The sequence below is a fragment of the Bufo bufo genome, chromosome 3 (assembly GCF_905171765.1).
Source record: "Bufo bufo chromosome 3, aBufBuf1.1, whole genome shotgun sequence".
In the NCBI taxonomy this organism is placed as follows: domain Eukaryota; kingdom Metazoa; phylum Chordata; class Amphibia; order Anura; family Bufonidae; genus Bufo; species Bufo bufo.
In genome coordinates this window covers 400600321-400744499 of record NC_053391.1, presented here as the reverse complement: position 1 = coordinate 400744499, position 144179 = coordinate 400600321, and the positions used below count along the sequence as shown (strand labels likewise).

Sequence of the window (144179 nt, the reverse complement as noted above, 5' to 3'; positions counted from 1 at the left end):
TTGGCAGTGATGGCCTCTTCATGTGCAAATGGATGAGGTGAGTGTTATTTATTTTTTTACTGCAATTTCAGGGAAAATTTATTAATTACAACAAAGAACAAGCAAATTCGGCTTCGCAGCAAATCTAATTTTCCCTAAAATTTGGATCAAAGTCAATTTGTTTGACTTCGATTCGCTCGACACTACTTATGACTTTATGATGTGCTATTCCTGCTAAAAGTTATGAATGAATTTTTAGCAGTTTACAATGAAGGTCCAGCTGGGTGTTACCAGTTGGGCCAGTGTCAGACTGTGCAGGGACACCCCCCAACTGATAACACCCAGCTGGACATTAATTGCAAACAGCGCCAGGATGAATAATAAAGGAATGGCACAACATAGATTAATAGAAATAAATGCTTCAGATTTGATACTACATGGAGAAATAGTAACTAAAACAGATGTCAGGAAAGGGGCGTGGCCTGAGCTCCCAACTGAGAGGACACCTGTTGTAGATGCTCCACTATGCTCCTCATTACCTACCTGATCCTAATGGCAGAAATTGGTGCCAGGTCTGATGCTGGCTTAGTGACACGTGGAGCAGGTTTTCCATCTTGGCCACCATGCAGGAGACAGTAGCGGAAAAAAACTGAGAACAGTAAGTGCCTGACACTGCAAAACAATATCTGGATATATATAGAATCTCAAAAGTGGCTCACAAATTAAGTAGTTTATCAAGAAAATTAGTCAGAGGTAATCACCCAATTTTTATTTCCTAACCTCTCATCGCTGGATTTAACCCTTGATTGAGTTCATAGACTTCCTAAAGGCCACTCAGCACAAGAATCTGCACCAAGAGATATGCTCGAAAGAGTGCATTTTTACCATATTAAAGAAAAAAATCCTGTAAGCTACTTTCACATTAGCGTTAGCAGGGTCCGGCACGCTGTTCCAGCAGGGGAACAGCCTGCCTAATCGGTACTGCAGTTTTTGTCCGGCCTCCTCTCTGCATGTTTGCCGTGCTGCGGCCGCATCTCCCGCCCGTCCCCATTATAGATAATGGGGCTGGAGTGGACTTCCGGCGGCACACATGGGCTAGCGTTAGTACGGATCCAGTAGGCTGTTCCCCCGCTGGAACAGCCTGCCGCACCCCGCTAACGCTAATGTGAAAGAAGCCTTGTCAGCTATAAAGTTACAGCTCATTTGTAATTTCCCATTAATTTAGTCTTGCAAGAAACCCAAGTGAAATACAAGGGGGGCTTTCAAGTTAAACTCATTTGGTGCTTACCCTTGTGATAGATTTATTCTCTTGATATGTGAAATAAATTAGTGTATACTTTAGCCAATTATTCGGCATCTTCCAAAAATTGTCCATGGCTTGTTGATTATAGAGATGTTTTTAATGATATACTCAACTCTACCCTCAACTCTGCTAATCAAACAAGGTATAGGTCTTCCTTAATATCCATCATTCATACTGAAGAGCTGTATGATGTTTGGTGTTGTCTTCACGGAATGAAAATGATTACACATTTTTTTCTCTTCAATGTAATTGCGCAGTTCCGTTTTTCTCAGCATGTAATCAATGAAAATATTTGTACTACCACCTAATATAGTGATCAATTGGAATCTCATTATATGTAAAATTTCAAAGTGAATTCCCCATCGGTCTCTAACACGTTTTCTCTATGGAATGTACAAAAGTTTTATACAAGAGGCAATTGTATTCAATTATAATCTCAAGTGAAGAAAACTAGGGAGAAATGTTTAAATGATCTTTTGAATAAAATACATTGTTTGGAATCTGTTCATAAAACATTCTTGACCCCCTTCATTTCTACTCAGCTAAAAAAATCTCAGATTTCAAGTTCAAACCCATCTTATATCTAAATATGACCAGTAGTAGTAGATTTGTAAGTAGCGGGTGCAATGATGGGGAACAGCCCACCCAGAACCCCCCCTCCCCAATCATTGAACACCTCATCTGTTTGAGTGCAAAGATCACAGAGTGTCCTGCTGATAGGATCCCAGCAGTCAACTTTTTTCTGCAGGAGAAAAGGACAGCAAGTATTTAATTCCCCTGCACTGCCCCTACAGGTAAAAATAAATATTGCATGGTGCAATACAGGCTGACCATGTAATGCACAAACATGCAAATATGTAGCAATGGACTACATTGTAGACTAATTTGAGTCACCTCATGATCCAAATAGCCCGTTGCAAATGCTGAAGATGACAGGGGTAACTCAGAAAAATAGACTACTTTATTAGAGAGCAATAAAATAATTGTAGGTACCACAATTTAAAGGGATTTAAAATCAATTCTATTAAATAAGAGCTTTAAGGAACACGAAAATGTTGTAAGCAGTTTTTGTATATCATCAATAAAATTTCAAGCTGATTAATAAATATGTTATTAACGAATGTTAGAATATCAATCACAGTGGGTTATGACAACAAGCATTGTCACATAATACACATGGAAACGTCACATTAAAAATATAATGTGATATAGTGATCAATGAAAAACATGAATTGTTAGAATGGATAAAATGAACAAAAAAGTTGTGAATACCTAGATATATATATAGATAGATAGATAGATAGTTTCCACATAGATGAAAAGCACAATTGATCTTATCTCATGATGGTCACTATGAGCTGCTCCAGTAGTGAATACCTAGATAGATAGATAGATAGTTTCCACATAGATGAAAAGCACAATTGATCTTATCTCATGATGGTCACTATGAGCTGCCCCAAGCCATAACTCCAGTTGTCAGTGTAAAATGGTCTATGAGAACTGTTCACAACCGGTATACTGTCTCTCTCTCTAAAGTCATTTAATAGAAAATAAAAGTCCCAGCTCTCCAGTAGACATTTAAATCTTGTCACCAGACTATGACCCCTGAACACTTGTCATTGGAAAAATGAAAACACAGTTGGTGGGCTTGTCCCCCAGCATGCCACGCTGAATACTCTATGGAATATACCCTCTGGTTCAGACATATTTTTAATATGTCTCTTACAGCTGGCTCATTTGATCCAGAAAGCCTGAACAGAGAATTCAGAGGGGAGAAATAAAAGCAGGCATAGCCTGAGAGGATGGTTTGTCTCCTGAGTTTACCTTGAAAGATGAGGCACTGAAAATGAGAACTGAAGAAACATAGGGAAATCTGCCTTTATTATTGTATTTTTTTCTGCTCATTATCTGTACAGAAACTGTTTAAAGGAACACGGGGTAATTAACCAATAAAATGCCATAGAAATCATATTATTTTGGTATATTTCCTTGTAATGTCACTATGCTTGCAGCTGCAAATATTGCAGTAGTGATTGTATATAGAAAGGAGTATATGGGGTAGCCACAAATGCCAAATGGGCAGTTGACAACATGTTGTGCCTGATACAATACAAAAAAGAAAAGAGAGATAACACAAATATTTGACTACATGGCTGAAGACATCAACAAACGTGAATATTATTATTTTTGTTTATATGGTTATTATGAAAAATGCTAAATCATAGTAATAAAAACATTAATTACTTATAAGGGTAAGCAAGAGTAGTTTCTTTAGTGACCTCAGTACTCTTCCCAACTTAATCAAGCTTCTGTCTAGATTAGAGGCCCCCATCCCAACCCCAAAGTAATAATTAATGTGCCCCCAAATTCCCCATCCAAAGACTATGGGAGCCTTCTTACAGATTACTTTTGCAGCTTGACGACATAATCAGTTCCAAGGTTCTGTGGGCTCAACAGGGTGCTACAAGATCTTTCACAAGATGTAGGTTCTTAAACAGTAATACAAAAGTACTACAGAATCTCAAAGCTTCATCAGAAAGACAATCCCAGTCACTTGCCAGTAGAGTCTATTTCCTATGAATTCATTTCACATTTATATTAATTTGGTCATACATAATGATTTCAGAGGTCTAGGTGATCCATTGCTTAGTTTACTACTGCTGTAAGGAAATATGTTATCTGCTAGAAAATAGTAGATTAGTAAACTTTGGATAATAGCATGACAGCTTTATTGTTCTCCAGATAGGCATAGATATGCACACAAGACCATTGTATTTATCAGTGTAATATGTGATGCTGTAACTGAGTCTCCATTCCCTGTTTGGTTGCAGTGAATGGTCTGACTGAGAAAGTCAAACAAGGCTGTTTGTAGTGCTAAAAGTTCAAAACACACTCATCCACGATACCTAGCTTAATGTCCCAGTTTGCAGGGTGACGCAGGACACCACTCTTTTAGTCAGACCAGTGCAACCAGGTCGTCGGTTGGATTGCAGCAGATAATGCTTCCAGTCGGTTAAGCACCATCCTGTCTTCCATAAAGTCCAGTCTTAGTAGCCAAGAGTCTTCTCAACCAAATCCTCACCCTGATCCTCATTCCTCCCACCATAGAGAGTCTTGCCAAACATGTGATCCCACACTCGGATATTCTGAGTAGCTCTTTTCATCACCATTCCTTGATTTGGGTCTCTTGCCAAGCCCGCTTGAAGAGGGACACGAGGAGATCGTGTGCACTGATGCCCAAACTCTTGAGCATCCATAGTTGCAAGAAGATGACGGTTGGGTGTTTCACGAGGTGGATGATTATGATGAGGCACAGTTGCCAATAAATCAACGGCAATTAGTGTCTCAAGAGGTTGATGACGAGGACGAGACACAGTTGTCAATATGTGAGGTTGTTGTTAGGTCAACAAGTCAGGAGGATGACCAGAGTGAGGAAGTGGAAGAGGAGGTGGTGGGCGATGAAATCACTGACCAAACATGGGAAGGTGGCAAGCCGAGCGAGGACAGTAGTACAGAGGAAGAGGGATCCGCAGCACCGAAACAAGCTGGAGGAGGCAGTGGGGTGGCAAAAGGGAGAAGGCGGGACACACCAAACAGGTCCGCAACTGTTCTCCGCAGCACCCCCTTGCAGCATTCTCCCTTGCCAAGTGGTAGGTGTTCCGCAGTCTGGAGCTTTTTTGAGGAAAGTGCCGATGATAAAAGAATTTTCATTTGCAAACTGTGCCGTACCAAAATAAGCAGGGGCGGGAACACTAGCAACCTCACCACCACCAGCATGATCCGCCACATTGCATCAAAGCACCCTAATATGTTGGCCGAACGCCTGGGTTCGCAATCAGTGTCTGCGGGTCACACCACTGCCTCCTCTTCCCCTGTGTTACATGCTGGCCAATCCCCTGTTCAAGACGCATGCCTGGATGCTTCCCGCCCTGCACCTGGACCTTCGCAAGCACCATCAGCTAGCACATCCTCTTCTGTGTCCCAGTGCAGCGTACAGATGTCCATACCCCAAGCCTTTGAACGAAAGCGCAAATACCCAGCCACCCACCCACAGGCCATAGCACTAAATGCGTACCTTTCCAAATTGCTGGCCCTGGAAATTTTGCCATTTAGGGTTGTGGACACTGAGGCTTTTCACAGCCTGACGGCAGCAGCCATCCCTCGTTACTCAGTCACCAGCCGCCACTATTTTTCCAGGTGTGCCGTCCCCGCCTTACACCAGCATGTGTCCCGTAACATCACCCGTGCCCTGACCAACGCAGTTATTGGGAAGGTCCAATTAACAACTGACACATGGACAAGTGTTTGTGGCCAGGGACGATACATTTCCCTGATGGCCCATTGGGTGAACGTTGTGGTGGCTGGGAGCGAGTTGTACCCTGGGATGAAACAGGTGCTACAGATGCCAAGGATCGCGGTCCCTACTTCCATCAAGGATTCCGCCACCACCTACATTAGTGGCTGCAACCTCCACTTCTCCTTCTCCACCTCCTCCTCCACTTCCACCTCTGAATTCTCATCTTGCAGCACCAGTCAGCCATCAGTCAGTAGCTGGAAGCAGTGTAGCACTGCACTGGGGAAGCGGCAACAGGCCGTGCTTAAACTAATTTGGTGACAAACAGTACACCGTCGCAGAGCTGTGGCAGGGTATAAGGGACCAGACTGAGCAATGGCTCTCGCCACTCAACCTACAACCAGGCATGGTTGTGTCTGATAATAGCCTTTATTTGGTGGAGGCTTTGGAGCTCGATAAGCTCACACATGTCCCATGCCTAGACCACGTCTTAAACTTAGTAGTTTAGCGGTTTCTCAAAACCTACCCCAATTTGCCTGAGCTACTGGTTAAGGTGCGCCACGTGTGTGCCCATTTACAAAAGTCATCTATAGCTGCCGCCGGTCTGGCAACGCTGCAGCAGCGCTTGCAATTGCCAGCTCACCGACTGTTGTGCGACGTGAGCATGCGCTGGAACTCCATGTTCCACATGTTGGCCAGGATTTGTGAGCAGCAGAGGGCTGTAGTGGAATAGCAGCTGCAACATGGTCGTCACCTTTCCAGTCAGCTTCCGCTCTTCATAAGCGAGGAGTGGGCATGGATGTCTAAAGTCTGTGAGGTTTTACGCAACTTTGAGGAATCAACACAGATGGTGAGCGGGGATGTCGCTATTATCAGCATAACCATCCCACTTCTATGTCTGCTGAAACGCTCGCTGCTCACAATAAAGGCGGACGATTTGCATGTTGAAGATCTGGAAATGGAGGAAGACAGTACACAGGGTGATAGCCAGACCACCCTCTGTTCGTCTTCTCAGCGCAAATTGGATGATGATGATGAGGAGGAGGAGCAGAAGACGGTTGCCTCCGCTACAGATGGTAGTACCCACAGCAGGTTTATTCCATCTGTTCAGCATGGATGTACCGAAGAGGAGGAAGAGGATGAGGAGATTGAGAGTCATCCTCCTGATGTGGACAGCAAAGTCTTGTCTGTTGGGACTCTGGCACATATGGCTGACTTTATGTTATGCTGCCTTTCCCGTGACCATAGCGTTATACGCATTTTGGCCAACACCTAATACTGGTTGTTCACCTTTCTCGACCCCCACTACAAAGAGAATTTCTCATCTCTCATTCCTGTGGTGGAGAGGACTAGCAAAATGGTGCAATACCAGAAGGTTCTTATGGAAAAATTGCTTCAAAAATTTCCATCTGACAACACTGGCGGCAGAGTACGTAGTTCCTTGGGCAACCGAGGAGGGGAGGCAAGGGGAACACACAGCAGTTCCAACAGAGTTAAGGCAACACTGTCCAAGGCCTGGGACAGTTTTATGACACCTCGCCAGCAACCTCACCCTGATATGCGGCCTAGTGTCACAAGGAGAGAAAAGTTTTGGAAGATGGTGAAGGAGTACGTAGCAGACCGTTTCAGTGTCCTCAATGATATGTGCCCATTTACAAAATTCATCTATAGCTGCCGCCGGTCTGGCAACGCTGCAGCAGCGCTTGCAATTGCCAGCTTACCGACTGTTGTGCAATGTGAGCATGCGCTGGAACTCCATGTTCCACATGTTGGCCAGGCTTTGTGAGCAGCCGTAGTGGAATAGCAAGGGCTGTAGTGGAATAGCAAGAGTCCCACCACCTGAACAATTGCACCACAATGTGAATGAGGCCCTCCTTTATGTGATATATAGGTTGTATCAGAGTGCCTCTTCCTTGTAATTTTTGCCAGCACTTGCACTTTATATCCGAGTAAATATATAGGAAAGAATGTTTTCTAACAATTTTTCTTCTAAAATCGATTTTATCTTTGGTTTTGTGCATATTACTGTCAGTCTGTAAGAGTGGTGTAGTACTCGGACAACATTGTTCCCAGCAGCGACCAGGGAGTCCAAGATGCATCCAGACATCCTCACCATGTTGTTCCCGAACCATTTCAGTGGTGTTCCCTTCAATTTCTGACCTTTTCATGTGAACCAGACACCCTCCTCTCTTCAAAGCAGGGGGTGCCTGGTTTAGCCCTTTAAGGACAGCCCTATTTCACCTTAAGGACCAGGCCATTTTTTGCAAATATGACCAGTGTCACTTCAAGTGCTGATAACTTTAAAACGCTTTTACTTATCCAGGCCATTCTAAGATTGTTTTTTTCGTCACATATTGTACTTCATGACACTGGTAAAATGAAGTTAAAAAAAAAAAATCATTTTTATTTAAAATAAAAATACCAAATTTACCCAAATTTTTTAAAAATTTGAAAATTTCCAAGTTTCAATTTCTCTACTTCTATAATACATAGTAATACCTCCAAAAATAGTTATTACTTTGCATTCCCCATATGTCTACTTCATGTTTGGATCATTTTGGGAATGATATTTTATTTTTTGGGGATGTTACAAGGCTTAGAAGTTTATAAGCAAATCTTGAAATTTTTCAGAAATTTTCAAAAACCCAATTATTAGGGACCAGTTCAGGTCTGAAGTCACTTTGCGAGGCTTACATAATAGAAACCACCCACTACACCCCTCAAGGTATTCAAAACTGATTTTACAAACTTTGTTAACCCTTTAGGTGTTCCACAAGAATTATTGGAAAATAGAAATACAAATTAAAAATCTCACTTTTTTGGCAGATTTTCCATTTTAATCAATTTTTCCCAGTAACAAAGCAAGGGTTAACAGCCAAACAAAACTCAATATTTATGGCCCTGATTCTGTAGTTTACAGAAACACCCCATATGTGGTCGTAAACATCTGTACGGGCACACGGCAGGGCGCAGAAGGAAAGGAATGCCTAACGGTTTTTGGAAGGCAGATTTTGCTGGACTGTTTTTTTTTACACCATGTCCCATTTGAAGCCCCCCTGATGCACCCCTAGAGTAGAAACTCCAAAAAAGTGGCCCCATTTTAGAAACTACGGGATAGGGTGGCCGTATTGTTGGTACTAGTTTAGGGTACATATAATTTTTGGTTGCTCTATATTACACTTTTTGTGATGCAAGATAACAAGAAATAGCTGTTTTGGCACCGTTTTTATTTTTTGTTATTTACAACATTCATCTGACAGGTTAGTTCATGTGATATTTTTATAGACCAGATTGTCACGGATACGGCAATACCTAATATGTTTTAGTGTTTCTATAGTCTGAAAGCCATAATTTTTTTCAGTTTTTGGGCGATTACCTTGGGTAGGGTATGATTTTTGAGGGATGAGATGACAGTTTTATTGGCACTATTTTGGGGTGCGTGTGATTTTTTGATCGCTTGCTATTACACTTTTTGTGATGTAAGGTGACAAAAAATGGTTTATTTAGCACAGTTTTTATTTAATAAATTTTACGGTGTTCATCTGAGGGGTTAGGTCATGTGATATTTTTATAGAGCCGGTCGATACGGACGCGGTGATACCTAATATGTATACTTTTTTTTATTTATGTAAGTTTTACACAATGATTTCATTTTTGAAGCAAAAAAAATCATGTTTTAGTGTTTCCATAGTCTGAGAGCCATAATTTTTAAATTTTTTGGGCGATTACCTTGGGTAGGGTCTCATTTTTTGCAGGATGAGATGACGGTTTGAGTGGAACTATTTTGGGGTGCATAAGACTTTTTGATCGCTTGCTATTACACTTTTTGTGATGTAAGGTGACAAAAAATGGTTTATTTAGCACAGTTTTTATTTTTATGTTTTTTACGGTATTCATCTGAGGAGTTAGTTCATGTGATATTTTTATAGAGCGGGTTGATACGGACGCGGCAATACCTAATATGTATACTTTTTTTTTTCCCCTATTTTTTTACCAATTTTTTTTAACTTTATTTGGGGAAAATGATGTTTTTGTTTATTTTTACTTGAAACTTTTAATTTTTTGGGGGGAAAACTTTTTTTTTCACTTTATTTTTTGTCCCATTTTGGGACTTGAACTTTGGGGGATATATTCCTTTACAATGCATTCCAATACTTCTGTATTGGAATGCATTGACTGTATGAGTGTATGTGTATTACCCATACAGCTTCCAGGGCCTGTGAGATCCAGGGGGCTGGATCTCACAGGCTCTTCACCGGAAGGCAGCGCAATGCCTTCCTTAGACATTGCGCTGCCTTCCATGCCATCGGGTCCCCCCCACAGCCGCATGGGGACCCGATGGCACCGCCGCACAGCCGCCGCAAACGCAGGTAAAGCCGCAAACCACAGGTCTGAATTGACCTGCGGTTTGCGGCGATCGCCGATACGGGGGGGGTCACATGACCCCCCCCCGGCGTTGTGACAGGATGCCCGCTGAATGATTTCAGCGGGCATCCTGTTCCGATTAACCCCCGCCGCGCCGCAATCGCGGTTTAAGCCCATGAGGTACCGGCACGTCATGGGTCCTTAAGGACTTGGGAGACATGCCGTACCGGTACATCATGTGTCCCTAAGGAGTTAATGCTTGAGTTCTCCCATTGACTTTCATTGTGCTCAGGTGCTCGGTAGAGCACCCAAGCATCCCGAGGTGTTCTTCTCGAGCACCCGAACACTTTGGTGCTCGATCAACACTATTTGCTATGGATAACTAAGCCAGTTTTCCATTACACCGGTTTTGATAAATACCACCCATAATCCCCATGGCATGCATCACCACTTCAGGCCCTGTACAAGGCATAACACTTGTGTAGAGTTATGTGTACCTTTTTGGTGTTGCTACTGTATTTTTATGTTTGTTACCCTTAGGGCTCGTTGACACTAAGGGCAGGGGCAGGCGCATGTGGATCACAGACCCATTCACTTGACTGGGTCCACGATCCCTCCGTTCCACAAAAACATAGAGCATATTCTATCTTTTTGCGGTACGGAGGCATGGAAGGAACCCCAGAAAACACTCCGCAGTGCTACTGTAGTGTTCCATTCCGTGCTTCCGTTCCACATCTCCGGATTTGCGGACCCATTAAAATGAATGTGTCCGCATCCGTGATGCTGAATGACAATGGAACGGTGCCCGTGTATTGCGGATCCACAAATGCGGTCCGCAATACGGGAACGGGACACCAACGGTCGTGTGAACTAGCCCTTAGGGTCCATTCACAAGTCCGCAAAATGGGTCCGCTTCCATTCCGCAATTCTGCGGAACCGGTGCGGACCCATTTATTTTCAATGGGGCCTGAATATGCTGTCCGCATCCGCATTGGCGGATCCGCGCTTCCGTTCCGCAAAAAATAAAACATGTCCTATTCTTGTCCGCAATTATGGACAAGAAAAGGCATTTTCTATGAGAGTGCCGGTGATGTGCAGTCCACACAATGCGGAACACACATTGCCGATGTCCGTGTTTTGCGGATCCGCAAAACACATACAGACGTGTGAATGGACCCTTAGACTCAGTCTTACCTTTGAATGTAAGGGTCCTATTAACCTTATCCATTACAGAGCAGTGATTTATGATTTAGTGAGTTGTCAAAAGACATTCAATTACTCAAAACAATAGTTGTTACATATTTTTTTACTGTTTTCACATTATTGTGATTGCCCAGACAGGTTTCTGATTAGATGTGGGGATTTGGTGGCAACTGAAGATAAGCTTTCAGTCAGGCAGTTTTGTCCAATCCACGGAAAATGAACAATTTATGGTTCCTCATTTGAGCTGTATGCTATTTCATCTAACGATAATTTCTGCACTTGGAATAATTATATTATACGAGAAATCAAGAGATAATTTTTCCGTCAATTAGGCGCCATAGTCTGATATAACTTGCAGAATACTTGCGTTGTTTGCAAAAATTTAAGTAATAGACTTATCAGTCACAGAACGTAAATGAAATATGGCATCAGTAACGTGACACAGTTCACATCATATAATCCCTGACATTTAGTAAGCAGCAATGTTATGTGATATATAGAGATGGCCTTGTGGTTCGCCTGGTGGACGGTTCGCGGCAAACTTTGCGCGTTCGCGATTCGCCGAACATGTGAACATATGGCGATATTCGTGCCCGCCATATTCTTTTACATTGTGAAGAACTTTGACCCATGACACATCCATCAGGTGGTACAGGACAGCCAATTGAGACATTTCAGCACATGGACATACCCCCTACCGTATAAATAGACTCGATCTGGCCGCCATTTTACATTCAGTCTTTTGTCAGTGTAGGGAGAGGTTGCTGTGTGGGGCAGGGACAGACTGTTAGGGACAAAAAGGCTATCAAATAGGTCCACAAAAGACCTTTTAAGGACTGGCATAGGTGTTCTATTGATAGGTGTGCAGTACAGAGGGGTGTAATACACTTATAATATACTTTCTAACATAGAAAGCATATTATAGTGGATTTGTATTGTGCAGCAGTGGTGAGCGGTTTTGCAGCGATACTGCAGCTACACGGAGTGACAAACGCAATTAGAAAAAATAATTATAACTGGTGTGATATACAAGTCGCTCCCCCAAAAAACTGATTGAAGCGGGATGTTGTATACCAATAATATACTTTCTATATAGTGCATTTGGGTACAGCAGCATTTGTTTGCGGTTTTGCTGTGTTCCCTCAGCTACAGATAGTGACAAATGGTATTGGAAAAAAAAATTATAACTGGTGTGATATACCAGTCACCCCCCAAAACAGCTGATTGAAGCAGGGGTGTTATATACCAATATACTTTCTTTATAGTGTATTTGGGTACTGTATAGTGCATTTGCGCATGCGCGTACGCGAAAATTATATTGCCGATATTTTGCATTGAAAAAAATTATGAATCGAGATCGCAAATTCGAATAATACATCTGGTATGTCACTGTCCATGTTGTGGGACTATTTGTGCACTTCTAGTAATTATTTCTTGGCTGCAAATTTGAGCAGAAGGTTTTTCAGGTTCGCCTGCCATTAAAATAAATGTGACCCGCCGCGAAATTGCGGTTCACAAACATTTGATCGTGTTTGCGCAATTGCGTTCGCGAACCGTTCCGGCAGATGTTCGTCCATCACTAGTGATATACATATGCCTGGTCAGCACACATTCATTTAATAAGTAAGGCTAGTTTCACACCAGCAATAAACTGTTCCGGCAGGCTGTTCCAATAAAGGAAAAGCCTGAAAGAGTTCATAGTATCCTACATACCCGGATATTACCTTTCCCTACAATGGGACCCGGCGAGGATCCAGCCTGGTTCTGGTATTAGTGCATTCAGCAGTATTTTGTCTGGCCAAATCTCGGCACTAATGCCAGAAACAGGCTGGATCCTCGCCAGCTCCCGTTATAGTCAATGGGGCCTGGAGGTGCTGCAGCACTTTCCAGCTGTGCCAGATGTGATGAACTCCTGCCGGAACAGTTTAGCACTGGTGTGAAACTAGCCTAAATAGGACTAGTGGTGGAATCATGATTTTTATTACTAGTCGAATTTCACTAAGCAAATCGAAGTTCACTAAGTGGACTTTGATTCAAATTTCACAGAAAATTCCATCCACTGAATAGCCTAATATCTTCGTGCTTTGTGGTAACGAATCGATTTTCCCTGAAATGGCAGTAAAAATAAAAAAAAACATAGCTCATCCATTTGAGCATGAAGAGGCAGCTGTCATCTTGCTTGAAGATCCCACGCAAAATCTCGTGCGCGATGACGTATCACATCACCACGCTAGCTGGATGTTCAAGTAATATGGCCTCTGCGGCCTCTTCGCGCCCAAATGGAAAGTATAATTATTTTTTTTAATGAACAACCCCTAAAATGCTTTAACCTGGCTGACATTAGTGATGTGCTAATGTCAGCTGAACATAACTATATTAGTTCCATTTCTCTATGTGCCGCCGATTTTTAGAAAAAAATAACTTTTATAATATGCAAATGAGCCAATAGATGCAGGGGGTGCATTGCTCCTGCTCCTAGAGGCTCCATTCTCCCACCTCTGGCCACGCCCTGCTACACTTGATTGACGGGGCCAGGCAGCATTCACGTCCTCCTTGCCTGGTCCTGAGTTCGGGTGAAATCTTCAGCCGTATAGTATGCTGCGCAGGTGTAGTGAAGAAGGGATACTTGCCGGCTGTGGACTTCTTTACGGCGCATGCGCCACATGCATCACAGTACACCCTCTCTTTCATTGATGCCAGCATCACTCTTCTTCCGGGTGTACTGCGATGTATGCGGCACAGGCACAGTAAGGAAGTCCACAGCCCGCGAGCATCCCTTCTTCACTACGCCTGCGCCACATACTAAACGGCTGAAGATTTCACCCAAACTCAGAGCCAGGCAAGGAAGATGTAAATGCTGCCTGGCCCTGAAATCCAGTGTAGCAGGGCGTGGCCAGAGGTGGGAGAACGGGGCCTCTAGGAGCAGGAGGAACAACCCCCTTTTCCCCTAGAGGCTCATTTGCATATTATAACAGTTTTTTTCTCTTAGTTATGGGACTAATATAGTCGAGTGCTTGGCGAGAGGGCCAAATCTGGGAATGTCCGAGTGTGTTATCAACGGTTTGTCAGACTCCTGACTCTACATGGTGGGAGGAAGGAGGATGAGGGTGAGGATTCTGTGGACCAGACTCTTTGCTAATGAGACTGGTCTTGGTGGAAGAGGGGGTGGAAGAATAATCTTCTGTCATCCAACTGACCACCTGGTCGCACTGGTGCAACTTGGACAGTGTTGTCCTGCGACGCCAAGGTAACTGTGAAATGAAACTGGGTACAGTGTTTTTTTTCTTTTTTTCAGTTTCACCGGCAGCTGGCACAGTTTCATTGTGCCCAGGGTCACAGCCTCTGCCTCAAGCGTCAGCAACACGCCCACTTCCCCGTCCCTTAGTGCTTGCTTTCTTCATATTAAAAGTTTTATTGTATAGATGTTGGACAACTTTGTTAAATTTGCCACCAGCAAAATTTCTTCTCTGCTGGATTACTGTATATATGGTTGCAGCCTAAATGCAGACACAGATGTGACCTAAACCAGTGAAATTTGTCACAAATATAAATAATTTTCTGATGAATTACTGTATATAACGGTTGCGCCCTAAATTCACACACAGATGTGACCAAAACCAGTGAAACTTGTCAGAAATATAAATAATTCTCTGTTGACTAACTGTATATATGGTTGTGGCCTAAATTCACGCACAGATGTGACCAAAACTAGTGAAATTTGTCGCAAATATAAATAATTCTCTGTTGACTAACTGTATATATAGTTGCAGACTAAATTCATTCACAGAAGTCACCCAAACTAGTGAAATTTGTCCCAAATAGAAATAATTCTAGGCTGGAATACTGTATATAACGTTTCTGGATTGAGCGCGCACACAGATGCGCGCTCAATCCTCGACTGAAAATCTCGACTGAAACAGATTTTTCTGATTCTGATAGTGTGCCAAAAGGAATTAAGTTGTCTCCTCGGGGCGTGGGCGACAGAGAGGAGGTTCACAGGGGAGGGACATGCGTTTTTTAGGGGGAACTGGCCAATACCAGAGACAAACCAATCCTCCGTAGACGTACCCACTACGCAATTGTACCTAACCCCCTCCAAACCATTAGGACCCCAAGTTGTCAATCTTTCCTCCCGCCCCTTAGTACAGTTGAGACCCAGGTTCTTCAACTTGGTCTCTCTTTTGTACCGATTCCTAATTTTTATAAATTCAACATCTTCAAGGACCTTAATCTCTTTGCAAGCTCCGTTGGCACAAATTTCATAAATCACAGGAAAAAAAACTGTGTCGCAAACTTGGCATTCTTTTAGATATCCTTTCAGACGTACGTTTGCTTTACGGTCTTGATAGGGAATCTGAGCAGCGGGAGAGACTGGGTCCGTTCACCAGTTTAAAGCTTAAAAGCAACAAAATGCCACCCGGCTCTGGTGAATTGTCATGTGTGGATGTTTTTTTAAACACGGTCTCACAACAGATTGAGGACTTACACCCCTCTCATTGTTCCAACCTTGACTAGGCCCATGCCACTGTTATTTCTAACCTTGAAAGCGATCGATCTATAGTTAGCAAACCCTCAGATAAAGGGGGAATACAGTGGTTATGGAAAACGGATATGAAGTGTTAGCACCCGATCCCTCTGATGACTTTAGAGTGGAAAAACTTCCAACAATTCTGGACAAGGCCAGATCGTCACGAATCATCACGGACGACGAATATAGATTCTTGCTACCTGCTCATTCCTGTATGGCAACGTTTTATTGTCTCCCCAAGCTACACAAGGGGACGCATCCACTTAAAGAGCAACCCATTGTGTCGGAGGTGGGGAACCTCTGTCAAAACGTGGGGATTTATGTTGACCAAGTGCTGGCCCCTTTTGTTACTGCACTTCCCTCCTATACCCGTGACACCACTGATCTGTTAGAACAGCTCGAAGGGATCCATATTGAGGAGGGAAGTCTGCTACCAAGTATTGACATCGAGGCGCTGTATTCTAGCATTCCCCACTCCTTAGGTATCAGAGCAGTTGAACACTTTCTGAGTACCCGCGGATGTCAGTACCGCACCCACAGCCTATTTGTCCTCTCTTTACTTGAATTTGCATTGACACGTAATTGTGTTTTCTTTTAATGGCAGGGTCTACCACCAGCTGGGGGGCACAGCGATGGAGAGTTCTTGTGCCCCATCGTACGCTAATTTGTTCCTGGGCTGGTGGGAGGAGACTCTGGTTTTCACAGAGGAACGGTCTGCATCTATGGACCAGGTGGGACTGTGGGCGCGGTACATTGATGACATCTTCATCATATGGAACGGTAATGAGGATTCGTTCCATTCCCTGGTGGAGATATTCAATGACAACAACATTGGGTTATGTTTTACTTGTGAGGTAGACAGTAAACGATTACCTTTTCTTGATGTCCTTATTTCTAAGACAGATGGCGGTGAGCTTGACACGTCTGTATACAGAAAACCTACATCCACTAACACCTTGCTTAAGTGGGAAAGTAGCCATCCTCTCCCACTTAAGAGAGGAATTCCTAAGGGGCAATACCTCTGCCTTAGGAGGAATTGCTCCACTAAACACGAGTTCATTAGGCAGGCTGATGACCAACGAATTAGGTTTCGCCAGCGACGATACCCAGATAGGGTCTTGAGGGGAGCCTTCAGGTCAGCACTTCATGAAAATAGAACTAGTCTTCTAACTCCAAAATCACACCAGGTACAGACCCCGAGGCCAATCCTCATAATCACCACATATGATAGGGCGGCATGTGAAATTCTAGAGGTTTTCCAGAAAAACTGGGGTATTCTTTTGTTGGACCCTGATCTGAGAGAGGTTGTGGGCGAGTATCCACACCTTACCTACCGTCGTGGCCGCAGCCTCCATGATAGATTGGTTTCTAGTGAATTTATACCTCCTTCCCAGTCTGGCTCTTCTTGGCTAAGATCAAATGTCAAGGGGTGTTATAGGTGCAGCGATCGTATCGCTTGCACTCATCTGAAGACTGGGAAGGTGTTCCGTAGTAATATCACGGGTAAATAATACTCCATCCATCACTACATCAACTGCTGAACTCGCGGGGTGATATATCTCCTGACATGTGAATGTGGCAGGGAATATGTGGGTAAGACCATCTGCGAGTTCCGCAGAAGAATTGGTGAACACTTAAATGACGTTTCTAAGGCCAAAGATACACCAGTGGCCAATCACATACACAGTCATCACAGTGGTAAAGCCCGTATATCAGTTATGGGTATAGACTGAGTCTTCCCCCCACGGCGTGGGGGAAACTGGGACCGTGCTATTCTCCAATGTTAGACTCATTGGATTTATTATCTTAAAACCATGGCCCCATTGGGTTTGAATTAGCAACTTAACTTTAGCTGCTATATTTAAAAGGATCTATTTCTCTCCTGGTCCTCATATTTAACATCCAGACAGTCTTTGCATAGTAAAGGCCGGTGGCTTATTTACTAGCCAATCTAGCTCTGTATTAATAGTTTTGTTGTAGTTACCAGTGGCTCTGTTGTACTATAAGCCTGTATTGCAGCCTGATGCCCAGCTCAATAGCTTGAGGCGTCTGGTTGCCATGCATACAGCTTGCCTCCTGACTGTATATGTAACTGCCCCCACTGGGGAGCGCCTGTGTTGTGGTGCATCGTTCTGCGGCACTGCGTTCCATGGCCGGCCGGGTCCCATCACGTGACCCCTGTAATGTGATCTGCAGCATTTCCATGCGCCGCCTCTCTTGCTTGTGGGGAGCGTCACCGCGGTGCGCTGATCCACCTCCTTGAGTTCTAACGGTCATGTGACTTCCTCCATCTGGGGTCACGTGACCAGAAGCAGGGCGGACTGGGAATACTGGCGCACTATTCTTTGCATTTAAAAAGCGCTGACAGGTAGGCATTCCTTGCTTGCCATTTAGTTGGATACCATTTATCCTGGGTTGCACCTGGACTCAAGCAGGCTTCACCCACTGGTGCGCCTGTGCATAGGCTAATTGTGTTTTTTTTTTTTGGGTGGCCTTGGTCCCACTGGCTGGGCACCCCCTCTTGGAGTTTTTCCTTTCCTTTTTCTATATAAGCTCCAACCACTGCCAAATTTTGCTTATTCTTTTTTCCAATGCAAGCTTTTTCCCCTGCTTGCCACGATTCATGTACATCTCTTCTGATATTTCATGCTAAATGAAACGTGACACGTCGGGAGTTTACCTCCAGTAGGGTGTACTAGGGATACCGCCTGGGATTAGGGAGTGGTATCCGGCCGGGGATGCCCCTTGCGGGGCAAGTACCTCGTATAGATAGGTATGGTGTTTTAGTCCCCGCCCCTTTTTAGGGTGATTTAGGGATTCTCTGCTCTCGACTCCTATTTACGCCGAGGTCAACATGTTGGCATCTTTTTTGGAATAGTATTACAGTCCATCTACTATCAACTATCTACTTTTACTGCCTCAGATGGGTGAGAACGTTCCTTTATATGCCATTTGTTACTGTTACCATTCAGTGTTTGTCTGTCCAGGCGCACCCGGGCTGTCTTTTCGTTTGTTTGTCCTTCAGGGTTCCACCCTGGTTAGCGCTCCTATATTTTACATTAATAATTATTAAATGTTAAGTTTTACCCCTTTGTCCCCTAGGGTAACAGTACATATTGCTATTTCATTTTGGAAGTAATTGCTCAAGCCCAGTATGCTTGGCCCTATAGTTTTTTTGTTTGTGTACACAGATGTGGCACAAATTAGGTTAATTTCTCCAGAAAAATAAATTTCTATGATGGAGCGGTGTGTATCTCACTAGCAGACACACTCTAGTGAATAAGCCCCTTTTTAGAATTTCTGCTAAACACACTGCTTTCTGATGGTGTACTGTAGATCTCACTGATATGTAATATTTATTTATTTTGAAAGCTTTTTGGTACTGAACACAGCAATTTTCCATCCCTGCACTATCTGTCCCTTCCTGCAGACGCCAGTCCCTAATACGGCTGAATTTAACCCTTGTAAAAAAAAATTATAATAATGCTGCACTGCTGTCAAACACACACTTTAGTTCTGAAGAGGACTGTTTTGTCTTTCAAGAGCTTTTTGGGAGTTCAATCATAATTTCAACAAACCGCTGTATGTCCCTGCCTACTGTTGGCTCTCCCTGACGCTAAATGATCCGAGCACGGGACGTCGGCTCCTATATAAACTAGTACCACGTGTTCCGGCCAGCCAACCAGTGTAAGGCTTATAGCTAACATGGCTATGGCATTATACTGGAGGGAATTACTTACCTGAATGCTGATTGGATGCTTCTGGAGGCACCAAACGTGCGGGGCGGAGACTCGAGCAATACGATGAGCACACGTGGTATTCGGCCGAGTACCGCCACGTGCCAAGCATAGCGATGCTCGAGCCGAACCAGTACTCGCCCGAGCATGCTCGCTCATCACTACTGCTTATCCAATCACTGGACATAGCGGAGACCTGCCTTAGTTAATGACTGGCTTAGCAAATCGTTCCTATGTGTCGAGCAGGGACCAGGACGTGGAGAGCAGTAAGGACCAGAGCAGTTCAAGGACGGCAGCAGCCGGGATTAGTGAGGGTGAGTATGGTTATTTGTAACCCACTGTGTGCCACGTATATGATAAAAATGTATTCTGCTTGACAAACTATTCAAGCTTTCCCTAACAACATTTGAGCTCCTGTGAGTGGTAGCCAAAGGCGGGCAGAGTTATATCATTTAAATGTGTGAAGGAAAGCAGGGGATTCGGACTTGTTCATGCTAAAATATTATATTGTTTTCTGCCAGAGCAATCCTAAAACTCAACCGTGGGGTATTAGTATTAAAACTGTGCTAGCTGCCATCAAATAATGGAATCGGAATATTTATTTCTCATAATGGGATATTTATAACAGCCATCCTGCCATAAATGAACCATGCACAGTACATCCATGTCACCACAGGACCCCAGGAACTACAAATGAGCATATATTTTTTTATTTCCTGGGAGCTATAAAATAAAAATAATGGTCAACCATGGACAGCCTGAAAGATTCTATACAATGAGCTGTTTTCATTTTAAACAATAGCAACCCGAGACACATTACAATAAAAAACCAATAAATTTCCTTATACTTCCTTTCAATCATCCGCATGTTGTACAAAAGCTCATAATCCCACAACAATAATGAGCTCCCACCCACTGGTTACTCTTTAGCTCTGAATCCTTAGTCATTTTTCCTCTCATCTTTTTTTTTTTTTATGCCCAGACATTCTAATGGCCCCCCTTTCTCTCATCTCCCCTCCCCCATACTTGCTATGGGCGATGATTGACAGATTAATATATGTCTAGCTACGTGTCTTAGAAATCAAAAGCAAGGTGCTGTCAGAATCGCTTGTCAGGAAATGAGATTAGGTGCACTTGTCATTTGCTGAGGATTGCAGTCTTTCTGAGATAAGGTTGCATTTAATGAGTGTAAAAAGCCTCCTTGTGAAAAAGGTGGGAGGGAGATTTCATGGAGGGAGAGAATTATCATTTATTTCTCCTGGTGTCAGCCGAGAGCTTTATCATAGAAGTTGATACCATGGCACCCTGGTAGCCACTGATAATGGCCCTGGGACTATTGCACCACTTCTGTATCTTTGCAGCTTCAAATGTGATGACTTGTTACCTACGTTTAACGCTTGCGGGAGTTAAAAAACTGGAATCCCAATGGAATCAGATACAACATAAAGATAATAGAACAGATCTCTAGGAGCTAGATGTTATGGATACTTTGTAAAATGTTCATTTTACTAGCCGATTAGTGAGTAGCACTTACTTCAGAGATAGGGCTAATGATACTCGGATCAATAATATTGCGAACAAGAAAATGATCTCTGCTTTTAAAGTGAACAAGATGCTCTCTCACTGTATAGCGTATCTTGAAATGAAGTGGAGGTCTAGTGGTTAAAGAACCGTCATTTCTTCAGACATGTTCATTTTCCATGTGACTTTAATGGTTGGCTAAGCATCCTGTGAAGTCTACCATAGCTCAGGAGCAAACAGAACCTAGAAGATGGCCCTCGCACATTTAATGCTTTGACTTAGAGACTACATCTAGAAGAGCACATTCATGTGTTCTCATCAGATGAAAAATTTTAAAACTTTAGTTTTGGGTAGAGGGATAGTTTGCAGTTCTTCAAACTTGGTTAAAAACATATATCTGGGTTCATAAAATGGTGAGAATTTTGGATTCGACCACATGCAATTACATCTGGTTTCTTAAAACCTCTATTAAGTAGATCCAGCATGAGCCAAACACTGGAGTCCGATCAATGCAGAGCACAAACCTGGGATTCCTTATATTCAGGATCCCCGACTCTTCCCACCCCTACAGATATTAGCTGTCCTTCTACACAGTGTATAAGAAAATGCTGCCAGTTAACGGTTGGGGGACAAGGAGAGATAGGAGCTCATGAATACAAGGGCTCCCAAGCTTGTCCGCTGTACTAAGTGAGGTCTAGTCAGTGCTCAGCAGGCACTGGAGCTATTAAATAGTGATTTTAAAGAGGTTATCCAGGAAAAGATACTTATGACATCCTCAGGATAGGTCATCAGTATCAGATCTGCTGGTGTGTGACACCTGGCACCTCCACCGATCAGCTGTTAGAAGAGGCCTTGAGTGCCACAGCCTCTTCCTTGGACAGTGACATGACTGTACATTGCTCACATGGCCCCATTGACTTGAATGAGGCTGAACTGCAATTCTAAGTACTGCCACTATGCAATGCACGGCACTGTCCCTGGAAAGCTGCTCAAAGCTTGCATCACTTACCAGAGCTTCAGTGAGCACAGCGGCTTCTTGATATAGCTGATCTGCTGTGGTGCCGGGACTTGGACCACCGCTGATGTGATAATGATGGCCTAGCCTGAGGATAAGTCATCATTAACTTTTCCAGGATAACCCCTTTAGGAAAACTATTGGACCAGTTCAAGTAAGTGACCCACAGCTTTCACCAGGCTCTTTTTCATCATAGGGCAGCATAAAACTGGCGACAAATTTCCTTTACCTTTTTATTGATCGGACACTTTTTCATGATTTACCGCATGTGATGGTTTAATGGTATTAACTTTTTTATTTGTTGGTCTGTCAAAGTAATGTTAGCATTTTTTTTTTGTGACACCTAGGGCTTCTTAATAATGTTTTTAAACTGAGACCAAAATAAATTATTAAAATTGGTTCCCTATTTTGTGTTTGTTTTGATATACAATATGTATAGTTTTGAATGAATAGGGCTACTATGGCAATGGTTTTGGTTGGTGTTGGCATTTTTATTGATAATCTACTATATTTTTTTGCTTTTGTTTTAATATATTTTTGGCACATAATATGTCCCCCAAGAGACATCATCAAAAGACACAATTTTTTTTTTAACTTTACTACTGTTACTGGGGCATCCAAAGAAGACCCAGTTATAGTGGAAAACAGCCCCCTGTAGGGTCATAGTACACAAGCAGGGCTGATCAGGGTCTGCTAAGACATTGCAGCTCTGCTATACACAAGATACACGGCAATCACCTGATTGCTAGGTCCAATAGAAGAAGCTGCATATCCACTTTCATTATTCACTTCATAACAAACTGCTTCTATCACTCACAGCCAGGGACCCAACCTGCTCCTGCTAGACTGCAGGAGCGACAGGCCCTACAGGAAAATTTTGGGGTGCCAAAATTAATTAACCTCTTCAGCCACAAGTATTTTACAAGTAAATTAAATGGTGCCATTAAAATATACAACTTATCTTGCAAAAAATAAGCCCTCATATGGCTGTATGAATGGAAAATTAAAAATGTTACGGCTATTGGAACGTGGGGAGAAAAAAAATTAAGATGCAAAAAACGAAAATGGTTCTGGGACTTAAGGGGTTAATGCTACAAGCATCAGAAACTTATGCACCTTTCTGGCGGTTATAGGTCCCCTTCTGTATTCAACTACATTGCCATTCTCAGAACAGTGATACAGTAGAATACTGCGGCGGGGGCAGCAGTATTTTATGCTGTACCGTGCCATTTCATTCTGTTGGGGTGGTATTTTGTGCTGCATTCAGGTATTGATGGCCTCTCCTACTTATGTTTCCATGCCTTCTGTCAATTTGGACCCTACAATATGGGTCCATTTAGAGTTTTTTTCTCCAGGGCGACTTTTAGTTCCTCGTTTGTTCCTGGCTGGAGCAGGAGCTTAAATTCTGAACTGAATTTCAGTTATATTGTAATTTATATTGTAGGGGTTATCTCATAAAGGTGACCCCTGCCTATATGCCCTATCTGCTCAAGACCTTCTCCATGAGCCAGAGTAGAAGACAAATGAAAAGGAGTATAGAAGGTCAAAATTAAACTACACAGGACTTCTGAATAAGAGCTGTAGACACATGTGTAATGAAGACTTTTTTGCAAATTGCAATGTTTCTTTATTTTTCAATCTGGTGGCACCAGAATAATAAAAAGATGTTGCTGCAAAGGTGGACATACTGGTGCATTGACAAATTAACCTGCCCTGAAAATTGCAGTTTCTAAGCTTTTTCTATTTTTTTTTTACTGTTTAGCCATGCTATCATGGATGCAGTATGTGGTTTAGCATTGTCTTTTTGGAAATATGCAAGGCCTTTCCAGAAAGAGACATTGTCTGGATGAAGGCACATGTTTTTCTAAAATCTAAGCATTGATAGTACTTTGCCAGATTAGTAAGCTGACCATACCATAGGCACTAATGTAACCCCATACTATCAGAAATGCAGGCTTTTGAACTGTGTGCTGATAACAAGCTAGATGGTCCCTCTCCTCTTGAGTCGGCCTCTATGGTTTCCAAGAAGAATTTCAAATTTTGATTCATCCTGTCACAAAACAGTTTTCCATTTTGCTATTTGACAATGGTTTCTGGAAATGCTCCTGAGCCCAATCAGTGATTTTGAGTACAGAATCATTGTCCTTTTTTGATATGCATTGCTGCCATTAAGTTCAATGACTTAATTTTTTCCATGAAATCTTAAAATGTCTTTCACCATCTGATATGTGTTCTATGTTCTATTGTGAATAAGATATGGGTCTATGAGATTTGCATGTCATTGCATTCTGTTTTTCTTTATATTTATTACCTTTTTACACAACATCCCAACTTTTTGGATTTGGGGTTGTATTATAGATTTTGCTCAAGGATACAAACTGTGGTACCCACAGCTACCAATCACAGTTCAGCTCTCATTTTCTAAACCAAACAGAAAATTGTTATTGGTTGCTGAGGATAACACTTTGTTATTTTTATACCCCTAGTTTCTCTCTCATCTCTCTCTATCCCTCCACTCTTCCATGGAAGCTAGATTCACCCAAAGTTTTTCAGAAGAAATTCTCATTCTCACGAATCCAAATTTTCAAAAAATAAAAATTTGGTTGAACTTTGATTTTATAGAATCAATTTGCTCATCTCCAATATGAATATATATGATTTACCAAACTTGGTTTGGCAAATTATGGCTATGCTGTCACTTGCTGATTGATAGGTGGGAATAGCTAGGAAAAGAGGTGCATCGTCCATGTGGCGCATCGTCCATGTTTCAGAATTTTTCCTATACAGCACCACTTTCATCCATGTACTGCAACCCATTTCCATTAACTTGAACAGGGTTGAGTTGCAGTTATCTGTAAAGCATCAACCTTATACCCACATCTTAGTCCCTTTGACCACAGGGACCCCTACCAATTAACTAGCAATGATATACTGCTGTGATATGTCATCACTTGCTGAGACGGTAAAACCCGCTTTAATGAATCTTCCCGATACCGTTATAACACTGCAGTAGTGCACAGCATACAAAGAGTCTCCCTCCTTTCAATGCTGTCTGAATGAATATATTAGTAAAGCAGCTTCCATTTTAAGCTAATGTGGCAGGCAGTTCATTCTCCTAACAATTTCTTTCATGCCCAGTGCTCAGCTCACATCAATAATCGGCCTTGCTACTATTCAAATATTTTCAAATACAGTAGCTAAAATCCCATACAACCATGCAACATATATGTGGAGGATCACATACCTATTCATTATAATAGGTTACTTTATTTAAATAATGGGGAGACAGGGATGACGGAGTAAACAGTCCTCTTCTCCATGGATTCTCCAGCATAGGACTTGTACTGATCCTCTGCAAAACTTGAATGTGGTGAAAAGAGATCCAATGCTGGAAAGGATATAGTTAAAAAGCCGTAATGGGGCCTTCAGTCTTCAGGCTGGTGCATTTAACACCATAATTGCCAAACAGAAGAGATCTGGTAAAGTGAGATTCTCTTCCCCACTGATTTAGCCCCATTCCCAGGGAATTGTTAAGCTAGCGTCTCAATTCCGCCATCTTATACTCAAATATTTTGTCTCTACGAGATTAAAGCATGACTAGGTGAATATTCTGCTGGTGAAATGTTCCCTGTATACTGTGTGCTCTGGCCATGAAAGGGTTAAAGGAGCAATCTCATGCACAGGGCTCCTTGAACAACTGCTTTCCTAGTCACCAGGGTTTTGGATTTTTAACCCTAACCTTACCAGAGTGTGCAGCGTAGAGGGAACATCGCTGTTCATTTTTCAGCCTTCAGCCTGGTCAGTGCAGTTACCTGGCTTACATACAAAAGAGCGCATATTTATAAGGTGCCCATTGACTCGTGCTGATGCAAATACACCAGAATCCATTCTACTACCTCTTTATAACAAGATGATTGAGGGATACCCCGCACAGGTAAAACAAGGGCACAATTCCTAATCCTACAATAACCCTATGAAAAGTTGAAATGTGAGATCGCTGCAGCAGCAGCAGCAGAAAGGCATCATGCTGTAGGGTGAGGAGATGTGAAAGCAGCATAGAGAAGGTGGCTCAGTGATTGTCAGGTTGATGGAGGAAGTCAGAGGAGGGGCAGGCCCAGCCTGTGGGATGTCCCCAGCTCTGGAATGCAGTCTATGAATAAGCACTTGTATTCAGCCTGGAAATACAGAGAGACACACACATAGAAAGAGCCTAGTGTGACTGCTGGAGCTGAGCAAGGATCTATCTATGTGCCAGTGAGCAGACAGGACTACCACCAGAAGAAGAGGAGGACTCCTGGCTACCCACTGAATGACTGGAGGATTGCACCTAATAAAGGGAATATATCTAGTTCTTTATAATAACAGCAGCAACCTGAAGGGATTTTTGCCCTGGAAGGATCTATTCCAATGGAATTCACTTGATGCCCTCACTTAGAGCACTGCGCTGGGCGCTGGAGGAGCTGCTCTCCCTCACAGGGGGTGTCCCAGGATTGTGAGGAGCTGCAGGGTGAGGGATCAGCAGTGTGAGTCGGAGGAGGAGCAGCAGGCAGGGGAAGGAGGGAGGGAGGGGAAGCTGCTGCTGCTGCTGCTGCTGTCTGTCTGCTGAAGGGGGATCAGGAGCTGGCGGGCACATGGCTGCTTCCTTTGTCCTGCTGCTGCTGCAGCTGCTGTGATTCTCCTCTGTGTGTATCATTAACCCTTAGACGTGCGGTGCGGGCAGCACCCAGGATCTGGAGCTCATCATCACTGTTACTTTATCTACATAAATAGATACTATATATATATGTATATATATATACACACACACACATCCTCACCCTGCCCTGGATTTCTGGATGTATCTTTAATGGCTACAAAGGATCCTTCTCACGTGGATTATTACTGCCAAGGTAAAATAGTGTATTGTTTACGTGGAGAGCGAATCTAAAGTCCCATCTGGATCCCAGTCAGTGGATGAATCACTCTCCAGGTACCGTATCAGTCATTCTATGCCAGTGTCCTCTCCATCACACTTACTGCTCCCATAGCTTGTGATTGTCATGTTGGCTTGTTGCTATTGTTTACTTCCAAGATGAGAGCTGGTTGCCCCTACATGAGAGCTGGTGGCACCTTACTGGATTTAGAGGGTGTCCCGAAAATGAATGAAATGTGATAAGAAATGTCATTCATTCAGAGACCATTCCTTATCTCTTAACGTAGGAGCTAGGTAGAGAAGAAAGAAGATGTAGTTACCCTATGTGTGTGAATATTTCTAGATGTACAAGCCATAGTGTAGGAAAAGAAACCACACAATGTATGGCGGCAAGTACCAGTTGTATATGTTTCCACTTTGACATATGCCATTGACTGGCTAGAATGTGTATTGTCTTGTTTACTATTTATATTCTTTTTATTCTTTTATTTATCATTTGTTTCATTTTTGTGTTTCCCTGCCACGTCCTTTTGTGTTTTCCATTGAAGCTTACTTCCCGGAAAACAATATGTTGGAAAGATTGCTTTGATCTAAGTCCCAACTGGGCAGGGAAGGCAGAATGTAGCTAAGCAGCTGCCCCCTGTATCCCTGACTGCCCTCCTTAACATCTCCCACTCCTCTGCCCTCAGCCAGCTATTTATATCAGCACAAGCTCTCCTCTTCTCGGCTCTCCTATGACAATTCTATGGAAGACAAGGCTTTTCTTATACTGTGGATTTATATATTATATCTATATGTATTTATTATATCTATATATACCTATTCACCCAAAAAAAAGACTGCCTCTGTGGATACTGTTGCTATCTTTTGTCCTAAAAGTGGCAACATATTGTACACCATTGCCTAACAAAGAACTTAATACATAGGTAATACAGTGATTGACATTGTACTGGACCCTCATATGCATGCAAATATATGATGTAGACATGATGTACATGTACCTGTGCGGTGTGCTTTTTAGGTCATAGAAGGTCAGTGCTTGCTATTAATTATGTATCTGCCAACAATGAGGACATGGAATAACACTCTAACATATGAATATACAAGCAGTCCCTGTCTGTGCTGATGTGTTTCAATAAGAACGGCAATTTATAAAGGATAACAAGTCGCCTTCCATTTATTATATGTCACCGTAAAACAATCGTCTTTTTTCCGCTTATTATGATCATGATGAAAAGTTCTATAAGAACAATAGTGAATAAAATGAGGTTACTCTATTCCCTGATTGTGTTAAGGAGTCTCATTTTGGCTATATGAATTTGAGATTGTCAATGTAGTCATTAATATCAACTGACAGTGGAAGAATAGTCACAATCAGTTCAACAACTGCAATTTGCATGGGCTGCAGACTGAGAGCTCAACATTGAAAAAACTGTAATATCCAGAAAATGTTTGTTTTTTAAGTCTTAGTTGTTATATAGAAAATGTTTAAAAAACATTACAATTGTGGATATATAATGTACAAATGTATATAACATAATATAATGTATACTATGATATAATGTGCGATGTGAGACGGTTTTCCTAAGTACTTAAAATTAATAGATATAACATTAATATAATATTCCTAGATATAATATTCCACCAACGCTCAGGGAAAAGATGCATATTTATTTAGTTAACAGTAATAAAGGTTGAAGAAAGTTATAGAGTTATAAATTCCAAAGGCTTGAATGTTGGCTCTATAGGTGCCAATCCCTGAATGTTGATCCTGTGACATTTATTGACTAAAAAATAGGAATATGATAATACTACATAGAAAAGATTACACTCCCGTTGCACAATTCATCAAATAAAATATGATTATTATGTCACGTTTTGTCATTTTTCTTTCCATGACCTATTTGAGTGGTAGAGTTTGTTTGAAGTTTACTTTAAAATGAAATCTAGATAAAAAAATAAACATAAAAATTACCCGTTTTCTAGGTCGGTTATAGTTTCTTCCTCCATTATATTCATTTATCCTGGGCCTAAATTACAGAATTACTTTAAGAAAGAATTTGCTTGAAATGTATTTCCGTTGTTTAACAGAACCCCTCCACCTGTCTATCTATCTCTCACATCTATCTCTCCTATCTATCTATCTATCTATCTATCTATCTATCTATCTATCTACCATCTCCAATATTATTTAAATAAGTCAAATGATTACAAGAATGTCAGCTATATCCAGTGTAGAATGTATTCAGAATATTGTATGTATGTATATATATATATACATATATATATATAATGTGGTGACTTACTATAAAGTAACTGCATTGTGTAATTATGAATAGTCACTTTGTATTTAATGTGAATGTGTGACTATATTTTTTTTATTAGCAAACTTAATATTGTGCTAATCTTGGCAAGAAATCTATATACACAATTTTACCAACCCAAATATTTGCTTAGCCTCTTTATTACACATTCAGTATGCATATTTACCAATAGATATCATGCTACTATATAAAGCACAGGTATAGATTCTAGATATGAATTAATGTTATTCCTAATATCCCATTTACATTACTTCTGATAAATTTTAAGGCTGTATACATTATAATATTAACAAAATGTTAGGTAAAATTAAACATTTTGTAGGATCCATATACAAAAAACTGTTTCAGTCTTGTTCTTCTCCTTCACTCAAGTTCGTCCTGGCATGCAGCACCATACATAGCATTTTCAGCACCTTGTTGGCAGCCTTATCCTGCACTGTTTGTGGTCAGGTCATTGACCTTTGACCTTCAGGAGATCAGAGCAAGTCAATACTGCTGATGATGTCGGCCATCATTCGCAGTTGTGAAAGGATGTCGCCTCAGTATATTGTGACGTTTTAAGACCACAAATTTTTTAGCTTATTTGCTTTTTTATTGAAACACATAAAATAGGAATTACATGCAGTTATGAAACATGCAAATGCATAGAATATTTATAAGAGCATTATTCCCAATGGATAACAAGTAAAAAAAAACATCATACAGTACCTACGGTGCAATATGCATGTATGATATAAATGAAAGACACCCCTCAAAAAAGTAAAAAGGCATCCAAGCTTATGTGACTTTTAATACGTATTCTCACTATATATATATATATATATATATATATATTCTAAAAAATGCTACTATATTATAGTATATGTGTGCCATGTAATCTTTGTCTTGTAGTGGATTTAGCCACACTCATACACAATAATATTTGGCATAACCAATGTAGGTTTATAAACACCCCACTCTATCAGCAATGTGCTGAGCCAAGAGACACAGAGCGATTAAAAATAATGTGTCTATGAGACCACAATGCCACTGCACTACTTGAGCTGTATCACATTTGGTAACACAGCCCATCAAGAAAGTGCATGAGGATGGAAACAGCATCATTTGGCCTATGTGGAATAAAATTGCTTTATGAAATATATAGCTAAATAGCACCATCTAGTGGAAATGCATTTGCTATTGCAACTTCAGTTTCTTTATTCCCGCATTGTTCCACCAAATATCTATACTTATATAGAAATTGATTGTGTTGCCTTCCCGAGGGGTGATGTTCATCTCCGGAGTGTGCACAATATTGAAGTAAAATCATTACTATGCTTTGCAAATGTTGCAATTTGTCCAAGAAAGCAAATGACTAAATCTGATTTATATTTTAGGTTTCGGATGCCAGCTCTGAGAAATTCTTTAGTGCCGTCACAAATAATGGTAAGTTTGTCATATATTTTCTATCATTACGTATCTTCTTTGGCCTCAGTTTGTCTGGATTGGATGAAGTGTTAATTGTGAAGGTAATAAAATGTCAGAGGGTCATAAGAAAACATTAGCCTGCAGTCCGGCTTGTACAAGGAATTGCAGCCACCTTTATTATGACTTGCCAGATCAGGGCCATAGGGGAACGATAGATCTTAAGAGACATTACTAATGCATTCATCCTAAACTGATATTTCTGCCATGTGATCAAATTAGGGCCCAGACCTTACATTGGGAATAATCCAAAGAATCTAAGATATTATCCCTACAGAATTTTCTGCATAATATGGAGCGGTAAATTGTGGCGCAGTGAAGTATTCTGTGAAGAATATTACAGTAAAAGATCTGTGCTTGTGTCTGCTCTTGAAAACGGACTTGTATAATGCAACTTAGAAGCTCTTGCTTTGTACATCAAACATAAATTCTTATTTTTATACCTTTTAATGTGTTTTCCACTTTAGATGTATTTGTAATCATATATGTTATTTGGGGCTATTTAGCATCTACTAGACTACATACTGCTAAGAACTGGTCTTCTGTGTAAAGAGTACCAGGGCAATATAACAGTATAATGTGGAATAACAGAAGAATGTAATATAATTTCACACAATATAGTTATTAGAATGACTATTACATGTATAATTACAGCATGGTTCTTTAGTAAATGTGAACTTGTGAGGACAAGGCCAGAAGAAGAGGCTGTGGCCGAGTCCATCAACATTCCTACCTGATAGTTTGTTTCTGGGGTGAAGAGCCCACTTCACCAAGAATGAGGCATGGTTGATCAAGAGGATTCCTTGTCCCTTTCCTCTCTCTTCCCTTTTATTCTCTCGACCACATTTCCCATTTTTCTGTTTGTGTTTACTTACAGGGTTTGATTTGTGGCTATTTGGTTTTGAATAAGCATCCTTGACAGCAAGAATTTCTTGTGAGGGTCTCTTCTGTTGTGATTTAGTTCCCTTGAAAGGATTAAAGCCTCTTTGTGTATTCTAAAATCAACATCAGCTCTTCTGGGCTTTGCTTGGGAATCCATACACAAATAGGCTTTTTAGTGGATGGTAGATTATTCTTTTGGCCTCTATTTCCATCAAAATGGACCCATTCTTCTCCCTTCACGAGTCTCCCCCTTCTTGCCATATGCTAATTCATGCTGGTACTATGAATTAAGCCAAGGCTCAATACATAACCCAGATGCTCAGAAAACTAGGCCGACTGGTATTTATTTTCAAGGATGGAGTAAAAAAAGCCTAAGTTGAGGCCTTTTGTTGTTTTTCGGGGGGAATTAGTTTTCTAAACATCAAGTATAACTCAACCTGAAAGAGGATTCTTAGTTCTTGGATAATGTCAATAGGAGCTAAAAACAGGTGCAAGACCTCTGGTGTGTGAGAGTCTAGTGAGGTTTTGGCTGTGATATGTTTAGTGATTGGGTGGATAGGTGGCTGACAAGGCTGTCAAGAAGCTGTCAGTTTGATGAACATCATGTTTCAATTCTTAAACAAAGCAGGTCCTCCTGTGTTTAAAAGTCAGGGCTCCTTTACACATTATGTAGTGTTACTTGCCAAGAGCAAAGAAAACGCTGAAAGAAAGGTCAATTTTCTCCTCTCTGAACCATATCTGCATTCTTAAAAGCCCCAATTCACACAGCAGTCTGATTGTACAAGGTTTGTAAATGGGATTTAGACATCGATATCCAATTAGAACAATACATTATGTATGATTAATGAGATTTCCTAGATTAGCAGTTTAACACTCTTTAATCCCAGAGAATCTGTAGACTAGATAATTGCTGTATCAGCATTTCTCAACATCTTGTAGACAACAATCCATATGGTGTAAACATCTACAATAGAGGTTCTTCTATACTTGTTTAGGTATGGTTACTAAAAGAATCATTGTGTTAATTGTTATTAATTGGTTATGTTTGATAGTTTGTTATAGGACAATATTTACAAAATCCTCGACCCAATTTGATGAATATGAATTAAAATTTGGTGATTGGATTTATTTCATTGTATCACTTATCTCTGGGAGTTGTATTTATTGTTTGTTAGAGATAAATATTATGTCCATGCTTAAAAAATGTGTAGTGGTTAAAGGGGTGCATCTAAGAGGAAGAGCTGGTGGAACTTTTGGCCTAGTTACTGATTGGGCTGTAAAGCACAGATAAAGCTAGGGCAGCAAACTGAATTTTTAACCTATGTGTACCCAAGCCTAGCTTTGACACTGAGTAGACATCATTTTTTTGTATAGGAACATATAGCCTGTATTTCAAAATGTCTTACAATTCATAAGGATTTCAACATAAAACTTACAATAAAATTAGTTTTTAGATATTTTTTAAAAAGTGTAATTCTTGCATCTAAATTATGATACTGTTATATGGATGGGAAAAGACTGAAGGTGTATTAAAAATGTGATTAAAATTGGGCGAGTTGGAGAAAAAGAATTATGTGAAGGTATGTGAGAAATTTATCTAGAGTTCATATGATAATGTCTAAATCGACAGCAGACACAAGACCTTTATATCTGAGTTTCTTGAAAAATGTGATTGCAAAGTAAAGAATAAGGCTTCTGATCCGCAGGGTCTTTGTTGTAATATGAATGGTTTTGCTGTCACAAAACAACATCTGAGCTTGGCAATACACCTGTACGTGTATGTCGAAAATCAAGCTGTTTAGTAGTCAAATGATCTTTTAAACAGCAAGTCTAAAATAAGGGACAGCTAAGCATTGCTTGTTATCAACACAGAAAAGGGTAGACAATCTGGTCAGATAAGGCTTCTCTCCCACTGGAAGTAGTAGTTGAGTGAGGTTTTGGGTTGAAATGGGTTTGGTCTTTTTTTATGTCCAGTGATAGCATTGATATTATCATGTGATTGGCATTCAATCTATGACTTTCCTTTGCTGTTCTTCTGGTCTGGAGTGATTTTCTATGCTCCAAAGGCAAGGATGAATTGGCAGCTACCTTACCATAAGGGTTTGGTTTATGGTGCCCATACCCAAAATGGCAAAGCTTGCCGCACCCAGCTAACCTTCTTATGTGTATGGTGGAGTGCTGACTCTCCATGACAGATGAGGTTGGATGGATTAAGCATTTTGAACTTCAATCCCTGATCCTTTTGTTCTCAAGGGAGATAAGCCAAAACCAGAGCCAAATGTGCATGTTTATTGGGGGTCAGGATGAATAGCTATCTGCCAAATGAGCCTTTGGCTAACAGCTATAGATGGTGTATGGGCACCTTTAATGTACCTCTGGATCAACAAAACTGCTTGGATCTAGCATAGGATGAACTTATTGGTATGCATCTTTCTTTTAACCTTACTATGCATGTGCTAACATGCATCCGTGGAGTTCACTCTTCAATATGGTGGCTGATGGCAGTTTATCAGACCTATAGTAAAATTATTTTGTGGAAGATGTATGTTTATTTGAATAGGTTTTCTTTTTGTTGCTTCACAATCTGGATTCCATTCAGCCAGTTACCATTCCAATTAACTAACAATTATTTAACATTAACAGTAATTACAGACGCCAGTTAAGCGCCTACAGATGTCAACTGTTAGCTTTGTACCTAATCACTCAATGAAATGGAGAAAGTTCAACAAACATCAATTAGCCAGGCAATTAGTATGACTTAGGAAAGAACATGCTATCATGTGTGAGCTGATTCAATTTATTTTATTTTGGCAGTAAAGCACACAGTTACAGACAAGCAGCAATACGTTCTTCAGATAAGATAAAGCTGTATTGTTCGCCTGTTTACACAAGACTTCTGTCCTCTTTCCATTTTTCTCCATTATCCTAGACAAATAGATTTTGCTGCTTAGGTCGTCAACTTAATGAAGGGTAATTGTATTTGCTGTTTGATAAATACAACATTGTCCTTTCAAGAGCAGGGTCCAAGCATAATAGGACAGGGTTAGGTCAGATAGGGATGGTGACATGACAAGGTGTTAGATTCAAATGCCAGACTATTCTGACCTCTTTTATAGAAATTATCCTCTTGCCCTGCAGGTCAGTTGGCGAGAATGTTAACAACCTATGCACTTGCTGAATTCTCTGCAAAATTGATACATTACCAGAGTATCATTTATGTGGAATTAAATATTGGACCATACAATATAACATGTATATTTAATACATCTGTAAGTCCAAAATGCGTAGGAACACTAAATAGGAGCAGAATTTATATTGAGTCATTGGTAGTGTTGGGTGAGCATGCTTTGCTGAACACCAGTTCAGCTCGAGCATCACTATGCTCGGCCGAATATCGATGTGCTTGAGTCAGTGTATTTAAATCAAATTTAGCCGCTATTTCTGAAAAGTTTCTGGTGGGATTTGAACTCACAACCTTCTACATTACAGCCAAGCATGTTAACCACTACACTACAGAGCTGCATGGCAAATTGGTTTAAAAAAAATAAATAAAAATTAAATAAAATTGACTTCTTATATAGCAGAAGTTTCATTTTTATTTTTTTGTAACTGGCAATGCAGTGATTAACATTCTGGGCTGAAATGTAGAAGGTTGTGAGTTTGAATACCGTCAGAAACTTTTCAGAAATAGAGGCTAAATAAAATTTATATATTTAATATTAATTGTAAGAAAATAAAATAAAAATATATATATATATTAAGTAAAATAATCATGATACTGCGCTCTATCTGTCAGTTTTAGCTGCAATGTCAATAAGCCCCCTCACACCCTCCGTACGGACTAAGCTGTGGGATGTCATAAATCTGAGTTACCTTTACTCTAGATGTTTTTTCCCAAATCTTAGGTCCTTTTGGGATGTGTCTGGAGTTTTTTTGCAGGTACAGGTCAGGTCAGAGTGTCTTGAACGTGGAGGCGGGCCCCGGCTGGCAGCGTGGCTCTTTTAGTTCAATCTCGTGGTTCACATTCGTACAGAACAGGAGTGAAGTCACTACTGTGACTACAGATACCACTACACGCTGACGAAGGATAGCGACTCTATCGGAAACGCATGGCGCGGCTCCAGGTTCAAGACACTCTGAATGACCTGTGCCTGCATAAAAACTCCAGACACATCCCAAAAGGACCTAAGACATCCCACAGCTTAGTCAATACGGAGGGTGTGAGGGGGGCTTATTCACATTGCAGCTAAAACTGACAGAGCCCGGTATCAAGATTCTTTTACTTATTGTTTATTTTTATGTGGCAGGCATCTTGCAGTCCTGCAAAATGCTGCAGCTTCACAGAGAGGAAGCCCATAATGTTAACCACTACACTATAGAGCTGCATGGCCAGTTGCTTAAAAAAAAAAAAGAGAGACTTCTGCTGTATAGGAATACTTACTAGTAGTAAGCATTCCTATATAGCAGAAGTCTCATATTTTTTTTTTTTTTAAGTAACTGGTCATGCATCTCTATAGTGTAGTGGTTAAGATTCTTGGCTGTAATGTAGAAGGTAGTGAGTTTGAATCCTGCCAGAAACTTTTTAGAAATAGAGGCTAAATTATATTTAAATACACTGGGTGTCCCCAAGCACTGACTCCATATATGGTCATAGCTATATATATATATATATATATATATATAGAGAGAGAGAGAGAGAGAGAGAGACAGACAGAGAGTCAGAACAGGGACTCCTAAGCCAAATTAGAGTCAAGACACCCTCCCCTCTTCAGAGCAGGGGGTGCCTGGTTTAATGCTCGGGTTCTCCTATTGACTTTCATTGTGCTTGGGAAGTGTTCTACTCGAGCACACGAGCACTTTGGTGCTCGACCAACACTAGTTATTGGTTGTAAGTAAAAATAAGTATGAGTATTTTTTTTATCATTTTTAAAATTCATTTTATATGCTTGGGTCAGATTCCCTATGGCTTTTTATTTATTTTTTAATAAATCAGCATAACCCTGAAGTTTTTTTCTTACTGTTGCTGTTCCTGGGAATACATGCACTTTGACACGCACACGGTATTAACTGATGAGTGAGCTCTATACAATATCTGTTTGTATAAGGTGTGTTGAATAAAGTCCTGAATGAGCTGTTTAAATGCTTAGTGCAAACTTTTGCTTAAAAGATAGCAAGCTGGAGAGCAAACAAATTGTTCTCAAGTGCCCTTTTGGAAGGGGAATAGTTTTAAGTGCATATATTAATTGACTGATTGCAGGAAGTGCACATAAGAGTCTATTGAAAATTCTATTCTCACTTATCTGCCACATTTCATCTGCAGTATCACAGACTGACCTTAGGTCACTGAAGTAAAGTGACAGAGTCCAAAATTTGACCATACATGTCACATGTAACTACATATCCAACCAGGCACAAAATCTGCACGTAGTTTGTACGTTATTCCCATATTTGTGTGGTTTTGCTCCTGGTACTCCAGATTCTCCAACAAAATAAGCACATTACAAGTGTTTGCCATTGTCATACCTGATGCCCATGGTGCGTCCGTTCCTATAAACTGGTTGCTGTTATTTTTTAAAATGATGGCTGCCATCTCAGACTTTTCCATACAGTGTACTGTAGCATAGTAAGAGTTACATCCCCCTATCCTCAGATGGACACAGTGCTAATAGTGGGGGTGATATGTCCATCCTATGGAAGTGCCAAGGTTGGCCGTGTCTTAGACTTAACAAAAGCACTCTGAATGATGAAGTCTGAGATGGTTGAATCCAACATAGAACTATTATGGAGAAACGAAGGGCACTTCGAGAATATCGGCACCTCGAGAATTTGCAAAGGTGTAGAATATAGTGCTATATATTCGTAAACGTGGATATTCTAGATTTTCATCAGTACCCTCCCTTCTTGCTTGTGGGCCAACGAGAAGGCTGCAGTGTCTTTGTCAGAGCTTAGCAACATCCCTAGCAACCAATAGGAAAGTTGCCTACCCCTTACTATATAAGAAACTCCCCAGCGGACATTTTCTGCTGTTTTTTTTTTGTGCAGTTCTGAGAGAGAGCAGTGACATTGCTGTGCTCTGTGCTTTCATCTGGATCCTATTCCTTATTCAATTACATTAGATACTTAGTTAGCTCATATATATATATAATACAAATAGTTAGTGGGAGATAGTCAGTGTGGGTTAGATCGTGATGTAGTGTAGCTGATAGGTTCCAGTGCAGGGTGTTAGATAGTTTGATAGGAATTTTCAGTTTGGACTGGAGGTTATCGTTAAATATATTTTTCCTTTATGATATCTTATTAGGCATACTGGCCAAAAATAAGTAACTAGATCAGGTTTGTTTTGGTTTATTTCTCTATCGCCCAATAGCTTCACTGCCTTTATATTGAAGGTCCAGTTGGTGCTGCTTGCATTCGTTGAGTGCGAGGAAGTATATTTGTTTCATGAATTAGTGACATATTGGCACAGAAATCTAAGATTAAAACAAACACAGTCAGTTCTTTCAACTGGAGACAAGCGGGCAGCTCCAGACATAATTTCCATAAGCTTTGTAAATCCATTAATTGTCACTCTTGTTTTATGTTGAAGTGGGTGCCAGCTATGGAGGACTTGTTTGGCACCACTATTTTCAACTCTAAGTAAGCTATTAATCCCAGGGGATATGGCATTCTCTAACAGTCAACATCTTGTCAAAAGAGAATAGGGGGCTGGTACAGCTCAGGTTACTTATTCTCTGAGGGCACGGTCTCCTTGGAAACAAGCTCCAGAGGAACATTCAAGAGTGACTTGCCTATTGAGCTTAGGCTGGCCGTTAACAGGGGGGAGAACATCTGAATATTCGGCATCTTGGTTACAGCTTGAGACATGGTAACATACAACTACAATAGTATAGGGTATGAATACAGCTTGCAAGGCATTTGTCATGGTTCATAGGTTGAGAATAATTGGATTGGAAGCTATTCAAAGCATTAGTTGCAAGTACAGTATTAGATATACAGTATATGTAGATGATTAACAGCGACAGATTAACAATGCTCTTTTAATTACACTCATTTCAATACATCTGTGAATAACCCCTTCTACCCCAGAGAAGTGCATCACTATGTACTATTGCAGATCAGGTAGAACTATTTAACATCCATTTTCTATGTATGTTCTTTCCTTAATTTTGTATTAACAGTTGTATGCCATAATCATTTATCCTTTAGTCCAGTGTTGCCCAACCATTTTTCGTCTGAGGGCAGCACTAGACTTGGTATAAATTTTGCGGGCCGGAACCAGGTAGCTTTGGCAGAAAGAAATGCAAATGCTGTGAGGGGGCACGTGTGAGCATTACTACTGTGAAGAGAGCACATATCTGGCATAACTACTGTGAGGGGGCACATATCTGGGCATAACTAATTTGAGGGGGCACATATCAGGGTATAACTACTGTGAGGAGGGCACATATCAGGGCATAACTACTGTGAGGGGGCACATATCTGGGCATAACTACTGTGAGGGGGCACATATCTGGGCATAACTACTGTGAGGGGGCATGTGTGACCATTATTACTGTGAGGGGGCATGTGATGTATACATGTGTGTAATGTATGTAGTGCAGTATGTGATGATCACACACTGCACTACATACATTACACACATGTATATATCACATACTGTGCTGTCACCTTCTTCTGCAGGTCTACCTTGATGTCTGGTCTTTAGGCTTCAGTCAGATCCTCCACTGCCATGCTTGCGCCGTGTGCCCGACACCACCAGGATCTGGCCCCTCCTTCTTTCATCTCCTGCCGGCTTCTCCTACAGCAGGGCGCTCTATCACTCCAGTGCCCGCCCAATCTTACCAATCAGGGGCGTAGCTAGAAATGACTGGGCCCCATAGCAAAAAAAATTATGGGCACCCCCTCTCGGATCTCCCACCCCCACATACCTATCAGACCTCCCACCCCTTCCAGAGCTCCCACCCAAACACCCCTCCAGGACCTCCCACCCCAACATCCCCACACCCCTCCCTAGATCCCCCCTCAAGTGTAAGCCACAGATCCCCCCTCAAGTGTCAGCCACAGACCCCCCCTCAAGTGTCAGCCACAGATCCCCCCTCAAGTGTCAGCAACAGACCCCCCCTCAAGTGTCAGCCACATATCCCCCCCTCAAGTGTCAGCCACAGATCCCCCCTCAAGTGTCAGCCACAGATCCCCCCCTCAAGTGTCTGCCACAGATCCCCTCTCAAGTTTCAGCCACAGATCCCCCCTCAAGTGCCAGCCACAGATCCCCCCTCAAGTGTCAGCCACAGATCCCCCCTCAAGTGCCAGCCACAGATCCCACCCTCAAGTGTCAGCCACAGATCCCCCCTCAAGTGTCAGCCACAGATCCCCCCTCAAGTGTCAGCCACAGATCCCCCCTCAAGTGTCAGCCACAGATCCCCCCTCAAGTGCCAGCCACAGATCCCCCCTCAAGTGTTAGCCACAGATCCCCCTCAAGTGTCAGCCACAGATCCCCCCTCAAGTGTCAGCCACAGATCCCCCCTCAAGTGTTAGCCACAGATCCCCCTCAAGTGTCAGCCACAGATCCCCCCTCAAGTGTTAGCCACAGACCCCCCCCTCAAGTGTCATCCACAGATCCCCCCCAAGTGTCATCCACAGATATACCCCTCAAGTGTCATCCACAGATATCCCCCTCAGTGTCATCCACAGATATCCCCCTCAGTGTCATCCACAGATCTCTTCCCCACCCAGAGTCACTTCCTAGCTAATTTATTCACTGCACTTGCCTCTGTATAATTGAAGAGAAGCGCCGTAATCTCGCACAGGCGCACTAGCAGAGGCCAGGAAGACTGTGCATGCGCACTTTGATGCCTCTGCCAGTGCGCCTGTGCGAGATTACGGCGCTTCTCTTCAATTTCACAGAGGCAAGTGCAGTGAATAAATTAGCTAGGAGGCAGCGCTGGGCAGGGAGATTGCAGACACAGGCAGCATCGCTTTGCTGCCTGTGTTGTTCGCAGCGCGCCCTGCGCTGATAAAGTCCTGTTACTGCGCGGGCCGCATGATACAGCTTCGCGGGCCGCATTTGGCCCACGGGCCGTAGGTTGGACATCACTGCTTTAGTCTATATAACCTATTTTTTGATTATCATTTTGACTATTCATTTTGATTTTCATCGAGTCCCTTGGTTCTAAATATACAGATGCATTTTAATGGATTTTCTTAATAAATAATCAATAAATATAAATTAAAATTTTGTGTGCTTCAATTTGTTGGTGGAGTTATATTGCACTCCACAGACCAAAGGCTATTGTAAAATACTATATACTAGTTGTAAGGTACAAGACTCCACCTGTAGGATGTAAAAGGTAATGCGCCAATGTCATGTTTTTGCCCTATGTATAACATGTACTTTTGGGGAAGGGAAAGCAAAGGCATAGTACACTTTGCTTTTTCATCCTGCAGAGCACAGCAAAAAAAAAAATGTTTTTTTTTCTTTTTACAATTGATCCCTATGGTAAAAGATGCCACTGCATGGGCACGGCCACATAGGTTTCTTGATGCAGTTTTGGAAGCCAAAATCAGGAGTGGATCATAAAAATAGAGCATATATACAGTACAGACGTGACTTCTCATGTTTTTTTTTTTAAATCTACTTCTAGTTTTGGCTTCCAAAACTGCATACAGAAACCTGACCATGTAGCCGTACTCATGCAGTGGTATCTCTCACTATGGCATCCGTCTGAGGCATCTGTTATATGTGTATGTTAAATGTAGGACAAAAACGTGATGTAAACACAGCCTTATAGTCATAGGTGGCCTTGCATTCAAGGGACACCATGTTAACCCTAAACTCTGATTAATACAAGAGATTGTTTTAGAGTCTGTTCACATGCCAAGTACAATGACACACAGAACCGCAAAGTCATAGACACTCCATCTGCTACTGTGGGCAGTTCCTCCTTGCCACTTCATATTATTTCCTTGACAGTTCTAGTAAGAAATAACTCCATAATATAGCATCCATTATGAAGACTCGTTTTTTGCATGGATTTCACTTGAGTCTACAAGAAAAAACCTCCACATGCAGTAATACCCTAAAAATCGGAGGCACACAGAGGTACAGCATGAGCCCCTTGCAGTGTATGGGTGACGAATTATGGATCTGTTCCACATAGACTAATATGGCAATATACAAGGGGGTTGCCTAGGACATTTTAAATCCTTTGTACCTGTTAAAAATACAGTCCATCTGAATTATTATGTTGTCGATCTTTGTTGGTACTTTATGTTTATTAGGCCACAGTGAAGTAACATCACCTTATCATGTTGTCCAATGACAGGGGACACTATGCCACCAAGGCTGAAACATCCTTGTAATTGGGTGGCAAGGTCACTTAATGTTATTTGGGACACAATTGACACAGCTGGTGGCCAGAGAAGAATTGTGATGTTTTCTGTTTTTATATTTTTTGCACGTCCAAGAGGTTTTTATAAAAAATTTCCACATTCTGGATGAAGCCCTTTTATCCTAAAATTAAAAGATCTGGTAATAGAATGCATCCATATTTTAAACCATTTGCTGCTTTTGCTGACTTACTACATCATTTCCCCACTTTCGTGAAGCCGCTGTGAATAAGAGACTTCAATCCCTGAAGTAACTAGCATGACATTTCTAAGGCTGTCATTGCTATGTGTCACCACTTTCTGCTGTTCAAAGATTTACAGTGACGTGAACCAGTCACTACCCTGACTGTTATTGTGGAAGACTTGCAGCACACACTGGTTTCTGGCAGCTGCGTTTTGCTTTTGGGTTTGTTTAGCCCAATTATTTGCTTGTCAGTCAGCAGCCTGGGTGTTGAGCAGGTATTGTTGAGGTATTTTTGTCCCGCTGAACTGCCATAGTCTAATGAGGCCCTCAGGTGAATGCCAATCCTGTCAGCTAGGTGCTAAGATGATGTGCCGTTGAAAGATTGGGTGGCAATTAGATTGTTTGAATAAGATAAGATACATGGCAAAGTAAATTGAAGAGTAGGAAGCCTTTTGAAATGTCAAACATTTTCAGTCAGTTGTTCACATAGGTGCGAAGGTGTATAAATTATACATGGTATATACATACATTTATTTCCCCCCTTAAAGGAGCAGTCATAGCAGGGGATTTTAAAATTGTCACTTATTAGTATGATGTTTATTATTAGTTATTGCTTTGTTGGTTCCTGTCTCGCTTTGGCCATTTAAATATATTTTTATACGGGACAATATTTCACTGGCAGTAATCAGCCATGCATTAGAGACATGCATATTGGCTTTATATAAAAACATTATGAAATAGGAGAAATGGATGTGCCTTATTCATGGGAAGTGCTCTCTTTTCCTGGAGTCGGAAATGAGGATTTGAGTTTTTGTAGCATAGAGATTGTACTGTCTGGAAATCGTTCTCAAGATGACAGTAGCCAGAGATCAACTGAAGAACTTGAAAGCCTTGTCAAGAGCCTTGTCGGTTGTGAAATGGACACTAGAAAACGTTGACAAGTGATTCAGGAGGTACCACTCGCTTGTGTCATTTAAAATGAACCTTAGCTTTTATATGACCTATTTTTTTTTTTTATTCAGCTATTTATATATATAAATTTACACATGCCTAAAAAGTACAGGGAAAAATACCCAAGTTGTTGGTTACTGAGCTGTCAGAGTGAACACAATATCATTACAGATGTACAGCCTCCATTAACTTATAATGAGGTCCTTCTGGACCCTGAAGCATAAGAACTTGGCAATAAGAATAGCAAAAAGTAGCAGGAATGTGCCAGAACAAAATCTAATGCCAATGTGAATACAGCCTTATAAGATTGTTCTATACATTGCTTGAAATATTTATTTCGAGAAGCATACTGTATGGCTATGTGGCTATGGTGAAAGAATCCCATAATTTAGATTTTCTTTCATTGCTCACTATACATTTGCTCATCTTCTGATGGATGTCAAGTTATGTGTTTAGTAATTGACGTCCTATAAAATAAAAGCCTAAGCAGACAGTCATGAAATAAGCCTTTGTCAATCACCTTAATCATGCTAAAGCCATTGATGTATGTTTGGAATCTGGCCAGGTAGAACACAAAATGTCATCCTGAGATCAAGATGATACTTAAGATATTCTCTGCCTGATGCATGAGATGAACAAGTGGTAATGGCGAAATGGAGATAAGTAACTTAACATTTGTTGCCTGATTGCCGAACACTAAGCAAAACAAGTGTATGTATAGGGAGCTCCTAATCTGCATAATTTTCTTTACCCTCCTCCACAACCTTATCTGGTTGAATACTTTGGAATGATTTAAAGACCCATACACATTAGTTTAATGTCAACTGAACCCGCCAAGAACTGTGGGTTTGGCCAAAATTCTAATGTGTGGGGAGTTCCTGACTTTTCCCTGGCCGATCATGTCTGAGAAGAGAAGAATCTAAATATTTTTGTCTGATTGTTTTGTTCTCCTGAGAGATAAGCCGCCAACAGAGGTGTCTGGCAAAGGCTTTCTTTCCTCTATTCCTTGAGTACACATACATATTTGGCTGAACTGAACATGTGTGTGTGAGGGGGGGGGGGGGTAGGGGTCAGGAGGGAGCCGGGAGAGATACGGTAGCTGTTTGCCAAACAATTGTTCTGCTGAAAGTTGTTAAATGTGTATGGCAGCATGTATTAGGGTTCAGCAAATCCCAGGATTCTGTTATCCAGTGGGCCTTAATCTTTCTACCAAAGTACTTTTGGGTTGTTTTTACATCTATTGAAGTTTTATTACAAGGCCACTAAAAAGTCAAGAAGCTTTATGGAGTGATTTGACTAGTATGGTCTACAATTTTTACACCCCTATGGGCACAAAAAACATGTTAGTTCAGGTTTCAAAGGAATCCCATGTAGCTTGGGCCTATGTTTTTTTTTTTTTTTATTGTATTTATAGTCTGGAATACATAGCCAAACACTCACTTGGTCAACGGCTATCTATCCTCACCACCTCATACATACATGTGTCCTAAACAGAAAGAGGAGAATGCCACTGCCAGAGGTGTCTTATCTCCATGAGATTAAAGTTTTTTTTTTTTGACTTTTTAACTGATTACCTATCTTCTAGGCCAGTGGTGGGCAACCTTTTTTTTCAACTGAGCCAAATCTCGCCAAAACCACGATTGAAATTTATTTTGAGAGCCACATTTTTAAAACCGAAAATACAGTCAGTGACGCCTCCTTTGGCCTGAGCGCCGCACGGCACACATGTAGGCAGGACAGCCGCAGGCTGCCGCCCCCGAGAGGAGGGAGGGCAGCGGGCGCCCGGCACACAGAACAGTGCTCCAGACTAAAAAAAATTCCTAGTAGCCATTGGCTCCTGAACTGAAAGATTTAGGAGCCAAATCAAATTTTTAGTCGCCAAATCGAAACTGAATCAAAATTTTGGTATCGTGACAACGCTACGCCGATCAGATCGGCGTAGGGTTGTTTTGAAACCAAAATTTTGATTCGCTTTCGTCACCATAAAAAAGTATTGTGATACTCAATACCGTGCAAAAAAAAAAAAACACCAAAAAAAGCCACGTGCATTTCGCATTTTATGAAACATTCGGCCCATAATAGAACAGTCCTATCCTATTTTTTGGGGTGACAAGGTGACTAAAAAGGCTATGTAATATGTTTATTTATTTATTGTTTATATATTTTATATGTAAAATTGGGAAAGGGGGGATTTAAACTTAATATTTTAAAGTACTTTCACACTAGCGTTTTTCATTTCCGGCACTGAGTTCCGTCACAGGGGCTCTATACCGGAAAATAACTGATCAGTTTTATCCCCATGCATTCTGAATGGAGAGTAATCCGTTCAGGATGCATCAGGATGTCTTCAGTTCAGTCATTTTGACTGATCAGGCAAAAGATAAAACCGTAACGGTTTTATCTCCGGCGAAAAAAAATGAAGACTTGCCTGAATGCCGGCTCCGGCATTTTTCCCCATAGGAATGTATTAGTGCTGGATCCGGCATTCAAAATACTGGAATGCACCCGCACTAAATCCGGACCCATTCACTTCTATGGGGCTGTGCACATGAGCGGTGATTTTCACACATCACTTGTGCGTTGCGTGAAAATCGCAGCATGCTCTGTTGTGCGTTTTTCGCGCAATGCAGGCCCCATAGAAGTTAATGGGGCTGTGTGAAAATCGCAAGCAAGTGCGATTTTCACGCATGGTTCCTAGGATGAAAGTCTATTCACTGTATTATTTTCCCTTATAACATGGTTATAAGGAAAAATAATAGCATTCTGAATACAGAATGCATAGTAGAAGGTCAATATAATAAACATTGGTGGCGCAGTGCGCCCCCCCCATCACCCCAATATAATAAACATTGGTGGTGCAGTGCGCCCCCCCTCAATATAATAAACATTGGTGGCGCAGTGCGCCCCCCCATCACCCCAATATAATAAACATTGGTGGCGCAGTGCGCCCCCCCATCACCCCAATATAATAAACATTGGTGGCGCAGTGCGCCCCCCCCATCACCCCAATATAATAAACATTGGTGGCGCAGTGTGCCCCCCCTCAATATAATAAACATTGGTGGCGCAGTGCGCCCCCCCATCACCCCAATATAATAAACATTGGTGGCGCAGTGCGCCCCCCCATCACCCCAGTATAATAAACATTGGTGGCGCAGTGCGCCCCCCCATCACCCCAATATAATAAACATTGGTGGCGCAGTGCGGCCCCCCCTCAATATAATAAACATTGGTGGCGCAGTGGGCAGTGCCAATGAGGGTTAAAAAATAAAAAAATAATTAACTCACCTCCTCCAATTGATCGTCTCCTGTTCTTACTTCTTTCTAGTTTCTTCAGGACGCAGGACCTGTGGTGACATCACTGTGCTCATCACATGATCCATCACCATGGTAATGGGCCATGTGATGAGCTCAGTGACGTCACCACAGGTCCTGAAGAAACTAGAAAGAAGTAAGAACAGGAGACCGGCAGCTACCTGATCAACTGGAGGAGGTGAGTTAATTTTCTTTTATTATTTTTAACCCTCATTGGCACTTCTCACTGTGCCACCAACGTTTATTATACTGGGGGGGGGGGGGGGGGAACCGCACTGTGCCACCAATGTTTATTATACTGGGGGGGGGGGGGCGCACTGTGCCACCAACGTTTATTATACTGGGGGGGGGGGGCGCACTTATTATACTGGGGGGGGGGGCGCACTGTGCCACCAACGTTTATTATACTGGGGGGGGGGGGGGGGCGCACTGTGCCACCAACGTTTCTTATACAAATACAGGAGGCGGGTGCCGGAATCAAATAGCCGGCACCCGACCTTTGTGACAGGGAGCTGCGATCAGCGGCAGTTAACCCCTCAGGTACCGCACCTGAAGGGTTAACTCAACTGCAGCGGATCGCAGCTCCCTGTCATAGAGGTCGGGTGCCGGCTATTTGATTCCGGCACCCGCCTCCTGTATTTGTATTAACAGGTCAGTTTTCTTCATTGGTGGCGCAGTGGCCACAGCCCCTCCCCTCCTCCTCCCGTCTCTTCTTATTGGCAGCGGCGGGGGCAGCAGCAGCACAGGGGGGAGGGAGAGACTCCTCCTGCGCTGCTGAGAACGATCATCTCCTGTGCCCGCCGCTGTATTGAGCAGAGCTGCGGCGGCGGGTCCAGTCGCAAATGGCATCTGGAGCCCTGCAGAAGAGCCGCATTAAAGTGTGTAAAGAGCCGCATGTGGCTCGCGAGCCGCGGCTTGCCGACCACTGTTCTAGGCCATATTACTGATCCATCCAGGTTTCGTCGGACAACAAAAAAGAAAAAGGTCAGAGGAGAGTAAATGCTGCACAGACATCATATGGTCCTACACAGAAAATTGCTTTAGAGAATGATATATTTTTAATAGGTTCTCCATTTGCCTCCAAGTGTACAGTCTCCATGCACGTGGATCTGCTGTGTGGTTCTACCTTTCACAGTTATCTTCATTAATAAATTCAAAGTTTTGTTGATTTGAATTGTTGATTGTTCGCAGTGTGAGAGATTAAAGCAGGCACTTGGCTTATATAACACAGCCTTACAGTTTATTTTTAGAGTTCACTTTTGGCCTCACAACTCATTACTTTCATTGTGAAATGCTGCATACTAACATAAAGTGTTAATGCAAATGTGACCATCTCAAGACATTTCTTCCATTTATTTTTGTCTTTAAAATAAAGGTCTGCACTTTGTTAAGTTTACACTGTAGCATTATCCTTACCTCTTCAGAAGAAAAATTGTAGTTCATTCATCTCCTTTTAACAGCTGTCTATTTTGAGATAATCCAGTGTGGACTGAGAAATCCCCCCAAACAAAAATAGCTTGATGATGAGTTGAAACCTTTGTTGGATACCATTCGTGAGATAGGGAGGTATTAAACTTTAAAATCCCATAGAATTGCAAACATTAGATATCTGCTATCTTCTTGCACCAAAATCCCTTTAATCATACTGTTTAAAGGATCAAGTCAGCAAAGCAAGAAAGAAAGGTCTCAAACACTACCATTTGAGCACCCTAAATTATGCAAACAAAATGATTCCTTTGTTTAGAGTAGCAGGTGCATGACTAAGATGGGGAGATTAGCTCTTGCTAGCTCCATCTATTAAGCATTGAACCTATGAGTATCTGCAGAAAGCTACAGATCCTGGCAGACATGTTTTTGCAGCAAACATTGGTATTTATTTAATTTCATAATGTCCACATTCACTAAAACTATAGCTATCAATAATGACCATATTCCATAAACCGCAGTTTCCAAATCCAGGTTCCTTGGAGCCAGGATAAAGGTTTCTTAGAAGACCGCACCAGCAAGAGATGTCATCTTTAAGCTGACTGTTCAAACTAGATTAATGTTGACAGAAGACACAAATTTTAGTAGAATTGGTTGAACATCTAATACATCTAATGTGTATGATTGGCCTCTTGGCTCTTCCCTGATGACCGATGTCTGGGGAGAGAAGGATTGGGCAGTTGGATTTCAACATAGCTAATTCTTTGCTTCTCAAGGGAAATAAGCCACCTTTAGAGGTGTCTGGCATCGGCCTACTTCCATCTCCATATTGAGAACACATGCATGGATGGTGCATCTTTATAGGGGTATGGGGGAGTATGGAGAGATAGTTGTTGGCCAAGCAAGCATTCGGTCTATCTGAGATGTAGCTCCTGCTTTAGAGTAGGTGTTGGTTAGTAGTAGAGTTTCCCATATGATTAGGTGCCCTAGGCATTGGATTATAAAGAATATAATGACCTATGTCATATTTTGTCAGTATTACATAATATAAGGTACAGTACGTATGTAGAATTCTGATGTTAGTGATAACAATGAAGGGCAGATCATTTATTCTTAGTATGAGGCATAACTGACACAATGATAATAATATTTCTTTGGGTTTTCATTAGATATTCATGTAATTCCTACGCTGCATAAATAGAGTAATGCCAGAGGACATATCCCCCTTCCCCCACCTTTGTCTCAGTACTCACTGGTCACTTATAAAAGATTTGCATTTCCAGGCTTGTGCCTAACAGATACATATTAGTGTATTAGAATTCAAACTGATTCATCAACTTTTACTCACAACAGATTGTTTTCCTTAACAATCCTCTATGATTAAAGACTGTTTTACATTTCCCCAAGGAGCTCTGGCTACTCCCGCAGCTGCCATTTCCCTATAAAAATGAACATGAAAGATGAATTTAGCCTGACCCCAGGGCAGGATTAACAGCCTGTGATGTGTCACATCAGAGTGTAAGGGGAGGCTTTTAGACCTCTGTCATCTGTTATGACAACAAAGAAAAAAAAAATAATTTAATCCCAGTATAAAACATTCCTGCCCGTTTCACTAGAAGATTACATAGCTGAATGAATGGATTAACCCTTGGCTGTATGACTGTTATTTTAACTTGATCCAGGAGTCGTGCTTAGCATTTAAGTTGCTTCCTTCTCAGAATTAACCCCGTCAGGATGCAATACTTTTATAGTAAAAAAACACATTGTGGAAACAAGAAGAGACTTGACTGTGAATTGACTGACAATGGTGTCAACAAATGAATCAAATGAATGTAAGAATATAGACTCAGTACTCTAAGTACTCTGTTATAATACGATGGTCTTTTTCCTACTCAAGATTGTTCGTGATTTTATATTGTATACCATGAATTTTTATCTTGCTGTTCATTCAGATGACAAGATATGAGTAGTGATGATCGAGCATGCGCGGCCGAACACCTGTTCGTCTCAAGCATCTCGATGCTCGGCACATGGCGGTACTCGGCCGAATACCTCATGTGCTCGAGCGCCATGCTCGAGTCCCCTCCGCGCACGTTTCTTGGCTGCTACGCAGCCAATAAACGTGTAGGTAAGTACTGCCCTCACTGTAATGGCAGTAGCCATGTTGGCAACTGGCATTACAGTGATTTGCTGGCCGGAATGCATCATCGGGTGCTATATAGCACCCGATGGCGCATGTTCGGCTCATTTGTAGTCAGGGAGAGCTGAGCATAGGAAGGGACAGAGAGAGTAGGGAGCGTAATTAAATATTTTTTTTGTAAAAAAAGTTTCAGAGACCCAAAAGTCCTTGTAAGGACTATTGTGTGTGACTGCAGCAATATATGTTTGTAGCGCAACCTGCGCTAAATACCGTGTAATAGGCCGCTGCGGACAGTTAAATTATTCGCGCCACATCTCCAGTGTAATTTGTGCGCATCCAAAAAATATCTGTGACATCCAGTGTAATTTTTTAATAGATGGTGTCCACTGCGGACAGTGAGATTAGCTGTTCCACATCTCCTGTGTAAAGTGTACGCATCCATAAAATATCAGTGACATCCAGTGTACTTTTTCCATAGACGGTGTCCGCTGCAGACAGTTAAATTATCCATGCCACATCTCCAGTGTAAAGTGTGAGCATCCAAAAAATATCTGTGACATCCAGTGTAGTATTTCAATAGACGTTGTCCACTGCGGACAGTGAGATTAGCTGTGCCACATCTCCAGTGTACAGTGTGCGCATCCCAAAAATATCTGTGACATCCAGTTTATTTTTTCAATAGATGGTGTCCGCTGTGGACAGTGAGATTAGCTGCGCCACATCTCCAGTGTAAAGTGTGCGCATCCTAAAAATATCTGTGACATCCAGTGTATTTTTTCCGTAGATGTTGTCTGCTTCTGACCTTACCAGGGCCACATCTGCAGTGTAATGTGTGCGCTTCAAAAACATTTCTGTGACATACAGTGTAATTTGTCAGCTATGAAACCATACTCCCTCCGGAACCCAAAGACTTTGGTTTCCTGGAAGCAGCTTGGCTGGTCATGGTAATTACGCCGCCGGATCGCCGGTCGTCATCGTTTATGGTCAGAACTACGACGGTATTTGATCGTCTTCCAACCTCCGACTTTCGTTTTTTATTAATAAAAACTTTCTTGGCACACGCTTTCGCTTTGGTTCGTCTTGTGCCGGTCCAAGAATTTCACCTCTAGCGGCGCAATACGGATAACCCCAGCCGCCCCTCATTTCAGGAAAAATTTATTAGTTACCACGAAGCGGGAGAAAATTCGGCTTTGTAGCAAATCAAATTTATCCTGAAATATGGATCGAAGTCCACTTCGTTAAATTTGATTTACTCAACATTACAGATGATCCATTGCCTTTGAACTAAATAAGATAATATTGTATATGTTATTTTTTGCCCTTGTACTATGCGAAAGATTCCTAAGCTTTTTCTACCGGGCCTTACCAGCAAGAACATGGTGATATCTAGACCTCTCTATCCTACAAATATTAATATTTCATTTTTCTCCTAAACCCATAGTATTAAATTACATTTAATGCTTTTCACCTACCCAGAGGATAGATGATAGGTGTTTGATTGCTGGAGGTCTGGTGTCTCCCTTATGAATGGAATGGTGGCTGCACATGTGCATTGCTGCTTCATTCAGTCTCCATAAGACTGACAGAGATGTTTGCTACTCCCATGGACTTCACATCTGCTGCCAACGCTATATCTGTATAGGGTACACAAAGCCAGTTCTTATCTTTAATGAGTACCTTCAGTGATCAGACATTTATTATCTTGTGGATAGGTGACAATTTTTTATTGCGTGAAAATATCTTTAAGGTCCTGTACATCAGCAGATACCAGCATATATTCACTGACTAATAACTGGGGGACCCTTTACTGGTGAAGCCCATTTCTAGAAAAGTGACCACCTGAACTTCTACAGTAATATGACATTTTCTTCTATGACAACCTTCTCTGGTTTGAATGATGGATTCTGATGGCCACTCCCTTATATCACAGTAGGTGTGACTAGCGAAAAATAGCAATTGCAAATAAAATTGTGTTAATAGAGTACAATTAATATTCGGAAAGTGTTCAGTTACATGTCAGAAAAACTAATAGCAAGGCAATTATCAGGCGGTTGCATATATTGTGATAGCACATTGTTTCTGGTGTGCTGAATATGCTGGGAAATTATTTTATTTGCAGATTATTTTTACAGTCACATGAACATATTTCATAGTGTTTAATAGTGAACCTCTGACTGGTAATACATAGGTAGCCAAAATTTTCTATATATTTTTAATAGCAGTCCCTAGAAGAAATGTGTATGCTTGGCATGGTATATACATTTTGATAATTTTATCCTTGTTGACATACTGTACATTACCAACATTTGTATCGTACCCACAACTCAAATTATGGTAGTTTTAATATATGGAATTTAATTCAAAATATGGATTTTGAGGACCCTTAACCCACAACACAATATAAAACAAATAGTAGAACAACCCTCAGTGAGGGCCTTAGCTCCTAAACTACTAGCCATGTTTCACTAATTGACCCAGAGATAATGGAAACTAAATGGGCAATGGTCTATATGGTCTTACGCTTGATTTGGTAGGAAAATTACAGTAAGCTTTTTTTAGTTCAATCATCCTAGATGGTTTTGTCAGTAGAATTTAATGCCATAAACAAAAGATTGTATTAAAACTTTCTTACTCGATAATTGGATCTGTGCTGGAAAATCTAAATGTAGCCACATATATATATATATATATATATATATATATATAAAATGAATGAATGGAACACTCAGATTTTGGATGTATAATGTTGGAAGAAAGAAGTGCTGGGCATATTGGATTTCAATATGCCCGATTCCTTTGTTCTCAAGATATATAAGCCACAGCCAGAGGTGCCTGTCAGTGGCTTGTTCCCCTCTCCCTATCTTGACAAATGTAAAATGTAGCAATTAGACCTATTTGACTGGAAAATGGAAAGTCACAAAATGACATTCTGAATGAGGCTTAAAGGGATTTCCAGCTTATTTTTTTTTGTAACTGTCAGAAGGTTGTTGTATTTGTTAAAGAAAATAATACGTACCTGCTCTTCACCCCTCTGTCCTGACTCTGCCTCCTTCAGTGGTCTCCCCAGTCCTTATCTTGCAAACTTCCGGATGAAGGGTCACATGCACCATTAAAGCCAATAACTGGTCTAAGCGGTGATGCATCTCCAAGTGACACATCACTGCACTGCAGGGTCACATTGTTGGCTTCAGTGATGCATTGGACAGGGACCAGTCAAGGAAGGCAGAGAGCTAGAACAGAGCAGCAGTGAGCAGGTGAGTATGAGTTGACTGTGAGTAAAAAAAAAGGTTAAAAAAAAAGTAAAGGCTGGACAACCCTTTTAATTTCATAGTTTTTTTTTTTTATTGTCACATCATTGTCTTGAAAAAAATATGTAAAGTTCCTTAGAACAGCCTTTTTCCTCTTTACTAGGACCCATCAATATGGGTAGGCTCTACCTTGTAAGCCTTAAAATTAATCACACATTTAGAAGTTATTCAATTTTATTACTTTTCTATTAGGTTTTATGTAACTTTAGATGCAAAGCTCATATCCAGCGCATGCATTTAAATAGCAAGATTATCATCAGCTGCACGCTCTTGGCAGGGCCTCGTCATAATTGGATGTAAACTGTAGTCAGGGTTGTTGGTTGGCAGCTAAAATACATAAATAATGTCTGTTGAGATACTTTTATAACATTATATACCCAAGAAAGCAAGGTTTTGTCCTGCGGCACATCAAAACCTTGTGACAATGTGAGAAGTGAGCCGCAAGGCATTCTGGTAGATGTGTCAGATCAAGCTGATGCTGCACTGATTGAGCCAAGTCAATTATACAACGCCTCAGGCAACAAAACCGATCAAGCAATCGAGCTGCAAAGCTGTAAGCTGGGGAAGTGAAGGTGGTTGGAGAGGAGAATGCAAAGAGGAGGGGAGATGTATCTTGTTTTGCTACCTGATACTGAAAGGAATTGAAGCAACCTTCAAAGAGGTATTAGATACTAAGAGACCGTGCCATCCATCAGGGTTACGTCAGCATCTGTTTAAAACTGTTCCTTATTTGATACCACATCTGTCATTTCATGGAATATTAGATCCTGATATACTGACATACCAACAGTAAACATCACATACAGGAAGTAAGGATCCATGACAGAGTAAGTATCCATTAGCACTTGTGTCTTATGCCATTTTTATTATTATTAAACGTACATATTGTGGGGGTTGGCTTGTTGAGTGATATTTAGATTGGTGGTGTTTCTTTCTAGGAACCCTAGCGGTTGTATAAATGAAGTGGGGCCTAGTTCTTTAAGAACTGCTTGCTTTTTTTAGGCTTTTCTGTAACTTGCACATCATTTTTTTCTGGAAACTGGGATGCTCAGTGACAGTAAAATTTCATTTGCTATTTTTCTCATTATGGAATATCACATGCTCCTCTGTTGCAAAGTAATAGACTGATACCGATGCAGGAAAAGATACATGAACATAGTCAATAATAATATTTCTTATTTCATTGTTCATGGAGGAGGTGTTATTAGTGACTAACAGCTATGAATGTATACACACTGATAACACCACCCACATGTATAGATATCAGTGACTGTGATTGACAGATGTAAATATGTATACACACTTACTCAGAGAATGCTGTTAATCACTGATAACACCTCCTCTGTGTACAGCTATCAGTGACTGACAGCTATCTATGTATACATACTTACACAGAGAATGCTATCAATCACTGATAACACCTGTGTACAGCTATCAGTGACTGACAGGTATCTCTGTATACACACTTACACAGAGAATGCTATCAATCACTGATAACACCTGTGTACAGCTATCAGTGACTGACAGGTATCTCTGTATACACACTTACACAGAGAATACTATCAATCACTGATAACACCTCCCCAGTGTACAGCTATCAGTGACTATGTATACATACTTAGATTAGGCATACAAGGATTAGGCAAAACTTGTAGTTTATACATTTAAATATCTTCTCCTTCTGACTTCATTGTTCATGTGGTAGGTGATTGATAGCATTCTTTTTGTAAAGGCGCATTTAGACTATTAGATGAGCATCAAATTGTAGGGAAGGAAGCATACGTCTGTATACTTAAATAGCTGTAAGTCACTGATAGTTGTACACAGGGGAGGTGTTATCAGTGATTGATAGCATTCTCTGTGTAAGTGTGTATACATAGATAGCTGTCAGTCACTGATAGTTGTACATGGGGGAGGTGTTATCAATGATTGATAGCATTCTCTGTGTAAGTGTGTATACAGATATAGTTGTCAGTCCCTGATAGTTGTACACAGAGGAGGTGTTATCAGTGATTGGTAGCATTCTCTGTGTAACATAGTATATAAGGCCGAAAAAAGACATTTGTTCATCCACTTTGGCCTGTTATCCTGCAACTATTTATCAATCTGCTCAGCTCCTCCTGCTCTATGCATACTGCCTGAAGATTGCATTGCATTTTGTAGTGACAGATTATCTTTAAGCATGAGCTTTTGACTAGTCTGGATGATATATGAAAACCTAGTACTTGCACTGACTATTAGGGTATGGCTACACGGCGACACTGATTGCTATGGCGGTCAGGATTGCAGAGAAGTGGTGATCCCATATAAATTAATACAAGAAATCTATGACTGCTAGGTTTCTTGCATCTAGAAAGACAATCCCATTCATTTCTATTGGATAAGCGCTACTCTGTGATCCTGGCCACTACAGCTGAGGTGCTATGAATTGCTTTGTAGCCTTCCCCTCATGCAGTGGTTATTGGTATGTTTAATCTAAAACTAATCCAAATTATAGGTTGTTCAAAGCTTTACAGCTTTAGGGCTAATTCAGATGGCAGTAGTGTTTTGTGGTCCGCAAATAGCGGATCCGCAAAACATGGACACCGGCCTGTGTGCTTTCCGCATTTGGCCAGCACTATAAAAGAAAATGCCTATTCTTGTCCGCAATTGCAGACAAGAATAGGACATGCTCTATATTTTATGCGGGGCTGCAGACCAGGACTATGGATGCGGACAGCACACGGTGTACCGTCCTCATCTTTTATGGCCCCATTGAAATGAATGGGTCCACACCCGTTCAGCAAATTGCGGAACGGATGCAGACTCATTCATACGGTCGTCTGAATGAGCCTTTATGCACATAAAGTTATCGTTACTACTAAAAGTAAGAAAAATAGATCCACCAGCATCAGCTTGATGACAGTTTCTAGCGACAATAAAGTGCGAAAAAGGAACTGAAAATGACAAATGATAATCTGTGAGCATCACCTTAATATATTTAGTTTCTGAAGATTCTGTAGATTTGTTTTGTCATCTATTGCAGAGCTCTAATTAGGCGAATTCCTGCTCCGTCGATATGTTCACAGCTCCTCAACATATACAACAGCTGTGTTGCCAAGCGGGGTTAGCAAAGTGGTCATGTTGACCTTGTTTTGCAGTTGTGTCAGCCAACAGCTGCGTTCTTCTCCCTCACATTAATTGTCAGAATCTCTACAGTAGTCTGTAGCCTTCCATTGTTGCCATATACAGTATGCTATTGACATCACTTTAGACGTTGGTTAACACTTGGTAATTGCTAGACATACAGGTATGAGAAATCTATATTAACTTGGCTTGTCATAGGAGATAAAATAAACTGCCGAGTGGATGCTCTGCTGAACACCTGGCTGTAACATAAGAGCACAGGCAATTATATTGCATTAACATTGCATCACCTCACTATCAACAATAATAGTTCAAGTATTACCTTGAGAAGATCTAGTCGCAGTGCAAACAAGGCATATTGCCATCTGGCTGGATTTGTCGTCTGTTTACTTTTAATTATCCTATCACCTTTCCATTTTGTCAGAAGCGTTAACCACTTTAGCACAAAATGGGCCTGCAGAAGGCTGCAGATTTCATCTCCCCTAAATAGGAACATCAGCAGGGAGAAAAAGTGGTTGTAAATTTAGTGTCTGCTAAAGGTCAGGATGATGGGGGAGATACTATAATAATTACGGTGCAATTATACCATTATCCTAGACCACTGAATTTTTCTAATTTGGCACAAGCTTTTATGTACACCTCTAATATCTGCAGATACACTCACCCATACACATGCACACACACATACATCCCCAACCATACACACCTGGAAACATATTGTGACTCAAACAAACACAATAGGGTTTATTTAGTATAGCTCTAAGCCAGTTTTCTGGTGTAATAAAATTACTAAGTTTGTCGCAAGTGTTGTTTTGTGAAATTTTTTACTTTATAGCTGTTTCCGATGCCCCTTGCCAGTTTTAAAAAAAATGGGCAGGGTGTGGGGGTGGTAGGAGGTAGGCTGCTGGTGGGTGCTTCGCAGCCCGACCCATTTAACATGTGCACCAGTACACATGTCTGGAGTAAATTCCAGCTCTGGTGCATGGACAGCAGAATATGCAACAAATTTGCACCTTTCAGTAAATTGCTCATATCTTTCTCAAGGGAGTACTTTACTAAGATTAGTGTGTCAAACGCCATTTTTAGTAAATGACCCCATTTGCCATTTTTATTAATTTAAGAAAAACTGGCACACCGTACAAGCAGAATGCCAGTATTTTACTCTCAATACAGTGTGCACATGTCCTGCTGATGAAATTGCCGTAGACTGGAAACCATATCAGGTTGGAAAAGTGATGGAAAATGTTACTACTCTAAAATCAGAGGATATTGTAAAAGAATAGAATAAGCACTCTTGTTGAGTTCCCAGCCACACCATTTTGATCCTCTTTGCCAGTTTTTGGTTATAGGCTGCAGCACTAACATCAAATCAATGACATATGAACACAGCAGCCAATCATTGTCCTGATCAGCATACCTTTAAGGTCACTGATTGGCTGCAGTGGTCACATGTTATGGACGTGATGTTAGCTTTGCAGATCTCTAAACAAAGACTGGCCGGGAATACTGGAATGGCCACGCTGGAGCGGCTGCAGATTCAAGAATATATTATATTTAATGAACTATATTTTCTGAAAATGTGTTGTATGACCAGTCCCTTATACAGAAACCTCCAGCTGAAGCTTCTCAGTAATTCGCTAATGGCTTGATTTTTATGTAGCTTCATGTTAATCCTTGCCTCTGGCAATTTTCTAATTTGAAGGGATTGGGAGCAAAAAAAAATCTTTACTCTCCTACTCACTGGGCTTCATCTCAGCGCCACATAAAAATTGTATTATGTTTTATATGCACTTAGCCATCCGTTCATTTATTACAGTGTATTAGGTAGGATGCTCCATAGTAATGTTCATTATAGACCCATCAAATCTGTCACCATGCATGATTGGAGCAGAAAGATTAACATTCTGTAAATTTACAGTAGTGTTGACAGGATATCTTCAATTGCTGTTCTTAGAAGAGATTAGGATTTATAGTTGCATTTTTATTGGTTGTGTTGATACATTGAAACCTGGACTGTTCTTGTCATATACCGTTCTAAACATTTTTTGCATTTACACAATCTTATATTTGCATTAAAGAATGAGAAACTGGGCAGATTTAGATAGAGGGCCTAACCGATTTACCTTAAAGGGGTTCTCTGGTACTTACATATTGATGACCTAGTCTCAGGATCAGCTGAATGAAGAGGCCGCTGCACTCTATGAGGCCATGTGATGTCACTTTCATTGGTCATGTGGCCTTGGCGCAAATAAGCCCCATTCATGTGAATGCTTCTGAGCCTCAATGCAAAGCATAATGCAAATCAATGTATATATATATATATATATATATATTTATATATATACCAGTATTTGGCATAAATTGTGGTGAAGAATTACGCCACTTCATAGATGCACCCAATTTATTAAAAAGCATGTGACTCATTATGAATGTGGTGCATCTAATGATATCTTACTTTAGATTATTACCAACATATAAAATTCTGGTTTTAATATGTCTTCCCCAAAATATCTGAAAATTGTACTCACTGTTGTACCATTTTTGAGTGTCATCAAGCATTCATCATTGCTGTTCTAGCAGGCTTCAAAATTTTGCTGGTTACCAATGGAAACAGTCTGCAGTTAATCTATACTCATGGTGATTAGTTGCTATGGGCGACAAGGCTTTTTTTTAAAAATGAGGTCCAATGTAATACCTCATTCACATGTCAGTGTTTTGGTCAGTGATTTCCATCAGTGATTATGAGCCAAAACCAGGTGCGGCTCTAAACACAGAACAGGTGCAGATCTTCCCCTTATAAAAACACTCCTGGTTTTGGCTCTCAATCACTGATGGAAAGAAATCACTGAAGAAAACACTGACGTGTGAATGAGGCTTAATAGTCAGTACTGGATAAGTATAGTATATGTCCAAACGTTTAGTCAGAACTTTAAAATGCAGTTTCTAAGAGGCATCAAGCAATGGAGGATCTAAAGCTCTGTTCACAATCTTAATTTTTCCTACTGTGTAAAATTTTACCTCTGCAGTTCCTAAATCAGTTAATATAGAAGTAACAAAGGAAAGTGGTCTACTAATTGGTTTGGCACTATACTTGTCAATATGTTAATGACACCATGCCAAAATGTAATAGACTGAGCACTGTTATAGACAAAGGCTATTTCAATAATCGATATTTGAATGACGCAGTAACTTTATTTAGTGTAAATGCATACTTCAGGCATACAGCAGAGATTAAGATTGCTGTAGCCTATTGGAGAATGTGTTTTAGCATTATACAGCTGTCCTCATCATTGTTCATAAACCGTCCATCTGTGAGGAGTTTATTGATCTGTCTTTTAAGTAAACTTTTATTACCACTTTATTACCTAATTAGCCTAACACTAAATTGAAAATGTGCAAAATACTATAAGCAGACTAGGACGTTATCTAAATGATTGTGTTTATAGATCTGCAGTGACCGACTGAACAGAAGAGTAATATAAGCATTTATATGCTACAACGTATCGGTTAAATAACTAAAGATAACAGTTGACTCTTGTATTTCATGACATTTTTAAAATTACTTTATGCAAATACAGTTGTACAGATCTTAAATGCATTTACCTGCCAATACATAGATAGAAAGAAGATAGATAGATAGACAGATAGTAGATAGAAAGAAGATAGACAGATAGATAGATAGATAGATAGATAGATTGATTGATTGATAACTGCCCACTATTCTCATTTGTTTATTGGTGAACTCTAAAGGGTATATTAGATATATAATTGCTAGTGAGTATTCCTATGAATGCTCATTAGTGATCACCTGCAGTCTGATACTGCCTCTAAATACCCGATGAACGAGGAAACTCTCGTTAATCGGGCAGTCCAGATCTTTTGCATGGGGTTGAGCAATAGCATAGAGATCGCTCCTCCCCATGTTGTGTAGGATATCTCTGCATGTAATAGCAGTGGTGTCCTCTGCTAGCTATCTGCCAATTGCTAGGAGGAAATGCTTCCCTCCTGACATTCACTAGCAGCATTGGGGTGTCTAATATACCCTTTAAAGACTTTTCAGGATAGATATGCACAAGGTGAGGCTACCCATACACTCATTTGAATGACATCTGTTCCTTCCAATCCTCAATACACATGTATGCTCAGCTTGGACTGAATGAGCTTGTGTTTTTCATAGAAGGAAGGAAATAAATATCTGCATATACCTCTGGCAGCAGCTTATCTCCCTTGTAAGCAAAGTATTGAGTATGCTATATTCCAACTGACCATTCCTTCTCTTGCCCGACATCTGCCACCAGGCTAAGTCATTACATACTCAAAAACATTAGATGGTTACTGGACCTGCCAAAATTGGCATGTTTGATCTGCACTTCATATAGCTACATTACCAGTATAAGACATTAAAGGGCTTCTGTCACCCCACTAAAGTCATATATTTTTTTTGGGCTAGTTAAATTCCTTATACTGTGATATATGAAAATATAATGGTCTTACTTACTTTCCTTCAGCAGTTTCTTATAAAAACGAACTTTTATAATATGTAAATTAGGTCTCTACCAGCAAGTAGGGCGTCTACTTGCTGGTAGCCACTGCAAAAAAACGCCCCCTCGTCGTGTTGATTAACAGGGCCAGCCGCGATCTCCTCCTCCGGCTGGTCCTGTCAGCATTTCAAAAATCACGCGCCTGTGTTGATTCGGCGCAGGCGCTCTGAGATGAGGAGGCTCGCCCCCTCAGAACTCCCCCAGTTCGCCTGCGCCGATGACATCACCGAAAGAGAAGACGTCATCGGCGCAGGCGCACTGAGGGAGTGCTGAGGAGGCGAGCCTCCTCATCTCAGAGCGCCTGCGCTAAATCAACACAGGCGTGCGATTTTTGAAATGCTGACAGGGCCGGCCGGCCGAAGGAGGAGATCGCGGCTGGCCCTGTCAATCAACACGACGAGGGGGCGTTTTTTTGCGGCGGCTACCAGCAAGTAGACGCCCTACTTGCTGGTAGAGACCTAATTTACATATTATAAAAGTTCATTTTTAAAAGAAACTGCTGAAGGAAAGTAAGTAAGACCATTATATTTTCATATATCGCAGTATAAGGAATTTAACTAGCCCAAAAAAAATAAAATGACTTTAGTGGGGTGACAGAAGCCCTTTAAGCAAATTAGCTCTTCTCCTGAAGGAAGATTTTTTTTTTCTTCCTTCTAGAGGAGGACTAACTTGCATATTATTCTCCATAAATGCCAGCACTTTTTTTCAGGGAGAACCAGTACCACCCCCTGTATAGGTGACCCATAATTTAGCATTATAGGTTAGGATTCAGTATTTTAATGTGCAAAAGAAAAAATGGATAGGAGGGAGATAAAATACATTTGAGTATAGTGATAGAAGTAAGGAAATAAAAAAAGAGAAAACAAAATCCAGATAAAGGGTACCTATTGATATTGATTCTGTCAATTTTCAATATACCTTTCGGGGGACCTTCCCTGCCTTTTGAGAACTTCCTGGTCTGGTGGACTGCAGAGGTGTGTTAAAATCTAAATTGGTCCCTTCTAATGGTCCTTTTCTCTGCAAACATATTTTATTAGAGATGATCAACAACAATACAAGTTTTTGATTGCATGGCAACTCTGTTAACATAACTATTCTCCTAAATTAATTGCCCATGAGTTGCCTTCAGAAAACACATAATAACACAGATAGAATCTGGGACACCAAACCTCTGAAATTATAATCCCATCTCCATGCTAAGTGAATGCCATGAGGTAGAAAGACTCTCAATGAACTTTTCACGGACAGCTATTTAAAACGTTTTTCTTTCGAATAGGCTGACACCAAGGAATTTACTGTATTGACACTTGGGGTCTATAAAATAAAAGTGCACCATGGATTTCAGTTACCATCAGATAAATATTCAGATAAATATTCAAAGTACAAGGAAAATTGGCCATGCAAACTACCCTTTTACCAATGCAGCCATTATAGTCACAAAAGGTCCAATGTTATTAAACCCTAACAGATTCATACCTTTTCTCTAAGGCTATGGCTCAACATTGTACACTATAACATACTACAATATTCTCACTTTTAAAAAGTAGAGGTGTAAAAAGGCAGAAAGAATGTGAAAGAATGTACTAACCAAGTGTGAGTATATGACACACTAGGTAGTCATAATCCAGTACACTGTATGGTATTTCACACAATCTAGCCATCTAACGAAATTCATTATAGTGATCAAGAGAAATGCTGACTTACCATAAGCCAGGATATGAATGCGGATTTGGCTGTCATTTTTAGGCTGGTGTATGACGGACAGTTGACTTGAGGCAGGATACATGAACCACTAAACCTCTTCTCCAGCTTAAGAGCTGTCATATTGATGCAATTCATGCGTGTCCAAGCATTCATGGGCAAGTCATTTTGAGCAGTGGAACTTAGCAACAAAAATTCTATATACAGGTAAAAGCACAAGCTTAAAATAGTGACATTATACAGTTTATACTAAAAATCAGGAAAGATCCTATAAACTGGATATATTAGTGCTACAGGGCTGAAGCAGCATGCCATTGTGTAAAATCTACAGTACTGTGCAAACAATTTAGTGAGGTGTGGAAAAAATGCTGCAAAGTAAGAACACTTTAAAAATAGAAGTGTTAATAGTTTATTTTTTATCACTGTTGGCAGAATACACTCACTATTGTACTGCACTCCAACCCTTTGGCAAATTAAACAGCCTTCTGTTATAGCCAGATATTTCAAATTTTAACCCTTCAGTCTGCTGCCATTTTCCTGCACCCATGTCCTATGTTTTTATGCATAGTTGAGTCGCTTAGCCTTGTTTCCACATTGAAGGCATGGCTTTTTGTCCACAATTCTTCCATGAAGACCATCTCCGAACAATAGATGGATGTCCCACTGGTTTTTGCTAATTCTGAGGTGTTGGCACTGCTGGACATCTTCAAATTTGAAAGGGAAGTAAGCATGATGTATTTCTCACCTGCTGTCACAAAGTTTCCATGGCCAACCACTGAGTCTATGGACTTCAACATTGTCTGCTTTTTTGTGCTTCTTCAAAAGAGCTTGAATGGCATATCTTAAAACCCCAGTTTGCATAGTATTCATAATATATTGTGGAACTGAAAATCTAGAGGTTGATTTTCTCAAAGTTTTAGAGGTTTCACTATACGTGCATGCTAGTAAAGGCATAAGGTTTCCTCACAACTTTTTTTTTATTAAAAAGTTATTGCACTATGTACTTTTAAATTAAGTTAAAATTAGTAAGTATGCCCAAGTGATGACTATCATCCTTTTCATAAACAAAGGGGGCCCTAAAGCACCAAGTTTTTTTTATTATACTGGTTATTTTTTTTGTAAAAATAGGGCACTGTGTCAATAATGCACGCCATATAGAATTTAGAATACATGCTGTTTGAGTAAATGCTCCAGCCAATCTTTACACATCTCACTAGGCAATGTGAATCATTTACAGAATGCTTTACCATCTAGTATGAGTTTAGGAGAGACAGTGAGGTAACTGACTAATTTTGTTGTTATACTATAACACCATTAACAAGCTGTTATAATACTGCCCACATTCATAGTGCACACTATAGACCAGCCCTGGAGTGAGATCTCTAAATTTATTATTGATTGCTACTGCACTACCTGTCCCAAGACACCTTATATGATACACATAGATCCTAGTAGCTCCTAGGGATGTTTGGATGTTCCCACGTGCCTGTATGAACAAGGAAATAATGTAATATCTATTAAAATGCATATTTAGTTTTGGAAGTACCGCCTCTGAAATGGACATTTATAGCCATACTATTGTGTTTTCTTTTAATTAAAAAAGAGCTAGCAGCTAAATATTATAAATCAGCTATATTGAAACTAAACAAAGTTGATCACACCACTTTATAAGCTAAAGCTATATGAAAGCTAAATCATATTAAATTGCATGAATATGCTTTCAAAAGGAATCATCATTTTAGTTTTTTAGTTTTTTTAAATAGAACACCTCTTAGCTAGCTCACTTTCTAAATTCTTGGTACTATCATACTGGTTCTAAGCCTTTTAAACAAAACATAGATTAAGAAAGTCTGTCTAGTATCAAAATAAATTCTCCATCCACATAGTAATTCCACTCATGACTTAAGAATGCCAACTGGAGACCAGCCTGCAACATTTGAAACTACTTAGCAAACCTTTCATTTTTTTAAGGTTATTATTGTAATCTAACCCTTCAAGAAATAGGGAGTGACAGTAAGGAATTTACCTCACCAAAATGAGTCAGATTTGTTTCATCAATTGCCAAATGGAGATTGCAGATAGAAAATAGCAATTAAGAAAGTGTGTTTAGGACTGGTCAGTGAAGAATAGTAAGTTGTTCCAAGTCTGACAGTTTTCACGGAAAGAAGCTTTGTTTCTTGTTAAGGTTATTCTTCCGCTGCCTTGTTAAGACTAATTGCAGATATAAGTTGTGATCCAACCACATAAAAAGCACAAAAAATTGTGAGATTATTTTAAAGTGTTTCATGGGTTGCTTTTTGTCTTTTTTTTTTTTAGAAGACATCGGAAAGTGTTCTGGTTCTTTTGCAAGATTAAGAGCTTCCTTTGGCAAAATGACAAGGAGGAAATTTAAAGAACAAGAGTATTTAAGTAAAAGCTAATCTGTCTTTTGTAAAAATGTAGACGGATTAGGCCATTAAGCGCTACATGCTTGGCAGGTTTAGGTCATTTACCGAACGCTAGGAGGAAGCATTTTGTAGATAAGTGTTGTCACTATTACCATACCTCTCCTTTAAAGCTTTATTTCATAGCTGACCTACGGTATAGGATAATCTACACATAGATAATACCGAGTGGCAGGTAGTCAATTAAAGGTCAATGGATTTTAGTTAAGTCTAAAAAAATTACTGAACTTTCATCAGTTTGATAAACCTAAAAGACAAAGAAGGCACAAATTGACTTGTAACTACTAACTAGTAGGAATCACAAAGACAATAATACTGTATGACTGTACTAAAAGGGTTGTCCGGGGACATTAAAAGTTCTTTAGCTGGTTTGCAAATATCAATTAATAAATCATAATAATATACATTAATTATTAAATCAGCAGTGATGTCCAGACTTCAAACACCATCTTGTGGTTCTGGAAGTGCCAGTTCTGCTTTCATTCTGACACAGGCAGAGAGCTGCCACACCCTCTCTGCATTAGTGATGTGTATAAAGGGGCTGTCTGTCTGGTTCTGTCTGGTTCAGTTCTTTAGCTAAGCCAGTCTCTTCTCAGTTGTGGTTGATACACAGACAGAAAAGGGTCTGACTTAGCTAATCAGCTGAGTTAGATAGATAGATCCTTTCATCACATCAATGACACAGAGAGAGTGGAGGAAGCTCTCTGTCTGTGTCAGAAAAAAAATCTGAACTAGAGCTTCCTGGATTGCAAGATAGGGTCTGAAATTGGGATTATTGAGTGGATTTCATATTTTAATTATATTAAGTTTCATGCATTTGCAAACCAACCAAATATTTTTTTATATCTCTAGACAACGTCACTTCCTCTCATCAAGGTGCTGTAAAGAGAACTGCATCTCATTCTCATTCAAGTGTCACTGAGTGAAGTAGTGATATGCAGGAACAAATTTTGAATCCATTCCAGCAAATCGATGAGGAGTCCAGGGGGGATGTGTTTGCTGATTACTAAGAAGCAGCATATCCTAACACAGACAGCAACATAACATTTCTGGGCACTTTGGTTATCTAGCATGTGGTATTTGCCAATGACTTTTTATTGTTCCTTTATACACAATAATTGCTTAAAACAATAACATTTATTTGAAAAGTGCCAAAATAGTTTTCAAACTTGATGGTATACCAGTTGGATCATGTGTCTCTGTTATGTATCCACATTTTTTAAATGTACAAATACTGCAAAAAGCAAGTATTATTTATTTAAATATGATATGACAAATGTAGCACACACTATATTTGAGACACTACAGAAATACTGTATAAGATTAATAGGCAACACTTTGACTTATTTCCTTAGAGATCATATTGTAATAATAAAAAATCTCAATGGACTGCAGAAAAATGAGAATTTCTCTATTTTCTTTTTCTTTTTTAAAAAAAAAAAAAAAAAGGATATCATGGCCCACCATGATATCCTTAACTTATTGTATACATTCACTCTATATACCTAGTAGTGTTGAGCGCTAATATTCAAATCACAAATTTTAATTGTGAATATCGCCACTTTGAGAATTTGCGGATATTTGCAATATAGTGCTATACATTCATATTCGCGAAATGTTGATTGCAAATATTCTAATCGCGAATTTATCGCAAATTTATCGTGAATATCGACACTTAGCAACATCCCTAGCAACCAATAGGAAAGTTGTCTACCCCTTAGTGTTGATCGCAATATTCTAATCGCAAATTTTTATTTTTAATATATTACATCGATGATTTTTCACACTCAAGAAAATAATGACTGGAGATCACGAATTCTTGAATTTGCAAATTTATGTCTAATATTTTCAGTCAAAAATCTGCGAACTATCGCAAACTCGAATATTGCCTATGCCACTCATCACTAATGCCTAGAATTACATAGTGTCTCATGAAAAGAATAGCTTGAGATCTGTACAATAGGAGTTACACTTTGCCATGGTTTTGCTAAGGTTAATGCTTGGGCCTGACCTAAATAAAATATGCAAATAGTGCATCACTTAAAAAAATATAGACTGCAAAGTGATTTTGCTGCCAAACTTTCCAGAATGCAATTTTAAGGACTAGAGATAATCAAATCTGTTCTAAAATTTCAAAATTCAACCTGAATTTTTCAAATAGTTCTGATTCTGCTAAAAACTCAAATTTTTGTGATTTGATTCGGGAGACTCAAGGAGACAGAAAAAGAGAGAGAGACTTTTAAAAGCAATCAGAGCTTTTTTTTTAATTCGGTCGAATTTATTGGGACTCAAATCAAATGGCTGATTCTTCCAAATCGGACCCAAATCAAATTTCCAGATCAAATTCGCTCATGTCTACTGAGGATAATTGTACATCAGACACAAATCAAGTCTTACTTCTTTTTGTGTATAATTTTCACCTTTAGTATTTTCAGACCAACATTGTTATTATAATTCTGACATATGTTATCCAAGAAAAGCTATATTAGATTTTAAATAGAACTTCTGTACATAATGTACTTGCATTTGCAAGTAAAGCACTTGGTCTTATTGGAAGTGAAATGTTTTGCACATAAACTTAACTTTTGTTTCTTAAGTAGTGTTCTGATCTGAAAATTGTTATGCAAATAGTTTAAATGCAGTGAGTTGAATCACTTACTAAAGTACTGTCTTTAGCTGTAATTAGTGTTGAGCTAATTCCACATAGTGTTTGTCCCCTAAGCATATCAGCTTCAGCGGGGCCTATTGCCGCTTCCCCACTGCAGTGCTACACTACTTCCAGCTACCGACTGATGACTGAAGGTGGAAGTGGAGGAGGAGGCGAAGTGGGGGTTGGAGCCACTAATGTAGGTGCTGGCGGAAACCTTGATCGAAGTAAGGCTCGCAATCCTTGGCGTACGACTCACTCTCAGCATCCACAACATTCACCCAGTATGCCGTCAGGGAAATGTAGCGTCCCTGGCCGAATGCACTTGTCTATGTGTCCGTGGTTAAGTGGACCTTCCCAGTAACTGCGTTGGTCAGGGCACGTGTGATGTTACAGGACACACGTTGGCGTAAGGCCGGCACGGCACTCCTTGAAAAATAGTGGCGGCTGGTGACTGCTTAACGCGGGATGGCCGCCGACATCGGGCTGCGGAAGGCCTCAGTGTCCACAAGCCTAAATGGCAACATTTCCAGGGCCATTAATTTGGAAACCTGCACATTTAATGCTATGGCCTGTGGGTGGGTGGCTGGGTATTTTCGCTTGCGCTCAAAGGCATGGGGTAAGGACATTTGAACGCTGTGCTGGGACACGGAAGTGGATGTGGTCGCTGATGGTGCTTGTGAAGGTCCAGGTGCAGGGCGGGAGGCATCCGGGCCTACGCCTTTGACAGTAGATTGGCCAGCACGGAACATAGGGGAAGAGGAGGCAGTGGTGTTACCTGTAGACACAGATTGTGGACCTAGGCGTTTGTCCCACTTTTTACGGAGCTTGGCTGCCATGTGGCGGATCATGCTGGTGGTGGTTGAGGTTGCTAGTGTTCACGCCCTGGCTCATTTTCGTATGGCACACTACTATTCTTTAGTCGTCCGCACTTTCCTCAAAAAAGCGCCATACTGCAGAACATCTACCCCTTAGCAAGGGAGATTTCCGCAAGGGGGTGCTCTGTGGAAAAGTTGTGGGCCTGTTTTGTGGTGTCCCACCTTCTCCCTTTTACCACCCCACTACCTCTTCCAGCCTGTTGCAGTGCATCAGATTCCTCCCCCTCTGTACTGCTTTCTTCACTCAGTTCTCCACCTTCCCAGGTTGGGTCAGTGACTTTATCGTCCACCACCTTCTCTTCCACTTACTTACTCTGCTCATCCTCCTGACTTGTTGACCTAACCACTACCTCGGTGATTGACAACTGTGTCTCATCCTCTTCATCAACCTCTTGAGACAGTAATTGCCATTAAGTTATTGGCAACTGTGTCTCATCATCATCCACCTCATTAAACAGTAATTGCTGTTCCCCACCGTCATCTTCTTGTGATTGTTGATGCTCAAGAGTTTGGGAATCAGGGCACAAGATCTGTCCCTCTTCAAGCGTGCTTGGCGAGAGGGCCAAATAAAGGAATGGCACTGAAAAGAGCTCCTCGGAATATCCGAGTGTGGGATCACTTGTTTGCCTCCATGGTGGGAGAAAGGAGGATCAGGGTGAGGATTGGGTTGAGCAGACTTTTGGCTACTGAGACGACTTGGTGGAAGACAGGGTGGTGCTTAACCGACTGGAAGCATTATATGCTAAAATCCAACCGACTACCTGGTTGCACTGGTCTGACTTCAAGAGTTGTGTCCTGCGCCGCCCTGCAAACTGGAATCTGAAGCTAGGTATCGTGGATGATTGTTTTTCTTGTGCTCTGGCAGCAGGCACAGTTTCACCACGCCCATGCCCACGACCTTTGCGTGCACCATCAGCATCACAGCCACTGCACGTCCCTTACTGCTCGCCTTCTTCATATTAAATGTCATATATGATTGAAAGTCTGTCACACGTACAGTAGCGTAGGATTTGGAAGTGTATGCGCAAACAAATTTAAAAAGGTATTTTGGATATGGAAACGTCACACAGGAGATATCCCGCAGGTAATGTCAATGCTGTCACCAGCGGCTGATGAAAAATTACAGAAAGTGTCACAGGTATTTGGTATGAGGAAACGTTATGCAGGAGAAATACCACTGGTAATGTCACTGTCCGCAGCGTCTACGCAAAATAGTACACTGTATGTCACAGATAAAGTTTTGAAGCGCGCACGTTACACTGCAGATGTGACCCTGGTAATGTCACTGTCAGAAGCGGACACCGTCTATTGACAAAGTACACTGTATGTCACAGATATTTTTTGGATGCGCACACTTTACACAGGAGATATAGCACAGCTAATGTCACTGTCCTCAGCGTACACCGTCTACGGAAAAAGTACCCTGGATGTCAGATATTCTTTGGATGCACACACATTACACTGGCGATTTGGCACAGCTAATGTCACTGTCTGCAGTGTACACCATCTATGGAAAAAGTACACTGGATGTCACAGATATTATTTGAATGCGCACACTTTACACTGGAGATGTGACGCAGCTAATGTCAGTGTCCGCAGAGGACACCGTCTATGGAAAAATGACACTGTGTGTCAGATATTTTTCTAAAGCGCACACTTTACACAGGAGATGTGGCACAGCTAATGTCACTGTCTGCAGCGGACACCGTCTACGGAAAAAGTACACTGGATGTAACAGATATTTTTTGGATGCGCACACTTTACACTGGAGATGTGGCGTAGCTAATGTCACTGTCCGCAGCGGACACCGTCTATGGAAAAAGGACAGTGTATGTCACAGATACATTTTTTCAGCGCACGCGTTACACTGGAGATGTGGCACTGGTTATGTCACTGTCAGAAGCATTCTAATACACTGCATCTGCACTAAACTCCCAACAGTACAAGTGCAGACGGTAGAAGCAGTGTTTCTGAACAAAGGAGACATCACATGGAACTGATTTAGGTAGTCACATGATCCTCCATCAGCAGCCATTTTATACAAAAGATCTCTGAGTGGACAGCACAAAAGACAGCAAACAAGGGGGCATACCTTAGTAAATATAGAAAATGGTGCAGAATTTCAACAAAGGCTATGTTAGTAAGTGCCATATAATCATCTTAAAAACATATTGATTAACAGTAGCTAGAAAGTGACTGACTCCTTTATGCTCACTAGGCCTTTAATAGTTAAAAAATGCATATCTGTATACTTCTAATGAAATAGGATAGATTTAAATGTTCTCGAAGTCTCATTATGAACTCCTTCTGTTTTTCATTAGCCTAGACAGTTATTTATCATTATAGCTTTATGCCTCATTCACATGTCAGTGTTTTGGTCAGTGATTTCCATCAGTGATTTTGAGCCAAAACCAGGTGCGGCTCTAAACACAGAACAGGTGCAGATCTTTCTCCTATACTTTATCTCTGTGTAGACTCCACTCCTGTCTTTGACTCACAATCACTGATGGAAATCACTGACCAAAACACTGACATAGGAATGAGGCTTTATACTGTGCGCTTCGGTACAGTATACAAAATATCCTGCAAAAGTAAAAACTTAAGATTAAAAACAGAAGTCTAATTCTATTTATTCTCAGATAAAATGTATTTTGAATCTTTTCTGCCACAAGTTAAATCGGTATACAGAAGTGACTAGCATAATGTGTTTTGATTTTGCACGCTCAATATAACACAATAAAATCTAACTATCTACAGCTTTGCCACAAAGCTATTGCAATTCAACTCATTGCTTATCTTAAAAAAAATACATATATTTAGCCACTTATGCTTTTCTTTTTCTGTATCATTAAATTAACAATTCTCTTTTGTCTTAAAAAAACTAAGTTCCATATACCGAAACGAGATTGCAATGTAAGATTTCACTTATACAACTTTAATGTGCTTCAAATGGAAGTTCACTCCTCCCATTCACTTACAATATTGCATTGATCACATGTCTAGAATATACCAGATCTGAATTTATTTTGTTTTTCTGTTCTATAGAAAAAGCATTTCGGATATACTGTATGGTAGTTTAATTCCATATGGATAATTCAAATAGTTCTTTGTTATTTAAGCCCTCCTTTTAAGATCTCCTTTGCAGTTGTTTTGAATTGAGTGGTCAAAAATTCAAAGTTGATATTTTATCATTCTCCAACCCAAAAAAGTATTGCTACTGTACCTGATCTCTGGCATTGCTGATGCTCTGATCATTTCTGGGCAACATCACAGTATCATCCAAGAAAATCATTCAAAAATCTCTGGATTGTGTTCACTCTTGTAACTTACACTTTGTAGCAATGGATTTAACTCTAATTGCTGAGTTTGTAGTGTATACCCAAAGCTACTCTCAATAATATATTGGTAGTTATTTTAAAATAGGACAACCATCTCATTTTGTAATAGGATGTGTCAGCCATGTCTCTGTTATAAAAATAATGAACAACAGAACAAACTGTATTTGAAGGGGATGTCCAGGAAATGAATATAATTTTGAAAAGCTTCAGAATGGCATAACAAAATAAAAAATTAAGTGTCCATTGATCCCCTCCTGTTCCAATGCCAATGCTTCCCATTTCCCTGTCAATGTCTACTTCCTGTCTGTCTCTTGAAAGAAAGAGAAAGCCCACTAGGCCAATCACTGGCTGCAGTGGTGACCTTGTGACTGGTATTTCCTGCATATTGTGAGGCACCAAAAAGTAGAGATTGGAGCATTAAGGTGGATAATATGGCAGATTATCAGGAATGAACGTTCAAGCGAATGTTCGTTCCTTATAATCTGCCCATCTAAAGGTGCAGCCGATCACAATCATTCATGCAGGCACATAAATTATTGTTTCTAGAAATTAAATTGTGCAGTCTAAACAGCGATCTGCTGCCCAGAAACAATGCAGCTATATGAGGACAAGCGATCACAATAGTGACCGCTTGTCCTCATACTGTGGAGGTGATAGCTGCATTTAAATGCAATGTTTCCCCCCACCTGAATGAGCAGCTGTCTGTTAGGGAGGAATGCTTCCTTCCCAACAACCGGCTGCTCTTCAGCAGCAGAGTAGAAGTGGTGAGATATCAGTGTGGGGAGTATTATTTTTTACACTACTCTGAAGACTTTCTAAATTATTTTTATTTCCTAGACTGCCCCTTTAAGTTTCTGGTCAATGACAATAAGACTAGGACCATCATGTTATGGACTATATTATAGAGATGGCCTTTGATACAGAATGTTGTATTGACATCTAACAATTGTGCTAGGGCAAAAGATCTATGTTGTTCTTTTTTTTTTTTTAAGTAAAACTCACTATATATGCATGGCTCAATTTTATAGAAAACAGAATTTTTTTTAAACCCATGCAAAACAGAGATTACATGATTCTTCATTCCATCAAAGAAACATTTTACTTTTCTGTTTCTATTGGCTCTCACAATTTATTGCCAGGTTTATGTCAATACTATGCCAATTTTGTGGTTTACCTATAGGGAACAGGAAGGAGCCTAATGTTTATCTAATGAAAAACACGTTGATCAGTTCAAATAAGGTTACATGAGTATTGACTGACCTACTTAGGTATTTGGTTATACAAACTTAGCCTGGCCTTTTGCTAAGATACAGATCTAAATGTGACACTTAGTTTGACAGGTTTGCTTGTTTGTTTAAATGAGGATGCAAATACAGGAAAATTGGTAACGATCTAATTTGGAAAGGAAGAGGAAATGCAAATCAGAGGTAAAAAGTGAAATGTATATTTACCTACCTCAAATATTTATTTTAGAGCTGAAGTGGAAAAACCTAGAATATTATAAATTATAACATAAATGAATATGTGGCATAGTTGTAGAAACCATCCCTTTGAGAACATTGGGCATAGTTATACTACAGTTCTCTAAAATTGGATAGCTGAGGTACAGTAGAGCTACAAAATGGATAACCAATGAGATCAAAATTTCACAAAGTAACAAGATATTAAGCAGAACATAACGGGTACAGCAGCTAAAACATCTCGCTACAGGGGAATGAAGCGTTATACACTCACCTAAAGAATTATTAGGAACACCATACTAATACGGTGTTGGACCCCCTTTTGCCTTCAGAACTGCCTTAATTCTACGTGGCATTGATTCAACAAGGTGCTGATAGCATTCTTTAGAAATGTTGGCCCATATTGATCTTGCAGTTGATGGAGATTTGAGGGATGCACATCCAGGGCACGAAGCTCCCGTTCCACCACATCCCAAAGATGCTCTATTGGGTTAAGATCTGGTGACTGTGGGGGCCATTTAGTGAACTCATTGTCATGTTCAAGAAACCAATTTGAAATGATTCGAGCTTTGTGACATGGTGCATTATCCTGCTGGAAGTAGCCATCAGAGGATGGATACATGTTCTCATTCTGTTTACGCCAAATTCGGACTCTACCATTTGAATGTCTCAACAGAAATCGAGACTCATCAGACCAGGCAACATTTTTCCAGTCTTCAACAGTCCAATTTTGGTGAGCTGGTGCAAATTGTAGCCTCTTTTTCCTATTTGTAGTGGAGATGAGTGGTACCCGGTGGGGTCTTCTGCTGTTGTAGCCCATCCGCCTCAAGGTTGTGCGTGTTGTGGCTTCACTAATGCTTTGCTGCATAGATAGCATTCTTTAGAAATGTTGGCCCATATTGATAGGATAGCATCTTGCAGTTGATGGAGATTTGAGGGATGCACATCCAGGGCACGAAGCTCCCGTTCCACCACATCCCAAAGATGCTCTATTGGGTTAAGATCTGGTGACTGTGGGGGCCATTTAGTGAACTCATTGTCATGTTCAAGAAACCAATTTGAAATGATTCGAGCTTTGTGACATGGTGAATTATCCTGCTGGAAGTAGCCATCAGAGGATGGATACATGTTCTCATTCTGTTTACGCCAAATTCGGACTCTACCATTTGAATGTCTCAACAGAAATCGAGACTCATCAGACCAGGCAACATTTTTCCAGTCTTCAACAGTCCAATTTTGGTGAGCTGGTGCAAATTGTAGCCTCTTTTTCTTATTTGTAGTGGGGATGAGTGGTACCCGGTGGGGTCTTCTGCTGTTGTAGCCCATCCGCCTCAAGGTTGTGCGTGTTGTGGCTTCACTAATGCTTTGCTGCATACCTCGGTTGTAACGAGTGGTTATTTCAGTCAACGTTGCTCTTCTATCAGCTTGAATCAGTCGGCCCATTCTCCTCCTCTGACCTCTAGCATCCACAAGGCATTTTTGCCCACAGGACTGCCGCATACTGGATGTTTTTCCCTTTTCACACCATTCTTTGTAAACCCTAGAAATGGTTGTGCATGAAAATCCCAGTAACTGAGCAGATTGTGAAATACTCAGACCGGCCCGTCTGGCACCAACAACCATGCCACGCTCAAAATTGCTTAAATCACCTTTCTTTCCCATTCTGACATTTAGTTTGGAGTTCAGGAGATTGTCTTGACCAGGAGCACCCCCCTAAATGCATTGAAGCAACTGCCATGTGATTGGTTGACTAGATAATTGAATTAATGAGAAATAGAACAGGTGTTCCTAATAATTCTTTAGGTGAGTGTATATTACCCAGTCAAATTAAATATATTGTCATTCTAAGACCTCCATAGTGAAAAATACTCTTTTCAGTGGTTATCTGATTTGACTAAGAGGATTTCAAACAGCCAAACATCTGTTTTTATACAAATTTCTTTACCATAACTTCAACCAATCCATGAACCTTTCTAATAAATCCAATTCTTATTAGAAAAATAAAACCAAATCTAGAAATTTCAAGATGAATGTAATTAGTGTTTACACACCATGTCAATTCTGTAATAAAAACCCTGCTTTCCTCCTTTACAGAAAGTTGAAATTAACGTAACTTGAACAAACAGGGTTTGGTTAATTTTATTTATTTTTTTAGAAATCTAAATTCCAGCTTTGCATTTCTTTTAATTAAATTTTGAAATTAAACACAAAGAATATTGTTCTTTCCAAAGGAAGAAAGTAAGATAGACTGATGGCAGATGTTAGAGCCCCATCAAATAGAATAGGTCTAGACATGAATAATTTTCTTTAGCAATTGTGCAGGCTGACTTTGTAAGTGGAAATAAACATTTTATTGACAGGGCTAATTTTCACTGACATTTACTTTGTATTCCTTTCTTACCCAGACTAAGCAGTCAATCTGTATAATAATATCTAAATAGATGTAATTCCCTTTGACCTCATCCATCATTGTAAAGTAAATTCTGTCTGATAGATGTGTGTAAGTGCTGTAACTTAAAGTTAATCAAGACCATTGAATTCTACTCCACATGAATTATCTTTGAATATGAAGATTAAAGGGGTTGTCCGGATTCAGAGCTGAACCCGGACATACCTCAATTTTAACCCCGGCAGCCCCGCTGACTTGAGCATTGGAGCAGTTCATGCTCCGATGCTCTCCTTTGCCCTGCACTAAATCGCGCAGGGAAATGGCATTTTGAGGAGTTCCTGTGTTGAACTGGGCTCTCCATGGGGCTGCCAGGAAGCCCGGTGATGTCACTGGCACTGATGGGTGGGCTTTAGCGCTCGCCTAGGCAGTAAAACGGCTAGGGCAGTGCTAAAGCACGCTCATCAGAATCGGTGTTGTCAGCGAACGCACTGCCAAGCGGAAGCCTCTGCCCAGCAGTGTGTTATTGTAAACAAAAGAGCCCATGCCCTGCACGATCTAGTGCAGGGCAAGGGAGCGCATCAGCGCATGAGATGCTCCGATGCCAACTTCAGGGGTGCTGCCTGGGTGAAAGTAAGGGTATGTCCGGGTTCAGCTCTGAACCCGGACAACCCCTTTAAAGTGTGCTGTTGGTAATAATTTGTACAAATAGCCCAAAAAATTGACACACTACCTATTTTATCATGGCCATTTTTTTTACCATTACTGCATCCACTTTCTGTCCGTCTGTATGTTTTTAACAGCCATTTTGCATCCACTGAAAACAGAAATTATACATGGATGAATTAAATAGCCTTTTTTTTTTTTTAAACTGCAACCCTTTCAGTGTCATCTGTTTACCTAATGTCCCCCATAGCGCCTCCAGTATGAATACTGCCCCCATTAGTTCCCCACTAATGTTATTAATTCCTCCTTTAGTGACCCCTATTATTAATAATGCTTCCCTTATTGGCCCTCAGTATTAGTACTGCCCCCATTAGTGCCCCCTGGTTTTATTAATGCTCCCCTTTTGCCCCCATTCTGCTTGTATGGAAAAAAAATCATCTACTTGAATGCATAAGGACACTCACTCACTGGATGTAGCAAGAAAGGACCTGCACTCCCAGCATGATGGAATCCTTATTCTGGGAGCACCGGTCCTTTCCTGGTACATACAGTGAGGAGTGAGTATCCCCTTTACTGGAGAGAGCAAGATCTGTGGGTCTGTCTGGCCAAGAAAATGGCCAAAAACAGGACTTTTCCTATTTTTTGGCACCACTGTTCAGTTAAAAACAATTGCTCTATGATTAGTTTATATTTAGGTTCCTGCCATATGATATGGTATTTGAAATGCAGGTATTGTTTCTGTTACTTCTTCAGTGCATGTAGCTGATGTAGGTGGTATGCAGGATAGAAAGGCAATCTAGGGTTCTTGACCTTATAGACATTAGATTTTCAATGACGTTTGGCTCAACTCCATAGCAATCTATGAACACCCATCTTTGCATTGCCTACTACTTTCAGCTTGAAGCCAGCTGAAGCTTTATAGGAAGGTTCTCTTTGAAATATCCATCCTGTCACATATTATCAGTGGTTAAAAGTTTATTAAATGATTAGAGGCTATATGACTGTCAATTTTAATGCATGTTTACCAACACAGCTGATCCGGAGGAGCACATTTTCTCTGTGAATTAAATTCCAAATGAACAAGGAGTTTGAAGAGGCGCATATTGTTCAGACCCTTTATTAACATTAAATGTCATCGCATTAATTTCTGTGCCTTGAGCCTGTATATTGGGAACGCTGCCAGCCAATTTAATACAAGAAGTCTGCTTTAATAAACACTTACAGTACAGTTACTGCTCAAAACAAAGTGCTTAGGAATTGCACAGCTGACAGCAAATTATAGTTGTTAAATGGATAGTTTAAGGAATAATACAAAATGTATCTATGCAAAACTGAACGGGATCTACTGCCTCTATCTAGAGGAATTCACACAAACACATAAACTCTGCTATTGATTATTTAATGTATTCATGATTCTTAGAAGAATGAACAGAAAAATAAGCGATTTCTCCCTTTTTCACATTGAATAATATTTGCTCAAATAGTAATAACCGTTCATGAATTCATGAGTAGGGATCTATAGAAATGCTGAGAAACGACTGATAAACAGTTCATTGTAATAATGGTGATACAGGGACAGACCTTTGTTTTACAGGCGAACTACTGGGTGAAATTGCCCACATGCTAATAAAAAGCATAAAATATAATTTTATGCAGTAGCTTACCTCCATGAGTCTTTGCTGTCATTAGAGGACCTGTGACCACTACTGACGTCTGTTTTACTAAATCATTTTATCCCAATTCAGTAATGATTTTGGACCCTTTCTTTCTTTCTTTCTTTCTTTCTTTCTTTCTTTCTTTCTTTCTTTCTTTCTTTCTTTCTTTCTTTCTTTCTCAACTAGGTGTTACCAGTGGGGAGGTTCTCCCTACATATTCTGGACTGGTATGGTTCCATCAGCAATACCAATATGCAACTGTCCAAGGACCCCCCCACCCCTAATCCCCACCCTAGTAACATCAAATTGTCAATTTTGTTCATAATCTTCTAGTAGCATTAACTGAGAAGCAAAACAGCATACAGTAATGTAAAATAGGCTCCAAAATTGTTATTGTATGGGGCATGCAAGTAGTTACTAAAACAGACATGACAAGAGAAGTGACAGGTCCTCTTTAAGGAGAGCTTAGAGGGTTCTCATGCCCTACTTCCCTCTAGCCCTGAATCATGAGGATCAGGAAATATCCTACTTTGAAGCAGTTGAGTCAGAGTCTCATTAGTCTTGGTGCTTGTTAGGCCCCTTGCAGACGAGCGTGCCCGGATTATGTCCGGATGCGTTGTGGATGTGTTCAGTGAAAACTGTGCGATTTTGCAAACAAAGCCATTCAGTTTTGTTTGCGATCGTGTTCAGTTGTTCAGTTTTTATTGTGCGGGTGCAATGCGATTTACAAAGTTTTTCACGCGCATGATAAAAAACGGAATGTTTACAAACAACAACCATCCGTGAACATCGCATCGCATCCGCACTTGCCTTTCACTTCTATGGGGCCAGCGTTGCGCGAAAATTGCCGAATGTAGAACATGCTGCGATTTTCATGCAACGCAAAAGTGATGCATGAACACTACCACTCATGTACACAGACCCATTTAAATGAATGGGTCCAGATTCTTTGTGGGCGCAATGCGTTCACATCACGCATTGCACCCGCACAGAATTCCCACCCGTGTGAAAGTGGCCTTAATCACATATTTACGTCATAAGCAGCCCACCATGATATATTTATCCTGATGATGTTAATGGATATTCGGAAATAAGCCTGATCTAGGTTTTCACTTTTGCCCTGATAATTTAATGTACTTTATTCCCTATCTTGCCTTGAATATCAGTTCAATATAACGAATATAGTCAAATATAGTCAATATAGTCAAACTTTAGAGCTCAGATCTTCGTGTTCTCCTTGGTGGCCCAATCTCTAAACAAAGCCTACGATCATGAGCTTTTGCTTTTGGCAAAATGTAGTCTTTGCAAATCAGCCAGTATATATTAAAAGAGAGCTCTCCCATTGCATTATAGTGGATTGTGTCTGTCTGCAATCTTGTCAGCTGGTTCCAATAGTAATTAAATGGGAATGCTTCTCAAGTAAAGCGAGCTGTAGCCAAGGACCAAAGTAAATGAACTGGTTGAACTATGTTGAGCAAGCATGCTCGGCTAAATTGCTGTTTAGCTCGAACATCGCTATACACGGCACATCCGAGCGCTCGGCCGAATACTGCGGGTGCTCAAGTACAATTTGATACAATGAAAGTCAAAGGGAAACCCGAGCATCAAACCAGGCACCCCCTGCTCTGAAGAAGAGAGTGTGTCTGGTTCACAGGAAAAGGTTAGAAATTGATGGAAACCCCATCAAAATGGTTTGGAAACAGCATTAAGAGGATGGCTGGATGCGTCTTGGACTCCTATTATCTACAACATACAATAGCCAACCACACAAAGGCTATATGCCAAAAGTCAGATATATGCAAGCCATCAATCTATCCGTGAGACAGATGACAGGCTTAGTCAGCATACCTTACAATGGCAGCCCTGTGCACTATGAGACATTCCAAACCAGCTCTCATCTGACTGAGAGCCAGTAAGCTTCAAAGTTGCTTCACATCTGTTGGATGGCTTGGGTGGACCTGCGCACCTAGATCCATCTCTTCCGAGAAGGGGGTGCCTGAATTTCTCCCATTGACTTCCATTGTGCTCGGTAGAGCACACGAGCATACCGATGTGTTCAGCCCGAGCACACAAACACTTTGGTGCTCAATCAACACTAGTGGTAACAACACATTCAAAGAGACTTGTTATAATAATGTAATGCCAGCTATTTTTGTTAGTATTTTCTCGTTGTGTCTTTGTTTCAGTTTTTTATGTCTTAGCATGCCAAACAGTCTCTTCTATTGTCCTTTCCATACAAGAATAGGCAACAATAGCAATTTCAGCATGGGAAACATGAAGGTAGAATAACTCAATTACTGCATAGAATATCATAGGCAAGCCCTGCCTTTATATGTACTCTTTACACGTGAACACTTACATAAAATGTAATTGCATGTTCTGTCAATCTAGCACATAGCTGCTCTTTGATACATAGATGTGAAGGCGTACATTGTTGTTTCATAACGACAGAAGATTTGTAGTTGGGGAGGGGAAAGCACAAGTTTTTTTTTTGTCAAGCAGGCTTATCATTACCATATTTTCTTTTTATGGAGATTTGAAAAACTGACAAATTAAATCCCATGAGACTCCACTTATGCATAGACTACATTCATTCGGAAAGCCCTGGAGTCTTAATTAAAGCTAGGATATGTATTTCATTATTCTTTACCTGTGTAAGCAGATTTAGAACATATCTTTTGGGACTGCAAGAAAGGAGCTTTGGGAGCCCAACGGTTTCTGCTCATATTAGGTTTTTGACTGCCTCTTAATATTTCCAGTTATTTGATGGAGAGGTTTTGTTTTGTGCCCATGTAACACTGCTATTTTCTGTCTGTTACTGCTGAATATATTTGGTTTGTTCTGCTTTTTTTATTTGCTAATCCCTTTATGGTGTGTGACTTAATGATATGTCCTGAAAAAGCTATATTTACATGACAGCAGCAGAAAGTGACAATTTTCCCTTGGGTGATGTTGATAGAGTTAGTTTTAGTTGTTCCGAGTGAGATCCCCTATTGTGTTATCTCCTAATGATGGAACATCAGTGCTCTGAAGAAAGGCAGCACTACAGCCATGAAATCCCACTTAAATTGTATGTTTCGGGAAGCTGCCTTGATTACCTCACTATTAGTGGTTATTCACACGACCATAGTTTTTTTTCAGTGCGATATCCTTTTTTAAAACATAGAATATTGACCTATACAAGTCAAACCTCTACTCACACAGCAGTTTTTTTTAACAAATCCTCGTGCCAAATCTGATAAACTCACTGCGGGTCATTCAGTGGAGAAAAATGGATAGTACACAGAAGCCATTTCTATGTTATCAATTTTTCACTGACCCATTTTTTACCAAGGTCTGAAATCGACACAGATCTCTAAAAGATCTTTAACACTTTAAATAAATGTTGATTTGTATTTGTTCATCAGGGCTTAAAATATTTGTTGGGTCAAAAGGGTTGATCATGATAGTCCATGTGCCAAGAATGATACTCTTCTCTATAAACCTCCTGCACTTCACATGAGAATGTGCCTTTAATATTTAAACAGTGGCTAAATGCACAAAAAGTTCCCCCTGATATTGCTCTCTATTGGAGAGTTTTGGGGATCCATAGTTATTACTGGTTAAAAAAACATTTCATATACCTGCTCCATACCTTTTAATATCTGCCATTATCTGTTTGGTAGATATATCTACTATATCTTATCTTTTTAACTGATATAAATCGTGTCCTGCACCAAAAATTATATTGTATGCATGTATCCTCCTTTTCCTTAATCTGAGGAAAGTTTGCATATAATAGCTATAATATCTGTCTACAGCAAAACACTGAGGCTGTTACTATGAGCCTGACAATGTTTCTTCTTTAAAATATGCTATAGGCTGTTTTTTTTGTTTTTGTTTTTTGAGGGTGGGGGCAGGATGACTATCATGTAAAGAGGCTCTACAGCTGCTTTAAATAAAATAATCAGACTTTTATGTTATGTTTAGGTAAATGGGTTCACTCTCACAGGCAGCAACTTATGAACCCTTGGGAAAATTGACTAGACTTAAGTGGTGAAATCACACACAATTTTAGCACCAGGGACTGCTTGTTTCTAGATTATAATCTCCCAGAAGGCTCAATGAATGGATTTCCTACTGCACTGAAGATATTTTTGCTTAGTTGATATACTATGCAATCAAATAAACAAAAAAAAAGCCCAGTGTTATCAGCGTCATCTATCTAATGTTTTTTTAATTTTATTATTATTAGATGCATATTATGTGAAATACACAGCCCTATGGAAATGCCTAGAAGCCAAATATGTTTGAGAAATCTGGCTTCAGTGTTGACTGCCATTACTTGTATGGTTGATATTAGTGTTTAAAGAATCGAAGTCAAACGAATTGACTACGATCCGAATTTCAGGAAAAATTTGATTTTCTACAAAGACAAATATCTTCGTGTTTTTTGGTAACAAATCAATTTTCCCTACAATGGTGGTAAATCACTGACCAAAACACTGATATGTGAATTCTTTTTTAAATGTATCTTTTTCTACACTTTTTCTTATACATAATGCACATTGGGCAGAGAAGCTAAGATGACATTATAATTGACAACCTAAGTATAAAGTAGATTGATGCAGAATACTCAAAATTCATTATGATGCATAGGTCTTTTAATATATTTTGTGCATTTCCAGACAGTCCATATGCCTATAGTTTCTGGTGTAAATAATATTATTATAGTAAATTTGTCAGGCTGTGGGAGGCCATGTCCCCAAAATATTGTATGGGCCATAATTTGCTACTTTTTTAATGCTACAATAGTGGCGTAATAAGTTTGTTAAATGTCATTAAATGTCTTTTCATACTGTATTGCTTTTTATCATTTTACTATGACAACTGTAGAAACTAGTGATGAGAGAAGCAAGCTTCGAATCCTACATCCAAAGTTGCTTCATTCAAAAGTTCGGATTAATCCTGTATGGAAATCCATCTCCGTACAGTATTAAAATGTATGGGCTCCACGTGCCAAAGTTAATTATTTGCGAAGTCGCCTGTGACTTTGTTGAATAACTTTGATAATTGATTTTTAAAGTGGAAAACCACTTTAAAACTTGAAACTGAACTTGACTTCAGTACCGGCTGGTACCTCGGAACAGAAGCTGAGTTTGGTTTCAAGCTTTAAAGTGGTTTTCCACTTTAAAAATCAAGAACCAAAGTTATCCAACAAAGTCACGCACAACTTTGAGAATAACTAACTTTGGCTCATCAGAGACCATACATTTGATGGATCTTCATACAGTATTATTCCGAAGTTTTAAACATAGCAACTTTGGATATAGCATCCGAAGCGTGCTTCGCTCATCACTGGTAGAAACCAAATAATTCAGTGTTGTTATACATGTTTCCATTCAATCTGCTTAGAACGCTTCTAGCTTATTTAATGTGCATATTTTAGCATTTACATAACAACATTTTGGGCAGCCCATAAGAATAGCTACAAAGGTGTTTTGTGAGAGTATAAAAAGAGAACACATCTGCTCTCTATTGCAATATGTTCTAAACCCTACTTTACTCATTAACATCTGGTCTTAGATAGGTAATGAGGCTCACAATGTGATATGTCACCTGTGGTTATTTTCAGCTGGAAGATTTGAGCTGATTTCCAAAGTTCTGCTGCTTACAGTGTAATTACATTATTTATGCATAAAATTATGTTTTTGCATTCAAAGCAATTTTATTATCACAGAATGGTTTGAATTTCAGTTTTTTTTAAAATAATTTTTGCAATAAATAATGCATATATGACAAAACACATACCTATTTTTCTTTCAGATTCAGAAAGGGGTGTCAGTTTACTGACAACAAGCAAATGCAAAGATGGCTCTGGTCCAGTTCCACCAAAAGTGTCTGGACTAGAAAGGAGTCAAGAGAAGAGTAAAGACAGTATTGCTGAGCTGCAGTTGGAGACTACAGTGTGCAAAGAACTAGGACCACCAACACTTCCTACCATTCAACCTGAATTAGAAACACAGCCAATTCTGTTGTCTTCTCCAGGACCAATTGTGATTTCTCAATCAGAAATACCTAAACAGACACAGACTGAGCCTCTTCATCTTCCTCATGCTCCAATAGAGCAAGAAAATCCATTGCCACCTCAACCCCAAGTGCAACTGCCACCAAAGGCTCGCCCACCCTCTCAGCCACATATTCATTCAAGCCCACCAGTAGCACAAGCACGACCTCCTTCTCAAACTTTGTCCCAGACATTGTGCAACTACAATAGCAGCAGCTTGAGTGTGAACAGTTTAAGGTTGGTTACATTTCTCTTTAACAATATGTTTGCATGATTATAAGGACCTCTTTTACTAAACTGACACCCATCTAAAGAACAGTAGTGGAGCAGATGCACATATGAACTGAAACATAACTGAACTAAAAAATCATTAACTTTTACCTAGTTACACCTCAAGGATGTAAAATTGCTTGCAATGTCATAATGATAATGATGATTATGATTAGTGTTGAGCGAATTGAAGTATCTGAAGTAGACTTCGATCCGAATTTCAGGAAAAATTTGATTTGCCACAAAGTCGAATTTCCTCTAGCTTCGTGGTGACTAATCCATTTTTTCTAAAAAATTATATTCACCTTATCCATTTTCTCGCGGAGAGGCCAGCCACTCCCGTCTTGGTTGAAGTAAACCCACCAAAGGACCAGCGGCATGTGTGATAAACTGACCACATGATCATGCTAGGAGGTGCGCGGTGATGGGAGTGGTCATGCTGGGGGCCTATTTTCTTCAATCAAGATGGGAGTGGACAACCTCTCTGCAAGCAAGTGGATGAGGTGAGTATTATTTTTTTTAACCCCTGATTAACCCCTAAAAGGCTTAATGTGAGTCACAGATGCTGCGATCAGTGTTGAGCACGGCATCTGAGAGGTATCTGATGTCATTGGGCCTACTCCATACAATGGAAAGCGATTTGTGACAAAGTAATTTGTAACAAATCAAATTTCTTATTGAAGTTTGGCGAAGCTGCCAAATCAAATTTTTTAAAACTTGGCTTATCTCTAATTATGATAATGTAAAGAAAATATAAACAACTTATAAAACCTGGTATCCGATAACTTTGTTCATTCCAATATTAATTTGTATTTAACTTTTGTGTCAGTAATGCCTTGCACTTTAGCTTGTCAGATAAACTCATCTTTCTTTTTTGTAGTATGTGACCTAGATCTATGTTGGTTCTGATCTTGTATAAATAAGTAATCAGCTATTAGAGATAGAAGTGATAATGCTCAGATTTTGCTAATATTTTATTTTTCTTTCTCCAGCAGCAGCAGAAGCAGTACTCCTGCCAAACGTGAAGTGCCACCATCTCATCTGACTCATCCATCACCTTCTCCATATCCCCTATCTATACCAAGCCACAGTCCCTTGCATAGCTTTACACCAACCATCCAACCTTCTGCTCATCAGCACCACCCAAATATGTTTGCCCCACCTGCTGCTTTACCTCCTCCACCTCCACTAACTTCAGGGACCCTTTCAGTTCCAGGACATCCAGCAAACAGCACTTACTCAGGTAATTATAAAGTTAGTGATAAGCTTACAATTTATCAAATTAACCCTTAGAACTATGCAAAAACTGTATGTTAATTGTTAGTAAAGAATACCTCGGATTCCATGTTATGCTAAAATAAGAAACACATAATTTTTCATTTTTTACCCTCTTTGTAGAACAAGACCTTCTCAGACAAGAGCTGAACACACGCTTTTTGGCTTCGCAAAGTGCAGATCGTGGAGCATCTTTAGGGCCGCCACCATATCTGAGGACAGAATTCCACCAACACCAGCATCAACACCAGCACACGCATCAGCACACACACCAGCACACCTTTACTCCTTTCCCGCACGCCATCCCGACTACTGCCATTATGCCGACTCCAGCACCGCCCATGGTGCGTACCCCAGGCAGAAATGTGAGGATAAGTAGAACACAACTCTATTCATTGTTAGTCTGGTTGTTGCTCGATTGCTTTTGGTATAATATAAAAGTAAAGGCGATTGTCGGAAAGGAAGCATTCTTTCCCGGCAATTGCCTGTTCGTCAGCGGAGGAGACTGCTACTATTACATGCAGCGATCTCCTCTTCAGTATGGAGAGAAGTGACCGCTAATGCCATTGCTCATCCCCATACTGAATCAACCTTTGCCAGCAGCAGATCGTGATTACACAGCAAGATCTGCCACCTGCAAAAGATGATTTTTAAACCCGCTGAAGTTTCCAATTACCCGATGAAGGAGCATTTGCTCATTCATTAGGTAATCGGCTTCAGTATTACACTGCCAGATCATGGCTAACGAGCGTTCATACGAACGATTGTTAGAGATGATCTGCACAACCATCTGCCGGTCTAATATAAGCTTAACTTTTATCTGATTATAGGTTCTTCAGATTTCACTGTATTATTATTTTCAGAATGCTCGTATAATACCCTTTATTCCATTCACCGCAGTGTAAAAACAACACCTTTGTAAGTCTTTTGGCTGATTAACAAAATATGCAGGAAATGACCAACAATGTACCTTACCAATAAAATAGTTTATGGGAACAGTCATCCTATCTTTTTGGGAACTGTGTAAAATACATCAAATATTATGGTTGTTCATAATTGTAACTTGCCAACAATCCATAAAATATAGAAGCTTTCAATTGCTAGCTTATATATAAAGAATGCAATTTGAAATAACTTACAGTTGTACAAGGAGATAATAAAAACAACATGTTTTATAGGCATCATTAATCAAACTCTTGTGGATGCTGAACCATAGATCTGTACTAGATTTATTATGCAAGTGCATCACAGGAAAAGTTATTGCTAAGGAAATCTGATGCTTCACATTTTCCAGCTATTTAGATCTCTTAAGCTCCATTTTTAGTTTGTTTTATACATATTGCTCAGTTTCAGACCTATGTATGTGAGAGAAAAGTAGTAAATAGTATTATGTAAGTTATCAGTATTATGTTTTGGTGTTCCTTCATGTACCAAGCACAGATACAGTACTTATGGTATATGGGCCTACACAATGTGTTTTCAGGGTTCCTATGCAAAACAGAACCCCCAAGGCCCCTTTCACATGCGCGAGTTTTCCGCACGCGTGCAATGTGTGACCTGCACGCATTGCACCCACACTGAATCCTGACCCATTAATTTCAATGGGGCTGTGTGCATGAGCAATTTTTTTCATGCATCACTTGTGCATTGTGTGAAAATTGCAGCATGTTCTATATTCTGTGTTTTTCACGCAACGCAGGCCACAAAAAAGTGAATGGGGCTGCGTTAAAATCACATTGCATCCGCAAGCAAGTGCGGATGAAATGCAATTTTCATGGATGGTTGCTAAGGAGATGATGAGATGAGCCCCGTGACCCCATTAAAGTCCATTTACTGTATTATTTTCCATTATAACATGGTTATAATGGAAAATAATAACATTATTTAATGCAGAATGCTAAGTAAAATGTCAATTAAGGGTTAAAAATAATTAAAAAAATTACTTACCTCATCCACTAGATCGCACAGCCGCTATCGTCTTCTTTCTTCTTCTTGTAGGACCTGCAAAAGGACCTGCGCTGACGTCATCGAGCTCACTACGTGGTGAGCGCGGTGACCTCACCGCAGGTCCTGCTGTATGAAGATAGAAGGACCTTCTATCTTCATCCAGCAGGACTTGCGCTGACATCACTGCGCTCACCACGTGGTGACTGCGATGACGTCAGCGCAGGTCCTTTTGCAGGTCCTGCAAGAAGAAGAAAGAAGACGATAACGGCTGCGTGATCAAGTGGATGAGGTAAGTAATTTTTTTTATTATTTCTTAACCCTTAATGGACATTTTACTTAGCATTCTATATCAAATAATGGTATTATTTTCCATTATAACCATGATATAATGGAAAATAATAAAATCTACAGAACACCGAACCCAAACCCGAACTTCAGTGAAGAAGTCCGGGTTCGGGTCTGGGTACCACATTCAGTTTTTTATCACGCACGTGCACTTGCTCGGAACTTGGGGGGTTAACAACTCTCTCCTTTGGCAGACCTGCAAAAGGAAGCACACTTACATGCTTCCTGGTGCTTGCTCCTGTCTCCGTCTCTCCCTAGCCTCAGCTCCCAGGATCTAAACTTCTGTTTTGATGCCACTGCAGCCAATTGCTGGATGCAAAAGTGACCTCCCCCTTGTATTACTTGACTATTTGACATGATTCAAGGGAATCAAGTCACCATTGCGGCCTGCATTTGGCTGCAGTGGTATCAAAACAGAAAGTTATATCCTGGGAGCTGAACAGAGAAGCCGAGGATGGGGAGAGAAATACCCGGGAGCCAGCTCCGGAAAGTAGACAAGTGTGCTTCCCTTCACAGGTCTGCCAAGGAGGGGGGTTTGCCAACCCCTATCCCAAAGATGCACAGCCCCTTTAAGCCTTATATTTATGCTTAAAGATTGAGTAATTAAGTAAAGATTGAGTACTTTGGTAATTGATAGACAGTAAAAAGTTATGTTATTTTGCAATGTTCCATTGCTTTCAGTACTGTTTGGATTAGTACATGAAAGACAAAATTTATGACATCACTCAAAACATTTCAGCAGGGAGTATTTAACTGTCCATAATTGATCTATCCCTCAGATATTGGCTGGATTCTCTAATAAGTAGGGGGCTCCAAAATGTCAAATCAATGGCAGATATAGAGGAATTTTACCTAGAAAAAGATAAGCCACTGGCAGAAGACTATCCCACTCTACTTTCTGAAGTAAACACAGAAGCTTAGCCGAATTCAAGCGCAGCATGCATGTTTATGGGGAGGCAGCTGTTGGTGATAACCAGCTGAAAGCTATTGTATGTTTATGGACAGCTTTTCAGATAATAAGTGCAAGCTAACCAATTACTATTTATGCAGTTTTCTAAGTGTTTACTATAGGATCACCAATGGTCAACCTGCACTTTAATACATTTTTGAGGTGGTTAAGTGGTTTAAATGGATAAAAAAAAAAAACATTTGATATTGTTGGCATTACCCTTGACTCTGCAACATCAAAGTCAAGGTTTATCATGAAAATTGGCCAAATTTACTCACCGACACCTATGACGAGGGATGCCTTTGACAAGATCTCTAGTAACATCTATAATAGACCACACGCTCTACAGTGTTTGAACAGTTCTGTCGATGGAAGTAAAAATGTTAGCTCCATATATAAATAAATGCAAGGCTGTGCTTGAACAACACCAGTAAACAGGTAATAAAAGAGATGCTTATTTTCCAATGCAATCCTATATTTTCTTACAAGGCCCCCCCCTTGGGTTATTGTGGCAGTCTCGCTGCAGTATTACAATGTTATTATAGGGAAATGTATTTATAGGGATCATCTTTTATCATAAAAATAAAATACAAGGCAGCTATAAAAATGTCTTTGTGTGCACAGCATTCAGCACATAATTTTATTTATCTCATAAAAGCATCAGGATGAAATGATAATAGATTCACTGGAGGTTAAACAGTGTGCTTGTTCACAATGCGCTGTACATGGGCTGCAGACAGTGCTCTTGGTCATTAAACTGTGTGATACAATCATGATCTTTATAGATACTTTGCTGAGACACAGTAATAACCATTTGCTTTGATCCCTTTGCAGTTTGACAAATATCCTACAAAAGTTGACCCCTTCTACCGCCACAGTGTGAGTGTAAAAGTGCTGTGTTCAAATGTTGGCTTCTCTCTTGTCTGTAGCATGCAGCAAACATCACCCCACAATAACCTGCCAAGATTGCAATGCTTCCCTTAATCATATGGCCTGGCATTCCCATTGCTTTCTCTTACATCAGCTTTGGCAATATACAAGCGTCATTCATGTTATTCATTTCTTCTAGAGATGCACTATCCTGTTTTTAATCAAAATTTGTCAGTGCTCATAAACTGTACAAGAAGTCTTACTGTGAGAAAGATGACATACAGCGTGAGCTTGTTCCCACTGGGAGAGTAATGATCAGCCAGGAATTTTAAATAGGGATTTCATGGGTGTTATAAAACCTACACGAAAAAAATGTAAGTTATTCCGATCCAAATCAAATCATGTCTGCTGCAAATGGAAACTCTATAATCTAACAAAGTATTTAGAATGGTAAAGATTTCCAGAACCAGATATAATTCTTGTGTGCAGCGGATGACAGATAAAATGGAAACTCAGTTTATTACACTGAGTTATTGGACAGACCCTACTAGTTAGATGTGACTACTATATAGCATGAGCCTGTTTATAGCAGAAATTCTAGCAAATAAATTTAAAGGGTTCCTGTCACCTGTACAAGAGGGCACCATTGAAATTCCCTGATACCATTGAAAATTCCCAAATTAACGAAAATTGCAAGAAGTCTGTGATTTATCAAACTGATTATGTCTTTATTTTGGAGTAAATTGTTACCTTTATGCAAATAGACACATTTAAAGACATACCTCAAATTGTCTCCTTTTGATAAATCAGGGCTGAAGTGCCTAATATTAAAGCCTTGTGCATGCGTGTCTATATTATATAGAGAATATACCTCCAATTCATATGAAGGCATACTGTGCTATGCTCTTTCAGATGCCTTAATATGTGAGCCATGGGCTTAATATAACTGTAAGGATTTGAGTGCTGCCACACATGCCCTGTGCACATTGCAAAGCCATATATTAATGGCTTAACACTAGGATATGCCATAAATGTCAGATAGGTGCAGGTCCCACCTCTGTGACCCTCCAAAGTGAACGGAGAGACGCCTTGCATATGCGGTTGCCATCCTTCATAGCTATGAGGGTTCTGAAAATACCCAAGCACTGGCTCCGCTACTTCTAGCAGTCCAATAGCAGTGTAAGGAGTGGTGGCTGTACCTGAGCAATGCACTCTCCATTCACTGCTGTGGGACTTCTGAAAATAACCAAGCGCTCTCGCTTGCCTATATTTGGGACTCCTAAAGCGATGAATGGAGACCACGCTGCACACACATGGATGTTGTGCTCTCCTTCACTTAGGGACCCCATTCTGGAGACATGTGCAGGTCCCAGAGGTGGTACTGGCACATGTCATACATTGGTAGCATACCCTAGCTATATGCCATCAATGTATGACTTGAGAAAATCTCTTTAAGTAGTTTAAGGAGGGAGGAAAGCTACTGGGAACGGGGGGGGGGGGGGGGGGTGTTCAAGATTCTTTTTTGTTCTCTGCTCACTTTTTTCAAAGTTTTGACTAATTGTTTTACCTAGGTTATTTGTCCCATTTGTAGTTCACCTATCACCTTTATAAAGCCACAAATTACAGCAGATTGACTGTTATGTTTGGTACATTGAGTCTAGAATTAGAAAAGTTCTGCCTTAATAATATATCCACTTATTATAACATTTATAGCTAATGTACTGTGCTTGCTCTGATATTTTGAGATCGGGAGAAATTGAGAGCAATGCCTGACAAATCATTTAAAAGCCATTAATATCACCTATGTTTGTGTTGGAAGCTGAAGGTGATGAACAATTGAATATGTGCCGTATATTATACTATGTCACCATAGTATAATATAATATAGAAAAGTGCTATTTACTAAAGCTAAAATTAAATTTTTATCTAGTTACAGCTATACACGGCTAATAGCTATCCATGAAGTATAAAATATAGCATTGACATCTGCAGTCCATTAAGAGGTGTGGAGCCCAGGATAGTTGAATGTTCACACTATGGAAAGACAAAAAAATATATATTTTATTTGTCTTTGCATAGACTCATTTTGCTGAAGAAGGTCTTACGACCGAAAAGTCCAATTGTAATGAGTATTTCTGGCAATCATATATTTTACACTTGTCCAGCTTTAATGTGACTATATGCATCAATACATCCGTGCATTATAGTACTGGTGAAGTTGTTGTCTGTCAGTTTTCATAGCCCCTATTAGGGGATTGTTAGTTAATAATGGGAGATCTGTTTGGCATACTTATTTCTTGGCCAAAGTGGAGACCAGTTACAAAGAGCATCTCTCATCCCAGAGAAAATGCCCGGGCCTGCATTACACAACAACCCATTGAGGTGAATGGCTAGTGAGTAATGCTTAACTTCTCCTGAGGTCATGCTACAGGGAAATGGAACACATGCTGCAAGGTTTCCAAGCAGATTACAGCTAATCACAGGGGAACACTTTGTGATCATCTTATTGCAACCAGGCCGTTCATGAAGCACTTAGAAACCACATTTTTATATCAAATTTTAAAGGAGTCAGTTATATGTTTGCTATTTATATACACGTAACAAAGCTATCTTTATTATTTAATTCTTTGTTTTTTTTATTTGTGCATTGTGATCTTATAAAGACCACTTTTGGCAAACTGATCAGGGGTATAGCTGCAAAGGGGGATGTATTTCCACAGGTACTGTGTACCAGAGACAGCAGCAACAATACCCTCTTCCTTGGACTGAGAATTTAGATACAAGGCTAAAGCAGCAAATTGTGTGTTTTCCCAAGGTAAAGGAAAACCTAGTTGCGACTTTGAAACTGATACACAGTGTATGCCTAGTAAAAAGGCTGAGGGGTTGGAGAAAAGCGTAGGGTTTCTCTCTTTGTGGTTCTTTGAATAGCTGAGTCATACTCTACCCCCTCCAGCCCTATATTAGTCATAATACAGCATATTCCCAGATACTTGTAACAGTATTTGGTAGATTTACTTTGGCAGATATTTTAAATTGTAACCTATGATATAAAAAATGCAACCATGTAATACTAGAAAAGTCATGTGACCATATTTGTACATGTTTTCCTATTAAGAAAAAGGATCTCAGAGAGGTCCAAGTTAGACAAGACGTACAATATGTTCTTCTCATTCGAACATTGGAATTTGTGACAAAATATATTTTGGCATGCTTGGCATTATTTTTAAATAGTGTATTAAACATGACAATGGGATCCATGTCTGATTGTTTATTACCAGGCAGATATATTTTTCATATTTGGTTTATTATAAAGCTTCCCTTTTTAAAATCTCTAAAGTTTCTCTGGAATGTTTTTCCAGTTTTTTTATTACAGCCCATTGATTTTAGTAAGTATTATGTTACGCTTCATTTGCCCTGGTGTGTCGCTACAGGACAATAGTCCTGATGACACTACCTCAGTCAACTAATTTTCAGGTGACCCTTGTAACAAAATGGCATTGCCAAGAGAGGACAAGCCATTTAATTATGTCACAATAAATTTTCCTTGTCTTTCCAATAATTTGTAGCTATAACAGCTCTTGTCACCTGTAATATTCTAAGTGAAAGGAACACACTGGGCAACACAAGAACACTGCATTATATCTAGTGCTGTGTCTGATGCAGTGGTGTATAACACAGGGTTTCTTTTATGATAATATGAACCCCTGATTTAAGCACCACCCCTGAGACACTGCACTAAGCATAACGCAGTATATGGGTTTTGCTATGAGTGTTCCTTTAAGAGCTTCCATAGATATTCAAACTTCCATACCTGTCTGCTAAAATGAAGAAATAAAGGTTCAAAGTAACATATTCAAAGATGCAAATATTTATCTTAATTTCTGAAACATAGTTTTTTGTCTGTGCTAATTTCATGGCAATGTTCTCAGCCCTACTACATGTACAGAGTATAGCATATGCCTCATATGCCTAAAAAAACTTATCAAAGTTTGTGATTTTCCAAGTAAACGGGCAGTAAACCACTATAGCGGACAGTATGTGTACCCAAATGATACATATAATAATAGATAATTATAATAAAATGTAATTTTTGGTAAGTTGAAGAGCTAAGCTCCATGCATATATCACTTTTCTAGAAACCGGATTCTTGGTATCTATTTTCCATTTAAAATGGATAAAACTATATTAGCTTACATTTCTTATTCTTTACTAGTAGTAAGATCATACAGCTATAGCTGCTTATTAAATGACCAATAGATTTGCATTAGGAATGATAGCATAGCCAGTAAAGCAGAGTAATGAAGTCATAATTGTGCATATTCTTTAATTTCTTACACAACACCATTAAACCTTTTAACAAAGTAATTGAGTTTTAATGGAGTGAAATCCTGGCACTCTTAAAGCTTCATTTTTTAATTAGCTTGCTGTATTTCCCTTGGACTTATTTGGCTTAACATCCCTCCTGCTTTTGATGTACTCTAAATTCTGAAACCACTTAGGCATTCAATCCAGTTTAATAATTCATAATTACAAAATCACCTTTTATTTTGGAATAAAGGAATTCATCAAGGGTATCATTTCTGTGCTAATTAATGTTGAACGCCCTTAAAGTTCTCCTTTCCACATACATTAAACCACAACTGATTTGACAGTGAGAACCGATTAGTCTACCCGCATCAATGTCTGCTTTTGGCTTTGTACTTGTGGTGTGGTTTTGTGTCGTGCTGTTTGAGTTACTCTTCTGTCCATTAATTGATTTTTGTTTTTTTGCAGTTATTCCATTCATATCCTCCAGCTGTATCGGGTATTCCTCCCATGATCCCTCCTACTGGCCCCTTTGGATCACTTCAAGGGGCATTTCAGCCTAAGGTAAGAACGTTTTGAATAATTCAGCTTCAATATATAACATTTGACCCCTCTCAATGAAAATATGTCAACGGCATAGGGTTCTATTACAGACAAATCGGAAAATATATTTAAAATCCATTTTATGAGCACTTTAGTTACCCAAAGGTTTTGGCATAAAGTACAAAGGATCTGAGTAAAAATAAGATCATAAGGCTCTGCTCATTTATTGTTCTTTCCATAATATTATCTGTTGGTGTTTGATTGTAGTGATGGCCTTGCGGATCGTCCGGTGATCGGTTCGCAGCGAACTTTGAGCGCTCACAATTCGCCGAACATGCGAACATATGGCGATGTTTGCGCACGCCTTTTACTTTTTCATTGCGCCAAACTTTGACCCATGACACATCCATCAGGTGGGACAGGACAGCCAATTGAGACTTTTCAGTACAAGGACACCCCCCCACCCTATAACAGAACCCGATCTGGCTGCCATTTTACATTCTGTATTTTGTCAGTGTAGGGAGAGGTTGCTTTGTGGAGCAGGGACAGGCTGTTAGGGACACCAAACGGTAGCTAATAGGGCCACAAAAGTCCTTTTAAGGACTGGCATGGGTGTGCTATCGATAGGTGTGATATACTGAGAGGTGTGATATACTTATAATATACTTTCTAACATAGAAAGTATATTATAGTACATTTGTATTGTGCAGCAGTTGTGTGAGGTTCTGCTGAGATACCGCAGCTATATAGAGGGACAAACGCTATTGGAACAACTAATTGCAACGGGTGTGATATACCAGTTGCCCCACAAAAAAAATGATTGAGGCAGGGGTGTGATATACCTCTAATATACTTTCTATATAGTGCATTTGAAATGTGTAGCACTTGTGTGCGGTTCTGCTGTGATACCGCAGCTATATAGAGGGACAAAAGCAATTGGAACAACTAATTGCAACGGGTGTGATATACCAGTTGACCCCCAAAAAAACTGATTGAGAGGTGCGTTATACCTGCTTCCACAAAAGACTGATTAAGGGGTTAGATATACCTGCTTCCACCAAATATTGATTGAGGCCTGCAATATACCTGCTTCCACAAATACTGCTCTTCTCTATGGACTTAGGCACAGGGTCATTTTGAAAATGACAGGCAGAGTAAGAGGCAGGGTGCACCAGAGTTGGTTGAGTGGCTCACTCACCCTCCCGCTTCTGCACCCTCCTCACTCTTAGCTGTGTGCACCCCCAAATCCACCACCAACACCACCACCACCATAGCCACTCCACACAAGAGGAATTATTTTCCTATCCATTCCGAAATTACCGATGCACAGCCATTCTTGACATCAGATGAGGAAGAGGAGGTAGCAAAGGCCGTCACCCAGCGGTCTGATGACAGTACCCAGAACAGCCCAAGGAGGGAGGTTCCCGCTGTTGCTGCCTACTCCGAGATCTCAAATGTCAGTGGTGGTGAAGGTGAGGATGATGACGTGTGGATGGACGTCACGTGGGTGACCACTAGAGAGGAAGAGGAGTGGAGTTCAGAGGGAGAGACGGAGCAGCAGAGAGGGAGGAGAAGGAGGACAAGCAGGCACGCTCGCAGTGCACAGGAGGCAACAAACTGCAAATGTATCTAGAGCTAGCCATCTACCATGCACGGTCACTTCTGGCGCTTCCAGGATGCTGACACATGGCTCCGCAGTGTGGGCTTTTTTTGAACGTGTCAGCTGCTGACAATAGTGTTGCCATCTGTAGCCTGTGCTGTCAATGCATAAGTCGCAGTAAATCTATCACTCACCGAGGGACTACCGCCTTAAGAAGGCACCTGGCCTCCCATCACTGAGCCCAGTGGGAGCAACGCCATCAGAACCCACAAAGCCACTCTCCTGACGCTCCACATCCTGCCTCTTCTCCTTTTCCTCTCTCCTCCCATTTGTTCTCCACTCCACCTTTCACCGTGCCATTGTCGCGTTCATCTGGCATAAGGCAGGCTTCTGTGGCCCGGATAACTCTCTCGCCCAACGGCTGACCGCTGGCTTGTCGCTAACTACTGCCATATAAACAGATGGACTCGGAGGCCTTTAGAAAATTTCTGGCTATTGGCACACCGCAATGAAAGGTCCCAAGAAGGAAATATTTCTCCCAGAAGGGCATCCCAAAGCTATATAGACACGTTCAGCGGCAAGTAAATATATCTCTGGCACACAGTGTCAGTGCCAAGATACATCTGACCACAGACACGTGGTCTAGCAAACACGGGCAGGGAAGGTACATAACTTTTACTGCCCACTGGGTGATCCTTCTGACGGTCGTCAAGCATGTAACCTTTTTCACTACTACCGTCTCTTCCACTGCGCCCCCCCCCAAGCTCCCCAGAACCTATTTGATGTCCCAGGTGAGACGTTGCCATGCTGTGCTGTGGATGTTGTGCCTGGAAGCCAAGAGCCACACTGGTCTTGCACTCCTTTCAGCTCTGCGGTCACAGGCCGATCAGTGGCTAACCCCGCTCAATTTGACAGTTGGTAAAGTGGTGTGCGACAACGGTGCTAATCTGCTGATCACGCTGAAACAGGGAAAAATGACACACTTGCCGTGCATGGCAAACGTCCTGTACTTAGTCGTGCAGCGATTCGTTGCCAAATACTCCGGGGTCCAGGACATCTTGCGGCAGGCCAGGAAAATCTCTGGCCATTTTAGAAGATCTCATACGGCCATGGCTCGCCTTGCTGATGTTCAGCGCCGACACCACTTGCCCATTAGAGATCTGGTTTGTGACAGCACGACACGCTGGAACTCGACCTTGTATATACTTGATAGGCTGCTCCAGAAGTAACGTGCTGTTAACGACTACCTGTGATAACTCTGCAGCAGGACAGGTTTTGGGGAGCTTGGTTTCTTTTAACTGTGCCAGTGGCTGCTCATGCGCGACGCATGCAGACTTCTGCGGCCGTTTGATGAGATCACCAAACTGGTCACTCGCAGCCAGGGCACCATCAGTGACATCGTACCTTACGCCTTCTTGCGTTCTTCGTGCATTGCGTTGTGTCCTTAATCAAGCCTTCGAGGAGCAGGAGCAAGAAGATGAGGAAGTCGCAATGCTGAATGAATTCCCGGGGGGGGGGCTACTCCATCTGAGACAAGTCAGCAGGAGTCTGAAGAGGAGTCAATGGAGGATGGTGGCTGGGGGAAGGAGGAGAAGCAAGAAGAGCAGGCTTTGAGGGGGACTTCAAACTTTACGGGTATCCCTGGTGTTGTCCGTGGCTGGGGGGAGGAGACTGAGGACGACATTTTTCTTTGCGATGAGCAGGAGCCAGGGCGCTCCACCACTTCCAATTTAGTGCAAATGGGGGCCTTCATGCTCCAATGTCTGCAGAGGGACCCCCGTATAAAAAGCATAAAGGGCAAGGACCAGTACTGGGTGGCAACGTACTTAGACCCTCGGTACAAACTCAAAATGGCAGACATGTTACCAGCATCACAGAGGGCTGGCAGAATGCAGCATTTCCAGGCCTTTTCTGTCAGGTGAATGCCTAATTTTTGGGGCCTGTACTCCACTGGCCTACAGTAAAATTGTTATTCAGTGACCACCTAATATACCTCCAGCCACATAATCACTTGTTATTTTCTGTCAGGTGAATGCCTAATTTTTGGGGCCTCTACTCCAGTGGCCTACAGTGCAATTTTTATCAAGTGACCGCCTTATGTACCTCCAGCCACAGAATCACAAGTTCTTTTTTGTCAGGTGAATGCCTAATTTTCGGGGCCTCTACTCCAGTGGCCTTCAGTAAAAATTTTATCCAGTGACTGCCTAATGTAGCTCAAGCCACAGGATCACAAGTTCTTTTGTGTCAGGTAAATGCCTAATTTTTGGGGCCTGTACTCGAGTGGCCTACAGTAAAATTTTTAGCCAGTGAATGCCTAATGTACCTCCAGCCACATCAGCCAAAGTTCTTTTCTGTCCGGTGAATGCCAAAATTTTGGGGCCTGTACTCCAGTGGCATACAGTAAAATTTTGATCCAGTGACCACCTAATGTACCTCCAGCCACAGAATCACAAGTTCTTTTGTGTCAGTTGAATGCCTAATTTTTGGGGCCTCTACTCCAGTGGCCTACAGTTCTATTTTTATCCAGTGACCGCTTAATGTACCTCCAGCCACATCATCACAAGTTCTTTTCTGTCAGGTGAATGCCTAATTTTTGGGGCCCGTACTCCCGTGGCCTAAATTTTTTTTAAATTTACACAGAATTGTCTAAACAATGTGACTTAATTGCAAAAATGTTTAACTAGGTATGAAAGATGCATTGTTCATGATAGATACTCTTTAGACCCTTTACTTTTTCTTTTTTTGTTAATGTTGTGACATTGTACTAAAATAAAATGCTTCAGAAATCTGCACTCAATACTCGATAATGAGAAGGTAAAAACAGAATTGTAGACATTTTTGCAAATTAATTAAAAAGGAAAAACTAAATTTTCAACTATATTATTCAGACCCTATAATATAACACTTGAAAGTTAGCTTTCTCTTGACAATCTTTGAGGTGTTTCTACAGCTTGAGCAGAGTCAATTGATGGTAAATTCAGTTTATTAGACAACATTTGGAAAAACACTGCCTATTACAGCTGACAATGATATTATAGCAAAAACCAAGCCTTGTGAAGAAAATAACTGCCTGTGGAGCTAAGAGACAGGACTATGTGGAGGCAAAGTTCTGGAGAAGGACTTTTCCTAGAGCTGGCTGCCCCATCAAACTAAATTCATTGGGAGAAGGGCCTTGGTAGGAGAGGTGACCAAGAATCCAGTGGTCAGTCTGGATGAGCTCTAAAGATGCTGTGTGCAGATGGGAGAAACTTCCAGAAGGTCAATCATCAGTGCAGCAGTAAAATACACATGAAAGCCTGCTTGCAGTTTGCACAAAGATTACTCTCAGACTGTGAGAAACAGGATTATCTGGTCTAATGAAATCAAAATTAATCTTTGAACTTAATTCTAAGATTTATGTCTGCAGAAAACCAGGCACTGCTTATCACCTACCCAATACCACCCCGCCAGTGAAGCATAATGGTGACAGCATCATGCTGTGGTGGTGTTTTTTATGGTCAGGGTTGAAGGAAGGCTGAATAGAAAAGAGTACAGCAAAGTACAGAGATATTCTTAATGAAAACTTGATCCAGATTGCTCTGAAACTCAGGCTTGGCTGAAGGTTCACCTTCAAAGAAGACAATGACTCTGAGCACACAGCCAAGACAACACAGGGCTTGTTTAGAGACATCTCTGTGAATGTCCTTGAGTGGCCCAGCCAGAGCCTTGACTTGAATCCAATCAAATATCTCTGGGGAGACCTGAAAAATGGCTGTCCACCAAAAGTCCACATTTAATCCGAGAGAACTTCACAGGATCTGCACATAAGAATGGCAGAAAGTCCCTAAATCCAGGTGTGTAAACTTTGTGGCATCATACCCAAGATGACTAGAGGCTGTAATCACTGCCAAAGGTGCTTCAACTAAGTACTAATTAAAAGGTCTGAATACTTATGTCAATGCAATATTTTAGTTTTTCCTTTTCAATAAATTAACAAAGATTTTGAATATTGTGCTTTCACTTTATCATTATGGAATATTGAGTGCAGAATGATGAGGAAACATTTTTATTTAATTTTTTTATTTTAGCACAAGGCCGCAACATAACAAAATGTGAAAAAAAGTTAAAGGCTCTGAAGACTTTCCAAATGTACTGTGACAAAAATATACAATTAAGACATGTTTTTGTACACTTTAATAAATATGCTACACTGTAGCCAACAAATTTGAATGGTACAAACTTTTGAATGAATAGCTTACTTTTTAATTTCTTGTACAACGCTATGGTACAATGAATTTTCTCTTTGCTATATATGGTCCCCGGTGGCTTCTTCTGTAATAGTGTAACATAACATCCTTTCCCGGAATGGCTTTTTATTAGCGGTTGCCCATCCATACACTAATTACTTTTTTCCTAATTGTTGAGTGCATTATAGCTCAAGTGGTTTCTTTTCTTCATGGCACTATCGTAAGATAGTTAAGTGGCTCTGGAAGGATAATCTGCACTTGCAATCTAATATAGTTCTGACCCAAGGTCATTGTAACTGACTTAACCTGCTTCTGTGATGTGATATTTGAAGTCAGTGCACACCCTTAATGGTTTGTGAATGTAATAGCAGCCTGTTAAGCTTGGTGGTCAAAGTTCATCATAAATTATGCAGCATATGGGAAGGTATTGTTTTCTCCTTTATTCTAAAGTGTAACTGTGAAGAGGAACCAGTGTACACATGTTTAATGATACATTAGCTCCTTGCATTGTATCTGTACAGATACTATTGACGGAGCATTTTGTATAATGACTGGCAGGATTAAAGTTCCATTTTATAAAAGGAAAATGAATGACAGTTAACCAGAGGAACATGCAACTGAGCATACAATTTAGACATAATTGACAACACAAGGCAGCTCAGAAGCAGAGCAGGCTCAACTGATAACTTTGTGGTATCGCTGAAGAATCCGTGTGTAATTTCATCCAAGTTAGAGATGGGAGCTTTTCTCATTATCACTGTCCCTAGGGGAATATTGTCTAAGACACTCAGCCTACTGACACTTGAAATAAAGAATTGCACTGTGACACTGGCCTACAACCTGTAGAATGGTAATACTAACCTTCTTATACCCTGGTTTTTAGAAGGACAAGGTTTTACGTTACAACTTAAAGGTTGACGAAAGGGTGAACACTGGAAAGATTGCTGCTAATATAGCCCCTTGTTTCCACTGTCGTAGTTGATGATGTTTAGCTTCACTTATCAAGGGAAGTTACAGGCCATTAGGCCTTAGCTGCCTGAAAATGAAAAAGAAACGGCCAGGCACAGAGGCTTGTCAAACACAAAGCTAAAAAAGATACAAAGTAGCACAGAGAAGAAAACTATTTTGTCACATCCAATTAATTTCAAACGTTGTCTTCTTCTCAGACTTCCAATCCTATTGATGTTGCAGCCAGACCTGGAACTGTCCCTCACACTCTGTTGCAGAAGGACCCAAGGGTAAGTGGAAGAAGAACAACTCCACAGTCCACAGTGTCACCATTATGTCAACATGTTTCTAACCCTCCTGGGAGTGATAAATGTCCTTGTCACAAAAAGCTAGTTAATCTTACACCTTATGCTTTCTCTGGACTATGATGTCATTTTGTTGCTTAAGGGACATTTCCTCATGCTATAGTGCATGGAATCTTAACTAGTTTTTTCTTGATCATTTTTATTGTCATTCTCCATAGCATTCTTGTTATGTGCTGCAGGACAAACTCATATTTCAGAACCTGTCATATTAGTCTCAGATCTCAGAAGGGAGATCCTACAGGCTGCCTGACATACCCTGATCTAATGTTATATCCATGTTCAAAGGACAAGCATCCCTCTAAATTTAGAGCTTATCCACAAGGATTGGTATGGTAAATAACTTCATACTGATGGCAGGCATTGAATTAGATACACTAAAGAGATGGCGTTTGTAAATTGCATGTCATTACTATCGGATACAGTAGGCTAGTTAGGTGAATGGTATAGAAAATACATCTGTCATAGTGACACAGCTTCTGGCCTCCATCTGATCCTAAAATCTGTTCCACTTTGTTTATTTGCAAATACGGAAATCCAATATAGTGTTCACTGTTGTTTCGTATGTTTCTCAAACACCCACTTTTTGTGGTCCCTACAAAATAAATGCATCTAATAGCAGTTTTTTTGGTTGCTGGTGCAAAAGCTACGATGCTCGTCTATACCTAAATGTATCTGGACCATGGCACTTTATTGATATAACATCAAAGTGGGAGTCCAGAGATTCAGACTTCCCTCTTTGAGCAAAAAACAGCTACTAAGAGAAGCTCCAACCTGGCAGACTTGACACAGTTATGCATTACATGGCCAACTACTCATTTGAATAAGCATTGTGTAAGACTACATTATCCTAGGAACAGTTATTACATGTTCTATTTAGAAAAGGGACAATACATATAAAACCAGTTATAATATTATTCTTGCATGCAGGACTTTTTTCTGCAGTTAATTCAGGACCCTGAAAAGAAAACCACAGACAATTAATTATAGTTCTAGATTTGTGTGGTTCTGGTCAGCTATGTGGGACCCCTAGAATGGAGCAGAACAATGGAAATAAATAAGAGTGATGTGAATGGTGCCTCATATTGTTTTCATGGCGTGCTTTAACCCCTTCCTGACCAGCGGTGTACATGTATGGTACTGGCTAGGACTTTGAAGATGACGCCCCCGCTCCACTCATGAGCGGAACGGGCGCCATAGCCAATGAATGTATGGCAGCTAGAACTTAATATCTGTTACCGGTGGCAACACAGATAGAAATGAATGGAGCAACCTGACTGGATGAACCATTCATTTCAGGTAGATCCATGGGGTACGGAGCCCTCTGTTCTTGTGATCGGTGGCAGTCCCAGCAGTAGGTCCCCCACTGATCCAATAGTTAATCCCTATCTTGTGGATAGGGGATAACTTAATATAACTGGAATACCCCTTTAAATAACTGGTTTACTCAACTACTTTGCAGTGTTGACTATAATGGGTACATATCTTATTACTCTAGAACACTGAGGCTGTCCTTGAGGTGTGAACACCACCACCCTTATCTTTTCCTATGGGAGGGGAGAAGGATGAATATCTCCTTGTGCAAAAACAAGCATTTATCACTAAATGAAAAGGTTGACATCTCATCCCTACTGGGAAGAGTTTCATCCAATAATCATATTGAGCCATATAAAGGGATCTTCTATAGACAGTTTTCAACCATTTTAAGTGTATAATAAAACATTTGAAGGCAATGACATTATTACAGAGGGAATGTTTAATATGAAAGACGCTTTAATTTCTAAAAATATCATCACTGAAGAATCGTTATTGCCAGCAAATCTGCATTAGTTATCTCAGAAGATAGTTTGCAGCAAAATGTTGTGATTTGTTTGTTGCCCTTTTGTCAGCTGTCAGAAACCCAAAAATCAGGCCTGTCACTTACCATCAGATCATGTCCCCAAGATGTCACGTTATGTTAAAATGATTACACGTGAAGAAAGTGGATGTGAGATGTTTTGAAGGGCATAATAAGATGCAATATGCACGTTGTTGTGTTCTAGGTCTAGAAACCATGTAGACATGCAATAGAAATCCATACAGTATAAGAAATTTGGGCAAGCTAAGCCAGTGCCAAAAGCAGCATATTTTAATGTGGTAACTATACATTTTTGAATGTATAAGTGAATTTAATGATTTTTAAAATGTCCTTACATTTTAATAATTTTCATAAAATCTCATAATTTAACAGTTGGGAGCAGCCTAACTATTTGGTTATTTGAGCAGACCCCGATCCGTGGATAGAGAAGATCCATAATCTCTCTAATTTTAGTCTGAGTCTACCAAAATAAAGACAGTCATGCAATAAATTCTCCTAAGGTACAGTTTACTAACCAAAATTAAGTATGTAATAGCTAGAGTGGTTGGTATTGGCCCAGAGGCACAAATGATTCCAGTCGGCTTTGCCTATCAATACAAATGAGTTCTCTATCCCTTGTATTGAGCATCCACAATATAATCCCCTCCTATACCCTGAAGTCAAACAACGTTCCTGGTATATGGTAAATAAACCTAGATAAAAAAGACAAATTTCAGCATACTTGGTCATTTTCTTCCTGTGCGCTCTCTATTCTTTCTATTACTCCACTGGCCCTCTTGGGTCTGAATTTACATTCCTACCCTTATGATCAGATATATTCCAAAATTTTCCCCATTAATCCCATGAGGAGCTGGAAATTCAACAATTTTACAATTATATTAAACATCTACTATCTAAATTTATTTATGTCAGACCCCTATTTGAGTGTAATGTTCTTCTGCTCTTCTTGAGTTTAAGTCAAGATTAATTCAATATTAGTAGACATTGCTGATTTATTATACTAAAGAAAACCACATTGTTATAAAATATGTAGTATTTACAGAGTGTGATTCACCGTTACTTCTAGGAAGTGATTCCTGAAATCTACTCTCTGTCTTGTGGCTTCATTCTATGCATTGAGAAGAACGCAATTCTATAGAACAAGCAAATAATATTTAAAGGGGTTGCCCGCCTTTTTCTTACTGATGACCTATCCTTTGGGGTTGTCTACCTTTTTCTTACTGATGACCTATCCTTTGGGGTTGTCTACCTTTTTCTTACTGATGACCTATCCTTTGGATAGATCATTTTAATATTAAAATGGAGTCTGTAAGCTGTTTTGTCAATGCAAAACTGCTGACTGGTATAGTTAGGATCAGGGAACAGGAGGTAATGCATACCTCTGTCCCTGCTTTTAATCAACATAGTTCTTAAAACCTTAGCTTTGATTGCTATGGGCACTGCTCCTCCAGAAGGCAGGTCCGCAGGCTGCAGTGCTTCAGGCTCAGTGTATGAGCCACTGCAAATCCCTTCCTCTCTGCTATGAATGACAATTGCAGCAGTCTCCTTGTTGGGCACTACAGCTATTACCACAGTGATGTGGGGCTTAGAGTGGCTCGTACACTAACCCTGAAGCACTGCAACCTGCGGACCTGCTCCTCCCAGATGCACTTGTGTGAACAGCACTCATGGGTTTCATAACCCATTTTTTCAGCACTCCATTGATTGCATTGATAGAGGTATGCATCGCCCCTTCCTGCCTCTACGTACAGTATATCTGTTAGAAGTTTCTCATTGTTAGATCTACTGACAGATTCACTTTAAGTAGGGTAAAAACTACATCACAAATATTAATTTATTTTTTGTCAGTCTCCGACATTTTTTATGCTATTTTTTTTTTAAATTTCTCTCTTCTCTTATTTGTATGTTACTATGATCAACATTTTTCTTATTGACATACTTTATGCTGCGTTTTATTCTTTTGGCACAGCTTTTAAATTGCAAGTTAATTAAAGTAATATTTTTTTCTAACCTTCCGTTTCACACCCCGAGATATATGCTTCGGGCCACATGTATTAAACTAATCCTGGGATTGTCTCGGCATGGATGTCAGCTAGGAAGGAGAGCCATCATAAACTGTGTCAGTTTATGATCAGTATTAGGGTAACAAAGAAATCTTTATTTGTGCAAGAAAAAAAAAAAGTTAGGTTTAAAATCTAGATTGGGAGAGGACATCCACTGTCTTTAAGGTAGCAGCCAATTCCCTCTACAAAGCAATACAGCTTTCCCTGTGGCGATGGGGTGGAGAGGGTTTGTGCATGAAATGTAGCATTTGTTGTTATAACAATACAGTCCCATATTCCCCGAGCTGCTGTATTATTGAGAGTGCTGATGAAATATTGATGTAATTGGTGGATTGGAGTCTCTTGATTTCCAAGTCAGGGTTGAACAAACAGGAACTCATATTGAAAGCTTTAGCAATGCAGACCAGACAACGGCATGTGATATTTACATCCATTTCCAATACACTACAAAAGAGCTGCATGTTCTTTAGCTTTCCAGGTATCCTTAACCCTGATACACTTAGAGTATAATACAAGATACTGTGATGGGTGTGTTATCCACAAGGAGCCCCCCTTCCCCACTGTTACAAACATGGTTCATGTGCATATATTTCATAGCTAGATATCTGTTTGCACTGTTTAATCGGAAACCAGTGTGAGAATGTAAAATCCTCTATCTGTTGGCAGTAGCAGTGTCGGAAATTTGTAATTGCTTTTGTCGTCATATTGTTACCAATTACATTTTCACCATGGGCGACACACCCTGTCAGGCAAGTGCAGAGATAATCTCAAATAATACCTTTATAGTAAATGATATCAGTGGGAATAGTCAGAAAGCATTATGCTATAAATCAAAGGCTAAAAGTTAAATGGCACATGTATGGGATATTATTTCCAGCAGACATAACACGAAAAATGCACTCAAATGACACTCAACTCAAATGAGTTCAGTTTTTACAATCTACCATAAATGTTTTTTTTTTTTTTTATGTCAAAACCCTTTTACATGGATATATGTTACTTCTGTCAACTGATGCATTGCAGATAATGCCTCTAGGCTTTGTTCACATGGCAGAGCTGGGTAGCAGAAGGCTGCACAGTGAAGCTGCCTCCTACAGGGCTGCAAGGGCTTCTGTGTATTACGGTATGACATGTGCCACAGTAGATACCGTGCAATACAGCATCTGATATCAGAGGCTATATAAGTGTCTCCCTACTATGTACACACTTATCATACACAGATTTAGCAGAGCTCGTGTTCTTTTCATTGGACTGCATCAGCAAAACTCAGGTTTTTATAAGTTTAAAGGGAACCTGTCACCGGGATTTTGTGTATAGAGCTGAGGACATGGGTTGCTAGATGGTCACTAGCACATCCGCAATACCCAGTCCCCATAGCTCTGTGTGCTTTTATTGTGTAAAAAAACTGATTTGATACATATGCAAATTAACCTGAGATGAGTCCTGTCCCTGAGATGAGTCACATACAGGACTCATCTCAGGATAATTTGCATATGTATCAAATCGTTTTTTTACACAATAAAAGCACACAGAGCTATGGGGACTGGGTATTGCGGATGTGCTAGCGGCCATCTAGACACCCATGTCCTCAGCTCTATACACAAAATCACGGTGACCGGTTCCCTTTAAGGACAAATACATTTTTACCTTCTTTTTTTTGAATAAATAAGACTCAGAAACAATGATTATACCCAGAACCACTTGTGTCTGAATAAAACGCCTCAACACATTTATTAACTTATATACATTGTGTTACTTACGTTTTATGTTAGAATTTTTTTTTTTTTTCTTTTGCTGATCAGTTCTTTCCCTTGCAAAGCTTTGTGTTTCATACAAGAAAGCTTGGCCTTGTCTAAGACATTGAACAGCTAAATCCCAATAAAAAAAAGCATTTTACTATATCAAAACAGCAGCTGTCAAATGTTGGCAATGCGAACTGTCATACTTGTCAATGCCAAAATACTCCACATTGTATTTTAGAAAAAAAAAAAGATGTGTTGTAGAAAACAAGCAAGTGGCCTTGGCTGTCATACAAAGGCAGAATAGAATAGAGGACAATGGGAAATCAGGATGGGTGCTTTAAAAGAGTATTCAACATAGTTGGGCGTGTATATATACTGGCATATGTACTGTATATGTTACAAAATGGATTTATATTGGTTGTGATGATGCACAAATTGACTAATTATTTTATAAAAGGACTTAATTTGAAAGTAAAATTTCAACATTTCAGTACCTTTTCATTAAAAACCAATAAGCATGTGTTAATTAATTTGATTGTCTGAGTGACAGGCATGTAACCGGGTTGTCATTTTCTCTTCACAGATGACTGATCCTTTCAGGCCTATGCTGAGGGTAAGAGTCTATTTTCTAAGCATATGAAGCCAACATAATAGCTTGATTGATTTGTCATGTAGATTATAAAACAGTGTAAAAGCATTTGCTAACAATATATTTTCTGATCATCTGTTAATACGGGATTATATTTATTCTTATAATATTTGTTGAATATCCAAGGGCATAATTGACAATTATTAGGCAGGGTATGTAGGAAGGCGCAAGGGTCCGTCGTTGACGGAAGGTATGTGTCACCGACGTTCCTGGCCTCGGTGAAGTAAGAGCAGGTATTTTCAGGTGTCAGCGGCAGCTAATGCCGATTGACACTTGACTATTTTAGTATGGCTGTATAGCTGATCCGGGACGGCTCTTACTGGGAGTAGCCAAAGTGATGGGTGGGTGACTACTCCCCACGTCCCAGGCTGGGTCTTGACTGGTCTATAAAAACCCAGCAAGCAGTGTCAACTGAGAGTGGATTACTTCTCTCTGACAGTAGAGCTCTGTCAGTCTCTGTGCTGGGACCTGGATTAAGGCCTGCTACCTTGTTGGTGTGAAATCAGGTGGATTCTTCTTTTTCCAAGGATTTCTTCTTTACTGCATGGTGTGAACAAACACCAAAATCACAAGGTGAATGTATTGAAACTGACTTTTTGTTTTGTCATTTACTTAGGGCCTGTTCACACGACCGTGACGTTTTTTGCTGTCCACAAATTGCGGATCTGCAAAAAACGGATGCTGCCGGTGTGCCTTCCGCAATTTGCGGAACGGAACAGGAGGCCCATTATAGAAATGCCTATTCTTGTCCGCAAAACGGACAAGAATAGCACAGGACTCATCATTTTTGCTGGGCCACAAGACAGAGCAACGTATGTGGACAGCACACAGAGTGCTGTCCACATCTTTTGCGGACCCATTGAAATGAATAGTTCCGTATACAGACCGTATGCGGAACGCAGAAAATGGCCCATAGAAGGAACGCAAAATACGTTCGTGTGAACGAGTCCTTAATGTGTAAATAAACACTGAACTGTTTATTTCAAAGACTTTGTTGTTGCCTCTATACTGCGTCCGCTAACCTACCTACCAGAGCGAATTCCCACAGATAATATATATAGTTGAAGAGGTTGAAGAGTTAAATTTTTTGTGAAATTTGACTCTTTAATGTTTAATTTATAAGTGGATTTTCTATTATTGAGCCATATTTGCTGCAAATAATACAATGGATTCTGAAATATGAATCTGCATTTTAATATTTCAACCTCTATCAACGTTTTCAGTACGTCTTTGTAATGGACAAATTGCCTTCTACAGTGCTGACAATACACATTTTTAAAGATTTGCTTATATTATCTAGTAATCAGTTATCTGTGGCATTATATAGCACTGGAGGTAAACCTACAATAGATGAAGCCTGCCAGGAGCTTCTTGCAGCCTTAACCACAGACATCATGAAATACTGACAGGCACTATCTTTACAAATAGCTATGCTTTACTTTAAAAGGCTTCAACTTTTAAGAGAAAACATGGATTTAAAATTAACAAGAAATGTGAAAAGTCTAGTTGTCTCCCCTCCAGCTACTCCCTGCCCGTTTTGGTTAAATACACAGATTGACTTAGGATTGATCTACTGCCAAATTGCACAGAAATGGATGCTAGTGGAATCTGTTTCCCTTTTGATGATCAGCAGACCCCTAAAGAAAATTCTGCGAGAACCGTTTAGGTGTCTTATCTTTTATACAGAAGTCAACCTATACTATTCAACAAACTAACTCTACTCTTAGCTCATGTCTACTGTCTTAAGGAACGATAATGCAAAGGGGGGATTAATCAAGCTCTACACTCCAGAATTCTGTCTTCGAAAAGTTGCAGAAATATAATTTCTGGCTTTTTGGGCATACCTGCTCAAAAATCGAGTAACATTTTGCCTTTTTACACCACTCACTTCAGTTTTAAGTGGGTGGGCATGATTAACTGTGTTATTGAGTTTCACTCCAGTCTAGAATTATCACGGTGACTTTTTAAAAAAGTCACCAAAAAGTTGCTAACTCACTCTGGTAAGCGGGGTATAGACAAACTCGAGTAGCATTTCTAAACAAAAGAGTTAGGGTTAAAGATGCATCCAATTTAACAAACATCACACAATATATGATAGACTCGGTGCAAAGTGCGCCAATTCAGACTGATAAATTCTCCCCCCAAAGTGCTTTTGTTGTACTAAAAAATCATTACTGATTTCTCAACATCCTATACAGAGATGCACAACATTTCACAGTAGTAAGCGATGCAAAATCAGAGTAGTTTCAGTAGTTCAGAGTGCTGCATCAGACTTTCTTAAATAGCCCCCTAACCATTTATTAGCTGTCTGCATGGCTGCTGCTATATATTTTGTTCATTGTAGCTATACTGTGCAATGTTTTAAATCTTATTATTTTATTTCACCTAGAAACCTGGAAAATGGTGCGCTATGCATGTTCATATCGCCTGGCAAATATATCATCATCAACAAAAAGTCAAGGTAAGTACAAAATTTTAATTATTACCTGCAGTTTGCAGGTACACTCATTAAATGACTGTATCAATGGCATGACAAAAATATAATTAATATGGCTCCATGGGGCTTAGACTACTTTCACATTAGCGTTTTTACTGGATCCGGCAGGCTTCCGTTACTGATAATACAACCATCTGCATACGTTTTCTAGTATGTCAGATTGTGTCAGAGAAAACGGATCCATTCCCATTGACTTGCATTGGGGTCATGACGGATTCGTTTTGGCAATGTTAAAGATAATATAACCGGATCTGTTCATAACGGATGCAGATGGTTGTATTATCAGTAACGGAAGCCCGCCGAAGCCAGTAAAAACGCTAATGTGAAAGTAGCCTAAGCCTCATGGAGCCATATTAATTATATTTTTGTCATGCCATTGATACAGTCATTTGACAGTCAGTGATCCGTCTTGCTCCGCATCCCAGGACGGAAAGCAAACTACAACATGTTGCGATTTGCTCTCCGGGCTGGGAATGCAAGTAAATGGAACAGAATGCATTTTAGAGCATTCCATTCTGTTCAGTTTTGTCCCCATTGACAATGAATGGGGACAAAACAAAAGCGTTTTTTTGTTTGGTATTGAGCCCCTATGACGGAACTCGATACCGGAAAAATAAAATGCTAGTGTGAAAGTAGCCTTACAGGACATTTTTAAGATAGCGGAGGTCAGTGCACATGACTAGTGTTGATCGAGCACAAAAGTGCTTGGGTGCTCGAGTAGAATACCTCGGGATGCTTGGGTGCTCTACCAAGCACCCGAGCACAAAGGAAGTCAATGGGAGAACCCGAGCATTAAACCAGGCACCCCCTGCTCTGAAGAGGGGAGGGTTTCTGGTTCACATGAAAAGGTCAGAAATTGATGGAAACACAACTGAAATGGTTCGGGAACAGCATGGGGAGGATGTCTGGATGCATCTTGGACTCCCAGGTCACTGCTGGGAACAATGTTTTCAAGTAGTACGCCACTTTTACAGACTGACAAAAATACGCACCAAACCAACGATAAAATTGATTTTAGAGGGAAAATTGTTAGAAATTTTTTTTCCTGTATATTTACTTGTATATAAAGTGCAAGTGCTGCCAAAAATTACAAGGAAGAGGCACTCTGATACAACCTGTATTTCACACAAAGGAGGGCCTCATTCACATTGTGGTACAAATGTTCAGGAAGTAGGACTCCTACACTCATAAAGCCTATGCACTAATTGAAAGGGCTGCTAAAAATTACAAGGAATCGGCACTACAATACACCCTTTATTACACATAAAGGAGAGCATCATACACACCCTTCAAAAATGATCATTGATGGCCTGCTGGTGACCCTAAAAAACATTAGGAGCAAAGGCCTGCTGGTGACCCTCTAAAACATTAGGGGTGAGGGCCTGCTGCTGATCTGACCATCTAAAACATTAAGGGTGAGGGTCTGCTGCTGAGCTTACCATCTAAAACATTATGGGTGAGGGTCTGCTGCTGAGCTGACCATCTAAAAAATTAGAGGTGAGGGTCTGTTGCTGATCTGACCTTCTAAAACATTAGGGGTGAGGGCCTGCTGCTGATCTGACCATGGAAAAAATTATGGGCGAGGGCATGTTGCTGATCTGACCATCTAAAACATTAGGGATTAGGGGTGAGGGTCTGCTGCTGAGCTGACTCTCTAAAACATTAGGGATGAGGGTCTGCTGCTGAGCTGACCATCTAAAAAATTAGGGGTGAGGGTCTGCTGCTGAACTGACCCTCTAAAACATTAGGAGCGAGGGCAGCCTAATAAACATGTTGATATGATGGAGAAGGAGTAGGAGGACAAGAAAAGGAAGATTGAACCATATAACCTTTTTTGTGGTGGAAGGGGTGCATGGGAATACAATGTATTCAATACACCATAAAAGCCTCATTTAAAGTGCCTTTATGTTCAGCCGCTTTCCTCTGGTGGAGTAGAGAAGGCAGGGGCAATCCAGGTCTTGTTCATTTTTATAGTCAACCGGTCAGAATTTTCAGTTGACAGGTGGATGCGCTTATCAGTTATTATGCCCCAAGCAGCACTAAATACCAGCTCTGACAAAATGCTGGCGGCAGGGCAGGCCAGCACCTCCAAGGCGTTGAGCGCCAATTCATGTCATGTGTCTAGCTTGGACACCCAATAGTTGTAAGGCACTGAGGAATCACTTAGAACGCAGACACGGTCTGCTACGTACTCCTTCACCATTTTCCAAAATTTTTCCCTCCTTGTAACAGTAGGCCGCGCATCAGGGTGAGGGTGCTGGCGCGGTGTCATGAAACTGTCCCAGGCCTTGGAGAGTGTTGCCCTGTCTCTGTTGGAATTACTGTGTGTTCCCCTCGTCTTTGTTCTTTGGTTGCCCAAGGAACTATGTACTCTGCCGCCAGTGTTGTCAGCTGGGAATTTTTGGAGCAATTTTTCCACTAGGACCTTCTTGTATTGCACCATTTTCCTAGTCATCTCCACCACAGGAATGAAAGATGAGAAGTTCTCTTTGTAGAGGGGCGTCGAGAAGGGTTAACAACCAGTAATCAGTGTTGGCCAAAATGCGTACAACGTGAGGGTCACGGGAAAGGCAGCATAACATAAAGTCAGCCATGTGTGCCAGAGTCCCAGCAGACAAGATTTTGCTGTCCTCATCAGGAGGAGGACTCTCAATCTCCTCATCCTCTTCATCCTCTTCTGCCCATCCACGCTGAACCGATGGAAAAAACCTGCTATGGGTACTACCCTTTGTAGCGGAGGCAACCGTCTCCTGCTCCTCCTCATCATCATCATCCAATTCGCGCTGAGAAGACGAACTGAGGGTGGTCTGGCTATCACCCTGTGTACTGTCTTCCCCTATTTCCACCTCTTCCACATGCAAAGCGTCCTCCTTCATTGTGAGCAGCGAACATTTCAGTAGACACAGAAGTGGGATGGTTACACTGATAATATCGGCATCGCATCTCACCATCTGTGTTGATTCCTCAAAGTCGTGCAAAACCTCATAGAGGTCAGACATCCATGCCCACTTGTCGCTTGCGAAGAGCGGCAGCTGACTGGAAAGGTGACGACCATGTTGTAACTGGTATCCCACTACTGCTGCTCACAAAGCCTGGCCAACATGTGGAACGTGGAGTTCCAGCTCATGCTAACGTCACACAACAGTCAGTGAGCTTGCAATTGCAAGCGCTGCTGCAGCGCTGCCAGACTGGCGGCAGCTGTAGATGACTTTCGGAAATAGGCTCACACGCGGTGCACCTTCACCAGTAGCTCAGGCAAATTGGGGTAGGTTTTGAGAAACTGCTGAACCACAAAGTTTAACACATGGTATGTGTCAAAGCTTGCAGAGAACCAAAGCAGCCACCAAGTCACGGCCATTATCAGACACAACCATGCCTGGCTGTAGACACTGATTGTGGACCCAGGCGTTCAGCCCACCTATTAGGGTGCTTTTATGCCATGTTGCGGATCATGCTGGTGGTGGTGAGGTTTCTAGTGTTCACGCCCTGGCTCATTTTGGTATGGCACAGGTTGCAAATGACAATTCTTTTATCGTCCACATTTTCATTAAAAAGCACCAGACTGTGGAATACCTACCCCTTGGCAAGGGAGATTTTCTCAAGGGGGTGCTCCAGGGAACAGTTGCGGGCCTGTTTGGTGTGGCCGGCATTTTGCTACCCCACTGCCTCTATCAGCCTGTTGCGCTGCTGCGGATCCCTCTACCTCTGTACTGTTGTCCTCGCTCGGCTTGCCACCTTCCCAGGTTGGGTCAGTGATTTAATCGTCCACCACCTTCTTTTCCACTTCCTCACTCTGGTCATCCTCCTGACTTGTTGGCCTAACAACAATCTCACTTATTGACAACTGTGTCTCATCCTCATTATCAACCCCTTGAGGCACTAATTGCGGTTGACTTATTGGCAACTGTGTCTCATCATCATCATCCACCTCGTGAAACACTATTTGCCGTTCCCCACCGCCATCTTATTTTGACTGTGAATGCTCAAGAGTTTGGGAATCAGGACACAAGATCTCCTCATGTCCTTCTTCAAGCAGGCTTGGCGAGAGGCCCAAATTAAGGAATGGCGATGAAAAGAGCTCCTCAGAACATCCGAGTGTGGGATCACTTTTTTGCAAAGACTCTCCATGGTGGGAGGAAGGAGAATACGGGCGAGGATTCTGTTGACCAGACTCTTGGCTACTGAGACTGGACTTTGTGGAAGACAGTGTGGTGCTTAACCGACTAGAAGCATTATCTGCTGCAATCCAACCGACCACCTGGTCGCACTGGTGTGACGTCGAGAATGGTGTCCTGCAAACTGGGATATTAAGCTGTGTATCGTGAATGAGTGTGTTTCTTGTGCTTTGGCAGCAGGCACAGTTTCACCACGCACAGGGTCACAGCCTCTGCGTGCACCATCAGCAGCACGGCCACTTCCCCATCCCTTACTGCATATTAAATGGTATATATGCTTGCAAGTATGTCACACGTACAGTAGCGCATGTTTTGTAAGTGTATGCTCAAATAAATTAGACTGAATGTCACTGATATTTAGTATGGGCAAACATTATACTGGAGATGCAGCGCAGGTAATGTCACTGCAACCAGCAATGAAAAAATTTGACTGGATGTCACTGATATTTAGGATGGGAAAACGTTATACAGATAAAGTAGCACATGTAATGTTGCTGCCACAAGTAGTGAAAAAATTACACTAAATGTCACTGATATTTCGGATGCGCTAATGTTATACTGGCGATGTAGTGCAGGTAATGTTGCTGTCACCAGAGGCGGATAAATTACACTGAATGTCACTGATATTTAGGATGGGCAAACATTATACAGGTGATGTAGCACAAGTAAATTACACTGAACTTCACTGATATTTCGAATGTGCTAACGTTATACTGGAGATGTATCACAGGTAGTGTCGCTGCCACCAGCAGCGAAAAAAGTACACTGAGTGTCACTGATATTTCGGATGCGCTAATGTTATATAGAAGATGCAGCACAGGAAATGCCGCTGTCACCAGCGGCGAAAAAATGACACTGAATGTCACAGATATTTTGCATGCGCTAACGTTATACTGGAGATGTATCGAAGGTATTGTTGCAGCAGTAATGCAGCGGCCAAACAATTGCACACAATTTAGCGCAGGTTGCGCTAAACATATATACACTCACCTAAAGAATTATTAGGAACACCATACTAATACGGTGTTGGGCCCCCTTTTGCCTTCAGAACTGCCTTAATTCTACGTGGCATTGATTCAACAAGGTGCTGATAGCATTCTTTAGAAATGTTGGCCCATATTGATAAGATAGCATCTTGCAGTTGATGGAGATTTGAGGGATGCACATCCAGGGCACGAAGCTCCCGTTCCACCACATCCCAAAGATGCTCTATTCGGTTGAGATCTGGTGACTGTGGGGGCCATTTTAGTACAGTGAACTCATTGTCATGTTCAAGAAACCAATTTGAAATGATTCGAGCTTTGTGACATGGTGCATTATCCTGCTGGAAGTAGCCATCAGAGGATGGATACATGTTCTCATTCTGTTTACGCCAAATTCGGACTCTACCATTTGAATGTCTCAACAGAAATCGAGACTCCTCAGACCAGGCAACATTTTTCCAGTCTTCAACAGTCTAATTTTGGTGAGCTCGTGCAAATTGTAGCCTCTTTTTCCTATTTGTAGTGGAGATGAGTGGTACCCGGTGGGGTCTTCTGCTGTTGTAGCCCATCCACCTCAAGGTTGTGCGTGTTGTGGCTTCACAAATGCTTTGCTGCATACCTCGGTTGTAACGAGTGGTTATTTCAGTCAACGTTGCTCTTCTATCAGCTTGAATCAGTCGGCCCATTCTCCTCTGACCTCTAGCATCCACAAGGCATTTTTGCCCACAGGACTGCCGCATACTGGATGTTTTTCCCTTTTCACACCATTCTTTGTAAACCCTAGAAATGGTTGTGCGTGAAAATCCCAGTAACTGAGCAGATTGTGAAATACTCAGACCGGCCCATCTGGCACCAACAACCATGCCACACTCAAAATTGCTTAAATCACCTTTCTTTCCCATTCTGACATTCAGTTTGGAGTTCAGGAGTTTGCCTTGACCAGGACTACACCCCTAAAGGCATTGAAGCAACTGCCATGTGATTGGTTGACTAGATAATTGCATTAATGAGAAAAAGAACAGGTGTTCCTAATAATTCTTTAGGTGAGTGTATATTGCTGCCAACAATAGTCCTTAAAATGACTTTTGGGTCTCTAACACCAACCCTGCCTAACAAAAAAATAAAATTCAATTCCCTACACTATCTGTCCCTTCTACAGCACAGCTCTCCCTGACAAAGACTGGCCGAACCACGTGTCATCGGGTGCTTTATAGCACCCGATGATGCGTTTCGGCCAGTCAATCACTGTAATGCCTGTAACCAACATGCTACAGCATTACAGTGAGTGGCAGTACTTACTTGTACGTTTATTGGCTGCGTAGCAGCCAACAAGTGTGCGGGGAAGAGACTCGACCGTCGTGCTCGAGCACATGCAGTATTCGGCCAAACACCTTGATGTGCCGAGCATCTCGATGCTCGAGCCGAACTGGTGTTAGGCCGAGCATGCTCGATCAACACTACTCATGACCATTAGGACATGCGTTATGTGGACTCAAGTCCAGCTTTATAGAGTCAGCATCAGAGAACCAAACCAACATAATAAAATATCAGTCAGTTCTGACTTTCAAAGAGGGGTTATAAAAGCTTTGAATTAGTAGACCCAAAGCTTGACTGTACTTCAAACCACCAACAAACCGAGATGTCTTTAGACATTGTATAGTTTATTTATACAATACAGTTTTCATTGTATGACATGCATAAACTTATTTAATACTAGAGCACCACTAATATTTCTCCCTATGAATTATCAGTATGGCCCTTGATGAAGACAACACCAAGTGTGCTCAACACAGAGAGCATCTCCTACTGGAAGACACCTAATATCCATGCAACACAAAGATAGGATATCTTTGTAGACTGCTTAATTTTACCTTGTTCCAAACTCTAATCCCAAGTTAGACACACCAAAAAAAAAACTACAACATTTAATAAATGTGGTCAGTGGCTTACATAGAGAAGTAAGGACAGGACAGAAGGGTTTCTGCCTAAACCCTTTTCAATGACCCCTGGGACATTTTTCCATTGACTCATTTGCTAAAAGTTTTTCTTTTAGAGCAGGGGTGCTCAACCTGCGGCCCTCCAGCTGTTGTAAAACTACAACTCCCACAATCCCCTCCTGCAGTCTGATAGCAGTAGGCTGAACAGGAATGCTGGGAGTTGTAGTTTTGCAACAGCTGGAGGGCCACATGTTGGGCATCCCTGCTTTAGAGGGTAGAGTCCTGACCAAGTTTTCACCTCCAGTAGAAGGGGAGATAATCCCAACTAAGACTGGTCCCCATAGCAGTCGCATAGTCTGCGCTATGGTAGTTACGCCCCTGAATGTGGTCCATATCTCATAATAGTTGTATTCTCAGCCCCTAAGTTTTTTACATTCCTTGTTGAACTTCATTGTATTTGAATTAATCTCATGTAATGTTTGATTGCCCAACACTGCAATGCAAGTTGTTATTTTAAGTGAGGAGAATTTTACCTTAGAGACTATAGTAACCAAATGAGAAAAACTATTAGAATAACTGCTAATCCACATGAGGCATTGTAAATAGACTCCAATGATCACTATGATGTTTTCCCTGAAGCAAGAAATTAAGCCAGCTACCTGCTTTTAATAAAATAAACATTGTTTCATAAATGGTATCACATACCTGAGCAAATGCCTCTCGGTGCTTAAAGAGAATCTTTCACTGCTCCTGACATTCCTGTTTTAATATCTTCATGCATTCCCCATGTAATAACAGTTCTGGAGCATCTATTCTTATGGCTCTATGATGTGCCGTTTTCTTTCTTATTTCTACTAGAAGTTATAAATTAATTGCTATTAGCCTTCAGTAAGGGTACAGAGGGGAGGTAACCAGTTGGGGGGGGTGTACCTTCACAGACTGACTCTATCCAATCAGTGCTGCCATTTTCAGACTGTGCAGGGACACACCCCCAAGTGGTTACCTCCCCTCTGTACCCTTACTGAAGGCTAATATCAATCCATTCATAACTTCTAGTGCAAATAATAAAGGAATGGCACAACATAGAGACATACGATTAGATGCTCCAAAATTGTTAGTACGTTCAGAATGCATGGAACAATTGAAATAGGCATGTCAGGAGTGGTGAAAGGTCCTCTTTAAGATACAAATTCAAGGTTCAGTTTGTATTTATTTATTATTTTTACATTTGACATGTGTTTTCTCAGAACCATGTGATGTTTAGATTGTAATGATTTATCACTTGTTACCAGATCTAAATGTTTCCATTCATTTATCTGTCCAGTGAAACTATTAAGCTGCAGCATAATGAGAATTTGCACCTTAACGCACAGAACATAGCATTGATAAGACATGTTTCTCAGTAGGGCTGACACACTCCTAAAATCAAACACACTCCCAAAATCTTATGAAGTATACTGTAAGACAAATGTGTTGGTGACTATCTAGACTGGGCTATTATCTAATGTATGCAGGGGTGTCCTGGCTCTCCTCAGATGGCTGTATTTCAACTTGCTAGATCCCTTGTACCAGCAGGAAACCGCTGGTCACTGCCAGAGGAATAAGACAACAGAATATTCCCTAATCTCAATGAAAAAAATGCATGTGTTTGGGAAGTTGGAAAGAAAAGTTGTCAGCTCTTTTGGCCGACTGTTATGGAAGGCTACATTATGTGTCTCTACACAGAAACTATCAACAATGCCAACTAAAATAATGCAGCATGCTGGGCTATTTTGTCTGACAATGTTATGATCGCGGACTATGCCCGACGCTGTCCTGCGCCCCTGAGGGGGCATGGGTGTAACATCTCTTACCCTGTCCTAAATCTTGCCTGGCTGGTGCCCCAGACCCATGTGTTCTCATTTTCTACCTGTAGCAGGTCCAGCTGCCAATGTTCCAGGTGCCCGTTGCTGCCCCACTCCATTGTCGAAGGGCCTGCCTCTTTTTCCTGGCCTTTCTCTTAGGGCACATGCATGCTTCCTCTTGGCCTCTTAAAGGGCCAGCATGCACTTGTTCAAATTCTTTCCCAGCCTATGGCTGGCTGTCCCTGGATATATATATATATATATATATATATATATATATATATAATGCACCTTCCCTAGTGGGAGGGTTTCTGAGCTTAGGTGCCTAGCGTCCTGGTGTTACAGTGAAGGTGTGCTTATTTGTTTGTCTGCCCTTTGTATGGCTTCTCTGCCTGTTCTTCGACTGCTTATCTGCTGCCTATCCTGACTATAGCCTGACTACCATTTTGAATAATTTCTGACTGCCCTGATCGCCCTGATCTCGGACTAGTTTCACAAATACTCAAAAAATAAATAAAGTTAGCTAGTACAGTGGGTCCAAACCCACTGCCTATTACAGATAAAATGGGATAATGGATACCACAATGTAGTTCATTGCATTTTCTGTAATAGAAATACCACAACAAACTCTCAGTCCAACCACACTCTATTTAGCATATAAGCCTACACCTGCCTCCAGTTCACTAAAACTCAACAGACAAGCCTAATTAATCTTGTAGGCTAACAATAGGTCAAATTGATTCCACATGCAGACAATCCACCCACTTTGCCCCTTGGCTTCTTTCTGCACCTCTAATTAGTTTTGAGGCATAGCACTCCAGCATCACAACTCATGCCCATGTCAGTCCAACCTGTCTAGCTACTTTATGCCCCTGTCAGTGTCAGGCTCGTCCTGGTCATACACTGATGCCGGTGTCCTGTATTTTTAGTTCACAGCTGAGAGATTAATAATTTTCGCTGTCAGCTATTGTGACAGGACATAGTAGTGTCCCTGACTACCACACCACTAAGTCCAGGAACATAACTCAAAAAGATATGGTCATCACTCAATAAAAAATCCCTTATAAAAATATCAGATTAAAAAAAAAAGTGTAATTTCAATTATAGCACAGAGAAAAATATGTTTTGCAATTTCAATGTGTGACTATGGCATGCTGCACGATCTTTAGAGCCTCTTCAAAGTTTATTCACGCTATATTTGCAAGGCACACAATAAGCATAAAAAAACAAAAAAAAACTATGAACATATATTAGATAGATAGATAGATAGATAGATAGATAGATAGATAGATAAAATCTGCCACTAAGGAGTCACTGGTGTGTTTTTAAGACATTACTGAATTACAGGCCATTGACTTTAGAAGGATAAATATGCAATTATTTTCAGTAATTACACATTTAATTACAATGGCCTCTGGATGAAGGTTGTACTTTGGAAATGGATAATGGTTTCTTTAATTATTTGAGCCATTTTGCAGGCATTAACAGCTAATGTTATAATTACCTAATAGCATTGTCTGGTGTTAGGACTTCCTTGTATTCCAGTTTCGGTGCAGAGGATCAGCTTTTGTAAGCTGTATTTTGTAATTTTGCCTACAAGTCATGTCTTCCCCATTTATCCAGACTAAGCTCTGTCTGTCACTTCTGATAACATCAGATTTAAAAAAAAGTGTAATTTCAATTACAGCACATACAAAGATCAGTTTTGCAATTTCAAGGTGTGAATGTGGCATTTTGTACGGTCTTTGAAGCCTCTTTTCTTATCTACCCACGGGGGAAATCTCAATTCCAGTAATGCTTTCTATTTCAGAAACAGATGCAGACAGATCCACACAAGCTTGATTTTGGCCTAAAGCCTGAGTTTTTGAGCAGGCCACCAGGTCCGAGCCTCTTTGGAGCAATCCATCACCATCCGCACCCTCATGATTTGGCACGCCCTGCAACTCTGTTCTCTGCTGCTGGTGGGTATTTATCATATATTTTTAGTTACTTACTAGAAGGAAAACAATGTTCTGTTATGTATAGCAGTGATACACACATTTACTTTTCAATAAGTGATGTTACAGTTGCATGGAATGTACCTTTATTTCCTCAGGTATTGGTGAGACACAACAATGGAGGCAGATTTGAAGTAATTAGATGTTATCCAAGCTACTCTTTGGTTTAAAATAATAACTGATTCCTTTCCTGCTTAATATAGTATTATATAGTGTGTTCACTATATAATTCTGGGCTGTGGTCACCTAACCATGTACAGTAGCTCTTTCTTATTTTCTGTACTGTTATGTCCATGGATGTGTCAAAGCAGCAACAGGAGCAGTAACATGAGTCTCTCTGTAATTAGCTTGGAGGAGCTATAAACTAGCTGTGCATTGTTAATAAGGGTGTTGGAGAAAGGAGAAGTACACCATTAATTTTGTTGGATACAGCAACAGGAAGTGCTATATACAGGATGGAAAAAAACCAGCGTGATTTGTGTACATCGTAGAAACTAGTTAGGAGAATTAAAATTTAGAAAAAAAAAGCACGGGGAAGATGTAAATAAGGTAGACAACTACATGATCATATCTATCAAAAGCCACAGTATTCTCAGAAAACCCCTTTAAGTTTTGATCAGGGCACAGGAACCACCATGATTTAGGAAGTAAAAAACAGTTAGAGAAACCCTGTTCTAGAGTGTCATCACGAAGAATATCCAATATTTTTTTTATTTGGAGAAACAATTATCACACTGGGTTGAACACCCTTACTGAAATGACAACTGATGATCACGTATGGCAATGTGTGGTCATTTTTTATCTGAAATTGGATCTCTAAGTATAAAGTTCCTGGAGCTTTGTGCCCAGTTAGTCCATTTATATATGAAGGCAAATCCTTGAATAAGGATTGCTTGACTCTTGATTTAACCTCTTGTCACTTATATCCAGGCCAGGATTTGGTTACCCATTAGTTTTACTATAATACCAATATCGTGATTAAGTAGATTGAAAATACTAATTTATAATAACTTTTATGTTATCTGTAGATAATAGCTTAATATAATTGCCATTATCTGATCATTATGTAATGAAATGAAGTAAAGAGTTAATTTGCTTACTAAACAAATAAACTAATCGGTCCATTATATACAATATTATAGAGAAAAATGAATAAAACTGTAATGGTGCAGAACCCCAAACAACCAGACAGAGTTTAAACAATGGTGGATTTATTAAATGACGGCAGTACAGTCCAGAAATCATATGCAGGTAATCAATCCAATTAATAACTGGTGCAGGAAAACTCACAAGGGACAGCCAGACCATGCCAAAGTTCATATGCACAGAAATAATCTGTGTAACGCAGTATCTAGGGACGAGACATTTCTAGGGTCCGATCTGAGGTCCAAACGAGACAAATTGTTCCGCATAGAAGTTTCCCACAGGCAGTCTCTAGAGATGGATTGAGGAAGTCAGAGGTCATCCACAGGTAGTCTGGAAGAATGTGAACAGCAACATACACCCGGTGTCAAACAACAGTGGGCACTGACCAGCCAGGGAGATCACCTCTTAAACACCTGCTAGCCAATCACAGAGTGCCATGTGTCTATTCCTCATTGGCCATATGATTATCCTAATCCCTGACACTTGTGCGGCCTTAGCTTGTCATTGATCACTTAACTCATGCCTGCCCTCTAATCTACTAGAGTTTATGTACAGGTATATTCCCCGTCAACGGCCAGCGTAGCGAATAACATGCGCGTACATTCGGCCGCGTAACCCTTTGTGAACCTCTTCTCAAGCGTGCATACGGACGCTCAAGCGGCCCAGCATGGTAACTGCGTCCGACCGCAAAGGAGTCGGAGCCGAAGATTCCGCAGGCACATGCGTGACCTTTCCTGCTACTCCAATGGGGTTCCCCGAAGGCCGAGTCCAACAATAATTCCTGGGGGCTCCAGTGGACCGCGAAACAGGAGAGTGTCTTACAAAAACAATGGGGAAACTTTTTTTAAAGTTTTTCGAAATTTACGAAAATAGAATGTAAGGGATTTGGAAGAACATTGTATGGGTATGATTTGCTTTCGATATCCAAAGTGGCAAAGATGTCTTCACCCACAATTTTTATTTTTTGTTAACTTGTAGGTGGTGCACATCCTGCAGGAGCACCTTTTGGTCCTCCACATCATCACAGCAATTTTCTCAATCCATCTGCTCATCTTGGTAAGTGCTCATTTACTCAATAAAAAAATGTGTATTTGATATTATTTTATCAACTTATGTATAATGTCTTTAACATAGAAATTGCAACATCAGGAAGGAAAAGTAATGGAATTTTGGAAATCACAGGATCAATAGACATGTTAATAATATGCAAATGTTAAAAAATGGAAAGAAAATATTCAAAGGATTTCTATATAGTCAGTGTCTAGTATGAGTTCCAAATGCTAAAATACATGCACTTACACGCCTTGGCATGCTATCAATGAGGTTATAAAGGTTGTCTAAGGAATGTTATGCCACGCTGAATTCATTTGGGCTCGCAAATCGTCAGGTTCCGCTGCTGGCACCTCCTTTTGCAATTGCTGGCCACTAAAGTCCTCAATAGGAGTGCAGAGTCCAGAGACACTGTAGGCTATGGTAGCACATTTAGATGCAGGCCATGGTAGCACATTTAGCCCATACAGACTGCTCACAGTAGTAAATGCAACATGTGGCTTGGCATTGTCTTGCTGAAAAATGGTTCCTGGGACACTTTAGAGAAATGGCTGTATCACTTGTTCCATGACCATTCAATGTAATTCCAGGTTGTTAGTGTACCTGAACGGAAGACTAGAGGGGTCTGGCTACCGTACATTATGCCACCCCACACCATAATCCTGGTAGTAGAACGTTCCCTTATGAAGGCCCCTTCATGCCATTGCCCACGTGGTCTTCAGACCAATCTCTGGCTATGATTGTGTCCAAGACAAAAGCAAGACTCATTGCTTAAGAAAACAAACTTCAATTCCAGCCTCTATTACCATCTTGCTGTGCACCATGATAGCCTTTGACAGCAGTGGCGGGAGGTCAATGGAACTGTAGCTGGATGTCTGGCTCATAGACCAATGCTATCCAAATGACTTATGATGGTTTGTGTAGACATTGTTTACCACCCTAAGCTTGAGATGTAATGTCCAATTTCATTTGCAGTACACAATGGATCACTATGCACCACTCTTCTAATCAGCCAATCTGTCTTTGAGAGGTTCACTTCTGTGTACATCTTATCATTCCAGTTCATCTTTGTTTTTCCAATCACCTGGAAACATAACGTTTAACATCTCTGACATCTCAGCCTAGGAGTGTAGTGATTTGCTGAAGTGATAAACCAAGGTATCTAAGTTCAAGGGTTGTGTCCCTCTCAGTTTATAAAAAGTGTTAATGACTGGCACATCAATAAAAAGGAGGCATCACACAATCATATGATATGATTTTTGAGGTTTCATGTGGCCTAAAAATTTTCTTTCAATCTTGCTTTTATGCCCCTCTGACATGCTACAGATTGGAGTTAGGTGCTTGAAAATTGGATCATTTGCAAATCTTAGAAACACCTGCTACTTTTTAGATTTGCCTAACCTTAAGGTTTGTCCTTCTTGATGTTGCAGTTTCAATGTTGAAGAGTGTATATTGATTTTATCATGCTATATTTTATTATATTACATTATGTTATATATAAGGTAGATATGATTAGTATTTCCGTATACTGAAACTAAATCAAACATTTGCTGTTATAGAACCCTTTAATCGTCCTTCAACATTCAGTGGTCTTGGCTCTGTGGGTGGAAATGCCTTTGGGGGCCTTGGTAATCCTTCAGTTAGTAAGTATAGCATGTTATAATTCCTTTTGTAGTTGCGAAGAAATTACCATGTATATGAAGTTGTGATGGCACCATGGGGTCTTCCCTTTCTGTTTTGTGTAGTTTGGATAATCACCAGGGGAATTTTCTATATGCGATAAAATATACTTGTGTAATGTAATGTGCAAGCTCACCATTATCATGTATGGTTACCACACCTAGGATAACTAAAAAGTAAAAATAAAAAAAAAGTTAAACTTCACATTTAAGCTAAACTGAATTATAAACAAATGTTTTGCTTTTTTTTTTTAAAGTTTTCCCAAATTTAATTCAGTTTTGTGAGCCAAAGCTAGAAGTAATTCTGGCAGGAGGGAGAAGTATACGTCCATCCTTTATATTCCCTTTTACTTTTGGCCCAAAAACTGCCATAAAACAGTAGTTTTCTTTTTCCAACAAAAGATCTGTGTAACAGACCTTTGATAAGTGCTGTTTCTCCCTTTTCAGAGAACTCCTGATTAGCTCATCATATTGAGAAATGCATTTTGTTGGCTGTGACTCAATGTATAAGGAAAAAAATGTTATTGAAAGATCATAATCTCGTGGAGTACATTACCTTCAAATTTATTGCACTGTCTGTGACATTTTGCATGCTGTCACATTTTTAATGTGTATATAGAGGTATTTTTGACTATCACAAGAAATCTGTGTAAAAACCAGAGTCAATTATTGCTAGAAAAATATAAAAAAAAGTTGGAGAAAGTCACATATACACTAACTACCTAAGCAAACACTACTATAAAGTAAAAAGTCTTCCAACAAAAATATAATCTACTTATTAGATGATATTGAGGCCAAACATCTTGAAAACTACGACCTCAATTTAAAGACAGTAAATAATAGATTTTAGAAAAATATTGACATTCATGTAAAAGGAAAAATAAAGTTTAAAAAAATCACTAAAAGGTCAGAGTAATAGAAAATTGGAGGTCACCACTATTGTTTGTTCTCCCCACATAATCTTCTGAATGTATTAAATTGTGTTCCCTTAACTTTTCATTTAAAGGGGTTTTACTGGAACTGTATATCAGATCAGTGGGGGTTTGACTCTTTCCACCCCCTCCAAATAACAGTTTGAAGGGACTAAAGTGCTTGTACAAGCACCCCTTCATTATTTATCTTGGTTCATCTACCTTCACGCTGCAACATATTCCAGTTTCATCCCATTCAGGTGAATGGGATGAAGGTAAAATATACTGCACTGCTGCTACTAAGAAGATGGTGTACAAGTAGATGGGCCAAGGTAAAGACTGAAGAGGCTGCAACTCTGGCATGAGCACCACGATACCTTCAAACAAGTAATTAGCAGAGGAGACAAAAGTTAGACCTTCACCTATCATATATGGATAGTCTATCAATATGCTGAACCTGAAAAAAACCTTGAAATATTTTCCCAAACTTTATAGAATATTGCTTATAGTTGTCTAAGTAAATATGTGAATATGTGAATGGGGACAAAATATAGGAAATCTGTCATTTTTCTTTGTCTTTTCTCCTAAGAAACAACCAGACCCTTCAACCACCCCCTCATTATGGGTTAGTACCACTAACATTTACACTTTCTGCTGCCTTTTAAATATGTTGTTGGGGTTTTGCAAATTTTAGTGTCCATGCAAACACATTAACACTTTAACTGTGTCTTTTCATAGCCTCCAATTCAATGTTCAGCCATAAGGAAGGGCCAAATATGCAGAGCTTCAACAATCCTCATGAACCATGGAATCGACTTCACCGGACACCACCATCTTTCCCTACACCTCCACCTTGGCTAAAACCAGGTGAACCGGAACGCAGTTCTTCTGCTACAGCTCATGACAGAGATTCTGAGAAAAGAGAATCATCATCTAAGGATGATAAAGAAAGGTTTGTATGTTAGTACATTTAGACATTCACATACAGACATGACATTCAAACATCATGCCATAGAGTTATCTAATTCCATGTAATACAGTACAACTTATTTTGTTAAAGGGAGTTCATCAGCAGATTTGAACCCCACAAGGCGTTAACAACATAGGTCTTTGGAAAAATAGTTCCATGTTTGCTGTTAAAAAGTAAGCATGCCTGAAAAACTGATGCAGGTACCATGTGCTAATAAAGCCTAACATTCTGGCTAGGTGTTCAGTCTTCAGTGATGTGCCAATGCACTTTTTTATGCCTCTTTGAGAGGACATCAGGTGATGCAAAAATGTAAATCCAGAGTATAGTTGGTTTGGGAGTGGTAGCTGCCAATAAGCCAGGGCACCTCAATAAACCAGGGCATCTCAATGAAGTATGAACATTCAGAGTACACTTAAGGCTACACTTGCATTATCATAGCGAACATTTGGATGTTTGAACTACACTCCACTGGTGCCATTTAACATTGTTAGTGCCTTTATGGGGTCATATCTTATGATAGATTCCCTTCAAGACACTGATTACTTTTGGTTGACATTGGTATTATAGCCAATTAGTAGAATATAGAATATATATATATATATATATATATATATATATATAGAGAGAGAGAGAGAGAGAGAGAGAGAGAGAGAGAAAGATAGAAAAATTGGCAGCACCAACTATAAGTAAAAAGGATGGGTGCTATGTCCCAGGGTATAGGCTAATAACCCAAGAAAATAATAAAGAAAAATGGACTGCACCCCAAAGGCTATAAAAATATGAAAAATGTATTTACCCATGTGTAACAGTTCAGTAGCAACGTTTTGGCTCATCCATAGAGCTTTTCTCAAGCAAAAAACACATGTGACATGTGGCAAATATATAATACAACAATCCAACCAATCAATCAATCAATCAATCAATCTCATAAATACATAAATGGTGATTGTGATAAATATTAGATAAAAACATATAAAAAAATTTGATTAGACATAAAAACAAGTGATATTCACATACTTTATTTATATTAGAGACATAACATCGGTGAAAATATAACTGGGTTTCAAGTACACTATATCCATGATACATAATTAATACGCAACCTTGCATATGCATAATTATTACCAGGTAATGTGAATCAAAACAATGACGTGAAGAGACGGGATATAAGAGAGGATTAACATGTGTACATACCGACAGGTGCAACAACGACCTCATGTATTCAAGAGCCGAAATCTCGGCGTGTTGTGAAATCTACTGCGCCTGCGCCAGGTGCCGTCAAACCTTCAAACCGGAAATGGTCACACAGACCTGCGCAAGGTTTTGCATTAATTATGTATCATGGATATAGTGTACTTGAAACACAGTTATATTTTCACCCATGTTATGTCTCTAATATGATGAAAGTATGTGAATATCACTTGCTTTTATGTCATCTAATCAAATTTTTTTATGTTTTTATGTAATATTTATCACAATCACCATCTATGTATTTATGAGATTGATTGATTGATTGATTGGTTGGATTATATATTTGCCACAAGTCACATGTGTTTTTTGCTTGAGAAAGGCTCTATGGATGAGCCGAAACGTTGCTACTGAACTGTTCCATATGGGTAAATACATTTTTCATATTTTTATAATCTTTGGAGTGCTGTCCATTTTTCTTTATATATACAGTACAGACCAAAAGTTTGGACACACCTTCTCATTCAAAGAGTTTTCTTTATTTTCATGACTATGAAAATTGTAGATTCACACTGAAGGCATCAAAACTATGAATTAACACATGTGGAATTATATACATAACAAACAAGTGTGAAACAACTGAAAATACAGTTGCAAGAAAAAGTATGTGAACCCTTTGGAATGATATGAATTTCTGCACAAATTGGTCATAAAATGTGATCTGATCTTCATCTAAGTCACAACAATAGACAATCACAGTCTACTTAAACTAATAACACACAAAGAATTAAATGTTACCATGTTTTTATTGAACACACCATGTAAACATTCACAGTGCAGGTGGAAAAAGTATGTGAACCCTTGGATTTAATAACTGGTTGAACCTCCTTTGGCTGCAATAACTTCAACCAAACGTTTCCTGTAGTTGCAGATCAGACGTGCACAACGGTCAGGAGTAATTCTTGACCATTCCTCTTTACAGAACTGTTTCAGTTCAGCAATATTCTTGGTATGTCTGGTGTGAATCACTTTCTTGTGGTCATGCCACAGCATCTCAATCGGGTTGAGGTCAGGACTCTGACTGGGCCACTCCAGAAGGCGTATTTTCTTCTGTTTAAGCCATTCTGTTGTTGATTTACTTCTATGCTTTGGGTTGTTGTCCTGTTGCAACACCCATCTTCTGTTGAGCTTCAGTTGGTGGACAGATGGCCTTAAGTTCTCCTGCAAAATGTCTTGATAAACTTGGGAATTCATTTGATAGCAATCTGTCCATGCCCTGACGCAGCAAAGCAGCCCCAAACCATGATGCCCCCACCACCATACTTCACAGTTGGGATGAGGTTTTTATGTTGGTGTGCTGTGCCTCTTTTTCCCCACACATAGTGTTGTGTGTTTCTTCCAAACAACTCAACTTTGGTTTCATTTGTCCACAGAATATTTTGCCAGTACTGCTGTGGAACATCCAGGTGCTCTTGTGCAAACTGTAAACGTGCAGCAATGTTTTTTTTGGACAGCAGTTACTTCCTCTGTGGTATCCTCCCATGAAATCCATTCTTGTTTAGTGTTTTACGTATCGTAGATTCGCTAACAGGGATGTTAGCATATGCCAGAGACTTTTGTAAGTCTTTACCTGACACTCTAGAATTCTTCTTCACCTCATTGAGCAGTCTGCGCTGTGCTCTTGCAGTCATCTTTACAGGATGGCCACTCCTAGGGAGAGTAGCAGCAGTGCTGAACTTTCTCCATTTATAGACAATTTGTCTTACCGTGGACTGATGAACAGCAAGGCTTTTGGAGATACTTTTATAACCCTTTCCAGCTTTATGCAAGTCAACAATTCTTAATCGTAGGTCTTCTGAGAGCTCTTTTGTGTGAGGCATCCTTAACATCAGGCAATGCTTCTTGTGAAAAGAAAACCCAGAACTGGTGTGTGTTTTTTTATAGGGCAGGGCAGCTGTAACCAACACCTCCAATCTCATCTCATTGATTGGACTCCAGTTGGCTGACACCTCACTCCAATTAGCTCTTGGAGATGTCATTAGTCTAGGGGTTCACATACTTTTTCCACCTGCACTGTGAATGTTTACATGGTGTGTTCAATAAAAACATGGTAACATTTAATTCTTTGTGTGTTATTAGTTTAAGCAGACTGTGATTGTCTATTGTTATGACTTAGATGAAGATCAGATCACATTTTATGACCAATTTGTGCAGAAATCCATATCATTCCAAAGGGTTCACATACTTTTTCTTGCAACTGTATGTCATATTCTAGGTTCTTCAAAGTAGCCTCCTTTTGCTTTGATTACTGCTTTGCACACTCTTGGCATTCTCTTGATGGGCTTCAAGAGGTAGTCCCCTGAAATGGTTTTCACTTCACAGGTGTGCCCTGTCAGGTTTAATAAGTGGGATTTCTTGCCTTATAAATGGGGTTGGGACCATCAGTTGCGTTGAGGAGAAGTCAGGTGGATACACAGCTGATAGTTCTACTGAATAGACTGTTAAAATTTGTATTATGGCAAGAAAAAAAGCAGCTAAGTAAAGAAAAACCAGTGGCCATCATTACTTTAAGAAATGAAGGTCAGTCAGTCAGCCGAAAAATTGGGAAAACTTTGAAAGTAAGGGCTATTTGACCATGAAGGAGAGTGATGGGATGCTGCGCCAGATGACCTGGCCTCCACAGTCACCGGACCTGAACCCAATCGAGATGGTTTGGGGTGAGCTGGACCGCAGCGTGAAGGCAAAAGGGCCAACAAGTGCTAAGCATCTCTGGGAACTCCTTCAAGACTGTTGGAAGACCATTTCAGGGGACTACCTCTTAAAGCTCATCAAGAGAATGCCAAGAGTGTGCAAAGCAGTAATCAAAGCAAAAAGGTGGCTACTTTGAAGAACCTAGAATATGACATATTTTCAGTTGTTTCACACTTGTTTGTTATGTATATAATTCCACATGTGTTAATTCATAGTTTTGATGCCTTCATAGTCAGGAAAATAAAGAAAACTCTTTGAATGAGAAGATGTGTCCAAACTTTTGGTCTGTACTGTATACAATGGATATAAAAAGTCTAAATACCCCTGTTAAAATGTCAGGTTTCTATGATGTAAAAAAATGAGACAAAGATAAATAATTTCAGAACTTTTTCCACCTTTAATGTGACCTATAACTGTACAACTCAATTGAAAAACAAACTGAAATGTTTTAGGTAGAGGGAATAAAAAATATAAAACTAAAATAATATAGTTGCATAAGTGTGCACACCATTAAACTAATACTTTGTTGAAGCACCTTTTGATTTTATTACAGCACTCAGTCTTTTTGGGTATGAGTCTATCAGCATGGCACATTTTGACTTGGCAAGATTTGCTCACTCTTCTTTGCAAAAACACTCAAAATCTGTTAGATTGCGAGGGCATCTCCTGTGCACAGCCCTCTTCATATCACCCCACAGATTTTCAATCGGATTCAGGTCTGTGCTCTGGATGGGCCATTCCAAAACTTGAATCTTCTTCTGGTAAAGCCATTCCTTTGTTGATTTGGATGTATGCTTTGGGTCGTTGTCATGCTGAAAGATGAAGTTCCTCTTCATGTTCAGCTTTCTAGCAGAAGCCTGAAGGTTTTGTGCCAATATTGACTGGTATTTGGAACTGTTTATAATTCCCTCTAGCTTAACTAAGGCCCCAGTTCCAGCTGAAGAAAAACAGCCCCAAAGCATGATGCTGCCACCACCACGCTTCACTGTGGGTATGGTGTTCTTTTGGTGATGTGCAGTGTTGTTTTTGCGCCAAACATATCTTTTGGAATTATGGCCAAAAAGTTCAACCTTGGTTTCATCAGACCATAACACCTTTTCTCACATTCTTTTTGGAGACTCCAGATGTTTTTGCAAAATGTAGCCTGGCTTAGATGTTTTTCTTCGTAAGAAAAGGCTTTTGTCTTGCCATTCTACCCCATAGCCCAGACATATGACGAATACGGGAGATTGTTGTCACATGTACCACACAGCCAGATATTCCTGCAGCTCCTTTAATGTTGCTTTAGATCTCTTGGTAGCCTCCCAGACCAGTTTTCTTCTCTTCTTTTCATCAATTTTGGAGGGACGTCCAGTTCTTGGTAATGTCACTGTTGTGCCATATTTTCTCCACTTGATGATGACTGTCTTCACTGTGTTCCATGGTATATCTAATGCCTTGGAAATTCTTTTGTACCCTTCACCTGACTGATACCTTTTAACAGTGAGATTCCTCTGATGCTTTGGAAGCCCTCTGTGGACCATGGCTTTTGCTGTGGGATGTGACTAAGAAAATTTCAGGAAAGACCAACTAGAGCAGATAAACTTTATTTGGTGTTAATCACAGGCACTTTAAATGATGGCAGGTGTATGCTGACTCCTATTAAACATGATTTTGAATGTGATTGCTTAATTGTGAACACAGCTACAGCCCCAATTATAACCACATTATTTTAGTGTTTTTTTTTTTTGTTTTCTTCCCTCCACCTAAAAGATTTCAGTTTGTTTTTCAATTGAGTGGTACAGTTTATAGGTCACATTAAAGGTGGAAAAAGTTCTGAAAGGATTTGTCTTTGTCTCATTTTTTTACATCACAGAAACCTGACATTTTAACAAGGGTGTGTAGACTTTTTATATCCACTGTATAAATATATATATATATATATATATATATATATATATATTGAACAAAGAACCATTTTTATTTAATATGATAGTTAAAGGTGGTGTTCTGACAGACACTTATCAGAATTAGACCAGGTGATCAGTTTGTTACTGGTATCTGTAATTCCAATGATTAGCTGTTATCAACAGCAGAAGACCAGATGGGACAAGGCCTGTAATATTCTAAATAATGATAATTGAGTCTTGATGCAATCTCTCAACATCACTTTAGTTTTGGCTGTAACAGAGTACACAATGAGGGTGTTTACATTTTAAAATATTTCTTTTTGCAATTGCAATAAACTTATTATTTTTTTTAGGGAAAGTCTGGACAAAAGGCACTCTAGTCATCCTTCCCCAGCACCTGCTAGCCAAGTAAATTCATTAGGACATAACCGCAGTTTAACTGAACAAGGTAGAAGCCACACAAATAATGAGTTACGTGATAAGGAAAAGCCTAAAGAACGAGAAAGGGAACACTCTGACTCATGGAAAGAAAATAATATGGAAGAGCACAAAGCAAAGGATAACCACATTTCAGAGAAAGAAAATATTGTACATGAAAGAGCTGTGGAGGACCCTAAACAGTTATCAAGGGTGCCTTCACCTTATGTCAGAGCACCAGTGGTGGAGAGCACGAGACCCAATAGCACTTCTAATCGAGAAAATGAAAGAAAAAGTGAGACTTATGATACTCAAAAGAAAAATAATGATGTGAAAGTAAAAGAAGAAAGGAAGGAAGATCATGATGTTTTGGTCTCCGAAGTACCTACTGTACATCGATCCTCTGAACAAGCTCCTCCAATATCTACTTCAAATGTTCATCCAAGTCATTTAGCTTCCATGCCAATGGCTGTGGGTGTCACAGGAATGCACCCAATGAACAGTATTGGTGGTCTAGATAGGACTCGCATGATGAATCCTTTTATGGGCATAAGCCCCATTCCAGGAGGTGAACGTTTCCCTTACCCATCATTTCACTGGGATCCTATGCGAGATCCATTAAGAGACCCATACAGAGGACTAGATATTCATAGGCGGGATCCCCTTGGGCGAGATTTTTTGTTGCGAAATGATCCACTTCACCGTTTTACCACACCAAGACTATATGAATCAGACAGGTCTTTCAGGGACAGAGAACCCCATGACTATAACCATCACCACCATCATCATCTTTCTGTTGACCCACGAAGGGACCATGAAAGAGCAAGCCAGTTGGAAGAGAGGGAGAGGTTACATATGCTTCGAGAGGACTATGAACATGCTCGCCTACATGCAGTTCATCCAGCTGCACTAGATGGTCACCTGCCTCATCCAAGTTTACTCACACCAGGACTTCCTAACATGCATTTTCCCAGGGTCAGTCCTACAGCAGGACATCAAAATGGACTTCTAAATAAGACTCCTCCAACAGCAGCACTAAGTGCCCCACCTCCACTTATTTCTACACTGGGAGGGCGACCAGGTTCTCCCAGGAGGACTACTCCATTGACCTCAGAGATAAGGGATAGACCTCCTTCTCACACACTGAAGGATATTGAAGCACGATAAATTAAATATGATTATGGACAAATAGCCTGATTAGAATTCAATCAGTGCAAGACTTGAGATACAATATTTGTACAAATGTAAAATCTCTAAGAGCAATGATTTTCACTTTTTGTATATGATATATTGCAAATTTCCAGATCTTTTGGCCAATTCAAATGTTTCTCTTTAACTGGTTTATTTTACTAATGTAAAGCATTTGGTTGGAACTGAAGGAAATAATTCATTACATTCATATGGACTGTATCAGACTGAGGATATTGAAAGAACATGTAAATATTAATGTAAAAACAATTTGTTTCATTGGGTATTGGTTCATATATGCAAAAGGATAGGATGAAAGCTTTACTGTGTACAAATGTAAATAGACATAACATAATACAATAATACTTCTTAAACTGTGCAGTTTACAATGTTACTATTTAAAACACAGTCTGTTCATACTGTGCAGTATATATTATTAGAGACAACTAAACCCCCTCAACTATGCAATTATTGTGGAGGCTTTTACTATAAAGCCACTGTAACACAAATGGAACATTTGCCACACTTACACAACTAAAGTCATATTGTCCCTAAGAAGCTTGTGTTTTGACATATTCAAAAAAATTTTCACTCATCCCTTATTTTATTATTTTGGTTCTCCTGTACCATCACTGTATCAATGAACACAAACAATTATACATTAAGATACATCTACCTATCAACACATGTGACATTGAAAACAATGTCAGTAAGAGCTAGATCAAGGCATAGATTGCAGTGGTTACTGTCAACTGGTAGACTGGTCAAATTGTATCTACCTGTTGTGTCTACCCAAGTATATTGACAGTCATTGACCAAGCTGATCTATGAAATTATATATCTTTGATTAACATAAATATAAGGCTCATTTAACACATTTGGCATTGAAAACAATATCAATAAGTGCTAGGTCATAGCATAGATTACAGTGGTTACTGTCAACTGGTAGACTTGTCTACTTGTGTCCACCTGTTCGGCCTACCCAAGTATAATGACAGTTATTGGCCAAGCTGATCTATGAAATATTAACATTTACCAAGATTTTGTAACATAGTCCATAGTCCGTTGTCACTTATTCAGCGTAGATATTGTTTACATTTCCTTGATTGGAGAGGATATGACTTTACCTGAAGAAATACCATAGACATTTGGTTTACTGGGTTGTAAATTATATGTATGAAATAAACATAGTTCATTGGTCTTCTAGTGTATTAAAGTGATCTTAAGTTGTTACCCTGTTTTGACAAAAGCAAAACAATGAACAAAACTCCCAACAGTTGTTTCTAATAAGCAGAGATCTATTTTAGTAGTCAACTGAAGGTTTAGTTGTGAGCTTCAGATTTTGTGAACTCCAGATGTTGTGCAGTGTTTTTTAAGGAGCAAACTCTCCCAAAAGAATATGTACACTGGAAAAGTAGTGGTAGCTTTCAGTATTGTAAAGAGATTGTTATATACAAACCTTTTGCTGTTTATCTTGTATGTAAGAAATTCCTTTTTAGTACATATGTAAAGAGGAAAAAGACAACTGAAAAGGAAAAAAAACAAGCATAAAAATGAAGCGACTCAATCTTCAGCATGTTCCTCATCGGCGAAGACTTGTGTTATGTAAATTGTGCCATGTTATTAAAAAATGTGAACAAAACTTTCAGGTGCTTGTGTGCAGTGCCCATCATTGCTTAGAGAGGGGCTAGCTCCTATGGAACACGGCGCCTTTTACTTCCACTTTCCAAACAAAAGTAAGAATTCAGCCATTCTAGACTAAAGGACACTTTACATGCGACGACCAAGTAGGCAATTGTTGAGAAGGGACCGTTCCTTTCCTATAACTGCTTGCTTATCAGTAGAGGAAAGAGCTGCATTGCATTTACATGCAGTAATCACCCCCAATGTAGAGGGGTGAGTGATGGCTACTGCAGTTACTCGTCCCCATACAGATTTATTGTTTCTAGGCAGCAGATTGATGTTTACAGAGCACAATCTGCTGCCCGGAAATTATGATTTAGGTGTCTGCATGAACTATAAATTTTACCTGATGAACGAGTGTTTTGCAGCACCTTTACACAGGGTGATTACCGTCAGATTAAATAAACGTTCATTCCAGATAATTGCCCCGTGTAAGGGTACTTTCACACACCGGAACTGCCTGCCGGATCCGTCAAAACATATGAAAACTGATGGCATTTGTCATCCGGAAAAACTGATCCAGCATTTATTTTTTCAATTTTTTTGCAGTCTGAGTATGCGCAGATGGCAAAAACGGATCAGTTTTGTCGGAAACTCAGGGCCGGATCCGGCATTAATGCATGTCAATGGGAAAAAATGCAGGATCCGGCAATCTGGCAAGTGTTTCGAAATTTTGAACGGAGATAAAACCACAGTATGCTGCGGTATTATCTCCATCCTGAAAAGGCAAAAAGACTGAACTGAAGACATCCTGATGCATCCTGAATGGATTGCTCCCCATTCAGAATGCATTAGGATAAAACTGATCAGTTCTTTTCTGGTATTGAGCCCCTAGGACGGAACTCAGCGCCGGAAAAGAATAACGCTAGAGTGAATGTACCCTGAGCCTGCCATAATTTGGTTGGTATTTACTAACTAATAGGAGTTTAACCACATCATCTTATTTGCAAATAATATCTGTTCCTTTTTGTGCAACTGAAATGACGATAGATTTAAAGAGCTATTCTTTTAAATGGGCCTTTTAGTGCATGATAATTAACATGTTCAAGATCCCTATCAGAGAACTGCAGGGTCATCCTTCCTTAACAACTAATTGCATTGAAGTCCATGGGTACTCATATTTTAGTTCACTAATCACAGGGGCCATTGAGTGCAACTATAAGGCTGGGTTCACACTTTGTGTGGCCACTTTTGTTTCCATAATGTGGTTTTTGCCATGGTTTTCTGAACTTGCAAAGTGGCCAGAACTTGTGAACTCAAACTTATTTAGAAATCTTTATTTGATTTAATATAATACATGCTTTTGTTTATGACAACCCCATTCCCTGTTTCGTAATCTTGCAAAAGTAAGGCTATTTTCACACTTGTGTTTGTTGCGGATCCGTCATGGATCTGCACAGACGGATCCGCACCGATAATACAACCGCATGCATCAGTTCAGAATGGATCCGTTTGTATTATCTTTTACATTGCCAAAAGGGATCCATCTTGAACACCATTGAAAGTCAATGGGGGGCGGATCCGTTTTGCCTCCGCATCGTCAGGCAGACACCAAAACGCTGCAAGCAGCATTTGGTGTCCGCCTCTAGAGCGGAATGGAGGCGGAACGGAGGCAAACTGATGCATTCTGAACGGATCCTTATCTATTCTGAATGCATTAGGGAAAAACTGATCCGTTTTGGACCGCTTGTGAGAGCCCTGAAACGAATCTCACAAGCGAAAACCAAAACGCTAGTGTGAAAGTAGCCTAATCCAGTTTTGCCTGGCAGTATCTATATGTAAATATTCCACCATCTTTATAATTATAACATAAATACAGCATTTCAAGACTCCTCTTTCTTTGAGAGCAGCCACATGAGGAATATACATAATGGATAGGCGATGACCTCATTGACTTCTATGTGACAGTTTTCTAGGCATGCTATGTGACCTATGCATGGATCTGGATGGAGTAGATCAACTGTGATTTGTGGATCCTGTGTTATCTGTATAAATATGTTGAACATAAAAAGTGATTAAAAAAAAAAGTAATTTTCTGATGACACATTCCTTTTATAACAATCTGGAAAATGGTACAACAATATCCTTACACTTTTGTTACACCATGGGTAAAGTATTTATTCTTTGAAAATTATTGTATTTTTTCACATAAACCAGGTGTTAAATGCAGTTCGGTCCAAAAATATTTGTGAGACAAGTTTTGGCATTTTAGCTTTTTACCAAAAAATATGCAAGATGCTGTTACATAATCAATATGGGCTTATATATATAGACAATCAGTTTTAATTTGGAGGTATTCACACCCTAATTGGAGGAGGAGTTTAGGAATTACAGCTCTTTAATATGTAGCTGCCTCTTTTTTAAGGGGCCAATGGTATGTTGACAATTATCTCAAAAGATATTTAATGGGCTGCATTTGCTATTTCCTCGTTAATCTATCATCAATTAAACGGGTAAAAGGTTGATTCCAGATATGACATTTGAATTTGAAAGCTGCTGCTGTGAATCCACAACATATGGTCAAAGGAGGTCTCAATGGAATTGGTACAGACCATCATTAGGTCAAAAAGAAGAGAAGAAATCCATCAGAGAGATAGCAGAAATGTTAGCAGTGGCCAAATCAACAGTTTGATACATTCTGGTAAAAAAAAAAAAGCGCACTAGTGAGCTCGGGAATTCAAAAAAGCCTAGACTTCCATGGAAGACACCAGTGGTGAATGATTGCAGAATCCTTTTCATGGTGAAGAAAAACTCTATTCACAAAAACCACCCAAGTAAAGAGCACTCTCCAGGAAGTAGGCAGGAGATTTATCAAACTGGTGTAAAGTGCCAGTTGTACTTTACACCAGTTTTATAAATCTTCCCCTAGGTGTATCAGTATATAAATACACTCACCTAAAGAATTATTAGGAACACCTGTTCTATTTCTCATTAATGCAATTATCTAGTCAACCAATCACATGGCAGTTGCTTCAATGCATTTAGGGGGGTGGTCCTGGTCAAGACAATCTCCTGAACTCCAAACTGAATGTCAGAATGGGAAAGAAAGGTGATTTAAAGTGTTTCTGTCACCCCACAAAACTCATTTTTTTTTTTTTTTTTGATAGTTATATTCCTTATAGCGCGTTATAGGAGAATATAATGGTCTTACTTACTTTCATGCGGCCGATTCTTTAGAAAACGAAGTTTTATAATATGTATATCAGGGCTCTACCAGCAAGTAGGGCGTCTACTTGCTGGTAGCCGCAGCAGAAATCCGCCCCCTCCTCTTGTTGATTGACAGGGCCAGCCGTGATCTCCTCCTCCGGCCGGCCCTGTCAGTATTTCAAAAATCGCGTGCCTCTGTTCATTCGGCGCAGGCGCTCTGAGATGAGGAGGCTCGTCTCCTCAGAACTCCCTCAGTGCGCCTGCGCCGATGACGTCTTCTCTTTCGGTGATGTCATCGGCGCAGGCGCACTGAGGGAGTTCTGAGGAGACGAGCCTCCTCATCTCAGAGCGCCTGCGCCGAATGAACAGAGGCGCGCGATTTTTGAAATACTGACAGGGCCGGCCGGAGGAGGAGATCACGGCTGGCCCTGTCAATCAACAAGAGGAGGGGGCGGATTTCTGCTGCGGCTACCAGCAAGTAGACGCCCTACTTGCTGGTAGAGCCCTGATTTACATATTATAAAACTTTGTTTTCTAAAGAATCGGCCGCATGAAAGTAAGACCATTATATTCTCCTATATCGCGCTATAAGGAATATAACTATCCAAAAAAAAATATATGAGTTTTGTGGGGTGACAGAAACCCTTTAAGCAATTTTGAGCGTGGCATGGTTGTTGGTGCCAGACGGGCCGGTCTGAGTATTTCACAATCTGCTCAGTTACTGGGATTTTCACGCACAACCATTTCTAGGGTTTACAAAGAATGGTGTGAAAAGGGAAAAACATCCAGTATGCGGCAGTCCTGTGGGCAAAAATGCCTTGTGGATGCTAGAGGTCAGAGGAGAATGGGCCGACTGATTCAAGCTGATAGAAGAGCAACGTTGACTGAAATAACCACTCGTTACAACCGAGGTATGCAGCAAAGCATTTGTGAAGTCACAACACGCACAACCTTGAGGCGGATGTGCTACAACAGCAGAAGACCCCACCGGGTACCACTCATCTCCACTACAAATAGGAAAAAGAGGCTACAATTTGCACGAGCTCATCAAAATTGGACTGTTGAAGACTGGAAAAATGTTGCCTGGTCTGATGAGTCTCGATTTCTGTTGAGACATTCAAATGGTAGAGTCCGAATTTGGCGTAAACAGAATGAGAACATGTATCCATCCTCTGATGGCTACTTCCAGCAGGATAATGCACCATGTCACAAAGCTCGAATCATTTCAAATTGGTTTCTTGAACATGACAATGAGTTCACTGTACTAAAATGGCCCCCACAGTCACCAGATCTCAACCCAATAGAGCATCTTTGGGATATGGTGGAACGGGAGCTTCGTGCCCTGGATATGCATCCCTCAAATCTCCATCAACTGCAAGATGCTATCCTATCAATATGGGCCAACATTTCTAAAGAATGCTATCAGCACCTTGTTGAATCAATGCCACGTAGAATTAAGGCAGTTCTGAAGGCAATAGGGGGTCCAACACCGTATTAGTATGGTGTTCCTAATAATTCTTTAGGTGAGTGTATATATACCATAAATAGAAGACGGCATTAGAGCAAAGACAGAGGGTTTATCACAAACTGCAAACCATTAACCCCTTAAGGCCCGAAAGTTTGTATTTTTCCGTTTTCATTTTGCGCTCCCTGCCTTCCCAGAGCCATAACTTTTTTATTTGTCTGTTCACATAGCCAAATGAGGGCTTGTTTTTTGTGGGACAAGTTGGGGTGGAATTGCAAAAAAAAAATAATTCCAACACAGTTTTGCAGGTTTTGTATTTACGACGTTCGATGTGCGATAAAACTGACCATTTATTTTTATTCTACAGGTCAGTATGAATCCGGCGATACCTTATATGTATAGATTTTCTTGCGTTTTGATAGTGATAAAAAATAATTAAAGTGGGGAAAAAATCTGTTTTATTTTTTTGTCGCCATATTTTGACCCCTATAACTTTTTTGGAATTATTAGTGTTAATCGAGCACCGTAGTGCTCAGGGGCTCGGGCTGAACACATCATAATAGAAGTCAATGGGAGAACCCGAGCATTAAACCAGGTACCCCCTTGCTCTGAAGAGGGGAGGGTGCTTGGTTCATACGAAAATGTCAGAAATTGTTGGTAACACCACCGAAATGGTTCTGTAACAGCATGGGGAGGATGTATGGAAGCATCTTGGACTCGCTGGTCACTGTTGGGAACTACCGTATTTTTTGCCCTATAAGATGCACTTTTCAACCCAAATGGCAGTCTTATGGGGCGAATGCTGTCGTTTACACTGATACACCGCCGACCTCATGCTGCACAGCGCGGTCGGCAATGTATCAGCGAGGAGGGAGGAGGGGCTGGGGGCCAGCATCTAGTTTTGTAATGGCAGCGGGGCCCGGTGCAGTCATTGTATTCTATTGCACCGGGCACCGCTCGATGTACTAATCGTATCTAACTGCAGGCAATGTTTACCTATAGAATATCTTCAATCCAGCAGCCTGTACTTACGTTCGTAGCAGGCAGGAGGCTGGGCACTGGCAGTGCAACTCACTACGTCACACACCTGCTCTGCCCACTTTATGAATGAAGCAGGTGGTGCGGGCACATGACTAGTGAGTTACGCTGCCAGTGCCCGCCCACCCGCCCTGCCTCCTACCTCCTGCCTGCTACGGACGTAAGTACAGGCTGCTAGATTGAAGATATTCTATAGTTAAACATTACCTGCAGTTAGATACGATTAGTACAGTGAGCGGGGCCCGGTGCAATAGAATACAATGACTGCACTGGGCCCCGCTGCCATTAAAAAACTAGTGTAGATGCCAGCCCCCACCCCCTGTATTGGGGGTCATTCACAATACACAGGGACACTGTTATGGGGGGATCTGTGGATGACACATAGCATAAGATGCTATTTATCTGTCATCCACAGATCCCCCCATAGCAGTGGCATGCCATCCACAGATGCACCCATAACAGTACCATCCACAGACGCCCATAATAGTGCCATCCACAAACGCCCATAACAGTGCCATCCACAGACCCCCATAACAGTGTCAGCCACAGATCCCCCATAATAGTGTCATCCACAGACCACCATTACAGTGTCATCCACAGACCCCTCATAACAGTGTGTCATCCACAGATCCCCCATAATAGTGTCATTCACAGGCTACCATTAGTTCAAAGCTCACCAAAAGCACATCTTTTGGTTCAAAATATATATTTTTTTATTTTCCTCCTCAAAAACCTAGGTGCTTCTTATGGGCCGGTGCATCTTATAGGGCAAAAAATACGGTATGTTGTCCGAATAGTATGCCGCTTTTACATAATGACAATAATATGCACAAAACCAAGGGAAAAAAATCGATTTTAGAGGAAAAATTTATAGAAAACATTCTTTCCTGAACATTTACTTGTATATAAAGTGCAAGTGCTGCCAAAAATTACAAGAAAGAGGCACTCCGATACACCCTTAGTTACAAATAAAGGAAGGCATCATACACACCCTTTAAAAATTATGATTGTTGGCCTGCTGGTGACCCTCAAACGCATTAGGAGCAAGGGCCTGCTGATCTTACCATCTAAAACATTATGGACGGTGGCCTGCTGCCGCTTTGGTGACTCTAGTTAACCTGGGGCCGATGGCACGTCCTCGTGACGGCGACGATCCACTGTCTGGCCTATCAACTTTCAATGTAATTGTCAGCTCAAAACCATTGTAAACTACGGGTAACGGGGAATCAGTGTTTGATTCCATAGAGGGAGTCTGAGAAATGGCTAACACATCCAAGGAAGGCAAGCGGGTGGCGCGCAGATCACACACTCCCGACTCGTGGAGGTAGTGACGATAAATAACAATACAGGACTCTTAAGATGCCCTATTATTGGAATGAGTAATAAAAAATTATAGGGAATGTCACTGCGGTATTTTGGAGGAGGAAACATTATACAGGAGAGGTCCTGCTGCCGCTTTGTTAACTCTAGATAACATCTGCCTGATCGCACTTCCCCGTGACGTCAACTTTTGATGTTCTTTCATGCGCCTAACATGGTGACCACCGGTAACAGGGAATCATTGTTCGATTTCGGAGAGGGAGCCTGATAAACTGCTACGAATACTACTTCAAAGCAAGGCAGCATGAGTTGCGGGCCTGCATGTGATCTGACCCAGTAAAAGATTTAAGTTGCGGGCCTGCAGGTGAGCTGACCCTGTAAAAGATTTGAGTTGCGGGCCTGCAGATGAGCTGACCCCTTAAAAGATTTTATGTGTGAGCCTGCATGTGAGCTGACCCAGTAAAAGATTTGAGTTGCGGGCCTGCAGGTGAGCTGACTCTTTAAAAATTTTTAGATGCGGGTCTGCATGTGAGCTGACCCAGTAAAAGATTTGAGTTGCGGACCTGCTGGTGAGCTGAGGTAGAACCGACAAACCCAACTTGATTTTGATGGCTGCATTAATCTGACTGTCATTCAGCTCTAGAAATTTGTTTCCATCTGCATCTTTCTCAACAATCTGTGGCCTCAGTCTTTTATCCAGACTCTGTCATTGCGCCACTATGTGGCCTCCTCATGCTGCCATCTTCACACCATGTCACCTTGCCACTCATTTTTATCACCATGCTGCTGCTGATGCTGCTTAAAAGGCCTTAAAGTGATCACCAGGCC

General features: G+C 40.4%; 1 protein-coding gene across 2 annotated transcripts; it reads left to right on the top strand.

Annotated features, from left to right (window-relative positions):
* The first annotated feature begins 30562 nt into the window (after window positions 1-30562).
* On the top strand, window positions 30563-136500 carry AUTS2 (activator of transcription and developmental regulator AUTS2). 2 transcript variants are annotated; one of them, XM_040424821.1, is made up of 15 exons: window positions 30563-30606; window positions 83884-84361; window positions 85390-85637; window positions 85793-86034; window positions 89745-89789; window positions 94554-94649; window positions 101621-101692; window positions 108011-108040; window positions 110466-110537; window positions 121323-121473; window positions 123634-123711; window positions 125265-125348; window positions 126885-126920; window positions 127034-127247; window positions 133447-136500. In XM_040424821.1, the coding sequence occupies exons 3-15, from the start codon at window positions 85544-85546 to the stop codon at window positions 134675-134677; spliced, it is 2445 nt and encodes an 814-aa protein (XP_040280755.1). In that variant the 5' UTR covers window positions 30563-30606; window positions 83884-84361; window positions 85390-85543; the 3' UTR covers window positions 134678-136500. The 2 variants fall into 2 exon arrangements, with proteins under 2 accessions (XP_040280755.1, XP_040280754.1); XM_040424820.1 differs by having other exon boundaries at window positions 85387-85637.
* Window positions 136501-144179: the final 7679 nt, after the last annotated feature.

Coding starts and splice junctions, on each gene's coding strand:
- AUTS2 (XM_040424821.1), top strand. CDS start 85,544: ATGTTTGCCCCACCTGCTGCTTTACCTCCTCCACCTCCACTAACTTCA. Junction 94,650..101,620: donor AAGGGGCATTTCAGCCTAAG/GTAAGAACGTTT, acceptor TCTTCTTCTCAG/ACTTCCAATCCTATTGATGT. Junction 126,921..127,033: donor CAACCACCCCCTCATTATGG/GTTAGTACCACT, acceptor GTCTTTTCATAG/CCTCCAATTCAATGTTCAGC.